The 143,169-nt window shown below is 47.3% G+C and overlaps 1 protein-coding gene across 6 annotated transcripts; it reads left to right on the forward strand.

Moving 5' to 3' along the window:
• Window positions 1-9,572: 9,572 nt before the first annotated feature.
• ADCK1 (aarF domain containing kinase 1) lies at window positions 9,573-87,984 on the forward strand. 6 transcript variants are annotated; one of them, XM_050897492.1, is made up of 10 exons: window positions 9,573-9,698; window positions 14,144-14,227; window positions 38,440-38,643; window positions 62,354-62,512; window positions 66,310-66,468; window positions 69,669-69,785; window positions 81,010-81,159; window positions 81,406-81,603; window positions 85,335-85,528; window positions 86,998-87,984. In XM_050897492.1, exons 1-10 carry the CDS (start codon window positions 9,573-9,575, stop codon window positions 87,167-87,169), a joined length of 1,563 nt encoding a protein of 520 aa, XP_050753449.1. In that variant the 3' UTR covers window positions 87,170-87,984. The 6 variants fall into 6 exon arrangements, with proteins under 6 accessions (XP_050753449.1, XP_050753453.1, XP_050753450.1 ...); XM_050897496.1 differs by lacking the exon at window positions 81,406-81,603; XM_050897493.1 differs by lacking the exon at window positions 69,669-69,785.
• Window positions 87,985-143,169: the final 55,185 nt, after the last annotated feature.

A 143,169-nucleotide genomic window follows, 5' to 3' on the forward strand; every position in this document is an offset into this window, starting at 1 on the left:
AAGTAGAATCCATTTAAATGAGATGTGTTTGAATATCACATTGTGCAAACTTCTATATCTGGAAGTAAGAAATGTGGGGTTAAGTACAGACTGTCCTGGGAAACAGTGATTCTGAAAAGGATCCAGGAGGGTTATGAGAGGTAAGCAGCTTAGCATGAATTTCTTGTGCTATGAAGTAACAAAAAGCCTTGTGCAGCCCATGGATGTAGAAGTAGGGACATGGTGAACTCTAGAGGGACTCTGTGTTGTCCTGGTGTTCAAGTTTCTAAAACAATGCTGGAAGATAGAAGAGCATTAGAAGACTACAAAGATAATACAAGGCTAGTGTTAATTGGAAGTGTAGGGGAAATACAGTAAGTAAACTTGTTTTGTGGTGAAGTTTTAAGAGGTAAATGTTACATTGCCAGATTAGAATGAGGTGAACTCCATTTATCTGTCCTTATTGTCAATTACATTACAAGGAAAAATGATCTGAGTGAGCAAATTAAAACATTTAGTATGTTTTGCTCATTACAAAAAGATTGAGAAGAGATTTGACCATCCTGTATGTGCACCTGTACAAGTTAGAAATGCAAGGCGTGAAGGTACTCTTTAATCTCATAGAGGAAGGCAAAACAAGAACCAGTGACTGGAAGTGGAAATTAAGGAAATTCAAATGAGAAATTAGGCAGACATATTTAACAATGAGAGTGATTAACCTTTGGAAAACTGTGGGAGGTGCTCACTTTTCAATCCCTTGTTATCTTCTAATCAAAGCTGAAGTCTCTTGGGAAGAGACGCTTTCATTATTAAAAGATCTGCTTTGGGCAAGCCTGAGCAACCAGGGCCCATACAGGAATAGCTAGGAGAAACTTAATGTCCCACAATATATACAACATCAGACAAGAAAAGTTAATATTCTCTTCTGAATTGATCATCTCTGTGCATCTTCACGTATCTCCTAGTTCTGGACTTTTTCTGAACCAGACCTGGTAATGGTTGAAAGATGCTAGCTCTGGCAGAGCTTTGATAAAAAGAAACATTAGGCAACGAATGCTTCTGAGGTCCTTAAACACATTTTCCCCAAATATAAGTCTGTCTCTAAGAAAGAAGGATGAATTCCTTTTTGTTTTTACCACGATATTTTTTGCTTAACATTTCTGGACAATAATGCTATCAGATTTCCACATACATCTCTTTTGAGATGTACAAAATGATCATGCAAAAATGATCCTCTGTATGGTGAGTAAGGAGTTCAGGCTCTGCGGAGAACTTAATCCTTGGCACGGCTGCCAGCAGGGACGTTTTTAGTTTGATGCGAATACCACAACTGGTTTTGAGAACATATTTCTGATGCATTCCAAGGAGTCTCTTGGGGTAGATTTAGACTGTTAAATCCTCTGCACCTTTTTTATCTATTTCAGCACTTTTCACATTTGCAAATGCGGAATTAAATGGTTCATGAAATATCTTGTAACAAATGAAGATGACAATACAAAGTAATGGAATAAGCTATTGTTAACATCAGATATCTGTATGCCTAACAGTCGCTGCACATTGTGGGATAAAAATGATCAAAATAAATGACATTTCTTAACTCAAGGGATAAATTATGCCACAGGTAAGATGCTAAACAGTGAAAAAGAAGAGATTTACCTAGATGGAAAGGTTCAGCCACATCAGCAACCCCTGTACTTCACATTCCCTTAGGGGTTACAGGCAGCATTCAGAAGGAATAATTATAGCTGGGGGAAAAAGATCAGAAGGTCTATTAGTGCCTTTGTAAAAATCTTTAAATTCTTCAAGCCATGTCTGTATTCTCTGGAATGACTGAGGGAGGCTGGTTTAATTTCTGTTATTTGTTGTACTTTGTAGAAAAGTAAACTTTTTCGGATAGGCAAAAATGATCTCATGTACTTCTGTAGCACCTTCCAGACTCCAGGGTGTTTTGCAAATGTTTTGGAAGCATTCCACTCCCAGCTGATAAACATCTTCCTTTCACAAAGGACATGGTGGCCCACTGACACTTCCCAACAACCTGCAAGAAGAAGTGGAGTATCCTTTAGCCACCAACAGCTTTAGCAAAGAAAGTAAAGGGGAATTTTTTTGCCAGCAGAAATTATAAGAGAGAGGTATGGAGGTGGTGTGCAATTGTCTAAACTGATATTGGGCAACAAGGTTGAGCAAAGGCCTTGAAGAAACAAAATACTAGTAGAAGTGGATTTTGCATCTCACCTGAAGCACAGCTCTCCGAGCAGCACATCACTTTCTGTTGTCACATTCAGACATTGGTCACTACTGACTCGAAGGGACTGAATGACCTGGGGCAATGGGCATGTTTCTTTTGAAAGATGTCTTATCCAAATATTGGCTCTGTACAGAATGATTGGTAAGAAGATCCTGTTCTAAAATTTGATGGCTCCCAAAGTCAGCTCTGAGCTTTCTGTTGCTGACGTAAAGGCAAAACCTGCCAATCTCCATTTAAAGTTGGACCAAGAACGTGGGTTGGTTTGGCCTAGCAGGAGACCTGTGGGAGTATGTTAAGCTATTTTCTGGAATTAGCTCCAGGCAGGTTGTTTTGCTTCCTGTCTTCCATGTTGATTTGCACATCTGACAACCCTTATACAGAAATATTTGTAATATTTCTTCTGGTGACCTGAACTAACCAGAAAAGAATCAGAAAATATTTCAGAAGTACAGATCTCTAGCAGCAGAGATCCCACCAGCCAGATCTTCAGCTTGTATGAATTGGCATTGCTACAGTGACTTTTAGAGCTGAACTTGTTTATAGCTGCAGAAGATGGATCTGCCTCAATATTTGTGTTGCTGACCATCCACAGAATAGCAGGGCAGATCAGAAGAGTGAAGAAGGACCCGCTGGGTCAAGCTGTTCTTCCCGCTGCACTGGTAGCAATTTCTCCCCATACCTTTTCATGTCTCCTTGTTAATCTTGTTCTCTGGTTCCACAAAATCGTAGGATCACCTGCTTTCCGGGACTGTTTTGATCTCTTTTCCTGTGCCTCCTCCCGTACATGAGGAATGTCTGGTATAAGTGAGACTTTCCAGATACCTTGCCATGTTCTTCATCAAAGCGAATCTAAAAAAGAAGGTTGATTCTCAGTAGGGAGGGCTGATACCGACCTTCTGTCCTCTGTTCAGGCAGTCTGGCTGCTCTTCCTGCTCCGGTGCTTGGAACAGAGGGGCCTGAGTCTTTGGGTTGGTTTCTGTATTTCATGAGATTCACACCTGGAATGCAAATGTCTTCAACAAGAATGAAAAGGAAATGCTTTTCATCTTTCACAGCAATTTGGGGTAATCTGAGATTTAATTTATTCACCAGTTGAAAGCGAAAGGGAAATCAAGCCAGCATCTTTCTTTCGAGCCAAGCTCTTTCTTGCGTACCCCCGTGCAGGCTCACACAAAAGAGCTCTGATCACTCTAACTAGGTGCTTGTTCTAATTATAGAAAGATTTAGCGTTGGTTGCATAATTGCCCACTGCACATCGGCACATGGCATTGTTATACTACAAAAGCCTCTTTTTTTTTCCCCTCTCCGCAGCAGACCCAGCATCAGCCTGTTTAACTGAGAGCTGCAAGGAACAGAATTAATCTGAAGCAACCTCCCATAGCTTTTCCAGGAGAGGCCAGCAAAAATCAGATACTGACCTGCTCCCTTGGCTGGAAGCTTTGCCAACACGTGTGATCTAACGAGCGGTTAAAGCAGGGGATTGATAGCCTGGGCCGCAGTCTTAAGCATCCCAGGTAGAAGCAGTGCGCTGTGATCAGGAATGGTTCAGTGGTTGTGCTGAGGTCACAGTTTCTATTTTGGATTTTTTTATGCGGTAGCACAGTAGCTTTAAATGGATACCCCACTATTACGCCCAGTATCAGCCTGAGCCATGGAGGTCGTGAATTTGCAAACACAAAAATCTATAGTAAAACTTCCACAGGCTCTAGTAGATACAGGAGTAGTAGATCTTTCCCCCATATTTCTAAGCTTATTTTATTCTGTGATTCAGAGTGGTTACTTCATGTTCAGTGTGCATTCATTTCTCTCTCATTTTCTCAGTAGTACATCACGTTCATGTCTCCCTGACTTTTTATTTTCTTCCTCTTCTAACATCACCCTCTCAACTGTAAAGCTTCCTTCCAACAAATAGTCTTTCCTACACAATTTGTAATGGTCCAAGACTAAGCTGGGATGCTTCACTGCCCCCCATCAGTTCAAAAGCTCCCATCTGTCCAAGAAGGGAAAGAAACTTACGGGGTTGTAGCCAGTTTTGCCATCATATGGCTGATGCAGCAACTGGCCATGTGGGCCCTGTATCCTCAGTGCGCTGGCAGGGTAATCACCCTTAACTCTGCCCTTCATAATTTGTAGCTGCTTTGTTTCTTAGAGATAAAAATTAGCAGGAAGCCCACACTGGGCAGGCATTTATGTTAATGTCTGCCGCAGGGGACAAGTAGGGAAAACAAAAGTGAAGTGAAGCCAGATGGAAACAAAAGGGGTACCCAGCAAATATTCCCAATATTATGTTGATCTTTTAGGAAAATCTTTAATATACCATTGTCCCACAACTGGGGAGAAGGTGGACAGATTACCTTCACAGCACTTTCCACAGGGGCTTGGATGAAAAACCTGTTCATCCTGGAAGACAGGCTGGTCATCAGGACCTTTCCCTGAGTACAATGTCCTGGTTTATTACTTCCAGAAGCTCAGACCTTTTGCTTCAAGTATTGCTGGATCCCTTTTTTCCCTGTCTCTACCTTTTTGGGTGCAACTGTATCCCTGCAACTGTGAATGGAAATGCAGTGTGGTGATGCTTTCCTGGATTTGTTTCAGTGTTTCTGGAATCCTGCTGGAAACAGTAACTCTCAAAGAATTATTAAGATCCTTTTGGTCTCATTCTGGGTTTGGTCTCTGGCATCCTTTTAAAGTATTAAGGATTAATTGTGGTAGCTGTGTCCTTAACCCTGTCCCAAATACTTCCAATTTTCCACTGTGGGTTCCCAGGTGTTATTGAGTTGCAGGTTCTCTTTATCAGAAAGATATTGACTGGAAACAACATTGAGTTTCCTTCTTTTCACAATGGGAGAAAAGTTCCATCAGAAATGCTAAGTTTCAAGTGGGTGACTATCAAGCTAGGTATTTGCTCCAGGGAATATGAATCTTGTACAATATGACGATTCAGCAACATTTTTTCATTCTCTGCTTTGTTCTTTCTCTCTTTTATTGTAATCTTTATTGCAAGAAGACTTTGGTCAAGAGACTGGTTTTGCATTGAACCTTGACTACAATAAAATTTATTATCATTTTCATTTCTTATAGTAAGAAGCTAAAGGTTAGCTGCAGAGAAAGCTTTTTTTTCATTCTGCAATTATTTTCCTTGTTGCCAACAGCTCTTTTATTCTTGATGAACACAGTTGTTTTACTGGATCATTCTCTTGGATGGAGAACAGCAGTTTCTGAGATATTTATGATACACATCTCTTTGGCCTTTGGAATTATACCCTTAAATATAAGCTGATATTAGGCAGCCATGTGTGCATTTCACTGAATCATAAAAGCTAAGTATAGCTGCATAGTTTACGCTATCAATTTACGCTGCTTGAGGATCTGACCACATGATGGACAACATTGTTTCGTGTTCAACAGGAGCAGGACAAGTGTTCAACTCTATTACCAGAAGCCCTGTGGTGAGAGCACTCACTCCCTCAGCACCGGGAGCAGACACGGCGTTGCCAGCCCACATGCTACAGCTGCACAGGTGACTGTGCTCACACCTAAACCTGATGTGTTGCAATAGCCAGACTCACAAAGGAAAATGTTCATAGTGCCCTGGTCAAACCCACACCCATCACTAAACAGCAGTTCTGATTTCTAGTCGATAAAAGCATCGGTGCCCCTCCAGCACCTCTCACAGATGTAGAAAAGGAGTGCTCTGATATCTGAGTTTGGTATTTCTACCCTCTCTCATGATTTCTGATATATATATGTATATACGCATACATATATACATACCTTCTCCCTGCTGCAGGGCTTTCAGTGAGAAAACATTGAAAACCAATTGAAATATCATAAAGTCTGAGATTTTTTTAAGAGCGCAGAAGATGGCTTTTCTGGGCAGCCGTGCCAGGTTGGGAGCCCCGCTGATAAAGCGGAGACTGTGTTACCCTGTTGTACACCGAACTGGAGGGTGCTGCCCGTGCGCCTCCTCTTTTGCAATCAGGAGGTGGGAGCAGCGCGCAGCCCTGCAGCAGGGGCAGAGGCGTTAGAGCAGCCCGGGGGCCGCCGGTGCGCCGCGCCCACCCGGCTGTCCCCCCGCCGCCGCCGGTGGGCTCGCCCAGCGGCCGCCCCTCGCGCTGCCGCCGCGCACCCGCCGCTCCGGGCAGCCGCGGCCGGAGACTACACTTCCCAGCATGCCGCGCGGGCAGGGCCGTACCATGTGCGAGGCGGAGGGGGGAGCAGGCGGCTGGGCGCGCGGGAGTTGAAGTGCCGCCGTGCCGGCGAGGCGGTGAGTGCCGGCTCCGCGCGCCGGCGGAGGGTCCGGCGGGGAGGGACCGGGACCGGGACCCTCGCTGCCCTCCCACCCCTCGCTGCGGCCTCGGGCGCCTCGGGCCGGTTCGGCCTCTCCGCGTCCCGGCTGGTGCCGGCGGACGGGGGGCTCCGGGCCCAGGCGGCGGTTGCCCGCCGCAGGCGCAGGCCCCGGGGGCGGAGGCCCGGTTGCCGTAGGGCTCGGCGGGGCCGGGGTTGTTTCTGAAGGCGGGAGCGGCGGGGGGCGCGGGCGCTGCTCCGGGAGGCACGGCACGGCACGCCTGAAGGAGAACCGAAAGCAGCCGGAGCCGGCCCCTCGCGTCCTTCACGGGTAGACCTCGGGCCGCGCTGCTGCGGCGGCGGCGGGCTCGGCGGGCGGGTCGGCCTCGTTGGGCCTTTGCGTTGACCCTGGGTGCGTTGTCCCCGCTGCCCTCCGGGGTGGTCAGCGCTCCCTGGGCCTCGGGAGAGCGCGGTCTCCCGGGCAACGCTGCCGCGCCGGGGCACAGGCCTGGGCAGGTGGCGGTGGTGGGCTTCGGGGGAGTCACCTCCTGGGCTCCGGGAGAAAACCGGTAACCTCCCGTCCGTCCCGGCTCCCCCGAATGGGAACAGGAGAGGCATGGCGCCTGGCTGTCAGGAAAGGGAACCTTATGTGTGTGAAGTCATGTGAAAGTCAAAGAAGCCAGCACACCTAGGCGAAAGAAGAGCTGGAGGTGATTCATCAGCGCAGGCCTTAATAACGAGAGGCAGTGACATCCTGAGGCGTATTTCACAGCTGACAGGGTCTTCAAGATACCCCTAGGGGTGTCATAATGGCTCGTTTACATGGAAAAGGCTCCTCGACACCTTATGCAAAACATTGAAATACAATTGATTTCTGACAATTCTGTTTCTGTACCTTATATTGGAGGGGTTTTAATTCTTCCCTTTTTATTGGTACAACACATTAAGCATGAAAGCAGGAGCTTTGTTGCTGAAGAGCTCAGCTGCTCTGCCTGTTTATTCGCTACCTAAAGTTCCCATCTTCTGTTCATGACGTACAGCTGGCGGGTATGGCAATAGATGTGATGTCACGAACTGCTGATTATAGCTTCAGGTAGGAATAAGATGCAAGAACAGATGGACTTGCATCCTGCTTTCAAGCAAATGTTCTTTTAGTAATAAAGAAAGTGAAGGAAAAAATAATGAAAAAGACTTTTTTTTTTTAAAAAGTCACTGTTTGCACCTTTCACTTTCCAATAAATGAAATTTTACAAAATTTACAAGGAGCAGAAATGGTTTAATTAAAACACGTTGCAGAAAATGTCCTTTGAAGGTGACAGAGGATACAAGAGATTTCTGTACAAAAGAGGTCAGTCCTCCAGGAAGAAGCCCCCAAATTTCTAGGATTTCAGTAAGGCAGGGAGAGGAGGGCAGCTTTTTTTTGGGAAGCGCATGTTCATTTGGCTGCAGTCAAGGGGCCAGGTTTATTTTCTCTTGAGTTTGATGGTAGGTTTGGAGGCGTCCTGATCAGCCAGCTACCCCTTCTGACAGGAGAAAGAGCTGGGGTGCTGCAGGCAGCTCTGACAGGTGCTGACAGAATATGTCTCGGCTTTTCTGCCTCAAAGTTACCTAGGACTTGTAAGGAAATAAAAGGAAATAATAAAGTTTAGCTAAGGTTCATGTACAGAGGTCTCTTGTGTTATATTAGCCTATTTCACTGATTGTGTTCTTGTGAATTGTTTTTAAAAGTCTTGACCTGTGTCACTGCATGTGTTTTTTGGTTACAAGGCTTCCAAGAGAAAAGGCACAAGCCAGACTGACCCCACTAAAGGTTCACAGTGAGAAGTAGGAAAGTTTCTCAATCAAGTCTAAGAGTGGGAGGATTAGCGGATTCCATCTTGATGGGGTAAAAGCCTGCACTCTGTCAAGGGTGCTCTTGAGAGCTTACAGAGTAGGTAAACCATGCCTCCTGATTCGTGGTGTAAGCAGAAGGAATAGTCAATTGTATTTTCTATCCAATACCAGCCAAAGGGAAAGGAAAGAAAAATATGCCTAATTTGTAATTTTTTTTTTTCAGGTCCAAATCCTATAAAGTGACATAAATAATCATAGTATATATATGTAATGAATATGTATGTGTGTATATGTAATGAACTATATGTTTACACTACTTTATACACTGTAAGCAATGAATGCAGTGCTCCAAAGTGCTTAGTGTGGGAGATGCGTTCGTTCCCCACCCTTGTCTCCCAGAGAAAAAGTGAGTGAGGAAAGAAGTTTCTCACCCCAGGCCTGTGCAGGGCCTCTGACAGAGCCAGGATTAGGCTGTTGATTCCTGCAGATGTCCGTTCTGCCAGTGCAGTCCCTGCCTGGCACTTGAACGGGATGGTGATGATGAGCAAACAAATCTCGCTTGGTCACTCTGATCAGGTCCCCCATCCCCTGCGTTGTATGCGGCTGTCTGCCGCTGGCTGCTGGAGTTGCACGCAACCTGCAGGGATGCGTTATCTCTTCCCCCATCACTCATCAGCAGTCAGGCACTTTCACAACTAGTCTGGCAGAGTTTCCAACAAGTTTTGGGTGCTCTTGATGTTGCAAGACCTCCTTTTAAACCCTGCTTTTTTGTATCTGTTATCCCTTTGCAATCTGCCTACACTGTGATATCTTCAAAACAGTTGTATTGAAGAGGCAGCCTATTGCTGTGATCAGAATTGACTTTTGGTGAGCTTGTGCTCCCTTCTCTCTGTTCACCTGTTGTTTCTCCTTCTAAAGTCTTTGGGACCATGAACAAATGTTTTGTTGCAGGTGCATAAGGTCTAGCAGTGAGTTACTTCTGGGTTTGTGGCCCGTAGACGCTGTTGAGTTAGGAATGGCAATGGAGTTGGAGCAGAACAGCTTACATTCGGTTGCTGCGTGGTTGCTTGAGCTCTTGGCTGGAGGCAGTGCTAGCAATGCATCATTAGCAAAGGAGCAATTAAAACTTGTGTTGTCAGGTCCCTTGGGGCTGTAGGCATCAGATCACTGTGTCCTTCTCAGATGTTACAGTTGCTGTTTTGTATCTCGGCAGGGTTCATCCGTCATGGCACGAAGGGCCTCGAAACTTGCCTCATTGGCAGCAGCTGCTTCTGGCATCTATCTGTATGGAAACAAGTTCCTGGATCCCAATGATTTTGGAGTTGTTCGTGTGGGCCGAGCCATTGCCACTGTAAGTGTCACCCTAGTAATGTACAGGAAGATTCCTAGGTGGGTAAGGGAATTGGAGTTCACAAGAACTTGGGATTTCCTGCATTGCCTCTCTGCGTTTCCAGTTGGCAGCTGGCACCGGGAGTCAGAAGGTCAATAGGGAGCTCTTCAAGTTGTTGACGCAGTGGGGAGAAAAGAGCTGAAGGCATATAAGGAGTAGAGCTGTTCTTTTCACATTTTGGAAAGAAACAGAGATACTGGGCTGCAGAGAACTGTCTCTGCTTCTCTGAATAGGGTGGGACCTTCAGAACAAGGGCTCACTTTGGGCCCACATCTTCATCAGCCACCCTTCAAGGTCAGTCACCCAGATACGGTGTCCTGCTGCCTTTAACACTGACCTAGTTCAAACCATCTTGTCTGCATATGCCATTTTTTACATTGGGACATTTTGTTTTAAGGATCATGGTTGTTGTATTGATATGCTACAGTAGCCATTGCCCTGTGACCCTTGGTATGAGAGGAGGGCAGCTGTTTTGAGGATCATTCTCAAAGCAAGGGTAAAGTGAGGATGGGAGATAATGTACTTCTGAGATTGGATTTGTTTCCAGATTCGTAAAATAAATGCTACATCTGCCTAGCATCACCGCTATTTCACCCTTTTGTTGATCACTGCTCCAGAAAACCTGAGAATGGAGACTGCCAACCAAACAGGCTGCTGCCTTCTCCTTGAGGATATTCACTGATGAATCCATGAGCAACCAGGAACAAGGAGAGCAGAGACTCTGGAGGGGGCATCAGTCTCCCTGTACCTCACTTGCATTATACATCTGTCACTTCAGGCCACTATCTCCATCATTTACAGACCCCCAGTGGTAAACAGCTGTCTGTCTGCATATTCTATGACTTTTAAGCACTTCATTAATGAGTTTTACAGGGAGTCAGCTCCTGATGGCAGATGCAATAAGAAACAAACTTTGTGGGTTGGGTCAGGTGCCATTTATATTTGCAAGCTGCACCATGAACTATTGTGAAAAATGAGTGTTTATTTTGAAAGGGTGAGGGCAGAAATACAAACTGTAATCTTTCCTTCTTACCTAATAAGTGCTAAGCTTCATGCTCTGTCCCTGACCGTAAGGCAGCGCTGCCTGGTGGCAGGGAGCAGCTCTCTCCCTTTTACTGCACAGGAAACAGAGGCACGGTGAGGGAACACAGGTTATTATGGCTGGAGGGGAATCTGCTATTCAGGCTGTTTGGGCTCTCCAATCTGCCCTTGAGTTCTGCCTGCTTGACCAGTGTTTCTCACTCTTTCTTGAAGCCAGTGTTTTTGTGGCTATCTTCTGTTTAAGACAAAAATAAGTGAGAAGTGTGCAGTGATGAAGCTGTGCAGTTGGTCTGTGTTTTGAGTGATGGTGAGAGATTACTTTCCTGCTGAACAGGAAGCAGGGGAAAGGACATTTTCTTTGCTTTAGATGCTGGTGAATCTAAAGACATGCTTGACTTTCACGTCCTCTGCCTTCAGGGAAGTCACAAGTCATGGGCTGTAAAGCACTTCAATGGCCCTGCTCTTAGGTGCATTAGAGGGTTCTGCAACCATAGCTGCAAGCAGTGACCCCCAAAAACAAGCTACCAATGCTCAGTCTTCTGTAGGTGATGGCAGCATGTGTTTATATCTGTGTGTCTGCATACTTTTCAAACAAGAATTTTCTGTCTCTGAATTCTGTGTTCCCTCTAATATATAGGACTGCATATGGTTAGGTTACTTCTGAGAGGTTCTTTAGTCCTGCTGCACCAGTGACCTCTGCCTTCCCAGCTTGGGGTCTGCTCCTTGTTGGCAAGTCAGAGGTCAGCTCTCATCTGAGCACTGGCAGCCCAAACTGCTCTCATTCCTTAGCCATGGATGGGATGAAGCCAACAGAGCTATTAGACATGTTCATTTATAAGAAGCTCAGCTTCTCAGGCTTGCTCTTTTTGTAAATGAAAGCTGAGACCCTGTAGCAAACAAGTGACTTTGGATATCGGTGGCATCTACATGGACCTAAAGCATCTGTCCTTCAATCTGGCCTTGCCCAGGCTTCTTACCTGGATGCTTGATTCAATCATTGGACCATAGCCAGGCAAAAGCAGGCTGTAATTAAGAGGCTGTAATTCTTAAGAGCTAAGTTCAGCAGCAGCAGACACAAAAATTTAAGACAAGTTATGGTCTTAAAAGCCTGGAGAAAAGAACACATGGAGGTCAAGAAACCTGACCTAGAACTACAGGACTCTGGACAGATTTCATCTGAGTTTGATTAGAAAGATTTGAGTCTGCTTGTATTTTAAGCATACTGGTTCAGTAGTCCTTTGCAGACTTTCCTAAGAAACATGATGAAGTGCACTAGCAGAAATTTCTTCTTGAGCCTCAGTTTAGGGAACTGGCTCTTGCTTATGTGTGGGTAGACAACTATTCAGAGGGAACATTGTGCCATGACTTGGTAAGATTGGAGGATAGTTTTAGGAGTGGTGCAAGAGTGTAAAGTGTTGTGAATTCATTGATACAAAGTGGAAGCCCAAGCCTTTGGGATGTTTAACACTGGACTGGATACAAGATCAGTTAAAGAAGTAATTTGGCATTTGTAAGGGGAGGGACTGGTTGATCTTGTACATCTTTTTATGTCTCTGAGATTTGGCCTCACCCTGTAACATGAATGACAGCGCTCGTCTTGGATGAGAACGAAGTCAGTGGCGTGAACAGCATCACGTTTCAGACAGTTTCTATGTTCTGGTAAAATTAGAAACCTGGCAGAGCAGTTGTTCATTTGCTGTATTTCTTTGAGGGTATCCCAGTTGTTTTGGGTATGTGGAAGGAACGTTCTGTGCAGTAGCTGGAATACATCTCAGACACTAGCAGGGATTTGGCAATGTCAGAGTTGCCTATCAGGATCATCATAATACTAATTTAGTGTTTAAGATTGCGATGTAATTAGCAACCGCTTAATTAATTCCCTCTTCCTCTGTAATACAGGCCAATCTGTTAGCTGCTTCTTTTCAAGTTGGAGGTGATAATTACCCTCGTGGACCAGAGATAAGATAAGAACCAACTCCAGCCTTCATGCAAGGCTGATTTGAACCTCCCTCCACTTCAAAGTTTTTCTTTGAGGTTGTGAAGATGCTTTGAAAAATTTTTCTTCTGAATGGGTCTCTGTGTAGCTGTGCAGCTCCTGAGTTCACCACGGGCAAGAGAGCCTGAAAAGCCAGAAAAAAAAATTGCTGTGCTCAGTTTCCAGTTTGGAAAACAGGAAACGTGAGAAACCTAACCTCCACAAGGAAGGAGCGTGTCTGTTTGTAACTCGTTCCCAGCTTGGTCCCCTCTTGGATGCATCTCTGAGCTTTTGACTGTTTCCTTATTGTCAGTTCCAGCAACTTTGTCTCCAACCAGATTTGATCCCCTTGCCTCCCTGGCTTTCACGATACATTGACTATGCTTTATGCCCTTCCTAGGCATGTTTGCAGTGAAAGGTGGGGCTGGTATCCTGTCCCAGAATGGAATGCTACCCCTTCAGTAGGGAGATTTTAGGAAATCTAACTTTAGATCTGAGTTATGCAAATGGTTCTTTATGGCAAGGATCTTGAAGTTCAAATGGCAAGTTAGTGGACAGGCTCATGTAGATGTACATTCCCTTCTCTCCCTCCAAGTAAACTTAATAAACGTGACCTGTATGTTTCTGTTCCATTTGCTGGTGTTCTGACTGTGGAAAGAGAAGAACTTCAGTCATAGGATAAAATTGTGAAATACCTTAGATCCATTTTCAGAAATCATTAAGGCACTTAAGAATCTAATTCCATTGTCTATGGCTATGTCTAGCTAACAAGCTTTAGCTGGATCCCCATATTGTTGTTTTGTAATTGGGTATCTGACCCTTTGGCCCTCTAGTCCTTTGTGCAGTTGAGTATCCCCAAAAGTACTGCTGCTTGTGCTAACTGGTGAGCTTGTCTTCAGTCACTCTGCTCCCTGCTGAGCCATCGACCCAGACTGGGCTCAGTGTGCACTAGTGTGGTTAGGCAGGTTGGAGGTGTGAAGATGAAGTGTGGGATAACTGATGGGGCACAAACAGGGTCTGCACGGTCTCTGTTACTAGCAGCAGACCTTACTGTGGAAGCCCCAGATGGTTGACTGAGAATGGGAGTCTGCTGTGCAAGGTGCTGTACAAGATTATGAAAATGCTTTGAGCCTCTCAAATAGAAGACAGTATAGGAGTGCCAAATGTTGCTTATTTTTAATAGCTAAATGTCAATGAGGTCCCTGCACTGCTTTCTATAAATGTTCATTGAAATTGAAATCTTTTAATTTAATTTCTTATGAGTCAGTTACCATAAACTTCACTGTGGAGTGTAAACTGTGGAGCCTAAGCTAAATACATTCTCCTTAACAGAAGTTTTGTTGTTTTGATAACTAAAGAGCTTGCTCAACATTTCTGGTTTCATTTGCAGACGGCAGTTATCACCTATGACTACCTCACCTCTCTTCGGGGCGTCCCATATGGATCAGAGGAGTATGACTTCCTCAAATCACAGGTAGGTGATAGCACTGGACTGTGCTACTTGGAAACTCTGCAAGGCACAGGTGTATTGCCAAAGCCATTGCTGTAAAGCAAACCATCAAGCTGTCATCTTAATAATTCAATATGCCTTCTACGAAACTGTTAACAGCAAACTGTGCTGCATATTAGATAAGATTCTTGCGGGACGTGCATTGTGCAGTGGAGAAGGTCCCTTGTCAAGAGCAGCCACATGCAACCAGTGCTCACTTATGTCCATTAGAGATTCAAGTGCTTGGTGTGTGGGGTAAGATGCATTTGGGCTCTGTCACTGGTTCTCTGCTGCCCAGACTGGTTGTGTGGAGGTCAGCTGCTGAGAGGGGCCTGGCAGTGGTTTCTTATCCTGCTTATTGGTAATGGCCATAATATGATTACAGTTGATTATGGCCATAACATGAAGGCTGAGGGATTTAAGTAAAAGGAGTGTGTTAGAGGGGAAATAATAGGGATGAATCAAGCTTGCAGATCTCTGAAGAAATAAGAACTGCACAAAGAAATGTACATCTCATTGCAAAACACATTGTTGTGTTTTGGTATCAGTAATTAAAATGAATAGAAAAAGCATTTCTAGTGAGAAGGAAGATAAGCACCCCTATTGCTCCTCTCAGTCTTGTGCTGCACCTTTCGTTCCAGCCTACAGCCCTACAATACCTTGAGCTGTAAGTGACACTGAGTTTTAGCTGAGTGCACGTGGTGTATGTAGCCAGGGTGTCTCTGCTATTCCAGCTCAAGGCCTCTTTGGAGTGGGAAATACGGCTTGTGCCAAATTAGGCCAGTCTGCATAGTTGTTTTGAAGTAAGGTCTTTAACCTCATTTTTCTTCTTAGTGCATGTAGGATTTAGGCCACTGGTGTCGTTGTAATGCATGGGGTGGTGCTCTTCAGGGACTCTCAAACTGGAGGGACTCTAAAGCTGGAAACAGCGGTGGGCCACGTAGAAATCAGTGGCATTGGACTCCAGCATGCTTTAGTATTCCTCTGGCAGAAAATCCACATCATCAGTATGGTCTTAGAGTGTTTGAGATAGTATACAGAGTGGCTTCCTTGGGCTTGTTCTCATCCTCTCCTGTCTAAAGATGCTAAGCTGTTCTGCTGTATCTTCCCATCCCAGGTGAGTGGTACTGATGCCCTGGCATAAACTGGAGATAGATGTATTGGAGTCTGGAGCTTCACTTTCCATCTGCCCATGTCTCTGCCACATGCCTTTGAAACCTGGTTTGCAGAAGGGCTGCTTGTAGCTTTCTTGAGCAACACCCAAGTTATGGAGTTATCAGTGTTGTGGACAGCTTGTCATTTGGCAGCAGCTCGCAGCAGGCCTTGCAAATTCTTGACCTTTTGCTATGTCTCTCCATGGCTTCATTAACCTCTGTCATGCAGGTTTTGATGGTTTGTCAATTCATGCCCCAGGCAGCCAGAAAGGGCCCTGTTTGCTGGCGCTGCACAGAGCCGTGCTCTCCCTGCTTGGCAGCCAAGACTAGCTGAGTCAGCCTCTGTGCGTGGCAGAGCCAGTGGCAAGCACAGCATGTCAGCATGACACAAGAGCACTATGTGGCATGGCCAGCACTAGCCTTTGGAAGCATGAAGGGGAATGAGCTGGGAGATAGGAGGAAGTAGGTGCAGGCATAGCATGAGTTAGTAAAACTCATTGGCCTGTGGAGGCCTGTCCTGCTGTTGGTAAGTGTTATGGAGGGCCACCACTGAGACTGACAGTGACAGCACTTGTGGGTTCCTCCGCAACATCCCTGTAGAGCTTGTGCTAGCAAAGCATCAGTTTGGCACGGGAGAATTTTTTGGGCCTGGGCAATTGCACACCAAGCCCTTTATCTCAGTGCAGCTCTAAGAGGATGGCAACCAAGTCTTTACCATCTTGCAGCTTTTTTAACACTCTCTGGGAGCTGATTTTGTTGGTCGTGGACTAGCTCAGAATGAATTGTAAGAAGTTGCCGCATTGGAGTTGGTACTAAAGATTAGTCTCTGGATGGGGCCAAGAGGATGCGAATGCCCGTCCCAAGTAAGTGTTGTGTGTGAAGGGTACTTATCCAGATGTTGCTTCTACTAGCCTCTGTCCTGGATAGATCTCTGGTGGTATCAGCCATTCATTGTACTCTCTTTGCTTTCTGTCCTTCCAGTGAGGCCAGCTTAACCTCCTCTTCATGTGCTGAGAGTTTGGAATTTTCTTTTAAGCATGTGTATGAATTGGTTACTGATTTACAGCCTCACTTTTGGTGCTGTGCCTAGAAGAGAGGTTCTGTGAGGCAGAGATTTGGTGACTCTGGGACTGCAGATAGTGCCAGCAGGTCTGGGTGCAGCTGCTGTGCCTCTGTCTCTGGTGAGGGGGTGCAGCTGCATGTGTGTCTGGGACAGGCTTGCAGCTGGGAGTGGAAAAACACTTTTTCTGTGCATCTCCTCCTGGTACTCAGCATGCTGATGGGTGCTACTCCAGTGCAAATAATGCTTAACTCGCTCTCCATGGATTCCCAGTTAGCCATTAAACTGAAGCCTCTAAATTACCCATGGCCTCAGATGAGAGATGGGAAGCCTCAGTGGCAGCATCAGTCCCTGAGCCTGTTGGGGCCAAACAGGGACACAGTCATTAGGAAACAATTAAATGCAAAGCAGATTAAGAAGGAAATGGGTTCCCCAGGGGCTTTTAGCCAGGTTCCTGGCTAATTCCAAGGAATTCTCTTCAATCTTACTCTATTTTTCTGTCCCTCATGGACCACTTTTGATGCTAATGCTCTCAGCCCCTCAGTTCTCAGCACCTTTTTATGGCCAGCAGATTGGGGATGTTTTACTGCTTTCCACGAGGCAGGAAGCAGTATCTGGGAATTCACTGTGTGTCCCTGGGGTTGGTTTGTCTCTCTCTGGTTCTCCCGTCAGCCAGGAGTTATGAGAATCCACCTTCCTGATGGCACTCACAGCCCTTCCTCAGCAACAGCCAAGAGAAAAAAATGTCTTATCTTTTCCATTCCTGCCCCTGCCTGTGGCAGGGATAAACCTGCTTAAGTGGTCAGGCTTTATGTCCGTCGCAGTGGTTGCTTCATCTCACCACTGGTGGCTGGACCACGTAGGTAACTTGATCTTTCTCCTGAGTTAAGGATCCTTTCCTGGGGTGTCTGCGCTTTTCCTGCATATAATAATAATGCCAGTGTACTGATGTCAAGGCCAGTGGTAGCCACGGTTAGCCCCAAGACATTGGATGTCTGTAGGTCTAGTGTCAGGAGCATTAGGGGAGCTTTCTTCACTTCACGTCTGTTTCATTACATGATTCTGGCCATCTTTGCACATGTAAGCTTGGGCATTTCTTCCCGTTTCTGCCCCTGTTTGTACTGGGTCAGAGGAGGAAGGAGGGCAGCCTGCTCAGTGCCATTTCCTTACCTATTGCTTTCTCAACAAACCATTTTATTCTGTAGAGGGCTGCATTTCTCTGACATTCTTTTGCCTCCTTGAGTGTTTGCCTCCTTGAGTGTTTGTCTCCTCAGTCTCAAGTCAGCCTAGCCTGTGACATTTCCAGTGTGCCTCTCATCGTAGCACCTGGATGTCTTGGTTGGCACTTCCTATATTTTTGGCATCAATTTCTGTTGATCCTGCTGTCAGTCAGGAGGTATCTCACAAGCAGTTTGTTTAAGGGCTGGCATCAATGGGATTCTGGGTTGTTGTCAGTGTAGTAAGAGGATTGCAATGGGTCGGTCATCTTGCAGATTTCGGCAAAAGTGGCCACAGTCGCAAATCTTGAGCAGGGCATTTTTGTGTCATTTTCCTCTGTAAGACAAAAGGTTACTGCTGTGAATGTGGATACAGGTATTTTTTTTAATGGAGGGGAGATAGCAAGGAGAGAAAGGATCTGTGGTCGAGCTGTCTCGGGAGACAGTGGGAATCCATTCTTGAACTAACTTTGTTGGCTACAGAATTGCTTTGTCAGGGAAAAGCCATTTGGGGAGATTAATTAACTTTCCTCCTTTTGAGAGCAGAATGAAGATGTTCTTCTCATTCATACTCCTGGTCATTGGGCTGTCAGCATCTAGGCAAATATTTGGAAGGCGTAACCTTGTGCCATCATTATACAGAATACGATTTCTTGCTCCTTGGAGGCTATTCCTGGCGTTTGTTGTGTTTGCTTCTCAAGGTGGGGTGGGTGTTTGCAAAATGAGCTCTCTCTCACAGTGAAGTTGCCCAACTGAAGGATCCTGGAAAGAAAATGAGTTGGGTGTATGTGTGCGTGTGTTTTTCAAAAATAATCTACAGTTTCTGGATGGTTCAGACCAACGAAATAGCCTGTGTCTTTGGACTTCCCTCGTGATTCAGTAACACTGTGTGCCTTAAATAATAGGAAGCGATGTCCTAAAATAGCTTATTCATGATGGAGGTGGACTGCATCTGCAGAGAGAAATCCCCAGGAGCTCTCCATGGCATTCCTTCAAAAAGGCAACTGTGAATGGGCACTGTGGGCTGTTCTACACCACAGCCAGTGCGTGCGGTGGTGGCTCTCCTTGCTTGTGCTTCAACCTGTGGTGAACTGGGGTGAGAAGAAGCAAATGAACTTCCCTATGAGACATGGAATAGCCATTAGGTGGCAGTGACTTTCTGTCACCAAGCTAAATGGGAACCAGTAATAGAGAGGTGAAGAGCTTCACAGCCCATCCACAGTCCCTGAGCTGATCATGTTTGGTTGCCCTATTATGTGCTCCCCAGGATATCTCATCTAAAAGGCATGGTCGATGCTAATGCAGTCTAAAAAAGCTGCTAGCAGGGCCAGCTGGTGGCTTGATGACTCTACATTGGAGCACTGCTGTCTAGCAAACTTCCTGCCAACACATAAAGCGTGCAAGCTTTGCACTGAAAACACATAACAAGCTGTAAAATAAATCTTATAATTATAAGACACTTCCTTTTCCTCCTTCTGCTTTCTAGAGTGGTGTCAGCTGAACATTATGGCCACAGCATCTCTAGGTTTTAATTTTGTAGCATTAGAAAGATCCATTTTTTTTGGGCTGTGTGCCTATGAAACAAGATGTTCTTCAGTCCTCTGCAGTGATTTATTCAGAGAAATGGGCCATCTTACTGTGACATTTTTGGAGGAGGAGGAAGGAGAGAAGTGAGGGGACAGAGACAGTGCCTCATTTGTTGCACTTTTTTTCCTGGCTGTGCACCCTAGTCCCTGAAGTGCTTCACTCCAGGAGCATGAGTGTGAGGGGTCAGGCACACCACTTGCCTAAGTGGTCCTGCATCTTTCTTGCACCTCCCCAGCAGGAGTGAAACTGTGTGCCTTGGGAGCATTTAGCCTTCTCTCCTCCAGGTGGGGCTATCCCTTTTCATTTGAATCCCTGAAGACCTCGTTACTTTGCTTCCTTACAGCTGCTGAAGAGGTACATAGTAGCCAGAGGAATATCTGAAGAACATCTCAACTGGTACAGTGAGGAAACCATTACGAAGCCCTTGAAGGATCTAGGCTGCAAGAAGCCTGCACCATGAAGAGCACTATAAAAAGAGCAGATAGAAAGTGAAGAAATAATCTTGTTTTATATAGTGTTTGGACTACGCCTTGAGTCCCAATGTGAAATGAACACTCAGCAGTGCAAAGTCAAGAGAGATGGCAAGAGATGGTATCTTCTCTGAAGAGCTCATGGTTGAGATTTATTTATTTGCCTAGATTTTCACCCTAGATGTGAGTGGTGCAAATAAGTATGAACATAGGATTTCTCAGACGGTTGAATGTCTGTGTAAGGAGGGAAGGAAACAAAAAGCGGGGAATTGCTTAGGATGCCACTGTAGCTTAAGGCTGGTCCCATTGACTTTGGATCAGGCCCCAATTAGGGATGTTTTCTTAATTAAGGACTGCGTAGCCTTGAACTACTGGCCAGTTTATATGACTTGGTTGTTGGAGGCCACCTGTAAAATCAGTAGAGCTGACAGGTAGCTAGCACTTCACCTATTTTAAGAATAGGAAGACAGCTGGCTTGAGGATTGAAATAATCTTATCTGAGACTAGGAAAAACAGATATCTAAAAGATTCATTTGGGGATAGAGACACATCAGTACTTGCAATGGCAAACTGGGCTTCTCAAATGTATTTTTGTTTGTCCTTTGAGTCCTTAACAAGACCCATATTGTGGATTCTGTTCCCCTTCCTAAGGTTACTGTAGTCAGCTTGCAATGAAACACCAGCTTGAAGGACCCCAAATTAGGAGTACAGAGATGTAAAAACAGGAGCGAAAAGACTAGCGTGGTGTGCAGAGGATATTTCATGTATCAGGCCAGGTTGGAATTTCAGAGCAGGACTGAATACTGTGGATTTGCTCTGCTAAACCAGTGACCTCATCACATTCTCCCCAAAGTGTATCTGATAAAAGAATGTGCTGGAGGGTAGCACACAATTATCTTACCTGTCAAGCCAGTGTCTTCATTTAGTCTGTTAAGTCAGTGTTGAGGGAATTGCTGTGGTGGGTGGTGTCTTGCAAACACTTCTCTGGACTTCTTGGCAATGTTGAAGGCGTCTTAATGGGTTTCAGGCAAACCCTTTTACCTATGTGGGGGCCACCCTCTTTGCGTACTTGAGGGAAAGGTGTCTCTGAAAGGAACTCTGTCTTCCTCCATGTAGTGTCCCAGGACCAGGCAAGACTCTGCCAGGCTGAGGAAGCCCTGGGGACTAGGAAAAAAGGAAGCTATGTTTCTCTTGAGTTGGAGCAGTTGCTGATTTAGTCTAGGAACAAAACAAAATGTAAAGTTCAGTGCTGGGTTTGGAAGCTACCCCTTACTTTTTTTACTTGAGTGTTCAGGTGCCCTGCCTAGAAATCTGCTGATGTGAGCACGTGTCTGCATTTCTGTACATCTGGACAGGCACGTCTGTCTGCCTGTAGACATGTGCCTTTGTGTTCAGATGTGAGTGCTTCTGTTGAAGTAGCCACTTCCGAGACAGAGTCAAAGGTTCAAAGATGGCTTTGGAGGAGTGAATCCAAGATGGTAGTCACATAAAAGTAGTTGAGCCTACTTTTGGCCCCATAGAACTGGTTTGGGGTTTCTTTTTTTGGTTTGTTTTCTTGTCTCTTTTTTGACTTGAGAGTTCTGTCTCAGTGGCTGGCAAATTCTGCTGATGGTGCACCATTCAGAGCAGCTTGCTGCTCCTTCCTCTGCAGCACCATCATCTTGGCAGGTCTGACACCAGTAACAACTTGTTTTTGTCAGTGTACTGAGCTGATGTGACTTAGAAGGGGCCCACAGGGAGCAGATAAACATATAGTGACAAGGGTCATCTTTATACAGCTTCCACTCTGTTCCTAGCTTCACTTTAACAATGAATCTACGTGTGAGCCTGCACATATACACACATGCACAGTGCTTTATGAAATGCCTCCTGCCAAGCCTGGATCCATTTACTGTCTTGCCAGTTTTGCTGAATTTAGAGGTAAATTCACTGAAAAGGTCACTAGCAGAATTGTGTTTCAAAAAACCCCGGATCCTAAAATGTCTTTACTGCCTGTGCAGTCTCTGTTTGAAAATGTACTTATTTTGAGTTGCCTGTGAACTCTGTAACTGTGCAGCCTGTTTGTTATTGTAGGGTTGCTCTGAACACAAGTTGGTTTTTACAGGATTGCTGAAGGGCAGCAGGCTTTGCACTCCTATTTGTTTATTGTAGGACTGTTGTGTGAAGAGAAGTAGGGAAGATACACTTGGGGCCCTTTCCTTTGCGTTCACAGTCAGGCCGCACAGCTGGGCATTTCCAGAGCCCAGCAGGAGCTGTTTCATCTCTGCAGTGCCCTGGTATCGCCTGCTCTGTCTCTCCTCTTCCTCTCCAGGACAGCTTCCCTGCTTCTATTTCTTGCAGTAAGCTGAGGTTTTGCTGTGGCAGTCTGAATAGGGAGTTATTCGCTACCAATATACAGAGTGGTGATCCTTGACTGGGGAACATTGTTATAATGAAATGATGGCTCCTGAGTGATGGGGAGTGAGAAACAGCAAGGCTGTTAGCTGGAACTGTGCTTTCCTCGCTCTGAGCTCATGCTTGTACTGGGCTATGTGCTTGAAGACAAGAGGTGTCTGCAACGTGATGCATGTGAAGGGCTCCCAAAAGCTATACCAACTCCTGCCTCCCTGACTGGCAGGGTTAGATCCACTGCAACTTTCCTCGACCTCCACTGGCCCCAAAGGCCACACACTAGGGACTGAGTCTGTACCAGGAGTGAGGGTGATGTTTGATTCTTTTAAACCTATGTTTTGATTTTAGGGTAGCAAGTGCTTGGTAATGTGGTTGAGGACTGAGCAAAATGCAGGCAGAAGCAGCTTCGTGCATGCACCTCTCCTGGTACATCCCCATCTGAATGCAAGCTTCCTATACTAGCCCTGCACAGCTGACCTCTCTGTTCACTTGCGCTGCCATCCTGTACCAGGCCTGAATGAGCTTCCTGCTCTCCTGATTATCCTGCAGCCTGCCCCAACTCTGCCCTTACCTCTCCCCACCGATGCCTCAGCCCTGGCTGCCACCTCCCTGGCCCCTGCCGTGCTGCCGGCAGATTGGATATGGACTTACCCCACCCGGCCTTGCATTCATTAGTAACTCACGTGGCAAAGATTTGCCACAATCTTAATTTTCTGAGAAAACTGAGACCCAGGCACTGGTGATTCATTGCCAACCCCAGGCAGGACAGCTCTCCCAGGCTGCAGCTTTGTACACCTGTGTCAATGTCAGCTGAGCCAGCAGATTTCCCCTTCCCAGTCCTTTTCTGGAGTAGGATTCCCAGCTCTGGCAGAGCTTGCTCCTCACCTGGAGAGACGAGCTCCACACTGTGCGTGTCTTAGCTTCATTCCTGGAAATCTCACTCCAGAAACAGTCAGACTAATGCAGGCATGTGATTTTTATTTGAAGGATCTAAATTTAAACAAAGCAACAACAAAGAAGTCAAGCTCTGTCCTTTTGCAAAACCTTTGAAATGGTGGGACGTATATGTAGCTAATGAAGGAAAGTTCCTTTAAATAGTGTTCACTGCTTATAATTGTTGGACATATGTGTAGTAAATTAAAGAAGAAGCAATGATTAGATGAGACCACTTCCCCACACAACCCCCATCCCAGTGGCAGATGCCCCTCCTTCCACCTGCATTGCTCAACAAATTTCATCTCAAGAGGGGAAATGAATTCTCAATTGCAACATGCCTAGTAATTAACCGCACTGTAATTCTGATGTGCAGTGCTGTCACCCACCATCGGGTGGGAGTGGAAAAGGCACTGCATTTTGTTGATGGTTGAACATTTGTTTTCCTCATCATTTTGACACCAGAGGTAATTGCCATTCCTGAAATATTCTCTCGCAACCATTACAAAGCAACTGTTAGGGACAAATTAATTATGAAGAATCTCGTTATGACAGATTAATAGGCCAACAGAGGAGATTTCTTCTTCTTCTTTCAGGCAACTGAATAGTAAAATCTAACAGCTCCCGTGTAACTGCTAGAAACACATGCTTCTCTGTAAGCCAACACATATTTTGTTGGAGATGGGGGATTTGCAAAACTAGGACTAGAGTATAGAGTGGGTTTCCAAGCTTGCTTTTATTGAGCTTCTGGTTTCCCAATATCATGTGCCAAAATGAGCTTGAGTCTGGGCATTGCCATATGGAGGGGAGGTCTTCATGGTTGGTATTGGATCAATATCTTCTGTCTGGGTCATGGTTGAGCAGCATCATGAAGGCTTGGAAGTGAGGAATGCTGGACTTGTAGATTTGATGGATTTTAGAACAAGACGTAAAGGCATTAGCTGGACTGCTTTATTGCCACTAAGGGTTCCCTGTGTCAGGGAGGTCAGATCTGATGTGCTGGTTGAGTTCCAAGTGGCCAATGATGTTCTGTCTGCCTGTGTCCCCCTGGAAGTTTCAGACTACCTGCCCCAAATTATTCTTGTGGGGCGCTCTCTGGGGACTGTTGTGAAGTGGCCCATAGATGGCTCCCTTCCTGTAGTGGAGGTGATGGAGGCACCCTGCTTCCCTGTGACTGAAGCTTCTGTCAAAGCCCGGGGGAGGAGGAGTTTGAAATATCTGGATTGCTCATGGCTGTGTTTAGAACCTCACCCAATTTATGTGTAGTCAGGACAGCAATTCATGTAGACGTGGTAATTGTGCTTTCAAAGAGGCAGTTAGATACGTGTCTCATAGTTGACTGGCTACTATGGGATGCTAGTGAATCCCAGGTGCTGATGAGCACATGATTAAAAAGGAGCCTATTTTAGGCTTCAGAATAGGCGTAATGTAGATTTAAAGAAGCTTCTGGAGGAGGCCTCTTTGTGTTCTCAGCTTTGCCTTCTTTGATGTCTCACTCAAGTCGTCAGGTAGTAGTCACTTGGCAAAGGATCTCTCTAGTTGGGACTGGAGTCCCCTCTTACCACCTCCAGCCAAGTGCTTGTACATGCAGCACTCTGTCCCTGCCCAGGAAAGGAACAAATCTTCAGTGGTAATCAACACACAGCCCCACTTTGTGCCATGATCTCCTTAATGAGAGAACAGTGAAGCTCCTCTCTCTTCAAGAGGCTGAATCAAGACCATGTTTATCCCATTTTCCATCTTCTCCTGCCTGCTGATGTCAACTCCCAGTTTCACCGTGACTTCATCGTTCTTCATAGGATCTCTGTATCTCTGTGTGGAGTATGTAAATGCTTTAATATTAAGTATTTGAGGCTAGAAGTCATAGATAGTATTACTTTTAGATTACTAGCATCTGATTTCATCGCTTTGCTTCACGTCCATCTTGTGTAGTGCTAATTCTCTATGGTCCTTTTTGGCATGCAAATTTTGTCTTTGGAACTGTCCACAGTGATTGTATTTTGCCAGCAAAGTCTGATTCTTTGGAGGATCTTCATCAGTATTATTTTTCTGTCAGGTTTTGCACTGATTGCCTTTCTCATAGGCCTTTTGTCTTGAGTTTACTATTACCTTCTAGCCAGGGTTAGAAATTAGCTATCTTTGACTAGCCTGTTGATGGAGATTGCCTCTTGCCTATTATCTCCACTGCAGTGTCATCTTTGTTTTTTCTTGTCCCGTGTTAGCCTCTTAGACCAGATTCTCCCCCTTTTGACAAAGGAACCTTGACTTTTGCTTTTGTGAGATTCAGACTGAAACCTCTGGATTCCTAGAGGATGCTTTCTTTTTTAAATTGTGGCAAGCGCTGCCCGATTTTGCAGTTTTCTCCACAGAGAAGTTGTAACTGGGTAGTGATGGACTGGGCTTTCCTTACCCTGCCCCTTGGGGTAGTTGCACAGGTGATCTGTAGTAATCAGCATCTTTTAAATCAAGAAAAAAATCCACCCTAGATTTCCACTTGATAAAGCCTATTTCCTGCTATTTGTAGTTGCTTCTCTGGAAGGATGGGGGATAAGGGTAGGGATATTCCTTCGCAGGCAATTGTGCAGAAATCTGTTTTATAATGTCTTAGGCTGAACCACTCTTAAATATTGACCAGTCACTTTGATCCTGGATCGGACAGGTAACCTGGAGGTGGAGGCTTTCTGCTCATTTTCTTCTTGGCTGCGTGCCCAGCTCCCCATACACTGGTAATGTTTCCTGTTGCACCCAATTCCTTGTAAATAAGATAATGGCTGACAGTGAGTCTGCAGGTGGAGGGACACTCAGTTTTCTTAAAATTAGAATGAGACAAGATATCCAACAGCTTTACTGACTATTTTACTCTAGGTTCTTATAATATGTTTGACATTTACAAATGCAGCATCCCTGCCTTGTGGATGCTCATTCGTCTCTTACATGAGAGGGAAAGCTCAACAACTGGCAATGGAAAGGGCAAGATGTTGAATATCTAATTGTATATAAAGATGATCTCAGTTTTATTCCCTTCACAACCTTGGTGAGCCACAGCCAAGTGCAGGGGAGACGTGTACAATATTGTTCATTGTGATACCAGCTGCAATAAAGGCCTCTGGTACTGCTGGGGGTAATTCCTTCTGCTTATTGTGGGAGCAAAAGTAATCTACTCTGAATAATGGATAACCAACATGCGGCCTCACCTGGGCTCTCCTTTTGTTCATCTCAGTTTTGTGCCATGTCAAATATTCATATGTTTTACTTTATTAAACTGCTATCTCATGCTATTTTAAAGTGGCACTCTCAAAGCCAATATAAGTTCTCTCTGTTGCTTATGTTCCTAGCAGCCGTAAGGATTCAGTAGACTAAATGCTACCTTCACTGGCACCCACATAAGCCCATTTTTTCCAAATTCTGCTTCCATTGGCACCTGCACAAACCTATTGTTTTCAGTGAGAAAGCACAGGAGTGGCTGCAAGGAAGGATCTGACCTTCTAATTGCAGTTTAACAAGTCTATTGATTGTGTATGAATCAGAAGAGACACCAGCTAGGTCTCCCATAGTGGTGACATTGCTGGGATGCTAATAGACACCAGCTGCCTTTTGTGGTGTGGAGCTGTGTGGTGTTAACCAGATGAAAAAGCTGGAATAATTTTTTTTATATATATATTTTTTTTTTCCCTTCACTGAAGTCAGCAACTCTGACTGATACCCAGAAGGGAACAGACCTGCTGAGTAACAAGGGGACGTTTCTTGGTTTTTGGGTTTTTTTTCAACATAGGCACTTTTAAAAGTAGAACTGCACTTTGCCATTGATGATGACTTACTGGCACCACAGCCACTCTCTATCTGTTGGATGTGGTGCTATGACAATCACTGCAGTTTTTTGGAATTGACAGTGTAATCCCATGGTTGTTATCTTTTCTGACTTCCTCATCAATCCAATTTAATCACTTCTAGGTATTTCATGTGTTACTGTCTCTCTCCTCTTCAGGCATCCTGTTCCTATGGGAAGAGGTCTGTACTTTAAAGGTTAGAGCTTCTCAGATTAAAGAAGGGGAGAGGAATCTGCCTCTGTCAGTTTGGTGAGGGGCTGTATTGAGATCTCTAGAGAGACTGGAATGGAAACCCTTCTTTCTGGGTTCTGTGACCAAGCTGAATGCTGGTGCCTGTCTGTGTGGCTGTAAGAGAGGGAGCCCGCTTGCTCTGCTCCCCTGGCCGTTGGAGTGACCTGCCAGGAGAGAAGTTGCATATGTACAAGGGGGAGAAGCTGCTGTTGCACGGTTTAATCACCTGACGTTGACTCAGATAGGTCCTGACTGGAGGTCAGCTGTGACGTGCAGCTGGTAGGGTGGGATTCGACTGTTGGGAAGAGAAAAATGTCAGCCCAGATTCTTTGGCGTTGACAAAGTGGATGTGATGATTTCTCCCCTCCAGCTGCAACGGCTGCCTCTGTGCTTCCTTCTTCCCTGCACACCCACACTAGGAGAGCAGACTGTGTGAAGCTACCCTGTCTTGACTCTCAGCTGCTGAACTAGATGAGACTTAGCTGAGCTTCCCCCATCTTTCCTTTGGTGCTTGGGCCATCCATCCTGATAAACCTCACCTTTCAGTATGTCTTTCAGTGTATCTTCTGTCTGTCGGTGCTTTCTGTGGAGTCCATGGCTTTTCCAGCTCCATTTTATTGCAGGATAGGGTGTGGGGACTAAGGGAAGAGGCTGTCAGATGTCCATCCTCATCCCTGCTTCTAGGATCCTTCACTTTGCTTTGAAGGCCAGGAATATTCAGCATTGAACAGATTCCCTTGATACTCATTTCATCTCATCTTGCACCTCTTCACTAACCCTAGTAACACCCTGTATGTTTCCCTTCCCGTTTACAGCGTCTGACCTCTTGAGTAGCTGGAAGATGTTACCAGGTCAGCCTTCTTGGCACCATCTGCTTTTATTATTGAGAACAAATCATGAAACTCTTTCTCTTTTATACCATACTGGTTCATCTGTCTTGCAGTGGCTCCTGTTTGTTTTGCTCTCTCTACTCTGTCTGGGACTTCAGACCTTTTTTTAAGTGAAGAGACCATCTCTACACCCCTCTCCCCAATGCGAAGCCTCCCTATGCATAGCCATAACTGTATGAGCTTCAGTGAGAGCTAATTCCTACTGTGGCCTTGTATGAGCTCTTCCCCCCACCCTGCCCATAGCCCAGGGCCAGCCCTTACTTCCCATGCTACTGCCTTCCCAGGGTCTCCTTACACGGACATTGCTGTCTGGGGAGTGTTATCCCTTCAAATCATTGTTGCTGCACAATATCATCTCCTGCTGTTCAGTCAATAGTCTACGGTTTCTGTAGGGTGTGTCAGCAGCTCCTGTTTAGGGAACACTCCTGAATGTAACACACATTTCGGTTGATCTTGTGCCTTATAGCAACTGAAAATAGCAAACAAAACAGGGCTTAATAGGACTGATGGCTGGGAGCCCCCCCACTACAGCTAAACACAAGGCCATATAAGATGGTGTCTTTACAGCCCTCAGATTGTTTTCACTGCCATCCCACGTGGTCTGATCTAAGCTGAGCTGAATTAATTTTGTTAGCAAGATTTTGAGAGATGCTGTGTCAAATTTATTATCATTTCACCTGCCTCCGTAACAGGAGCTGCAGGCACTGTGATCAATGGATCAAGACACATGCCTGATTTCACTGAGGCTTCTGTAAATGTCTCTGTGCCTTCTGCAGCCGTGCTGTTGAATTACTTCCTATCCTCCATGGGTGCTCTGCAACGAAGCACAGGACAGATCTCTTTGTATACCAACCCTATCGGACAACAAGGCACTGAGGCCACTTTTGGGAACCTGCTGACTTTGCAAGTATTATACATCTGTGTATACATAGGTCTGGTCCTTCCTTGTCATGCAAATCTGATCTGATCTTATCCTCATGTGTAAGTACCATTCACCTAAGTGTACATGCCCCAAAAGAGAGCCTGTGTGAAGGACCTCTTGTACAGTCACAGGGTAAAACAGCTTCAAGAGCAGAACCTTGTTCACTGGAGGTGATGTCTGTATGTGTGAAGGACTCAGCTTGACTCTCAGATTCCTATATTCAACAGTTTGATCTGGAACTGTTAGTGGGAGAGAATAGACAGATAATGCTATAGCCTATAGACGTAGAAGTGCTACGTCCCAGTTATTTTAGCATGTTATTTTCCCCTTGTCTCTGACCATCCCTTCCCTGTGCTCCTTGTTCTCCCTGCTCAGGAGACTTAGACAAAATAGTGCATTATATCACAGAGGTGTCTAGAGGGGAAACAGCTGCTCCCTTCTGATTTTTCTCCTGCACTGCCCCACAGATAACTAATTGCAGCTCAGTTGCTTCTATTAGCTATTTACCTAAAATTGAGCTGGCTAATGAAAATGTTTCTAATTAATACGAGGCAGATTAAAACTCATTACAGCAAGGTCGTCAGTAATGAGAGATAATCAGAGCACAAATGACCGAGCTTGGAGCAAAATGAAGATGGAACACGAGCCGGCGATCAGTGCTGGTTGAGCATGCACCAGCCAGCAACGGCAGGGTTCAGAAAGGTGACTGCTGGTGCTCTGCGCTGCAGTTGAGCAACACTGCTTCCTCCTCTGCAGAGCAGCTTGGGAAGTGACTGGCTGAAGAGATGGACCTCAGCCCAGTGTAAATGTTTCCTGAACCAAGTGGCATCTCAAACTAGGGGTTTGTTGCTAGGCTGCCCCTTAGTCACCTGTACGGATTGTTACGAACTGTGTTGTGAGTCAGGGTATTAGCGGGAAGAGTGCGGGAGTATGTGTAGCGTAGGTGGGAGGTCAATGTCTGTGTGTGCTTGTGTGTGGAAATTCAGAGTCTTGATGGCTTGGAGGGTGGGAGCTTGCACGTCTGTTCAGCGTGAAATGGGCTCGCCTGGGTTTGGAAAAGTCCCTTGTGATCTCCAGGGAAGTTTTGCACAAATCATGAAACGTGTTTGCTTTAATTTCAGCTGCCTTTAGCACTGGTGGTACAAGGTCCCAGAGCCAACACCAGATTTCATCTGTCTCACGCGGGCTCACTGTGTATATCCTTCTGTCCTGGTTTCAGCTGGGACAGAGTTAACTCTCTTCTTAGTAGCTGGTACAGTGCTGTGTTTTGGATTTAGTGTGAGAATGATGTTGATAACACTGATATTTTAGTTGTTGCTAAGTAGCGCTTATCTTAAGCCAAGGACTTTTCAGTTTCCCATGCTCTGCCAGCAAGCAGGTGTGCAAGAAGCTGGGAGGGAGCATAGCCGGGGCAGCTGACCTGAACTAGCCAAAGGGGTATTCCATACCATGGAACGTCATGCTCAGTATATAAACGGGGGGGAGTTGGCCAGGAGGGGTGGATTGCGGCTCTGGCATCGGTCAGCGGGTGGTGAGCAATTGCATTGTGCATCACTGTTCCCCCCCCCCTTTTTTTTTTGTTATATTCCTTTTCATTACTATTATTATTATATTTCATTATTATTATTGTTAATATTATATTTTACTTTAGTTATTAAACTGTTCATATCTCAACCCATGAGTTCTGCCTTCTTTCCTGATTCTCCTCCCCATCCCACCGGGAGCGTGGGGGGCGGGATGGGGAGTGAGGGAGCGGCTGTGTGGTGCTTGGCTGCTGACTGGGGTTAAACCATGAAACCTTGAATTTGTACAGAGTTCACTGGCCATCCTGCTAGTTGTGTGACTCCTTGTTCCTGTGTTTGTGAAACTGAGAAGCTAAGAAATTGTTGCTTTAGTCTAGGGGATCATCTCCGTCCTTTATCCTTTGCAAGCTGTAAAGCTCTCTTTCTCACTTCCTGGCTGTCCCACTGGCAACCAACTGTTGTGCCAGAATTTTTGAAGGATCTTGATCTCTGATAGGACTATTTTGAGCTATGCAAGTCAAAACTGAGAATTAGGGGGATGCCTTTTTAACCAGGGTTCGCACTAAGGGGAACTAACTAAAAAGTATAGGTCTGAAAAGGTAACAATGTACCTGCCTAAGTGGGAACATATGGAATGCCCTACTCTCATATGGGCAGGCAGAGACCCGTAGGTAAATCTTTAGGAATGTTATACATAACTTACACAAATAATGAATTAATAGATAGTGGCGTAGATTGTACCAGGAGTTATTCCAGTTCCAAAGACATGGATCTGTCCGTGATCAGCAGTATTATCTGTTAGTATTGGTATAAGGAAGCATTTGAATGGGAAATATCTGGTGTGCCTAGGAACAAGCTTTTGTAAAAGGTAGGCAGGAAAGATAGTACAAAAAGGAGGCAGTAAGAATTCCATTTAGAGTGGTGTGTCTCCCTGCAGTATCCCTGCCGTCAGTCAATTTGATTACCAGGCTGATAGTGTTAGTGAAGGCTACAGCAGTTTATATTAACTGTATGCTTATTCAGATTTGTTGAAAGAGGAGATAACAGCCCCTTAGACGCAACTACACTGTCATTGCAATGGGTTCTAGGTCTTCTATTGCTGTTTTTAAAGCACCCAAGTACCCTATTCACTTCACCAGTAGCTGTATCCTCCCTAAACACTTTCACAGATCTTCTGGCATGGCACTTGATTTCAGTCTCTCACTGTGTTAAGCTGAGGTGGACATCCTTTCATTCCTCTCTGGTTTGTGCTGTCCTGGGTCATCTAAAGCTGTTCTGTAGTTTTACCAGTCGTGTGCATATGGCCTTGTCATTATCAGAGGTGGAAGAGAAAAGGACTGTGGCCAGGTTCCTTTCCTATCTTCTCTGACATGTCTTTTCTCCCTCCCCAACTTACCATGTTTTGGGGATACCTGCTACAGAGGTGTGATGACATCCTCTCTTCCCTCTGTATGGAGTCCAAGGGACAGCCTGGCTCTTTCAGTCCAGTCTCCTGCTACTGCAGGCATTCCTGGAAGAGCTGTCTCGTCCAGGATGGCTGATAGCATATAGGCCTGGGATGCTCCCACACACTGTGTGCCACAAGATACTTCCCAGCATCCCAAAGGCTTAATATGAAAGACCATAAGCAGCAGTTCTGCTGTGCCATGGGAAGAAAGCAAGAGTCCATCACCAATGTCCCAAGTCCTTGCAATGGCAGGTAATTTAATAAATACAGAAGATCCTTGGAAGCAGGTTGAACCCCAGCAGAAGGCGTGACTGATTTAACCAGAATGTGGGAGCTGGATACAGCAAATAGGTTCTTTAAAGATTTTAATGATGCTGGGAGCATCAGTGCACCCTGTTTGCATTCTGTCTCTCACTGTGGCCCATCAATAGGGTAATTTTTGTCTTGATGCCTTAAGCAAGAGTGTTTAAAGCCCTTTAGACATTTTATTATATGTAGTGTTCTTATGAGTCTGTAAAATGGGGGATAGCGATCCTGAGTTTTGTCAAGAGCTTTGTAAAAGCACGTTTAGAGATGAAAAGCTCCATATAAAATCAGGTATGGTTGTTTTATCATAAATGTCTAAAGCCTTTGTGAATTCCATTAAGCTCTTGTGTTCTCTATCCTCTGACAGTGAGTGCCACTGGTTAATGCTGTACTGTGCAAAATGGGATGTAAAAAAAACTTTAAAAAGGTTGTTGCTTTTTGGAATGCCCTATTATTTGCTGTTTTGTGAGAGCTGGAAATAGGAATGGGAGATTTTCTTTTTATGATTTCATATAACTTTTCTCTCGTATGCATCAACTCTCTCTAATCTGAACAGTCCCCTAACATTTCAGATCTCTTTTTTTATAGACTCTTTTGAAGTCCATGATAATTTTTTCCTGTCCTTCTCTGCCCTCTTCTTTTTCTTCTGTACCTCTTTTTGTGATGGGATGTCCAGAATCCAAGGTGAGGTTGTGCTTTCAATTTGTACAATGGCATTTTGATATTTTCAATGTTTTTCTGTTTTCCTTTCTTAACACAGTCAAACAGCTTGTTTGGGTTTTCCTGACCCCCACTATGCATTGAGCAGGTGCCTTCACTGAGCTGTCCACAGCAATGTGATGCAAGTGTTGGGTGGTTACAGTTAATTTAGAGCGCATCAGTATGTGTGGGCAGGATAAATTGCACCTTCCAATATGTGTAACCTTGCAGCCATCTATGCTGAGGGTGATCTGGCAGTCTATTGGTTGTTCACCTATCTTTGGTAGGGATTTGGCAGGGCTTATTTTTCCATAGTGATGAATAATTTCTGTTGCATCTCATGGAATTTTTGTCACTGCACCGTTCTCTCCTTTGCCAGTAAGAATGGGTGTAGTGCGACACTCCGCTGTTTGGTTTTGACAGTGATGTGGGTCAACCCATTTACAGTAGAGAGCCCCTTCTGCCTTGTGGGCGCTACCTGGCCTGTTTCCATTTTCATCACGTTTCTCAGTGTTTCCAGTGCTAGTTCAGCCTCACTGGAAGTAACAACATTGCAGGTGCTAACGTAGACAGGGCTTCTGCAGTATCACCTCGTCTAAAAGAGCTCAGAGCAGGTTGAAATGAAGCTGTGGTAAAAACATCACTAAATGTTGCAGCCTTGTTCTAACTAGACAGTCCCCCACTGCTGCTGTCTGTAGTGCTGGGCTTGGTGTTGCAGAGAGGGAATTCTGAGCTGGGAATGGGATAAAATGAGCAAGTGATGTTCTTGCATCTTCTCCAATAATTACTCAGTTTTCTTTTCACTCTTTGTGAGGGAATTTATTGAAAGCCACTTGAAAGTCCCAGTAAATATCTCCCTTTTCTATTGACCATTGCATTAACATGCTCAGAGTATTTTAGTGGACTGGTGAAGAATGATTTTTTTCCTCTCAAAATCCGTGTTGGCTTTCTTCAGTCATATCACATTTAGCTAGATGACTTTTAGTACTCTCTAAAATTATTGTCTTAACTAAGTTGATACAGAATAAAATCTTGCAGGACTATAATTTCCCAGATTACTCTGGATTTTTCTTAAAAACAGGGCAACATTTCTTCCCCTTCAGTCCTCTGGAAGCTAACAGTTTTAATGTGCGATCCCCTTTTTATTATGATCATTAGCATCTCAGCTACTTTTTGAATTAATCTATAATTTTTATATAATTGAAGTTTTCAAGGTATTTTCTGGAGACATCTTTCTTGAAATACTGTCTTGGAGAGTGTATCTCCATTGTAAGCAGTGATGGGCAGGCTTCTCCTCAGCATCCTGCGCCATGCAGGGAGTTGCCTGCAGCAGGAGAAGGCGCCTCCTTTCCCTTGCTCAGGTTGGGAGTAGGTGGGATGTGACCGGGCACCACGTGGCATGGAGCTGTTCCTGCTCACCCGCACAAGAGTGCTCTCCAGTGTGGAGGTGCGAGGAGGAGCAGCCCTTCTAGCCCTGTCCTCTGGGCAAAATCCAGCCTGTCGTCCTTTGTGAGATCTCTGTGTTTGCAGCGTTCCTGGAGGCAGCACTCATCACCAGGAATTTCTGGTGACTTGTTTGTTATGTCTTTGACTGATTGCGTTTCAAATTTTCTCTCTACATTCCTAATTCTTGTTTCACGTTTTACCAGCTATGAGTATGCCCTTCAGGGCTGGAATGACTTTTCTGAAGGATTTTTCATAAGAGGAGTGGCTTCCACCACTTACCTTACTGTCTTTAGTGGCCTGTCTGAGCCCTTTTGTCACCAGGTCTGTCACCAGATACCAGATACTCATGTTTTCACCAGTATATTTTAACTTTGGTATTTATTTTCTTCTAAATTAATACCTTTATTTTTAAGACCAGATTAGCATCTGCCAATTTGTGACACCTGCACGTCTGATGCTCTGAAGAGCACTTCTTTGCCAAGGTCTCTGTGAGTAAAGGCTCCTTCAAAAGCATCAAAATGACTTGAGAAGCCAGGTCTGCTTGTACATCAAGGGTAAATTAAAAAATGTCCCTTTGCAGCTCTGCTTGCTGAGTATGTGCTTCATCCCAGAGGTGCCTCCTCTCCATACCTGACAGTTGTTACTTTCACTATGGCCCGTATGGAACAATTTTAATAATCAGTGTTAATCCCAATCTACCGAGGTCTTAGGTAAACCACATGAGTCTGATAGCCATGCTGTGGGTCAATGGAGAATTTGTCCTGCTGAAATTCGGGGAAGGGATTTGAGACAGAAGGAGATGCCCATGTGGACTGAGGAAAGAACCGTATACACACTCAGACAGCATTTGTGATCTGAAGTGCTTCCCGGGGGAGGCTTATTCTTGATAATCCTCGGTACATGAAACGCTTCCTTTCTCTGCAGTGTGCTCCTAGGCATGATGCATAGAAGAGGGTCCGTGTCTAACTAGCTGTTGTTCCCAGCTCTTTTCCCTGATAAGAAGAGTCTTCAAGGTATTGAAGTGCAAGCAAGTGCAATGAAGAGCAGTATCTTGTGAGATTTCTCGGAGAAAAGCTGTGAGCCATTCTGGGGGTTTCCATTTACCCTACAGTTTCTTCAAGGTAAGACAGAAACGTCAACAGTATCGGACACAGTAGTAGGAATGTGGCACTCTTACTTTGCCTATGATTAGGAGAAGGTCACCTGTCAGAGAAACAAGTGCTGCATCTGGACCGTGACCTAGCTTGGGGAGATCCAGCCAATTAATAGATAGTGTTATGAACATTTTTCTGCTAAAAATCCTGACCTGGTTGATAAGAAAAGAGACCTTGGAAGCTGCATTCACAGTCCTGCTTCATTCTCACTGTACTTCTGCCTCTAATGCAGGCTGGAGTTTTCTAAAATGTGGGGCTACAGATAGATTTCCTTCTTCTGAGACAAGTTGCCTGGTCATCTTCTGTCTGTCTAGCAGAGGCATGAGCTGGCATTCCCTGGTCCGGACACCCAGCCAGTGCAGCTGTCTCTTAGGAGTTTTAGCCAAGCCAGTTGTGAGAGCATGGTGGAGGATGCTGTGCATGGGGGTTTTGTTCTGTTTTGTTCCTGGAACCCTCTGTAAGGATGCTGTTGTCTCTCTTGGCCAGGACTGCTGTGTCCATGAGGCCAACTGGGTTCTCTACAGGGTGGTTAAGTTTGGGAGGGCCAAAATTTCCTCTCTCCTTGTGCTAGAGGAGAGAGAGGCTATTTCTGCCTTCTTCTCAGCAGTGACCAACATGAAGGTACACCCTGCATCCAAGTGTGTCTACAACCAGTTGCATTTTAAGCTACGTGAGTTTTCCATCCTGTTTTTTCTGTCTCCCTTAGTGATCCGTGTGGGGCTGGTAGGCACATTGGAGCCAGCACCTTTACCCCGAGCTGGCTGCCCGGCCTCATGCCCAGCACCACGCTACAGCCCCAGGGTTGCTGCCGCTCTGCCCTGAGCCATGCTGCAGCCTAGAGTCATTTGATGGGCTCCTGCTGTGCCTGTGGGAGGTCGCAGGGCCCTGTGCTGGCCTGTGCTCAGTGCTGGGGTTTTTGGAGCACCTCTGCAAGGAGCCTTGCCACTGTTTCCTGCCAGTGCCCTGGGCTGTGGCTGCCCAATGCCTCGGGGGGGCAGCCGGCCACAGCTCCCCTTCCCCTTTGCTGCTGGTGGGGGGTTTCCTCCATGGCTGGAGGCAGCAGGCAGAGGGCAATTATCGGAGCTGCATAAAAGCTGTTTCCCTGTAATGGGCTGCACTGCTGGTGCTATGACAAACTACCCAGCTGCTCTGGCTCCCTCCCTCCCACTGCCTTTCTCTTTCATCCCATTACTCCCTCCCTGCTTTTCTTGCTCTCTCATCCTCTTTCACAGCTTCCTTTCCTTGTCCCCTTTTTGCCTGCCTTTGCCCCTGCCGCACAGGGGAGGAGAGCAGGGAAACAGCCAGGGCAGAGGCTTGCTTGTTACAGCAGAAGCTTTAAAGCTGGTGTGTAAAATGCAGCACAATAATGTGGGAGACTTCAGGCATGCTTGTGGATGTTATTTTCTGCCTATGTATTTGCGAGTGCTTTTGAGCAGGCAACATGCTGGGGGAAGCTCACTCTCCTAGCACGAGTTACGCTTGCCTGTGCGCGCCCACCTGGGAAAGTGTGTGTGTGTGTGCGTGTGTGCATCAAGCTGTCAAGTCTCACACGCTGAGTGTGAGACTTGCACATTAGGCTTTCTCCTCACACTCCCCTAGGCCTGTGTTTCGTGCACTGCATCTCAGCACCCAGTCTGTCCCCTGACATGTTCCCAAATGTGAGACACTCGCCCTGTCCCATGATGTGACACGGCACTGCTTTGCATGGAGGGCAAAGATAGCCACTAAACAGGTTGGGTGTGTGGGTGTGTGTGGTGTTCATGCATGTTTGTGGTGGTGTTCCTTTCTGCTACGTACTTCGAGGCTTTTGGTGGAGTCCCTCACCACAGGATCTTGGGCAGAGGAGGTCTGCAGACACAGGATTTGACCTTCAGTGACTTCTGACGCAGAAGCCAGAGGAATTAGGAGCCTCCATACAGAGAGGTGTCAGGCATTAACAGGAGATGGGTGTGGAGTTATTTTTTGTCATTGATTTGCTTAGATTTTATTAATGTCTCAGGGTAAACTTATCTGAAGTTTATTAAAGAATATTGAGTATAGCTCTGTCCTTGGCAGGAGGCTTTTCTAATGAGAGTAATAAAGGCAGAATAAATCATTGTCACTGAAGGATGTGGTGGCTGGTCTGTTCTTGAGAGGCAGAATGAACCTCAGGAGCTGAAATCCAGATCAGGCAAGTGGTTGGTGATAGGTTTTGTCATTTGGTGGCTGCGTTTTGGCTGGTATGAGCAAAGCTGACAAGTCTTCCAGTTAGTTTCTAAAACCACTGTCACTGCAGACTTTTTTGGCAATGTAAGCAGTAAGACCAAGACCTGGCTGGACTGGAGGGATGTAATTTCACCTTGTGGTGTGTCAGAGTGAGCTGAGGAGGATGAAGGACTGCCCACATATTGTCCTCCTCACTGCCAAATAGACATCTGTAGTTTTGATTTTTAACAGATTCTTCTTCCAAGTTCCTGGAAGTTTCTGGGATGGTGTCTATGGTTTTCTTCTCACTTTAATTCATTGCACTTACACTAAGAGTCTAACATACATGGTTGTGGTCCTGACTTTTGTCTTTTGACTAGGGATTCCCAAACTGTGCATTGTCGCGGAGGATCACAGTGACAAACCAATGCTGCCCTATGGCTAGACATCTTATTCTGTGCAAGGATGTAGCCCTGGACAGAGCCAAAAACTAATGTGCTGTCACTGATCATGGTGCCTGTGCAAACAAGTGTTGAAGCCTCTTATACTCTGGAGCGTCTTGTCCTGGTCTGGTTCAGCCCCTCTAAATCAAGCCAGAGTCATAATACTTAGCTGACACATTAGATGATGATGCCCAAAATCAAGAAAGGAAATCCCTGGTCAGTTTAAATACTGGACAAATAAAAGGTACATATGTGGGTGTGTGCATGTAACAGACAGCAAAAGGGCTTGGCTGATGTTCTGGTCTCTCCACAGGTGCATCTGCGCTCTGCTGAGCGCCTCCGGGAGCTGTGCTGCGCCAACCGAGGCACCTTCATCAAGGTGGGACAGCACCTGGGAGCACTTGACTACCTGCTGCCTGAGGAGTACACCCGCACCCTCAAAGTGCTGCACAGCCAGGCCCCGCAGAGCACCAGGCAGGAGATTGAGCAAGTTATCCGTGAGGATCTGGGCAAAGAGGTAGGGGCAGCCATAGCCTGTGCTGGCGTCTCAGGCCTCAGCAGGCCCTGGGCAGCTAGAGGAAGGAAAACAGGAGCAAGGAGGTCCCTGGTGGTTCTCAGTTGCAAGAGATGCCAAGGGGAGATATCTCCTCCTTGCCCCTGGGAGAATGCCATGCAAATTTTCCCTGTCCATTGATGGGCATTATTGGCAAGCTTAGGAAAGGAGAAGGTAACAGAGGATTAAGGGTATGAAAGCTGCCAGGTGTAAATGGCAGGACTCAGCAGAGCAGCGTACCCCAGAGGTTATGCCAAGACAGAGTTGCTGGAAGTCAGGATGGAGGGCCGTCTGCCACACTGAGGGGTGGGAGATGGAGGTATTGATGTTAAGGACAAAGATATATTAGCAGAGCTCTGTGAGGGACGATGGCTCTCCCCTGGCTGCACTAGACCAATTCCAGCTAGCACTGACAGCCCTTTACTTTCTCGAGCCCCTAATTAACCCCCAAAGAAAATAATAGCATAAATCACTTTTGGTGCTTGCAGTCAGGTAATGCAGTAGCTCTGGAGTCTGTGTCACCATTAACCCTCAACAGCCCACAGCACTGAGGTCAGAGGTAGGTGCCTGTGTTCATTAGATGTAAGGGAAGTAACCACAGTATTTAGAGAGGGTGTTCTGTTACTTTGCATATTGCCCCTTACAAGAAGAGATCCCCTCACACTCCAGCCCTGGTTGAGGAGCAGCATTTCAAGGATCACAACTGACATGGTGAGAGGGAGGCAGGAGGCAACAGTGTGCAAAGGGAATGGTAGAGAAGGTGCATGTGAGGGGGAGGAAGACAGGAGATTGAAGAAGCAGTGTGTACATCTGTTGTTGCTCATATATAGAGGTTTGTGGGGTGTTTTGGGTTGTTCTGGGCTGTCTGACTGTGTGGTAAGGAGGTATGTGGGGAACATGAGGGGGTAAGTGAAGTATTTGCACCTAGTGGATATATTATGGGCAGATTTGGATGGGGTGGGTCTGCCTATGTGTAGTTTAAGGGTCTAGGTATTGTCTAGTCAGGAATGACAATTAATATTTCCCTGCAGTTTAATGGCAGGGTTAATGTCAGCCCCTGACCTGCAAGATGCTCCCTCTCTCAGCACTGCAGTTGTAGCATGGTTGGTACCAGCTGTGTTTCATAGCTCAGTGGATAGATGGAGTGGGGCAGGCTGGCTGCTCCCTGCAGACCCCTGCTGCTCCATGGGCCTCCATCCAGCAATCTCCCCTCCGCAGGAGCCACGGAAAGCCACTCTGAGGTTGGCCCCCATTAAATTACCACGGCAGCCACCTCTGGCTCAGTTTGTGTGGCATCTCTCAGAGGCTGAGGCAGGTGCTTGGAGGTTGGTCCTTTTCTTTTCTCTCAAGTGCGTGTTCAGCTGCCACTGATACGCCCTGGTTTCTTTCAGCTTTTTGAGAGCTAGACAAACCCTCCATGCTGCATTGTTTCCCAGCAAGGCAGCTCAAATCCAGTCTCCACAGCAGCCTTCCCTCTTAGCATTCACTTCACCCACATGGGCAGTGCTGGGCAATATTTAATTTTAAAGAGACAGAGAGAAAGAGGGAAAAAAGGTAGAAATGGGAAGAAAGGGATAGAGGGGAAATGCTAATGAGAGAAAGAGAGCGATGATAAAAGAGAGAAATGAAGAGAATGACATGTATAAAAATAAAGGAGCTGGTGAAGCTGGGCAGTATTAAAAGCCGAGATAAATGCCCATGTCCGTTAGTTACAAGGTACCAAATCAAGGTATTTAAAAACAAAAAGGATTTGGGGAACCTAGTGCACCAAAGTTGTCTTTGCTGGAGCCCAGAGGATTTAATAGGGTTACTTCAGGAACAACTTTAATTCCAGTGTAGCTACATCCTCAGTACATTTTAAATATGATATACTTATCTGAAATATAGATGGCAGAAGGGCAAGGTGGAGTGTCAGGGCAGAGGAGAGTGTAAAGAGGGATCCTGAAATCTTCCCCCTTGGGGCCAGCATCACACCGGGGAACTTGCAGATGAATTCAAATAGAAGAGAAAATGACAGCAAGGGAACCGTCCCGGGGCGCCTAGGCCTAACCCTGCTGCTCTCGAATTCAGTGGTGAGACTTCCAGTTCCCCCATCAGGCACAAGAGCAGGCTCCTCAGATGAATCTCAAGTGTAGGCAAGAAGTAGTTACGTACAGTTTGGATCTGTGCAGAACAATGGGAGAAATAGCAACTGGAAATACAGAGATACCTAGGGAGGAATGTGACAAGCTGACAAATTAGGCAAGAGCTTGCAAAAGGGCATGAAGATCAAAAAAAGCCAATTTCATGTATAGAAGCATTATATCTTGAGTCAATTACAAATAGTCTGTCTTCTGATGTGACCTACTCCTGAGAATCTTATCAGAGGCTTGGATGTTTGACAAATGGAGTGGTTTTGTGGGAAAACTGGCTTAAATGGAAACCATGCCAATGGAACTGATCTTTGGGCAAAGACAGAGGGCTTGTGAGGTAGATTTACAGCAGTTCAGCATGGCTCTGTTGTCACCATGCAGACTTGTGTGACATACTGCTGATGGGGGATCTCCCATTCTAGGCCAGCATCATGGCTGGAGTCTGGGAGCTGCAGCATATATCTCTGCTGCATGAGCTGATGGACTGATTTAAAGGCAAATGGCATGTGTGCTGATCTGACACAGAAGGAGAAGCATCTTATATGCTGACTAGTGGGTTGCCCTGTCAAAACCTGTTTTAAGTCTAGGGGGAATCTGTGTACCTATCAGGGATCATTGGGATAAAAATAATCAGTAGTGAGCAGATGCTGTCTTTCTAATCTCACCCACAGTGGTTTGGCTAAGTGATGGTGGGAGGTGATCATTCTCTTGAGTGTTGTATGCAAGAGATTGAGGTGGGGGGTGGGATTCTCAGGGCAACTTGATTAGTAGCAGTGGGAGAGGCTGCACAAAGAAATCGTTACAATGACTCCTGGAAACGAATCACCAGCAAGATCATAGAGTAAGAGTCTTTTGGGGAGACAGTGGAGATACCACAGGTTGGGCTTGTTCTGGATGTATTCCTTGGAGCAGTTGGGAAAAGCTGTGTGCATAAGAATGGGTGATGAGATATGATTGAAAGAGTCTCTCCTACCTCTATTTTCATCTTCCTTGTTTGAACAAGGTTCTGAAAGTGAAAAGGTGTCAAGCATGGAAAATGAAAGCAGAACGAGTATGTTCCCTATCCCACAATTGTAATTTTCTCTGAAGAGCTATTAAGGACACAGGGAAAGATAGCTGGTTCAGTTAAGCTCTCTAACTCAACAAAGTGCATGTAGAGCAGAGCCAGGCAACTTCCGGTGAAATGTGGACACCAGACATTTAGGGAGAAAGACTGATGAGGGGCTCTGGAAGATAAATCTTTCAGAGCGGCTGTACCCTAAAAGCACAAAATTGTTGTGCTTAGAAACTAGAAATGATGGAAGAAATGTTTTCCCAGCACTGGGATTAGGGGCATTTCCTCCCTCTGGCAGGTCTGTTGGAAGGGACTGGCTTGTGGCTGTGGGATACAGGGATACTGGGGAGGTGATGCCAGTTTGGTCCCAGAGCAGAGATGCAGAACCCAGGGCATCTCTGAGTTTGGCCAAGCCAGTTCCACCTGACAGCCCTTTGGTGTCTGTCAGAAAGCTTCCTGTAGGTCTTTCTGTATGTGATTTCCATGGACAAGGTGCTCAGAGGAGCTAATCACTCATTGCTAAGACTGATTGGACTATTGTGAAACTCTTCCCTTTCAAAAATACATCTGCTTCTCTCTGCTCTGATCCAGAGCATCCCTCCTCATAGGACTGAGTGGCTGCAGAATGACTTGGCAGCTTTTACAACCCTGCTCTTCCAAATATCCTTGGTGCCTTTCTGTTGTCTGGCTCCAGTACTGTCCAGTGCAGTCCCTAATATGGCTCTGTGGGTCTCACTTCTCTGCTGCTGTGCAATGATAATGAGTTTAGATACTGTGATATCTCCTCGCTTCACTGTGTACTCCTATCTATGCCAACATGCTCTTTTACCTTTTTCTAGTCCTAAAATACCTCCTGGTTTGCAGTCATATTGCACATCCCAGTAGGCCACAGCATACTCTACCCACTTAGCACCACTGTAATCCCTCTCCTGTGTACAGCAAGACGTCACTTTCCAGAGCCCATTGCTCATCGGCTTCCAGCCCATCCTCACGCATCGGTATTTTGTCAACTTTCTAATCTTTTCCCCAAGACTCCTTATTCTCCCTCTCGGTGTGTTTGTGTACTCCATACTCTACCCAGGCTTTAACTCATGGTGGAGGTAATTTTTCTTGGTGGGAGACACTTCCTCCCTCCCCATCTCTCACCACTGTCCTTTCAGAAATATCCCAGTTCCTCCACCTGTGCTCCTTTCTGGCAGGTTCCCGTCAGGCCGGTTCTCTGGTCCCTAATCCTGTGTCTGGTCTGAGGTTGTGTGGTTGGGGGTTAGGGCAAGGATAAAGTTAGCATCCCCATGAGGCCAGTGTGGTCCCAGGTAAGGTCTTTCCCATGCTGCTGGGGTGCCTGTGCATGTGGCTGCCCAGGTGCTCTGTGTCCAGGCTGCGTCTTTGCCTGGGGGGCGAGGGGCTGGTGTAGGGCACAGGACCGGCCTTGCCTGCCATGGGAGTGAGGGTCTCTTCTTCCTCCTTGCCCCTTGACTTATCCTCACATCTCTGGCCTCCTGCTAACAGTTGTTGAAGCTGTCGCAGAGAAGAGTGGAAATTGCTGAAGCTGAGCAGTCTCAGATGCTATTAAATGAGGGATCCCAAGAAATCCTGATCCCAGGTATTCACATCTGTGTACATACTTATACCATTGCTAGCGAGTTTGCTGCACTCCAGGAAGGCTGAGAGGCAAAACAGTCTCTATAGGGAGAACACACCAGTGATTGAATGTGTTGGTTCCAGTGCTTGCTGTGTTCAAAGCTGGGAGAAAGGGCTGGGGAGAGCCCAGAGGTCAAGGCTTGTCTCTGCCAAATCATATAAAGGGCTTAAATAGATGGAAAGACAGTCATTTGGAAGGATGTCAGTCTAGCTCTGCTTTGTGGGAGTGCAGGTAATGGGAAGTAGTTTCTAATTGCTTGATTAGCCAGCACCTCCAAGGAGACCATCCTTTTCATCTACAGTTAATTGCAGCTTTTACCTGTTGTTCAAGGACTATTTTGCCATTTGCAAGAAACCCCCTGCAGCCATACAGTAATGGAGCTTGCTGATTGAGCAGGGCAGGATATGTCAACGGTTTGACTGTGATTTGTAAGCAAAGCACGTGTGGTAGAGGAACCTCCTGTGCTGTGGTTTGTGAAGCAGGATGCATTTTCACAGCGATGTTTGGAGGACCCAGCCTTAGGTTAAAGGGCTTTGCTATCCTTGGATTCCTACCGTTGTACCTGGCATGGCACCAGCGCTGTGCGGTAAGAAACAGATACTCCTCGTCTGAGAAGTTGTTGTCCCTGCAGCAAAACTGTGGCTAAGAAGGATACTGCCCTTTGCCCCTCTACTTTAAATTGCTCCCAAGGTTCCCAAAGTGTTTTCTAGGTTGGGTACACGAGCATTATTCATCCACTATTGAAATGTACCCATATACACCTGGGAGCATGGTCACTGCAATGATGTACAGCAGTGCCACGCGGCCATTTGACAGAGAGGGACAAAAATTCTATGTCCGTGTGAACCTGCCATGGGAAAGATTTAGAATGAGACTGCAGCAAGGTGCTAATCCCCACAGCAAGAGACTTCCCTGCCCTCGAACTGTTGGAGTATGAGAAAAGACAGAGGGAATAGAAGAGACTCCTCTTTTTACTCCTATTTCTGTACGTGTTCTCGGTACAGCGTGGCAGCCTTTGCTGTGCCAGTGACAGGGAGGACAGACTGATTCCCTTCCTTCTGGAACTGTTGATTAGCATTTTAAGCTCTGGCGAGACATATGCTTACTTCTGATTTGCAGAACTATTAAAGCAGCGTTCAGCCCTGTGGGAGAGCAGCTAGGCCTTCAATAGGCTGTTGGGTATTACACTGCATGTCCTACAGCATCCAAGTTGTCCCCAAGGGAATATGAGCCACTTTCTGTAGCTGGCTCCATATGTTGCCCTACAGAAGATTCATTTACCCTGCTAGATCACAAGGTCTTCAGGTCACAATGCTGCAGATCCTGTTACGGCCCCAGAAAGCCTCTTCCCAGGCTGGCAGTGTTGTCTGACCCATCCAGGATGCCAGGACATGTGCCTGCTTTCTCCGGTGTTGCACAGCCTTGTGGTTGAGTGTTCTGCCCAAAAGCACTGATGTGTGGCACCGTCAGTGCATGGTCGCTGTCATGGTTGCTTGGGGCTGTGGGACTGATGCTGAATGGCTCTGCTGAACACCCAGGTCTCCCGTAGCTTGTGACCCTGGTTCTGTCCTTAAGTACCCCGCTCCAGCAATGCTGTGCTGGGGTCTCTGTGAAGTTGCCCCTCGGGTACATCACTAACAGACATGGGGAAACTAGATTTAGGTCAGCAAGACCCTCTTCTGCCTGCTATGGGTGTTATGTCCATCACAGGAAATCTCTTCCTGCATGATGTTACCACCCTTCATTACCCACCAGAGTGGAGGCTGGGCTGTGGTGGCCATTACTCTGACAGTGTGAGGGGCTGGGAAGTGGGATGGGAGGATTTGGCCCTTCTCCCAGCCCTCTGAGCCTCTCTCAGTAGGCCCGTCAGGGCTTCCAAGCAGCCATCAATAAAAAACACATTTGTATTAAAACTATAATGAGGAATAAAAAAACTTCACATTTTTTTCAATAACTCGGGATATAAAAAAGAGATTTTTATCAATTATGAAAAGGATTTTGGCCATAAAAAGGTAATTTAAAGAGTCTGAGATGGATGGCGAATAGCATTAATGTCACCCAGAACAAATGGGCCCGCATTACTCAACAGAAAGGCAGGAGCAGCTGCCTGTGCAGGTCCCGCTGCTGCTGCAGCCTCCGCTGTGCTCTCCCTGCCCTGTCTCTGGTAAGAAGCCCCAGTCGCTGGTGGATCTCAGTGTGGCTGCCTCTACACTGAGCCCTCATGCGGGCAGTAGCTGCCCAGAACTGCGGCTCCCTTGCCAAGGGCAGATGGGGAAAGCAAACAGGGAACTTTGCGTGGCCCAGGTGGTCCACCTTGCTTTGTTGCTGTGTCCCTGCTCACTCCGTTTACAAGCTCCAGTGTTACTGACCCTTAGTGTCACGCCAAGGACAGCCTGGTGTCCTTATTGCCAGGGGAGCTTTGGCACAGGGTACTCCCTTCTTTCATGGGTTTTCTGTCTGCTCACAGCTCCTGGGAGAGGATCTGGCTGAGTCCTGCTCATGGCAGCCTCTTCCTGGGTGCTCTAAGCCCCATTGCCTAAGAGAGGGAAGGTTTTGTGGATAGATTAGAGGATCCTTTGGCTTCCTTCAAGTTAATAAGATTTACAATACAGGAGGTTGGACAGTGGATTTTCTGAAGGATTTTTTGGAGGGCGTCCTGCAAGGAAGTGAAAGATTTGAGATCAGAAAATGCAATGGGGAATGGCCTGGTAAGGGGTAGTTCTGATCTGCATGCTTAGTGACATTTTTTTTTTTTTAATTTACAAATTCTTTAGGTGCCTGGGGGTTAGTGTATGACACACCTGCAGGGAATTTGTTGGCTTACAGTGTCTTGTGTGCAAATGGTAAGCTCTCTTCAGTACAGTTTTCTCAGAGTTTTGATGGCACCTGAAGTGTTACTCTGATGCAAATAAATCTTGGCTGGCAATGCATACCACAGCTGTGTTGGGCTGTGTTCAGTGTCCATGTCCTGCAGAGGTGGTGGATGTGCTGCACAGCAGTGCTCTAGCCATCGGCAGAAACCACCTCTCAGCACATGGGTAACCCTTCTAGTTCCAAACAATCACTGGAAATCGCTATCTGTAACTGGGATTAATAGTCCTTATGTGGCCTTCTTGCATATGGAGACTTCCTTTTTTCAAACGTGGTGTGTGTCTCATTTGCTCAGCAATCTCTATGCATTTATTACACAGCAGGATCTGGGCAGGGGCAGAAACACTGAGCTGCCATGTGGAGGGACTGGCTTCTGTTTCAAAGCCTGCTGCTGATACACTCAGAAATATTCTTACTTGATGCTCTGATCTAGACACAGGCTGGGTTTAGTATGCCTGATTTTTCTCTGAGGGAGCGGGGAATCCTGTCATCTGCCTGCCCACTGATCTTTTAATATCCTACTTGATTCTGCCTCGTTAGCATCTCCTGTTTTCTTTCAGAATTTTACGTTTGCCCAGTTACTTGGCTCTTTGACCCACTGGGAACATGAAAACATGATGCAGTGAGTCTGGCGGCTTTTGGCAATAGGTTATTTGTAGATGAAACAAATGACATAAGATGAAATAAGGAGTTATAGGGCCCAACCTTGGCATATCTACATTTTCCTAACACACAGAATAGACACATAGCATTTTTATGAATTTTTAAGATGTACGGTGATCTAATAAGTTCTGTTTTATGGCACTTCTGGGATCTGTCTGAGAGACAGCTCCTGATTCCATGGAAGGGTGCTGAGCTATAGAAAGCACTTCAACCCTGCCTGCAGGTTTTCCTCCCTGTGAAAAATCTGCTATGGGTGAGAACATTGGAAATTCTCCTCATGGGAAGCCTCACCCTCAACATGCTTTTGTGTTTTGAGAATTGAAGCAAAAATTGGAATCTAAGGGGTCTCAAAGGTCTTTCCACCATTAGTAAGCAAAGCGTGTCAGTCTCTAGTAGGCAGGCCAGCCTGAGAGAGAGGAAGTTTTCTCATGTTCCCTTTGGAAATCAAGTTATGTTTGTGAACATTGAGCACATTTTGCACTTATTTTCTGTAAGCTTTGCAGTGCTTTGGTTTTACAGGATGCATGGTTCCGAGCCAAACCTGTGAAGCTGTCTGTGACAACTGAAGCAATAAACTCACATGACCTATTGCTTGTGCCAGGAGAGCTCAGCTGAAGCAAACCCACAAGTTTCTCCCTTACAAAGCTCACATAACCACTCCATCTCAAATTGGCAAGTTCTTGGAAGAGGCTGTTCAGCATCAACCCTTCCAAATTTCAAATGATTAGTAGAAAATATACATTAGTTGGCTCATTTCAGATAATGAATTAAACTGAGGTGGTATCAGTTGTGAGTGGAGAACAAAGCTAATTTTGCCAAACACCTTATTGGATGTAACTGATTGGTTCAGGTCTATTAACTGTTATTCCCATTTATCAAGAAAGGCTAGAAGGAGGCTAGAGCAATTAAAATTACCAGGGCTTGTTAAGAGGGGTTATACTAAAGAAGACTCTCCATGTAACTTTTGCTGCCTTGTCCTTTGTGAACTGCTAGTGTCTTTGCCCTGGCTGCCAAGAAAACCTCTAAGCCCACACGTCCTGTCCCAGGCTGTCTTTTGTCCTTTGGACTGTAACCTAACCTATTCCTCTTCTTTTATTTTTTTTTTTCTTTTTGTTTGAAAGAGCTGTGAGGCTGGTTCTTAATGGGATATCCTGTCAAAGGCTTTTGCCAATCCCTTGCAATCATCAGGACCAGCTCAGGAATTGCAGGTTGGCTGCTCCAAGCTAAACATTTGAGATACTGGGTGATTCTCAGTGAGTGAGCAGGGAGGAAGGGAAGGGTGTGGACTGTACTGGTTCTGTGGGCCTTATCTCTCCGTTGACTACACAACCATAGCACACTGATGACGTGTGTTGGGTTGAGCATCTCCAGTGACTTAGTGTCCTGTACCCGATGAAGGAGGAGGTGCAGCCTAACCACTAGCAGGCTCTGGGCTACTCTCTCCTGGCTTTGCTCTCCACGGCGCATGTCTGGAGTGGATCTCAGTCCTTGGCCCTTCTTTGGTGAAGTGGCTCCCCAGCTTATGATGAGGTGTTTTTTGAGATGGGCGCCCCTGCTTACATTAGATAGAATCTACCAAACTGCTTTACCTCATCCACAGGAGCCCAATGATTTTGAACTACAGGCAACAGAGCAAGATACCAGTCAGGGTTTAGAGGCTCCCTGTTGTGTTCCTATTCCAGAGGCTGGCTCTGTTGCTCCATCTGTTTTTGAGCTGCATCAGCCCTAGGGAGGGAAGTAGGGCAATTGGATTCTGGCTCCAGAATAGTGGGTTGCTGGATTGCTCGGAAATGCATGTGAATTGATCAAAATTAACCCCCTACCTTTGTTTCCTTAGCCCACTTTTCTCCTTGTAACAGCCTCTAGCAGTACACCCTGGGGCTGCCAGAGGAGAACTTATGTTCAAGGTGGAAGACAAACGAGCTGTTTCCCACTGCACCCTGGACTGGCAGCCCTTCCCTTTGCAATGCTTGTCACCCTGCAGTGGCAGCAGCAATGCTAGGCCTGTAAGTGTAGTTGATTTATGTTAACTGTTGAAACGATAATGTTTAATCTGTAAAGTGCTAATCTATTTTTTATGTTGATTATGAATAGGCCAGCTGTGCTTACTTTCCTATTCATAGAGTTTGGTGAACAAGCCCATTTCACAGGCTGGGTTTGGAGGGTGATTTACATGAGAGCAGACATTGCTTTAAGGAGGAAAAATCAGCTGAGTTACACCACTGAACCAGGGACCTGGCAGCCCAACAAGAAGATCTAGGGGCAAGGGAAAAAATATAGGAGGAAGAGACAGGTAATAAATAAACTGTAGAAGGAGGAGATGGATCAGAGCAGAGACATGAAAACTAGGGGAAATATGGGCAGGAGAAGAAAGGAGAGGTTGATATTCAGAGGAGAGATTGACAAGAAGGAAGCAGGAAATGATGTGGCTGGCTTAGCATAGGACTTTCCTCTCTGGATCAGTGCAGAGAGCTCTGGGCTCCAGGATTTGTATGACTGGTCATTAGGGGATGCACGGAACCCCTTCCCCAGCCTGGTGCCAGTGATGCTGTTGGCAGAGTCAGTTGTGGATTTAATTTGCCATGCAGTTGTCTCTCTCAAACGACTTTTCTGGATCTCTGTACATTTTTTCTGAGAGTAGGCTGCAAAGGATACACACTCCAGGGTCCCATCCAGATCTCTTTGTAAGTTATTCTACCTCAACTTCTCTTCAGTCCCTGCGCCTTGTTCTCTGTGGTGTGGACTGCTGTACAGCTGTGCCTCTTGCATTGACTGGCCTGTCAGGTGTGCCGGTGTTTCAGCATCCCATCAAGGCACAGTCAGCATGAGTAACTGGCTTATGAGCTTTAAATCTTCAGCAGGCTTTACTACCTTTTTAGCATCTTTCTTCTAATGTAGTGACCTCATTATATTCCTTTCTTAATACGAATTCAGTTCAAGCAGAGCTGCCAACATCTGCCAGGCTACATGTACTTCCATGTCCACCTCAGATCCTCACTCCTGCTTCCCTGTCCTATTACTCTGGGGCAATGCTGTGCTTCAGTAAAACTTCATTGCACTTGCATCAATGTAATTATGACCAAAGCCTGAGGAAGGGACGTAGCTGGGCAGAATCTGGCTGGGACTGGGCTTTGCCGTCTGCCTGTTTTCATTGTACTGTGCCTCTGTCCACCCTGGTGACAGGCTGCTGGATTGTGCAATGCTGCTTCTGTCATTCCTGCTCTTTGTCCCAGGCCTAGAAACACTTTTCCCTCCTCCCTTTCTGAGGAGACACATAAAAGCATTCCACATAGTGCTCATGGGAGTATGCCTCTCTCTCCATTTTAGGAGCTGGAGTAGAAGGGTCTATTAGTGTAGCATACACTCACATATATGCAGTACTGTCCTGCCAGATATGTACCCTGCAACACAGCCCTCCACTCCCGCTGCACTCCCTGCCTCTGCACACACACACAAATACCTGTCCTGACCCTGTTCTTCACTTGCTTCTCTGTGGATGGAGGGTTTTGCCTACCATTCCCACAAGCTGTGCACATAAATGCACTGCCCCATACCTCCTCCTTAACTCTCTGCACAAGCCCTAGTGCAGCTTTGCTTGCCAATCAGATGCTTGTAGCCCACCTCTTCCAAACATATACCCCAGACATCCCCTTACCACTCTCTGTATAGTCCCATAAACCTGCCCATAGACATTTCTCACCCCCACCCCTTCTCTCATACACTTCTCAAAGCCCCCAGGCTTTCAAAGCTGAATCAGAGGCATTTGAGATGAGGCACAGGTGATGTCTGTTCCCAAAGGTCCCTATATATCCTCAGGCTCTAGCAGCTGGTTATTTCTCACAGGACTGCTACTGTTGTGCAGGCTTACTGCTGACAGGACCCTTGGGGCATCTCTGCAGTCCTCAGCAGAGCCTCCCTCTGCCTGGCTGTGACTAACGGGGCCTGTTTGTTGTGGGTCTGTTGACCCTTTCCTACTCGGGTTTCAGCCAGTGCATGGCAGGGATGTGTTTATGCCTGGAGTCAAAATGGTCTTGGAAATTCATTTGCTTCTGGATACTCTCTGAAATCTTACCTTCTTCCTAAATGTGCCAACTGACTCTGTCTCTGTGGCATTTTTTCTTCTCTATGGCATTTTGGGAGAGGTTTCATCTTGATAAAAGAAAGAAATTTTTTACATTGAGAACTATCAATCATGGGAACAACCTCCCCAGGGACGTGCTAGAGTCCCCATCACTGGAGGTTTTCAGGATGTGATAATCTCATATAGGCTTCTCTTCCCATGAAAGGTTGGACCAGATGATCTTTTGAGGTCCCTTCCGACCTGGGCTGTTCTATGATTTGATGATTCTTTCCAAATGTGCTGTATTTGCAGCAGGCTGCTGGCATCTGTAGGGGTGATATGTCATTTGGGAATATATCTGCAGGAATTCAGTCAAGGGTTTCTGGGTATGTTGGGGGTCCACACATGTCTTACTACATGTGTGGCTCAAGAGAAATGGGAACTTTGCAGGGGACAGGTGGAGAACAGTTGGATTGTTGTCACCTGTCACTAGTGAGCATTAGTACTCTATGTCTAGTACTAGATTCAGACCTGGCCTGGAAATGAGATCTGGAGGGAGGTCAATGTTGGTGACAAGGCCAAGGCTGCAGGTGTGCTTCACAGAAAGTTGGTGACATTGTCTGTTGTGATTATAAAGGAGACAGTGGGGATGGTTGGAGTGAGAAGATCAGGAACCGTGCTTTAGCTTTGTTGAATGTGAACAGAGAGATGACTATCTGCAAGGAGATGTCTGAGAGACAGGCTGAAATTGTAGTTTGGCTAGAAGCAGGCTGATCTAGAGTACAGAGGTAGAACCACGAGTCACCAGAAAGGAGGTGGGAATTTTATGTGAGCTATTATCCAGATGCAGTGGTGGGGGTAGGGGCTGTGAGCAGACCTTTGTGGAACATCTCCAGAAAGCTGGGAAAGGGATAAGGAAGCTGCTCAGACACGCTAACAGAACCATTAGAAGAGCAGAAGTCTGAGGAAACTGCTCCCTTTCTTAGGAACTACAGGGATGTTCCTGCTATGTTAGCACTTTCAGCTCTATCGCTTGGGAGCTGAAGAGCTGCAGAGAACACAGTACGCCTCAAAGATCTCAGTAGAAAGGGGCCACTACTGCTCCTCCTGAACCATGGGATAGGAGTCCCTTTTGGCAGATGGGATGCAGAAGAAAGTTTACTGGCAGCAGAGAGTTGTCTTCTGCTCTGCTCTCACTGCACACTGGTACAACAAGTGAGAGCCTCCTTTATTAGCAGGGGGAGAAAGAGAAAGAAGGAGAGTGCTTTCAATTAAAACACAAAAAATGGCTGGGAGCGGAGAACTTGTGTGCTCTTGAAGGACTGTGATTCCAATCTGTCTGAATGATTGACAAATGTGGCTCCATCCTCACAGACAAGAGAGATGCAGGTGAAGTAATATTTTGCCAAAAGACAGCGAGAAAAGAGTGGATTTAATGAGCATTCAAGTGGGAGACAGCTCAAGATGAAAGAGCAAATTAAGATAAAGGGAAGCATTTGTATGTGCAAGGGGAGGGTGGGGAACATGGGGCAGGTTGGAGCATCTGCCCCATAGCCTGCACTATTGGAGGGAATAAGTAGCTCACAAGTCACTACTTTCTCTTTCAGCATGATGGAATGGAAGGAAGTGAACAGGAATATATATGTATATACATGCCTTAGCTTTACTCTGCTTTGGTCTGTGCATTTTACATAGACTATAAGATGATTATATCATGCAAAATAGTGTGCACAGTGACACTATTTAGTGTGCACTTTGAGAGATTATCGTTTTCCACCTTCTCTCTACACAAGCATAGTTGCTGGTGGACTCTGGCTTGACTCTCTGGATCAGGAAACACTGGCTGCTGTTGGAGGCCAGTCACAGACAGACTGGGTCGTGGAAGTGGTTTAGGATAGCAGGAAGGCGACTAGCTGCACAAGGTGTTTATTCTGAGGTGGAAAGAAGTGGGATGCTGAACAAGCCAGGTCATTGTGCTGATTAGCTGCATCTGGAAACAGGAAATGAGCATTTTCCCAATGGCCACATCAGGGTTAGAGGGACTGGTACTTTGTTGTCATTCAGGGAGATCCTGAGGAAATAATTGATTTCAGTGGTGCAAGGTTCTTCCACCTTCCAGCTTCTCTATAGGGAAGTGAACTGGACTTGCAGCTTAAAATTATGATGCAGCTTCCAACAGCAAAATCTTTCCTTTGGTAATGGACATTTTGGAAAGAAAGAGCTTCTTGGAATTTAATTCTGAGCATAGGATTACAGGCATGGGAGGAAGCTATCTGCATTGTCTGAAATGGAGTACTTTGACCAGGAGTAATGTTCACGCTGGTGGATGGGTTAGAGACTTGTTCTGAGACATCCCAGCTTTGCTGTTTCCTCTCTCTGGTTTGCCATATGTGCTTGTGCTACCGAAGATGTTGTGCTAGCCCTGCAGGTAATGTCTGGACTATGCTTTCCTACTATCCAGCTTGATATCTGCCTTATGTCAGAAGTCTAACGTGCAGTCTCTCTGCTTTCAGAGTGCTTTGTGAAACCAGCACCTGGACAAAGAACAGCTGAATGAAGCTAAGCATGGAAGAGGCTGTGGTGATGCTAGTGGAAAACCTGTAGAACTCCAACTGTTGAAAGCATTGACTCTCAGGGTGCTGAGCTAGTCTGTTAATCTTTGCATCCTGTGTCTCTGGAAGATAGTAGGACACCCAATAGCTTAATTGATGAAAAACATTTATCTCCTTGTGCCAGTCAGGAGGATGTTCCTGAGCCAGTTAGGTTCCAGTCTAGCCATGACAGTCCTTGCTTTTATTGGACTGAATATTGTTTGTTTGTGGGAGCCATGGGTAAGTGGCTCACATTTCAGAGAGATGGGAGATGAGGTCCACCTTCACAGGTAGAGTGTCAGGAGACATATATCAGCTCTGTCTGCTCCTTGCTGTTACTGCCTGTTGTAGCTGTCACCACTGAGATTGGTTTCGATCTGGGATGAGTGATGTTCTCAGACAGTTCTGCCTTGTCTTAAGGATCTGACTTTACTTAGGAAAATAAATGAAGCTACCATGTGTGTGTCTGAGCACAGACTGTTAAGCAGGAGTCATCAGGTATGGAATAAAAGGCGCTTTTCCTCAAAGTATGGCTCTGTAACAATTAAAGGTGCTATAGCAAGTAGACTGATACTGTTGCTGTACAGCTCAGTGGATGGATGAGATGAAAGCAAGGGTGGCTTCATGTAGGCTTTCCTACTGCTTTTCTAGCCAGAAGAGACTACAGAAAGAGGATGGTAGGTGAGCAGAAGAGGGAATAGCCAGGATCCTAGGTATCAGGCAGTGAATGAGTGAGCCAACTTTGGTCTCCGGATGTTGGGATCAAGGACTCTTCCTTTAGCAGAGTTCATTTGCTGTAACGTTCATGGCTTTGTGACTGGGAAATGCTGTTGGTAGGATCCCAGAGAAGATTCTCAGTGGTATAGCTGGTAGTGGGCTGCAGAGTACCAAAGTGGTACCAGGTAGAAATAACAGGAAAAGATGAACTTCGTACCCCAGCTGGCTCACAGCCCTTTCCCAGAAGAAAGGCTGATGGTTGATGGACAGCCCTGGTTTTGTGCTATTGCAGTGCAACGTTAGCAGTGATTAACCAAGTTAGCAATGATCAGCATGCCGGGAGAAAATGCCAGAGAAATCTACCATTGGCAGATGAAGTTACATCTCTGTAGCTGTGTGTGTAGTAACTGCTGTGTATGTATTATACAGATAGGTTTTTAAAAGGATATTAAAGTTACAAATTTGGTCCTGAGAAATTAGATAAGGGCAGATTTATAGCTGACTGGACAGCCCTAATTCTGCTCATCCATGCATGAGCTCTGTGACATGGTGTGGCCCAGCATCACATGGGATATCAGGGAGAGCCGATGTTAGAGCTCAGCTCTTCCAAATTCTAGGCAGGCACCTTAACGCACATCTCCCCTTGAAATGGACCACATTGCTTTGCCATCCTGTGCACTGAAAGATGCAGGGATTTTGTGTAATAAGCCGTATGTAATTGTTTCAGTGCATCAGAATACACACATACCTTTTACCTGTATTCATTTGGATGCAGCATATAATATGAACACCATACATGCACACTTACATGTATATGTAATATGAACACCAGGAGACCCATTCAGAAGAAAACCACTATTCTGTATATATCTACAATATTATTAAAAATATTGAGTTAATAAATACATGTTCTTGACAGATGCATTTAGGAACCATCAATTAGGCTTGGCATTCATTAGGTGGGGAGAAGTCCAATCAGATTTCACTGACTCAACAAAGCCGTCTATAAATTGTGGGCTGTTTGTTCTGACGTTTGATGAATTATTCTTCATAATCCACTGTCTGCTGCGATAAATCTAATCTTTCAGGTTTTGCTGTCTTAATAATTCTCAGAGCAACACTGTGACATTTTGTTTTCGTAGAGGGGTTAGAAAGGCTGGGACAATGGAAAAAAACCTCATTTGCTGTCTGGGAAGTAGATCGCTCTACTCCAAGGTAACATTTTCTCATGCCTAGAACTCTGGTCTTGCAGACTTGCAGGGATCAGTGAATCCTTGGTGCCATGGATAGTTACGTGTATGTACTTGAAAAGATGACCAGCCTAGGATGAGGTTCACATCCGTTAAACCTAGTCCAGGAAAGGCATTGAGACTTTTGAGAGCAATAGGGTCCTAGCATCAATAAAGTGAATTCCAAAAGTTCTGGGAGCCACAAGCCTTAGAAATGCTGTGTCAGACATAGAACTGAGTAACTCTTCAGCTATTCTGCCACATGAAATAGAGGTGACATTGTACTAGGCAGTGTTAAGATGGCAGCTGCAGCCCCCAAACCTTCCCTGGGAAACCCTGGTGTCTTCCCAGAGTGGTATTGTGTTGGTCTGTTTTCCAGTAAGCTCACGAGTCCCATTATCACAGTGCCTTGCGCTGTCTTGGCTGGGAGGCTGCAGACAGCATGATCCCTGTGTAAAACTCAGAAAGCTCCTGCAGACTGAGCTCACCTTAGCAAATTGCCATCCATGGAGCCATGATTAAGAGGGGACTGTTCAGCGCTGTCTCTATCAGGAATGGAAAAAACATGAATCCAGTCACCTCATCCAGGGAATTCCAGCTTGGAGAATCACAGCACAAGGAGATGTGCAAAATTTACCTACCTTAATCACTTTCTTGCTGTCAGGTTCTGCCATGGACCTGTCTCCCAACTGTATGATTCCCTTTGTCTTGAATGGATTTATACCAACTTCCCTCTGTGCATCTTCCTGTGCTGCTGCATGGCATCAAAATGCTAGAAGACTGCAAGCTGCTCCGGGCCATCACAACACAATACTGTTGTTAATGGAGCTCTGTTGTATCATGGCCTGTGATGAGTATCTTGGAGGCAAGAAGTTCAAGTTAATCCTGTGTTGCCTAGTCAGGCCCTTCTGAAATAGCAGGACATCTCACAGATTGCTATCTCCAAATACAAAACGCAAGACTCGGGAACAATTACAGTATGCTGTGATCAGATGAGGAGATCTGCTGTGAAATTGTGGTTGAGGTTTTGAATGTTTCAGTTTGCATTGCTTTTTGGTGATAAGAGAGTAGCATCATCCCTGTTGGGCCCCTTTTCGTGAATTATTTTGAGCGGCTGTGGTTGGTGAAGCTGTGGAGCACAGTGAAGTGTCTGGAGATGGCCTCTGTCTGAGATGGTCTCAGCTCCTGCTGCATGTTCCCCAGATGTGCCAGACTCTGGCAGAGTCCCCTGACATGGGCATATTTACACTCAGTTCTGGCATATTTATAATACTTCTGGTAACAGAAGCAACTTTATTGTCTGAAAATTACATGACAGACATTTCATGAAGATGCACTGTTACCAGTGCTCAGGGTTTACCCTGGAGACTGGGCCACTTCTAGCTGTGGTTCCCTCATACCCTTTGCACTCTCAGAAACTTACAGGGTCTATCAGTAACTTCCTAGGCTGTCAAACAGCGACTGAGTCCCAGGCTAGCAGCAGGTGAAACAATTCCTCCATTGTCCATCCTGCTGTCATCGAGACTGGTCAGTCTGGTGGGAAGAGCTTCTGAAGAACATAAGGATGACTGTACAGATCAGACCAAAAGCTGAAGCCCACCACTCTGCCTCCAACTGTAGCCAGTGTTGGCTAAGAGACAAAGGCTATAAAAGCATGGCAGGCATATAGTTAAGCTTTACCTGGTATGATCTTCCCGCTTCCAGTAATCTGAAGGTTAGAGATTTCCTGGGCCAGAGATTGTATCTTGGTGTTTAATAACTTGTGATGTATTTTCTTCATTGACTTATCTACCCACCTGGACTTCTGGTATTCATAACATCCTGTGGCAATGAATTCCACAGCTTAATTGGTGTGGGGAAAAAATACTTCTTTTTGCTTGTTTTAATCCTGACATCTGGTAATCTTGTGTGCTAATCGACAATTTGCTGCTCCCGAGTTCTTCTGTGGAGTGAACGAGGATTCCCAATCCTGTTCTCTGTGACAGAAGTGATTTTATAGAGCTCTGTGACATTCCCTCCCCATTGTCTTTCTTTCCAGGCTGAAGAGTCCTTTGAAGTCCTGGGAAATATTTGAAGGCAGTTTTGAAATGCTTTGGTGAAGGACTCTCTTCCCCTGGGAAACGCTGGGCATTTGAAAGTCTCCTCATTGACACAACCTGTACTGGAGTGGTTCAGCTCTGGCAGAGTTGAGGAAAGGTTCTTTGTAAGTGGTTATGGAAAACCAGAATTATCAAAACTGTCCTGGACTCTGCTGGAAACCTCCTGGATAGGACTTGTAATGCAAAATACTCTTACTTAGACCCCATAGTGACCTCATTCTGGCTGTACCACATACAGGGGTCTGGAGCACCATGCTGGAAGGGGTTCAGCCTGCTAGCTAAACAGAGCTGGGATGTTGAGACACCTTCTGTTAGTGATCCTGCATCCTGCTGCACCCTAAATTTGTCCTGAACAGACTGCTGACACATGGCCACCGTTCATCTGCTGTGGTCACTATGGCAGAGCAGAGCCACTACATCCCACTCGGGATGATGTTATGTAGTGCTGGGCCAGGAAGGCGCTCTGTGACTTAGGCTCCTGCTCCAGGGTACCTTGTTAGCAGCCTTTCTGGAGAGGGAAGGGAACATACCTCTCTCTGGAGTGGGCAGGTTGAAACTAGGTGATAATATTTGATCATTTGCTGCAGCACATGGATATAAAAAGGTTGGGATTAAGAGGCACTATATTGCAAAAGAAATTAGCTAGCAAGACATGCACATTTAACATTTATGGTTTGGAGATTAAGACATCAGGCTGGAAGTTGGGATATGTGGGTTAAATCCCAGCTCTGTCAAAGACTTCTCAGAACACGCTGGGCAGGTTGTGTAAGGTAATACTTTCAGAAAGGACTCAGGATTTGGGAGCTTAAATCCAATTGACTTCCACTAACTTCCTAAGTGTTTAAGGACAGGATTCACAAAAAATACTGAGGCATTCTGATGCTCAGCATTGTGGTATCAGCTGGTGTGTTCCACAGACCTTGGGCAGAGCAGTGTGCGCTTTGGAAGGCACTTCAGCTTGTGAGGAGGCCTGTAGGTGACAACTGGGGACTACTGGAAAGCGTGAGTTTGTGCAGGGCTCATGGTGGCTGTGCACCTCGTACAATGGCACTCTGGGCTTAATGATGGTCTCTAGGTGCAACCTCAGCACAAATACATACTAATAAGTGTCTAAGTAGATAGATCCTGTAAGAGCTTTTATATCAGCTCCCTGAGGTATGAATACTAATACCAACAATCACGAAAAGATTTTGCATATTTAAAAGTAAATGAGCTTCATTCTTTAGAATTAAACAGTCAGGACTGTGTTTCCAGCCAGTGAAGTACAGTGACACATTCATTTGCTGGTTGAGCATGTGTCCAATGGGGAGCTGGCCGTGCAGAAGGCTAGTGAGGGAAAACACTGCATGCAGGGACACTGCTCACCTGTACAGCTGTAAACCTGCAGCTGGCTGTCCTGCTCCTTTGAAAGAGCAGCCCTAAAGTTCCTTTTCTCTCTTTTAAACCTTTATTAAATCTGTCTGGAAACTATGCTTGTTTCATCTCCTGCCAGGATTACAGATGGTAACAGCCAGTTTGATAAGGCCCTTTGAGACCAGCTGTGGCCTGAAAGAAGCTTGAGAGTTCCTTAAGTACCATGTCAGGTGGGCTCCGAGACTGTCCCAGACCTTTGCTTGCTAATTATCCATCCTGGAAATGATGGTTAGAGTTTTTGTTAAGGGTGCTTATTAGCTGGGTGCTTGTGCGCAGTAAGAGCCTGCAGCCTGCTCCAAGAACTCCCTGTCTGCATGAAATGGGTGCAGCCGCCTTCCCTTGGGAAGGACCCCGCTCTCCAGCCCGCAGTGTGGGAGCCTGGCTCACCTCTTTTCTGCTTTCATGTCATACAGCCTCTCGCTCGCTTTTGCCTGTCTGGGGCACACAGCCTGCATCAGAGGCACTAGCTGCCTCCAGCGAGCTGCGAAAAGGACAATTTCATAATGAATGAGGGTGATTTGCTAAGTGGGGGGTCCTGCAGCCCAGCCATAATTGCGCTGCTGCTTTATCTCAGCCTCACACCTGCTCATGTAATGGCCTGGCTGTGATCCGCTTCCTCCCCCATGTGCATGCTCTACCCTTCTGCTCCTGGAGGAGCCATCAATTCTCTGACCCTGTTGGAGTCTCTCGCCTTACTGCCCTCGCCTGCAGCCTGTGGGCGCGCACAAATTCCCCCTTGAATTGCAGCAGGGCCACTGGGCTGGCTCTAACGGACATGACTGCTAACCTGGCTTTCCTGTCCTAAATAACAAGTTTTTAAATTAAATCCTTCTGCCCAAAAGAACTCCTAGAAACAGCTTTCTTCAAATGATGTTTCCTTAGAAAATGTAGTCACACAAGAATATTGTATATGTTATTCCTGCCAGAGGCAATATGTGCAGCTCTTTTTTTTGACTCTGCATGCATTCAATACTGGTGAAAATGGTTGGATTGACCTGTGTAGGCAATTAAAAGCTTTTGAAATCCAGAGCAGATGGAATTTTATCCAATTTATATGTGGTCTTACTATAAATGTACCTTGCTGGATTCAGGCCAGTGAACTCCCAATTCTGTGCTTTAACCTTTGGAGGATGTTACCACTCTTATGACAGTTAGACTAGTAGTATTGGCTGCTACTCTGTAAAGGGTACATCCCTTTAAGATGAGGATGTAGGGTAGTGACAGAGTTGAAGAAAGCCCCAGCTTGACCTCATGTGGCAAGTTCTCTGTTTGCATTTTTTCCTTCCTTACGGGATCTCGTAGCCCAACATGTTCCTGGCTACCTTAAGTCTCTTCCCCTTAACAGGTCCTCTCTTCAGCTGATAGACAAACTTCACATAAAGGTAAAAATCCCTGTGTCTTGAACACATGTCCCCTGAGCCATCTGTCATCCTGTAGGTGCTTCTTTCTTTATACTAATCTGAAACGAGAATCTCAAAATCCAGAAGTGAGAGAGAAAAGAAAGGGCAGTGGGGAAAGAGAGAAAAACCTTTTTTCTCTTGAGACATGAATGTCAATAGGTTTGAATTATGGACCTGCTGTAATTAAAAAACACATAACTAGTTGTTTTTAAATGCAATTGTTTTACTTAATTGATTTTGCTGCCAGGACCAAAGAGAATTAAATAAATAAATAAAATGCACCTTCCTAGGGAATTACTGGAGGCAGCTGAGTCTCTGTTGGAATCTAATTGCTGCAAATGCTCCAGTTTGTTGCTAGCAATAGTTTTCTGTGGAAGGGGCTGGGAGAGAAGGGGTAGGGTGGTGTGGGAGGGGGCTCATTCCCTGGCAGCTGCAGGAGGGAACAGGCTGCTCCTTGTATAGTAGTTTTCTTCCTTGTCAGCAAAAAGAATATTCGTTTAACGCTTTAGCATGAAGACTTTGCTTAGAAGATCTTTATTCATATTTAATTACTAGCTCACTGCAGCTCCCATCTTTAATTACCTTTTAAAAAGCAGGTTATAAAAATGCACTGATATTCTTTCTTTTTTGTTACTGCATAAATTACAGGCTTCTCAACTGCTCACCTGAAATCAGTCCAGCCTGCGGGAAGGGTGGGACAGGTTCTCTTTGCTGACTTCTGGATACCTCAGAGCTTGTCTGCACCTTGCTCTACAGAGCAGGACAGAAACCCTCAACTAGCATTACATGAACTAGCTCCATGCCTGAAGCCACATAACCATGTTGGCACTCCCTCTGAGCTAAATAACTGTGCGGAGGGACCTGGCTAGTCAGCCAGGCTGATATCACACTGCCATGGTGATAGTGTTTCCAGGGCCCGAGCTGCCCAGTGCTGCACTGAGGGTCTCTAGCAGGGTGCTGTATTATGCAGGGCAGACGGGCCTTTGCCCGTCTCCCATTGAGTCACCCATGTCTGTCTAGGTTTTTGCTTCCTGGACATCCCCCTGCTGAATCTACTTCTTCATCTGCGACTTTCTTTATAGTCTAGTCCTGAGTTTCACAGCCAGAGCTGCTAATAATTTCCTCTCCTGCCCGCAAAGTGCTTTGCTGTCCCCACCTAGTGCTTTTTCTGATCTGAGAGCAGTGGTTACTTTTATTGGAGGTGTGAGAAAGTCCATCACATACATGAAACATGTTTTCAGGCAAAGTCATCAGAGGTACAAACTGCAATTTTTGTCCCCCTGCCCTGAATCCAGCCCTTACCACCGCTCCCGGTCATGTGCTGGCTTTCACCAAGTAAGCTAGCTAATGCTGCTGTAATGCATGGGAATACACGCTGTCAGGTTTCAGGGGGTGATGGTGGGTGGTATTAAATATCTGTGAAAGAAACACATGCAAAGGGACACTTGTTGGCTTCTGCACCCAGTAACGACCAAGGATGCTGACCATAATTGCTCCAACCCATTTTCAGGACAGCCTGGAGGGGTCCCTCACATGCTGCCTGGCCACTCCATGTCCTAGATGAAATGCACTGCTGAGGCTCTGCCACAGGTTTCCATAAGCAGAGTATCTCCAGGGCACTTCCGTGCTTGGCAGGCTTCACTGGGAGGCCAAGCTGTGACAAGGCTCAGGCAAGGGACAGAGGAAGGATGAAAGGGCTGAGCCTGCTCAGCTGTGGCACATGCTGTCTGGCCTGTGGGCAGGGCTTTCCTTAGGTTAGTCTCTGGCACCCCAAGCTGATGCCTCTTTCTCTTCTCCCGGCAGATAAAAGAGCTCTTCATGAGTTTTGAGGACACTCCCTTGGGAGCAGCATCACTAGCCCAGGTGCACAAGGCAGTGCTGCAGGATGGGAGAACGGTGGCAGTGAAAATCCAACACCCAAAGGTCCAAGCTCAGAGCTCCAAGGATATTTTGCTTATGGAGGTAAAACAACCTGTTGACTTTGACTTACAGAGCAATTGCTATTGAAACATGTGGGGGCCACATTCACCCATGGTGTAAGCAGGTATAACAACACCATCCTGTAGCTTTGAAACCTCCACAGAGATAAATGCTGTCTTACGGGAATAATACAGAAAGTTGGTGGGAATTGCAGTGTGGGTGATTGTGTGGATGGAGAGACTGAACAAGAGGGTAAGAGTGAAGGAGGGCGGAAGGAGAAGACAGGTAAACATGAATGACATCAGAGTAAGTCCATATGAGATTTAAAAACTAGAGAGTGAGTCCTGAAGTCTCTCTCCAGCCTGTGTGCCCATTCACTGGTTGATTAAACTGGTCTCAGTTCCCCTTGCAGTCAGGGCTGTGTGGCCAAGGAAAAATCATTCTCCATGATTAGCATGTTTTTTTCAGTTAAATTCCAGTGTAGATTCAACAGTGGCTGAGGTTGCTGTGATTCGGTTTTGTTTCTTGATCAGCTCCTTAATGCTGGGCTGATTCATGCTGGAAACAAAAACACTGAAATATGGAGAGGGTCACCTAACAGAGGCAGACACACAAATGAGGGATTCAGCTAGGAAAAAAGTTTCAATGCCTGTCTCCTGTTCCTCTCCTGAATGGTGGGTACCACTCATGGTCCCAGTGCAATGCTGTAGCTTCTCCCAAACTTCTAAGTCTAGCCCATTGAAGGGAAGAACTGGAGAAAAGCTGTGACACTGCACTGCATTGCAATAGTCAAAGATGCCAACAGTGTGGCAGGGAACAGGAAATGGAGACAGGGCTGAGGTGGAGAAGAGGGGAAGGATTAGGTCTGTAAATGGTAACACTAAACCTTTTAGCTCTCCTAATAAGCATATATCTGTATCTATAGTACAGTAATGTGTACATCCATTGGCAGACAGGTATGTCCATGGGACTAAAGAGGGGAAGATTAAGCTGAGGGGATCTGATAAGTGTTTAGAGGGTACTGCTGATGCAATGACACACAGTTCTCCATCAAAGGAGATCAGGAATCACAGATCCTGCCAGCACCCTCTCAGAGGAGCACATAACTAAAGCTTGTTTAGGCAGCTAAAACACCCTGCTTTGAGCAATCCTGGCTAGTCTGCGAAGAAGCACAGCTGGTTCCAGCTGGAGCACGTCAATTTGCAGCTGAATATTTATTTTGAACTCGTAGTGAATGAAATTTTTGGGTTCAATAAAGATACCCCAGTAAGAAGGGATATGTCTGTTTCAGTGCTGGTTTGAGAACAGAGAACTGTTTGGACTGGCTTTGGGTCCAGCTGTAGATTTGGATTTGATTCAGGTCCTCTCCAGGACTGACTACAGTAGTCTGCCCGCTGAGTTTGCTTTTGTGAGTCATCACATGCACAGCAGTTCTCACGGGGCTTATGACATCCTTCACTCCTACCCAGGACAGAATGGCAGAAACTAAGCAGTCAAGGAAGAAGGATGAGCAGGTAATGAAAGACTGTGAGACCAGGGCAATAAGAGGATTGTGTATGAATGAGCCAAGACCTAGATCCACCTTGGGACATTTGCCCTTTTAACAGTGTGTATCACAGAAGAAATCCCACCTCACACTATGTTGCTGTGATTGCTGGTTATACTGGTAAGAGACATTTAAACAAATAATTTTAGAATGATTCCTGTCTTTTCTATTTTTAGACTAATCCTCCTGGGAAACTTGAAACTAAAACAGTGTATTTCCTTTTGGCAATTTAGTATTGTCCTTCCTCTACAGACAGTCTAGTTTGTCATCCTTGATATCTGTTGTGTACACACAGCTATGGGAAAGTAGCTCACAATGTGACACATGCAGTCGTGTTTTTAAAGGATCTCTTGTGGAGTGTTGGCTTACATGCATCATCATATCCTTGTGTGGGACTAGTTTTGTGTAGGCTGCACTGAAAGCCGGATTATGTGCACTGAGGTTCTAGTCCTTTAAGAATCAGACAGACATTGCAGCTAGGTAGGAGGTTGATTTAAATATTGATGGAGATGGTCTTATTTAGAGACTGATTGGAAGGAATCTGAATGGGAAACGCTAGATGGAAAATTCCTAAATTCACTTAAGGTTTCATAGCATCAGCGCTGACTTTAAAAATCAGTACAGCATCTGATAATCCAGAGAGAGATACCTCACTGCTCTTCTTATATCAATACTTATTTCAAGACAATATGTTAGACAGATGTCAGAAAAGAGACAGGCCAAATACTTGTTAAGTATGTCCCTGGTAATGGTCAAGTTGGCAAATTGATTCAAAAGAGCATTTAAAGAAAGCAAAAAACAATGCATGAATTTTCTCACATCAGGCACCAATGAAATAATCCTGCAGCCCCTATAAAGTTTATGTACACGTTCATGAAGATCGCTGGTTACATTTCATTTGGGTGACATAAATTTGAAAGGATTTATGCCTCTAGATATAACAGTAGAAAAATCATTCAATAGTGTCTGGAACCTGGTGATTACATTTTTAAAGGAACATTGAGTTTGGAACTGACATTTAGATAAGAGAAGTAGAGACAGGGGTGGAGAACAAATGTTTTCACACAGCTGAACAGGAGCAGTGATGGTTCATAAATTTATTTTTTGTCATACATTTCAATGATAGCAGCTTTCTGTGTGTGCTTTAAATGTTCCTCCTGCAGTGCAGGAATTCCCACCTCAATGGTGGAGATCTAGAAAGGGAAACTGTCCAGGAACACACACTGACGTGTCTGTTTTCATTTTCAGATGGATGTACAGAACAAGTAAGATAAAGACAGCAAAGTGGATTGCATTTTTATGTTTTATTCTTGTTTCATGACTCAAGTAGTTAAAAAAAGCCAAACAAATTATTTTCCTTAAGATGTGGTCTAAATTGTCAGCTTGTGTAAATTTGTGACACTGGTTGAGAAACTGGCCCTTCATTTGGACAGAAAGCATGCTTGGCTGATGTGCAGCTTTGATTATGCCATCCAATCGCATAATCTTGATTTTCTTCAGGAAGGACTACCCATCACTCGCCCCTTAAATGTTGCTTTAAGCAAACGTTTCCAGGAACTTTTCAGCTGGGCTTTTCAAGGCCCTGTGCAGCTGAATACCTAATCCCTTTAAGAAGAAGAGGATGCCATGTGGTGGATATATGATACTTAGAAAACACTACCTCCGCATTGCTGAGGATGGCTGTGACTGATGCTGACGAGAAACTTGCCCTCTGACCCCCACCAGAAGTGTCCTTTAAAGATCTGTAGCCTACTATCTGTATCCAAACTCCCCTGTCTTCTCTGAACTGCCTAGTGGATTTTCTGTGCTAGCAAAATTCTGGCTCAGCAGCGGAAGAAGTAACATAGAGGTGACAAGTCTTACTTTAGATCTTCCTTTTCTGCATTATCTGAGGGCTGTTGGAATGAAGCCAGTGACTTGTAGAATTATAGGACTCAGAAGAGAGTTGCTCCTGGGCCATGCCCTTGGTGAGATCTGGCCATGTGGGCTCTTCTCCAGGGCTTTGTTCTCTTACCTCTAGGCAGCAGGCAGCTGGGCTCCCTTTGGTGTCTGTGCCATCATTTAACTCCTAGATGTGCCTGTGTGGAAGGCCAAGCCAAAATTTGTGTTGCACGACCAAGGCATGACACCATGTGTTGTGTTATGATACTGCAGTAACCCTACAAGCACTTGGGGTGCAGTTTGGTGTTTTTTGTCTGTAAGTTACATGGAATGTTCCTATCAAAACAGCACTGTGTGTAGCTGCGTGGCTTTGGAGCCAGGATGCAGCTGATTGTCTGTTCCTTGTTCTCAGGTTCTCCTCTTGCTTGTGAAGCAGATCTTTCCAGATTTTGAGTTCATGTGGCTGGTGGAAGAAGCTAAGAAGAATCTGCCCTTGGAGCTGGATTTCCTCAATGAAGGCAGAAATGCTGAGAAGGTTGCTCATATGCTCAAGAACTTTGACTTCCTGAAGGTGAGGGAACACATATTTCCATGTGTGTATGTGCATTAATAATCTCACTTCATGCGTCTTGTGCACCTCATTCACCACCTGGAAGAACCATACAGAGGGAGAATGGAGTTTAGTCCCACTGTGTTGTTCATCCTAGACTGCTCTGCTAATATGGACCAGAAACTGCTCTGAGACATGCTTCCTCCTTGTCTGTTTCCTACTGTAGGCACCGTATATTGGATGAGGAGTGGTGGCTTGGGGCCAGCAGTCTCTGGAGCCTGCTATTCATTTTCCCAAACACTGTTTCTGAACTTGTCCAGAGACCTGTGAATTTGCCATTCTTTGCTGAGCCATCTGATGGTACCTTTTCCTGGGCTTTATCTCAACTGAGGGCAAGAAATGGACATAAAACAGAAAAGCTAAACTGAAGCTGATGATGTCAAGTAGGATTGGGGACACTGTGTATCTCAGGAGGAAGCATGTTCGCATGAATCCTTCCTACTGCAAAAAACCACATTCTCACCCTGGAATTGAGCATACATCCTTCATACACATCCATGGCTAATGCATTCATGTTACCTTCATACACAAACTCAACTGCACCCATATTGTGCTCTTCCCCACTGACACTCTTACCCCACCTCCCCTGCTACACACTAAGGTCACTGACAAATGTCTCAAGTACAGTCAGACACGTACACATCTCATTGTTGGCAAGACATAAGCTCACATCTTCAAATTCACACATGCACAAATCTTTTGCTGACATACAAGAGGCACAAGCCTCCACTGTGTGCATTCTGGAAATACAGAAGTATGGTCAAGCACACATAGTGCTGTGGGCACAGTCAGTGACGTAACTGCATTTGCACATACACAAAGGCAGCAAAAAATGCACCCTCCTTTGGACCCTCCTGCATACACATACCAAAATGAGGTTTTCACCTCCTGTTTATACAGAAGTCCCAAGATGGAAGTGACAGATGTCTGAGATGAGGTGAGTTTTTGTAAAACTTTACAGGCTGATGCATCCATTTTTTCCTTGTCACCTGACTCCAGGTTTGGGCCAGTCCTTTTGGAGTCCAGCGGCAGCAGTGGCCTTCCCATAGACACAGATAGCTAAAAGCCACCAGGGCTACAGAAGGCCAAAGGCCAATGATTTTGCTGAGTGGGCGCTTATCAGAAGTGATGCACCTTGGAGAGCTGTATCCGTTGCAGCTGTAACTAGGATACTGTGAAGTAAATCCCCATGGAGACGGCCAATCACCTCCTCGCTGGCTTAAGGAGCTATCATGATATCAATATGTGTAACAATAACAAATGGCTTGAGATGGCTAAATAATGGATCTTCCCGTCTGACCTGCCAATTCAGAGACGTGTTCATCACCCAAAGGCAACAGAAGAATTGGGCTCCTGTATCATTAATTTTCCTAAACACGCTAGAAAGCTGAGAAGTAGATTTTCTGCTGTGAAACTGTTTGAGCTTTTAAAGCCAGAGATAAATTGTTTCCATGCACTAGCATTACAGCCAAACATCTGTGAGTAATTAAAAAAATCACTGAAGAATTTGGCTGAGAGAGAGGCATCTCCGAGAGCATGGGTGGTGCTTTACAAGCCTACTGACTTGCCCCTGTAAATCTTGAGACAAGAATGAGTGTCATCTGAGACGATCTAAGGCAGCAGGGATCAGTGAGCTAGATGGGCTGAGGAACTGTTAGTTTTGGAGTTGATTTGCTTTCTCACCAATCTAACTGCAAAGAATGGACATCCAGATAAGCTGGGAAGGCTGCGAGTAACTGAATCCCCCTTGCCCATAGTGGATCTCTGGCATCAAAGTCTACACAAGGTTAACATGCAAAGTATGCCAGGAGTGTTGAACGGTGGGACTGAGGGATGTTGGAATTGCTCAGCAAAGGAGTCTTTGATCTAAAGCGGCACCCACATCGTAAGGTAGAAGTGGGTGACATTGGGAAAATGGTTTCTCTAGGACAGGAACTGTGGGGGAGGCAGATAATTTGTGAGGGACTGAGACGCTGTCAGTAGTTACGAGCAGAGTATAAAACAAATGCTGCTTGTTCAGGAGTTACGATGAGCTACAGTGACCTGGCTGGTTCCCCTGGCTTTGGTCGTACTAGAAGGACAACACCTCTTACCTCTTCCTGTCCTGCCCCAAGGTGCTGGACACTTGCAGTGTGCGAGTCCTGAGTCCACAGCTGAGTCAGGCAAGCGAGGGGGCTGCACAACTGGCTCTCTCTTTACAGGATCCAAAATGTCTATCTCTACTGGGGCACAATGATGGGAATGGGTGGAGCTCCCTTATATCTTTGGTAAAATGTACCTGTGTGGCTTCACCCATGTGCAAAGGCAAATCTGGACAGCTTGGGAGATTGGTCAGCACAGTCAGCCAAAGGACTGTTGACAGTAGGGACTTCAGCATGGAAAGAATTTGGCTGGAGAGAGAGGCTGGAAAAGGGGGAGCCAGCCTGAGCGATGCCTGCGTCACTGCCTCCCTGGGTGACACCGAGCCTCTTACTGGTACCTCACTCAGCTTGATTTACTGCAGATAGAATGAAAAGTGCTTTGACATTTTATAGTTGTTACTGTGTCACGTTGGCAATAAGATAGTTAAGGGTCTCCCAGGGTTTCTGTGACAAGCCCCTTATTTGTGACACTTGATTTTTCTCCCAGTTCAATTGCAGATGGCCTAAGTGTGCAGGGTTTGTCAGCTCAAAGGCATTTGTGTTCCAAGGGGCACTGCGGAGATACAATTTATGACGATGGCTTATCATTTTTAGAGCTGCATAAGTGGGCCCTGTGCGTAGCAAACAAGATGCAGTTCCTGTCTAAAGGAGCTGAGTGGATGATTCAGAAACTTGCAATAGGTACTAGTTAAACAGCCCAGCTAGAGGAGCTGCAGAACAGATAAGAAAGCTCTCAGACATCAGTGGGAGTGGGAGGTGGTCAAAATCTTGTAGAGCGTGGCCAGAAATGTTGCATGAGGACAGATCCTGCTGCCGTTGAATTGGTGTGTTGTCCTTGCACACATTGCTGCTGTCCTGGGGAAGAGGCTGGTAGATGGATTTACCTGCCTTGTGCTCAGGAAAAAAACAAGCCCTCACTTCAGCCTCTTCCGTTTGTACTCCTTTTCTGGGTTGTGTGTGATATATTCTCCTTGCTTTCCCAGCCTGTTGTTTGACCTAACCCATCTGTTCCTGTTTCAGGTCCCCAGGATCTACTGGGAGCTTTCAACAAAGCGCGTCCTTCTCATGGAGTTTATGGAAGGGGGACAGGTGAATGACAGGGCCTACATGGAGAGGAATGGCATCAATGTCAATGAGGTAGTTTCTCAGTCATCTCTGAATTGGGCGTGGGGGGCAATGTAAAACTGACGTTGATGCAAAACGGAGGCTGACAGGACAGGAGGGGGCAGAAAAGGTAGCACATACAGATGTGAACAGAGCAATCAATCTGAGATCTTAGTTCTTGTGCTTCTGGGAAAAGTACATAACCCCTTTTGGGGAACACTCTCCTGTAGGCTGCACAGCTAGAGAGATCTTCAAGGAAACAGATAGTGAAAGATGACCATGCTCTTATATTACATACACCCATGGTTTGTTCCAAGATGGCAGTTCCTGTTATCCTAAAGGAACAACTTCAGCTTCTGATTCTTTTTGTCTCTCTTCTTTCCCTCTCTTTCTTCTGCAGTAACTTTCTCCTGGACAAATGCATGGGATGTAGCTTTTGTATCGCAACAGCTATCACCTTATGCAGGAGATCTTAATCATAGGTCTTATATGATCACAGTTATTAGAGTGCTGGAGGCTCAGCCGTGGTGCTTTGCATAGTATTCTGACATGGGTTGTTTTCTTCTGCTTTCCAAAATCTCCCTTTTTCTTCTGGATGCAAAAGTTTTCTTCTTTGCTTCCTGGTCCTACATTACTGTGTAGTTCTGCAGTCTTTCATTAAACAGCTGCCAGATTTCATCCCTACAGAGAGGCTACATTTCCCTGACGAGTGAAATAGTTTGTATGTGTGGCATGAAGTTGTGAGAGCACTTTGGATTCTCTGTGGCTGAGAGATTCTTGAGGAAAAGAAGGTATTACTTCCCAGAAGGGCTGAGAAGATGCCAGGGAAAGGGTTTGAGCCATTGGACAGTGTGTCAAGCCACCCCTCCCAGTCAGTCAGTGCTGACTGAGGCACTGCTGCTTGCCTTTCCCCTTGTGCCCTATCGATGAGCCTCAAAGCTGCACTTGGTTGACTGGCTATCAAAGAGCTACGGCATAAAATCAATTGTACTTAATCTGTCCGTCCACTTACCTCCAAAATCTCAACGCTTCCTCTCTCTCTGCTCTTCCTCGTCTCTGTTCCCTTTCTATCCATGGCAAAGTTCATGTGGCATCAGTTAGAGACTTGCCAAAGACCTCTCAAGGGAGGGGAAATGTAAGTTTGGTATGCCCCACAAGGAGAGAACATTAAGTGTATCTTCTCAGCTGCCTCCCTAAGTCAGCATGCAGCTCTTTCTCTGCCTAAAGAGCTCAGCCAAATTACAGGTGGAAGACTGAGTAACCTGCCTGTTTCTCTGCCTGTTCGCCTCTTCCTCTGCTCTTGCACCCCACAGAAGTCAATGAGATGTTTTCTAGTAACCTCTGCAGGCAGAAAGGCAGGCACCTTTTCATGTGTTTCTCCACTGAAATACAGGAAAGGAAGGTCTAAGGTTAAAGTAGATTTTGAGACTGTCTTTCCATTGTAATTGTGATGAACAAGCCAAGGTCAATGGGCAATAGTGAACAATGCTGTCTTCCCTGCAAGATGTCCGGTCCATTTTCATTCAAGGGACTTAAATGAATACAACCTCACCTGTAGATAGTGCAGTCTCTATCCTTTCACGTCTGCATCAGTAAGAATTTGGAGCATTTGGGCACTGATTTTCCTCCTCCCTCTCATCAGGGCATCACAGAGGTCATTGTCAGCTGATCAGAGGTAGACACAATTCCTTCTCTGTGCCTAGTTTGTGCAGATGATCTTTCTTTGTGTTTACCAAGGTAAGTGCCTCAGTGATGCATCTGGTCTGCAAAGAGCAGCATAGTGTGACTTTTGAGAACATGGTAGCTCATGGACTTTGCTATCAAGAGAGATTTTAAAAGCCTCATCTATGGCAGAACATGCAGTCAGCTCCATTCGCCTGGACAAGTCAACTGGTCAAGAGCAAGAGAGTAATTTCTTTGAGTGAGTTTATCCTATCCTTTTCTTCTGCTATAAAGGCAGAGGTCAAGTCTAGCCCACAGCGCTCAGATACAACAGCGAATATTCCTCAAGTCTTGAAATAGTCAGAAAGGCTTGTTTTGATGCATTAGCAGGAAGACTCTTGAGCAATATGTACATTCAGATTTTGAGCTGGGCTTCCTCACAGTTCTTGGACAGCAGATCCATTCTGAGATCAAGGTAGCTAGCATAGTGTAGCTCCCTGGGACTTTGGTTGCTTCTTCGAATTTCTCAAACTGCTGGAGATAGCAAAGTTGTCTGGAGAAGCCTAGGGAAAAACATTCTTTGCAGTCTTCCATAGCTTTCTCCAGCCAGTCAGGGTGGAAAATTCAACGACTTCAGCCTTTCAGTGGAATATTTTGCTGCCATTATGTGCCAAAATAAAGTAAAGAAGCAGCTAATTTCAGTTTTTCTAACTTGCAGAGCCTTTTGCTTGCGATAGGAGAGATTTAGGGTGAAAATTCAGCTCTTTTTTGTTCATCCGTGCTGTTGGGAAGGTCATTTTGTGACGTCTTGGCACAATAGGTTCCATGCAGCAATGAAACCACATATTTTGCTGATTCTGAGCTGGTCTCTAAACAATGGTTAAGATGTAATTTTTAAAAAGTTGTCAACAGACAGAGTTTCCGGCAATTTGTCAGGTATAGTATGTTACTCAGCTCAGTGGTAGGACTAAGTTTCTGCAAACTCTCTCAGTGCCTGTGCTGAGCTGTTCTTTCTTCCTTTTCTCTCCCCACACCCCGAAATGAATCATTAACTTTTACTGATTGCCAATAAAGCAACAATAGAAAGGAGGGAATACCGAGCCTGTCAGAATCATGTGATGGAGAATGAGGTCTGTTATTATGTCCACAGTAAGATGAGGTAGGAGCAGTGCACACCCCAGACTTCTCCTCTGGCAAGGTGCAGCAGATGGGGACAAATACGACAAAGGTCCATTATCAGCTGCTGCTGTTGGTGCCTCAGTAAAGAACTGTATGGCATGGTGGTGAAGTGAGCAAAAGGCAGCAGACGCTGAAAGGAGCATGAGGAGGGGGTGGCAACCAAGGTTTCAAAACTCTGACATGACTTATAATATACAGCAGTTCTGGCTTTCAAGAGATGCATTAGTTCCCTATAAATCACCTCAATCTATTTATCTATCAACCCCTCTATCATCTTACTCCGTTTTGTTTTACTGGGTGGAGGAAGAGGAGTCTTCACTAAGCAGGATTTCTCTTGTGTGACAATGCAGCCTTGAAAAGCAAGCTGAGCCTCTCCTCTAAATGGAAAGGATCCCTGAGGTGAAAGCTCCCTTCAAACCAGGTTACTGACATTTACTTAATACCGTCTGTAGCAGGATTATCATTAAAGCTGCCCAAAAGCACATTAATCTCTCTGGATCCGTCCAAGCGCTGGATTGTAATGGCATTTAATCAGAGAAGGCTTTGATTTCTAAAGACAAGTGCAAACACTGAAATATCTGCCTGTGGAACAGTTACTTATTCATGTGCAAGTGTAGCTGAGGATGAGCATGCAGCTAGGATATTGACAGTGGGAGGGAAGCCTGGAGAGGGGAGTTATCAAGAAATGAGCTGGCATGAATTTTGAGGGAAGACCAGGCCATGGCAGGGTTAAGAAGGGGGCCACCTGGAAACTGGGCTGTTCCTGTTTCAAGACACAAGAGCATTTACAGTCTTGGTTGGGAAGATACATTTGGAAGAGGTGGGTAGAGCACGAAAGGGAGGAAAAATAGACTGAAGGGCTCTCAAGATGTTTGTAGCATACTGTATGCAGGAGGAAAGGAAGGATAGCAAGGCTACTTAGAGCATGGACTTTTAAAGAAGATCCCAAACGGCACAAATGCTCCTTTTGCACTCATTCTGATTTTACCTGATTCATTTAGAGAGACCTGGTCTGTATACAAATCTTAACATTATCTCTGATCTGCTGCGTGGGTTGTCCCTGTCCCTCCTTGTGGATGCTCTGCCTGTCTCCGCAGAGGCTGCTGGATCAGCAGGCTGTGGGAGCTGTGGAGCTTACAGATGCACTCGTGGCATGTGCTGTATTGCCTCCAGCTAACCAGCCAGCTCAGGTAGCCAAGTGGAGAGTCCCCCATGATCGCCCTGGCTTGAACTTGAGTCAGGGAAAGGAAACGATGCCATGTACTTCAGCTCACCAAGAGCCTGGTCATGAGCCGTGGATGATTCAGAAGTCAGGAAAGTGTTTTGTCCGGCTGAGAAGTGAAAGCAAACAGCTAAGGTACTTAAGATGAGCTACTGTGTGCAATTCTTGCCATCTGTCACCCCATCCTACTGTGGCTTTTTGCTTCCTTCTGTTACTAAATGGGTTCTGCACTGGAATGGTATCTCTTAGCTCGGTAAAGAGCCCAGCTACCTTCTCATGGTTGACAGCTTTGCAACTTGAAATACGCTTTCAGTGTGGGATTTACCCTTCTGCCAAGAGTCAGGAGCTGCTGCCTTGTAGCTGCTAAAATTTAAGTGGGATTTCCCAGGGTGGGATCCCTTTGTCAGCACAAGTGTAGAAACCTCTCATATCTCAAGCGTTTGTGCTTATAACACTCAAGTGTTAGATGAAATGGAGCATGGAGAAGAACACTGTTTCTGGGGAAAATGGCTATTCTTGCTCTTTGCACCTGCTGATTTAGTCTGGGGAGAGGTTTCCTTGCAGATTCTCCTACATTTCCTCTTTTCTGAAGCTTAATGAAAATTCACAAGGCACTGGTAAACAAGGATAGTGACCTCCAGCATTTCCAGATTTTGAACTGTGCAAAGACACCAGGTAAAAGAGCTAAATTACACATAAACCCATTTATTACTGAAAGTCAGTCTCACACATCAGTGTCAATCAATTGCTTAAGTCTCAGCAAGATGCTTTACATTAAGTCCAAGGAAGTACAACTACATTTAAAGCCAAGGGAAAATGATCCCTGTGGCCATTTTGGGTCTGAGAGAGATGCAAGAAACAATTAAATAAACAACGACTGGTCTGCTCTACCTGTGTCCTTTTGAGAATCTGTAGAAACTTATCAAGTTCCCTGGGTGGATGAGTCAGGATATTTCTCCCCACTTAAATGCTGTGGAAGATGGGGCATTGAGCAGGAAAATAATTTCCTCAGTGCCCAACAGAGAGTATGGGACATGCTAGGAGTACACTCCAGGAGTCCTAAAAACTATTCCTGTATCTTAATGACATCGTGTGTGTCCAAGACATCACCTTGCTGTGATGCTAGATGAGTGCATAGTGATAGTACTGCATTAGAGAGCACTGTGTTTTGATCCTCACAACTGGATCACAGAGGGCAGAGTGTGAAATTGGATCTCTTGTGTATGACCATCCTAATCGGCTATGGACAAGAGCCATTTCAGAGCAGAGACACAGAACAGGCTCCAAATTGTGGCTATTCTCCATTCACACCCTTTGCTAATTTGACACCAGTTTAATTGGGCAGGATTGCCCTAGCAGGATTAAGCAAACACTTAGATGATGGCTGTAATAACAACAACGAAAGAAAGCAAAAACCCAATACACTCTTCAATCCAATTAACCTTCGATTAAGGTTCCAAAATCAATGCTATTATTTTGGCCTGAGGAGGTAATATTGAGCCCTGAGAAATGAGCTGCACAATGACCTTTACTTTTAATGAGATCAATAGAAGTTAGTGTCGCCATCTCTTAAAATAATTGGCAAATATTACAGCCAAATTAAGGCCAGAGACTAGTATCTGCTCCTGATCTAAAGAGACAGTCACAGATGGAGGTGGGACAGGAAGGGATGATGCCCTATCAGGCAGTTTCATCTGGGACTTATCAGGGGCAGGCAGTGAGATCAGCTCCACAGGACCACATCACAGGATTTTTTTCTTTGCCTTTCTTCTTCATGTCAGTTGGTGGCATGGAGCCAGGACCGCTCCAGCTTGCTCACAAGGCTAGGAAACTATCAGTGACTTTCCCTGGATAACCCAGGCTGGTTTGTTACGTTGCAGCTACCCATGAATATGATATATGTGCCATCTTTTTTACTATGGGAGTATTCATAGGCTCAAATTTGCACGCGTTCTTTCCTTTCTGAGAGGTTTCTTGCTAACTATTGCGTATTGGTGTTTGTAAAGATACTCATTTGTGATGGACTTTCCAGTGTTTTGTTATTGTCAGATTGCTCTGTCAGCTGGGTGTGCTGATTTGTTATGAGGAGAGTTGCATACAGGGGCTGGTGTTTGCCCGGGAGTTTGCTGCTATGGGGCTGTATGCAAGGGAATATAATATGGGTTCATCAAAAGTAGCTCCTAGTGGATCATGCGAGGGTAACAGGTTGTCTAGGCTTTCAAAACTGGTGGCAGCAACACAGTTTGCAGCTGTGTACATATACAAGAAGAAATATATCACTGCTGCTACCTATACTACAGCTTGGGATCCTCTGAATTAGATGACAGAAATGCAGTAGGTGTACTCGGTAAAATACTTGGTACGCTGGATATGAGTCGGTTAACTAGAAAAGGTGGGGATTAGTAGGGAAATGGCAAAGTAGGTAAGAAACTGATAGAGGCAATGGTGGAGAGAAATTACCGTAGTGGAGTTTTGTGAGGTTTGCTCTTCAAACTGATCTTGTTTAATAAATTCAGTGATGACCTCGACACAAACAGAACTGTGTGAAGGAGGTTGTTGATGACACCAAGTTGGGAGGTTCTGTCATTGTAGAGGAGGACCAGAGTAGCAATAGCACTTGGTTGCCTTGAGGACTGAAGTGATAGAAAGGGATAAAAATGAGCAATACCAAGTGAAAAGCCATGTGCTTAAAAACTAATAAGAAGAGTTTCTTAAATATGCTGGGAGTTTATCAGAGGGAAGTGACATATTAGAATTAACTTTGGGATATTAGTCAATCGCAGGGTAAGTGTGTGTTTCCAGTGCAGTGCGACTGTGTAAAAGGCAGGTTGACTCCTAGGACACATCAGATAAAGGAGCATCCTGTAGAAATGGGGCAGTATTTATGCTGATAATTATCTTACTGGTGAACACATTGGAGTAGTAAATACTGGAGAGGGAAGGAACTAGTTAAACTCTAGGGTTATGTTAGCTAAGGAAATGATTTAAACTGGACATCATTAAAATTAGGCTGGGATTTAAGGGAAAGGTTCTGACCATCTAAAGAGTCAATTTTTGGAACAGCCTCCAAAGTCATGCTTTCTGTCTTATTTCCAGTGAACTTGACCAGTTTATAAAGAGACTATGTGATACTGTACAATAACAATCCTTAATATCTGCACTGCATTCTTATTTTCTCCTGTATTGGCTTGTAACTCACGTAGGATAGTTTGTGACATGTAGCATCCTTGCCATATTGAGTACATAAAATCAACTTTATGTGCTTAGTTTGGTGAAGAGTTACTCCAAGTCTGGCTATTATACATGTATCTGTCACTCCATTGTTTTTGCCTGGGCTGCTGACTCTCCATTTCATCGTCTGCAATCTGCTTATTCCTCAGCTACAGTTTTTTCTAAATTAAAACATTGGGCTGAAAATGTGTGGTTTGCCTGACACAGTGTCACAGTCATGTCATGTGACATGGCAATGGCAGGTTGCTATTTGCATTGACTGGTGAGGCCACAGGCTCACTTGGTGACTGTAGTCATCATGTTCTGCTGCAGCACAGACAGACAAATTGAACTTCTTTTAGGCAATAACACACCTTCTGGCAATAGGCAAGGACATGCCTCTGGCCAGAGCCAGAGTCTGGCGTCATCCTGACATATCAAGCTCAGCTCTGCTTGCTGACTAGTATAGTTTTTTTTCTTATGTGTTATGCCTAAATTATGCCATTCTTGATTACACCCCCTTCTGCCTAGTTGTATTTCCTGTAGCACATCCAGTGCTACAAGTGCTTCTGCTTCCTTGCTATTCAAACCTTCTAACATCGGTAGACTGCTCCTCCTCTGCCATTCCTTAGCCAACTTCGGAATCTTCAGCTCTTTTAATCTTTTTCCCAAGTAAATTCCTCCTGCATCCTGCTCATTTATTTGCTTTCTCTGAACTCACTCTGTGTAGTCTGCATCTCTCTGTTAATGAGGTGTCTGGAAGTGAATGCAGGATTCCAAGGGTGATTATTATTTTTTTATGATGTGCAGCAGAACTATGCTGGGGGACCCTGGTAATGATAAGGACCTCGTTGTGTTGGATGACAAACAGGGAAAGGAAAGATGACCTCTCCATGTCATAACAAAATGCCTATGTGTTTACTTTGGTCTTTGCTTCCATAAATCACTGCAACCTTTTGTCTAATTTGCGATGCACCTTCACCCCAAGGTCTTACATGGCCTAAATGAATGCTGAATTCCTCCCTTCTCCTAAGTAGAGGTTTTCACACATTTGTTTTCTCATTTCACCTAACTGCATTCTTCCAAAGTGAATTCTGTGTATGTTATTTATCCAGTGGCCTTCTCAAAAAGGGTGGAATAAAGGCGCATAGTACTGGCAAATCAATGTATATGAAGAATCCATGTTTTTTTCCTAAACTTTTTCTCCAGAAACATGAACTCCTTTTGTCTGAATTACAATGATAGGTCACTATTCACATATTACACTCTAAGCCCTAGAAGTGTAACCTTCCTTTTTTGTTTAGAATTCAACAGTATGGGTGCTTTCTATCTTCATTTAATTTTTATCCTATTTTAGAGGTATGTCAACAGACAAAAATATGCAAAAATACTTTAGTATGCAGCACAGCTCCATCTCTTACACTGGGTAATTTTTTTTTTCCGAAAGTAAAGACTGTTTATATACTTATATCATAAATCCCTGTAACATATCTTCTGTATGCTAACTAAATGATACTGAATGCATTCCTCTTTCTTAAAGAACCTATAAAGTCTAGTTTCAATGAATTAACTACTGCAGATACTCAAGGTTGCATGCTGGGGAAGAGGTAAACATAAGTACAGCAGGGAAGGGAGAGAGGATGGGGATCTTGCAGTGAAGATTGTCTTGTACCCATGACCCAGCCTGTGGGTCTGAACAGGGCTGTGACCCCTCTGTTTTCATGGGAAGATGGGAAGATGAATCCCAAGCTTCTTTTCTGTTGTATCGTGGACTGCAAAAGGCTATGACCACAGATCTGTTTAGTAACCTGTCTGCTGACAGTGACTCAGGAGGGGAGCCCTTCCCTGTACCTGGAGCCTACAGCCATACCATAAGATGCTGTTGTGAGGGTGGTGTGGATAACTTGGTGAGAGGTGTTTTTGTAGGATCCTAGGATATTTGAGATTGGAAGGGATCTCAAGAGGCCTCCTATCAAACTTCCTGCTAAGGCAGGGTCAGACCAGCTCACTCAGGGTGTTATCCAGTCAGGTCTTTAAAACCTCCAAGGATGGAGATTCCACAACCTCTCTGGGCAACTTGTTCCACTGCTTGACTTTCCCAACCTATGCCATTACCACAGCACAGGAGAATCTGCTCTCTGTGAAGCAGCCCATACTCCAATGCCCCAAATTAATAGCTTTCCAGGCTTTAGCCATGACCAACCAACAGGTTTGCAGAACTGCCAGCCCTTGTCTGGACTCATGTTTAATGGGTATGAGGCATCTGGTTGTGCCCCAGATTGTCCCTAAGTCCTCATCTTCAATAATTCTGTGCTCTTCCAGGTCCCTGGACAGCAAACAGCTGAGGCAGAGAGGGCAAGATGCGGTTTGCTCAGTGTGTGCACAGGTGTTGTGATTGATGCTATGATCAGTCATGATGTCCAATTCCATTCCTCCTGGTGTGCAGGTCCCTGGGAGGCTGTGAATGAGTGACTGGCTTAAAATAGACTATCTGGCATGTCCTTGGACTGTCAGCAAGCGCTACTCAGCTCTTCTAGGAGGTCACAGCAACTGGTACTTTGGTCCTATCCAGTTTTAGAGCTTGTTGATCTAGGAGACCTATAAGGGTCACTTCATTGCTCCAGTGATCTCTGCTGGTGATTCAGAAGGGAAACATCAGTCCCCTCAGTCAGTACTTACAAGAACACCTGTGTGGCATTAGGGGAGCTGCACTACAGGAGACTGCAGGGCTGTGCTATGCCACCTTTGTGGGTGATTCGGCATGGGGGCAGCATTCTCCATGATTCAGCAGTGGCTCCAGGTCCTACTTGAGGGACGGAGGCTTGTCCCACCTGGTCCTACAGCTGTCCCTGTTGGTGTACTGCAGGAAGGGTTCCCATTCTTTCTCCTCATGTGTAGCTACTTGGGCACTATTCATAATGAACGCTCTTCTCAGAGGTGGCCGCATTTCAGAGGTGGGGAAGGCAAGCCCTTCCCTGGCTGTCTGGTTTTCTGCAGGACGAGCTGTCGTTAGTATCCCTGTTACCTCTTCTACCACGTCTGCTTATGGGGACAGCTGCCTGTTTGCTGCTTACACTGTGTGTCTGGGGACATGCTTGGAATCATTTATAATGATTGTCTTTTAATTGCTTGTTCAGCACTCCGCTGTGGAGCACCATGCTGCTCTCTGACGGCAGGGAGGGCCGGCAGTGGGATGTCAGGGCGAGGCTGCTGTGTTAGTGCATGGCGAGGGATTGATCCCAGGCCCTGGGGATGTTTGCTTGCTCCTAGGAGGTTTTTAACTTTAATAACATCTCTTGGTGATAAGGAGCAGCAGCATGGAGGGACACAGCAGTGACAGGATGATTTAAACAGCCCTTCTGTGCTGCTTCATCTTCACAGACATCGCAAATCAGATTAGCATGGGTCTGAGGAAAGGAAGGGGGAAAGTGGGGGACAGTGTGATGGAGGGAGGGGAGAGGGAACCCATGTTCATTCTGGTAAGCAGATGGACAGGCTGAGTCTCCTCCCACCCCTTCTCCGCTGGGCCCTGCTGCCATCCATGGATGGAAACACCTGAGTCTTCCTCCAAGTGGTCTGTCACCCAACCCAGCAGCTCTTTCCATGCCTTCCCTGTGAGTGCCTGTCTGCCCCTACCTGCTGTCTCACTTTCCTCCTCATTACTAGAAACCCCATTCCTACCCACAGATGTTTTCTCTTTTTTATGCCAGGCAAGTGTTGTTAAATAACCCTTGACCCCACAAACACCTTCATGGTGCCCCCTGCATGGATCCTTCCCTGAATGCCCTGGGTCACCCCGTGGTAGATGCCAGCAGCCACCCTGTGCATTTGTCAGTGTGAGGAGCTGCAAGAGCTCTGCATGGGGACATCGGCACGTACCAGACCCTCACTCCCTGCAGTGTTGGCATGCAGGGGCTGCCTCCCTTCCCTGGCAGGCACCCTGCTGTGGGTGGCAGTGTGTGACCATCTCCTGTCTCCTCACAGATCTCTCGCAACCTGGGGAAGCTCTACAGCGAAATGATCTTTGTGAATGGCTTTGTACACTGTGACCCACACCCAGGCAATGTGCTAGTGAAGAAATGCCCAGCCTCTGGAAAGGCCCACATCATCCTCCTAGACCATGGGCTCTACCAGGTACGTAGCTATGGGGGGCTTCCAGGGCCTTATGAGGCTGCCTGTGGCATCAGGCTGAAAGAGCATACCCAGCTGCAGCCTTGCCCCCTAAGCCCATATGAATACATTTTTCCTATTACTCCCGTAACCCTCCAAGGATATTTCCTGGGTCTGAAATGGGGGATAGGGCACAGCTAGGGGCCACAAGGCTTTCCCCCCAGTTCCCTGTGCTCCATGGACTTCTGGGGGCCATGTCTCCCTCCCCAGGTGCTGAGTGAGTCATTCCGCATGGACTACTGCCGCCTTTGGCAGGCCCTCATCAAGGCTGATATGAAGAGGGTGCAGAAGTACAGCCGGCGGCTCGGGGCAGGGAATTTGTACCCTCTCTTCGCCTGCATGCTGACCGCCAGATCCTGGGAGTCTGTCAACAGGGGCATTGACCGGTCGCCAGTCTCAGCCAGCGAGGTAGGTCCTGTGTGCCCTTCCCTATCATGTGCCCTTCCTTCTCCTCGAGTACCTTTCTTTGTTGTAACCACTTGCACCGCTGATATCGCAGCGATGCTAGGCAACCCCTGGCAGCTCTGTAGCAAATTCTGCATTGATAGCTGACCTAGAAAAAGCCAAGACTCCTTCTGCATTGTGTTTTATAGTGGCTGAACTTAATTTCCCCGTTTCACTTGTCATGGGCTGCTTAAATTTTGTATAATATTTTAATGGCTAAGTGTTCACCAGTTCTGGCATGGGAAACATTTGTAGATCAGCCTTTTCTTAAAAAAGTGTGGAATGCAGCTGTGCAGGGAACCATCAAGGAGGATAGGTTAAGGTAGAGGAGACATAAAGGCTTAGTGGGAAGACATGAGAAGGATAATGCATTATCACTATTCATGTAAATGACTATCAGCACTGATACAAACTCCTAAAAACCCTTGGAAATTACCACCCAATCAGAAACCCTATTAACTTGGAGTCAAGGTTGCTTAACTGCAGATCCTGTCAGCTCAATCACTACAAATCTAGGAAATTGCCACTTACATTCTCCACCCTTTCCTATCCACACATGCTGGGATCCTTCTCACGCCTCCTCGCACTCCTGACACGCACACACCGCCTTAAGAATAGTAGCAGCCCCTGCCAAATGTGCTGTTTTTAGATGAGCGTATAGTGATGTGATTTCAGCCAATGGACTAGTGTCTGTAGGCAGAAACATGTTGTATCCTATGGTTTGTTTTTATCTGCACACATTTGTAGTAGAGAGGATGAAATTCATTTAAGTAGCATTATAATATTGTCCTGTGAAATTCTCTTCTGGAAATTCCTTTGGGTTGGCGTTTCATTTTGATGGATATGGCAGAATTTGCTGCACTGGCTTGCCATTATCTATAGCAATGAGTAGGTCAGATACCTTGGGTAATGGACCCCTCCGCCCAGTAATTTGATTGCTTCCTATCTGAGTTAATTTTCTGCATATCAGAAATAATATAGGCACTGTCTAGCAGATCTGTACTTGATCTGGTGAGTTCTGGAGCTGGTAGCACCAGAAAAAAATCCAGAGGCACCAAAGCAAATTGACACAGAGCTGGCTCCAATACTACAAGGCCAGTGTTGAATCTGAGCTAATAAGCAATGTTTATCCTAAACTGGCTTGTGAAGGTTATGCCAGACGTGTAACTGCAGCCGCACGGTGCCTTGTGTGGGCTAATGAACTTTGTCATTGAGTTGAATTGCGTGTATGGAGCCAGCTCTGTTGTCTTTGCCTACCTGACACAATTAATGCTCAAACTGGATAATCCTGCAGCAGATAATGGGGAGCTGAGCAGATTTGCTGTGGCATTAGGAAATGAGCTGCTGCTTGCCCTTAGTTTAGAGGTGAATTTGAAAGATTGTATCAGCAGCAAGAGCCAAGCGCTGTGTAGGCAGGTGCCATCAGGACAGAGCTCCAGAGGGTGTGCTTGAGGATGTATTGACATGAGAGTAGCCTGTGAGACAAGGAAGCAACCCTCCTGAAACAAAATCTTATCTGTAGTGCTTTGCCAGTCTGGGGCACTGCATCTCGAGAAAGGTCTGATGAAACTGGGGTGAGTCCAGTAGGAAGCTACAAGGACTAGTGGTCAAGGAGATGCAACCCACGAGGTAAGTCTGAGCAAGTTAGGGCAGAAAAGTCTAGAAAAGCACGGGTCAAGAAGAGTTGTAGTAGTGATTTTCAAATCTGTTAAAAACTGCTGTAAACAGGACAAGAAGTAATGGGTTTAAATTCAGCTAAGGAGGTTGGGGTTCGACAAGAGAAAAACCAGATCTAACGGCAAGGCCAGTGAAACACTGGTGTGGATGGTCTGGGGAGGCTTTGAGTCACATCACTGGAGAGTTTTAGGAGCAGGCTAAGCAAATGCGTGAGGATTGCCATAGGTGTAATTGTTCCTGCCTTAAGCCAAGGCCAGGGAGCTGACCGCTCAGGGTGGCTGCTAGCCTCATCTCATCTGATTTTATGATTGTGTTTTGCTGCATCCTGCAGCAGCCTCAGTGACTGCAGCCAAGGGGCTTTTCTCAGGTCCTGTGGCATAGCTCATTTCTTCCTCTGCGCACAGGCTTTGCCCTTGACAGAAAATGACAGTTCTGATGACGGATCATGTGGTTGTTTTGTGATGTGGACAAGCAGCTGGAGCTAAAAATAAAAAGAAAAGAAACAGAAAAGAAAACCTATGTGTGGAAAATAAAGTAGGCTCTGCAGTGATGCTGGCTAGGATAAAGGATAAGAGATAATCAGGGAGGAATTTTCTGCCAACAAATAATGGAACAAAACATTTAACATTTAGGAGAGCTAAGCAACTTCTTGCTGAAGCTTTGTGTATTTGGTCAGTGATGGAGGCAGGAGGACACAAAGATTTGTCAGCGGCAAAGCAACCATGGTGGTGTGTGAGCTATATACACCTCTGACCATCACAACCTGCACACTTGATTTGTGCAGGTCTGTTCCTTTGTAAGTCTGAAGTTCACAAAGAGTGAGTGTGAGATTCCAAATCATGAAATATAGGCCATCAGTCCCTCATTCCAGAGGAGAGAAGGTTTTAGAGCTGTCCTTTCCCTTTCCCACAAAGCAGCCTCCCTCCTGTAAGAAGTAATTTCCTGCCCTCTGCATGTGTCCTGCCGGATTCTGGAGATTTCACATGTTCCAGGGACTTCTATTTGGATTTGCTGATTCATGTCATGGCCTCTGTAGGAAGAGGTAGGGAGATGGTATGTGTATGGAATCAACTCCACACCACACTGTGCTACATTTACTGGGACGATGGGGGAACTCTCAGATCTAAAAAGAGACAGAAGAGTAGGGGCTGGCTGTCTTGCATGCTATGGTGGCTTATGTTTGGAGGGGAGCCCATCTTAAGTGGCTCAGGCTGTAGCCCATCAGTTATCACTGGGATCTTACCATGGGCAGTGTATTTGTTGGAAGCTGAGGAACCAAGGAACATGAAGGATCACCCCGTGTCTGCCTTGGTCTTACACTCTTTCCGTAAGCGTCTGCTACTGGCTGCTGCCAGCAGGATATTGGTCTAGACAGACCCTTAATCTGACAGACAACAGTTTTTGATCTTTCGGGTTAGAATGACGCTTAACTGCCTAATGCTTTCTCACCTCTGCTGAGTTGTGTTGAGGACAGAGGACTAAACTAGGCCTTGGCAACAGCTTCATCAGTGTAGCATAAAGCCATCAGTTGCATGGGACAGCAAGACAAGGAGCAGCCTTGTTGTCCTTGCAGCATGCCTCCACCTTCCTGAGCAGTCCTGTGCTTCCTACAGCTCTGCCAGCTTTGGGGCTGGTGAGGTGAGACTCAGTCAGAAGGCTGCAAAGGCAGTAATGAGACATGGTTGCTGTGGGCTGCCTGGGGCCAAGAACTGAGATAGCAGCGAGTGCCCTGTTCTCCTGAGAGGCTATTAATCCTGCCAGTGAGGGGACAGGGCCTTACCTCACTGAGGGGCCGGTGGGATATGGCAAGAGTGATCTGTGACTGTGCTGTGAGTGCTTGGGACAGCCAGGTGTCTGCAGGAAAGCAGGACAAAGAGCTCTTTAGCTTCTGGCCTAGAGTCATGGTCTGGAAAAACACCGTCTCCTCCTGCCAGATCTTAGCTGCATCTGGACCTGGGTTTCCCATGCACTCTCAGCTTCTCTCTCCTTTCTCCCTGACATGACCCGGCTGGCTGCAGGATGTGGAGATCCGGTCCAACGCTGCTGCTTACCTACCCCAGATCACCCAGCTCCTCAACAATGTCCCCCGCCAGATGCTGCTGCTGCTGAAGACCAATGACTTGTTAAGGGGGATTGAGTCAGCCTTGCACACGCGGGCCAGTGCCAGCTCCTTCCTCAACATGTCTCGCTGCTGCATCAGAGCTGTTTCCACGTGAGTCTCTTCTCCAGGCACCAGAGGCCAGACATGGAGCAGCAGGGGCTGGCTGTCACTGGGGCCATGAATCAGGGGGAATCCCAGGGCCAGCAGGCCAGCCAGGGCCCAGTCCCACAGTAGCTGAGCAAGGCGAGCAGGACAGACCCTGAGACAGTGGTCAGGTCCAATCAAAAGTCCATATCATAAGGCAACATCATGGTGACAGGGCAGGTCCAAGGTCAAACCAGAAAGTCAATCTGTAGATCAGGTCTGGTGATTGTCAGGCAGGTTCATGGTGACAGGACAGGGCTGAGGTCAACCCAAGAGGTCGGTATGTGAGTTGAGGTCCTGGTCAAGGGCTTCACAGCAGGGCATGAGCTGGGGACCATTACTCCTCCAGTGTAGCTTCAGGCAGGGACTGAAGGTGCAGGCCTCAGATTAACTGGAGCTCCTGGGCCTATGAGCAGAGGGTTGGGGGAGGTCCCAGGCTAGTCACGGTCATTAAGGCTTATTAGAGCCCTCCACTCAGGGCCCTGACAAGGCCTAACTTGACCTCTTGACCTCTTACTCTTAGCTGTGGACCTCTCCCCCTCATTAGCACATCTACTGTGGTCCTACCCCTGCTCAGTTACACGTCTCAGCCTCTGTCTGTGCTGTTCTCACACCCATCAGCCTCTCCAGACGACAGGTCTGTCACCCTGGGGCTGGGGACAGGGATGGAGTTGGAGGCCTTAGGGTAAGGGTTTAGGGTTTGGCCCCTCCAGAGGAGGGGAAGAGGCTTCCTACCCATTACAGGCATCACCACTGGGAAGTATTTGTGGGTAGGAAAGATCTGCAAGTTCACTGGTGCTGGTTTCTGCAGCCTGACTGGGGGGCTAGGGCTGACTGTGAAGATCAGGCTGATGTTTAAAAGCCAGGAACAGGAATCGTGCAAGTGATTTCCATCTGTGAGTCTTATGAGTCAATGCACTTCCGCCTCAGATTCCTCCTCTTTGCAAAAGAAATAACAGTTATTTCTCTGGCTGATGAGGGACCTACGAAGCCCAGTTCACCTCTGGTTCTAAAGAAAGGTGGAAAATTACTTTTCCTGGAATCAGTGTGTCAGGATTGCTGGACTCTTATGAGCGTGCTACCAGGAAAGGCTATAGGGGTGTGCACCTGTCCCTGTTAGCTGAAGTGAAGCTGGGCATAGAAGCAGAGAATGCCGTGGCCCAGGGTCACTACGCACAGTGGGGAGAGAACCGGGCTCGCAGGGGAGGAAGCTGTCTCTTCTGCCAGATTCGTGCTAGGAAGGCAGTCCCCAGCACCTCAGGAACATTACTTGGAGAAAATCCCTACTCCCAGGCATCCCTACTGCTGGTGATTCTCCAGATGTGGGACGTTCCCCTTCCTTTGGGAGGGGTAGTTGTACTGAAGATGTAGGACAGGCCTCCTTCCCGCTGGGCTGCATCCTGCTGGATCTAATGCAGCTGTTTCTCTCATTCTAGGTACCAGAGGAGCAAGAGTCACTCGCTTTACAGGAGGGCCCAGATCTCACTCACAGAAGCCCTGAGCCTGTGGCAGATCAACTTGTATGAACTCTTCCTGTGGCTGAAGGGGTCCCAGCTGGGGAACTGGGTCATTGCTCTCCTGAGCCGGATGCACCATTCCACGTACTGACATGAACTGGTGGGAGAGGCCTGGGAGCTCCCTCCCTCCCTTCCGCTCTCCGCAGCACATTTGCCTTTCTGACTGTTTCTGTCTGTTCTGTGGGCTATTTTTGGGTCTTGTTCCACGTTACACACTGCACTGTCCTTGCCTGTTACAGCATTAGCTTTCTCTGTGGCACTGAGAGGTGGAGTTGGTACTGGAGCTCTGCCGTTTCATGGTTTAGGAAAAGGAGGTGTTGGGATACCGTGTGTCAGGAAGGGAAGGGTACTTTCTTTCTCCATCTGAGCAGGGGAAATTGAACTCAGATTCCAGTGGGACTGTGCTGGAAGCAAAAGCCTCTCCTTGGCTCTTTCTTAAACAATCTTACAGAATTTAAGAGAATCCCAACCCTGCCTAGAATGCCCCAAAACATTTCTCAGACCCTCAGAGAGAGGTGGTAAGTCCCTTTAAAATGCAACAGGGTTTATATTAGTTTTTGCAATCTCCTTAGTCTGATTTCTGTTCAGGTGTGCAGAGAGTTTCTCAGAGGAGTGAGACGATGTGGAGAGCTCACACTAGGGCTTCCTCTCCCAGCACCAGGGAAAGGGGACCCTAATGGTGAGAGTGGTGGACTGGGAGTCCGGCTTTCTGAGGTTTGTCTCCAGTCCTGTCAGCAAGTGCCTCTGTGTTTTTGGACTTTTCCTGGCCTGTTTCCTTGCAGGTGAAATGGGGGAAAGGGACAGTGGTCCTGCCTCTTTTCTGAAATTCAGGGAAGGCAGGAGGGATGACAACTCAGGGCTCTGAAACTGCTGGTAATGTATGTGTACTGTACAGTACTGCCACACAGCAAAATAAATGTGTTGTATCAAAGACCTTTGGGGGAGGGATGCCTGGCTGTGCACTCAGGGTGACGTTTAGGCCTCTAACCTCAGTCCTGTTTCCATTTCTCCACTGAGTGAGAGATGCCAGGCAGTGCTGTTAACTCCTTGCAAGCCAAATGAAATGGCCGCTTGGTCTTTCCTCTTCGCAAGAGGTTTGTTCCACATCTGGGTCCTCTGGTGCTTCGTCAGGTGTGTGTTGGGATGGGATGAAGGAGCAGGTGTCATTTTGCTGGGAGGACGCACCACTCCTTGCCACCCAGATCCACGGTGAGCCTGCCTCCTCCCTGCCTGTGGGAGCGCGCTGCAGCACATCTGTGAGACGTCACCATCCCCGTGCCATGCACTGAGCTTTTCGCCTTGTCACTGCCTGTGATGTTTCACTGCTCCTGCCTCAGACGAAAACCTGCCGCTTGCTCAGTGGTGCAAGTGACAGGTCTGATGGCTCTAAATCTGCAGCTATGGGACAGCTACCAGGAAGTCTCACCCAGAGGCCTCCTTTATGCGAGACGGATTTAGGATCCTGGGAGACGTCCCTGCTGCTTGTGAGGATTCCTGTAGCCAGGAAGGGTGGGTGGAGGTGACTACTCAGATCATTTCAGCTTTCTCATAAACTGTCTTGGTGAAGGGGACACGAAGGACAGGATAGGAATGTCCCTCTACCGCCAGCAAGCTTGCTAAGCTGAAGGTTGTTACTCAGGCACCAGGCTGAGAGCAAGCCACAAGAACACCATGCACTCTCCCAGTTTGCATGCAGTTTCCCAGCTTGCATGGGTGCGAGACCCCACCTTGCAGTGAGTCCATTTGCATGGGAAGGGAAGCAGGGGGCAGAGTGTGGGTGAGTGCGTGTGTCAGTCCCTGAGAAACCGATTCTCTTGCTGGCTGTGTGGGAGAGGGAAGGGATGTAATCCAGAAAAGGTACCTGACTGCAGGTGTACTTGGGCATGATGAGTTAGTGACTGCGGACGTGTGGCTTATGACAGCGACTGTGTACATGCACAAGAGTGTAGGCACAGCTGGCTGGCTCAGGACTGTCAAGAAGTGGTGTGTGATTGGCAGAGTTGTGGATGGGGAATTACTGAACGTGGATTTTTGGTCTCCTGTGCAGTCAATCGCCTGACCCTGGCGTTAGGTCTCTGAGCCCTTCCTACTAAGGGGGCAGCAGCAGGAGTGATGTGCTCTCCCATCTTTGCTAAGAGCAAAAAATGAAACCCCGGTAAGACTGAATGTCCTCACAAAGCTTGTCCCCAACCTGTGAAATGACAGGTCAGAGATTCTCCTGACTTCTGGGTTGTGTGATGGCATCAGGGAGTGCAGTGGTGGTAATTGCAGTGACGAGACTCCTGAGTTGACAAGGAGTCAGTCATAGGGGCCCTGGAGTATTGGTCCTGCAGCCTCTACATGAGTAATCTTCGCTCATGTGAGCAGTCTGGCTGAATCAGTGCCGTGCTTAGGCACTTACAGCTTGTGGGCTGGATGTGTGGGTGAGCCTGTCTTGTTCTCCTCACAAGTAGAGCTCCACTCAGAAAATTGGCCTGGTGCACCCAGTAAAGTCCAGGAGACCCTCTAGCAGTGTTCACCAACTGCACATCCTCACCTTGTAGCTGCCCCTGCAAATGCCTTTGCCTATCCATGTCTGGATATACCGACCAGAGCACTGTCTGGGTCTCACTAACATCTGTGCGTGAAAGCTCATCCCACAGTAAGACCCTGGTCATATCCCTCATATGTGTTGTGGAGAGGCTCCCCGCAGCTGGCATTTGCATTGACTGCCGAGCCCCTAGCCCACTCTGGGCTGTGCCTGTTCTTTCACCCCTCCAAAATCCCACCATGCGACTGCTAGTCCTGCTGCCTGCGGAAGGTTCTGGCTCTAAAAGTGGTAGGGAACCAGCAGCCCCTCAGACTGTCATTTTTGGCAGCGTGCGGCAGGCAGAGAGTGGGGTGTATTTGGAAGAGCTTTGTCTATTGTCATTAGTCTCTGCCGGGAGGCTGCGTGCTTCAGTGTTAGCAATGGGACTACTTCATCAGTTGTGCTCAGGTCTCACCCTTCCCACAGTCAATCAATGAGGGTTTGCCTGGGGAAAGAACAAGCAAACACCCGGAGTTTGACCCTTTAACATTCCTGCCTTGTCTTTTTGCTGAAAGCTCTCAAAGGTGAATGTGTTGAAAGGGTTTTGAAAAGACACTTTCTCATCCCAATTTGTGGTTGTCAAACAGGGGTAACCTGAATCAGCTCTGTGCACTTGGCCTCTCCTTCCAACCTGCATTTATTGGTGTTTTCACCACGAGCAAACACAGCCTCTGCTACTCTGCTTGCAGGCGGCACACGGGCTGCTGTCTGCCTGGCTTCAGCTGCAAGTGAACTGAATTTTGGTGCAGCCACTAAACATTGGCCTTGCAGCAGACTCCTGAGCCCACCGACTCTTTCTCAGAACTGACAAGTCGGGGATAAGAGCTGGGGCCAGAGGTGCAAAACTGATGGGCAACTTTCAGCTCCTGTAATAGGCAATACTACATTGTAGCCTCGTAGCATCTCCCATCCTAAAGGCTCTCAGTGCTCTTGGAAGTGTTGGAGAGCCAGCAGTCATTTCATCTAACATTTAAATGTACAGTCATTAGGTTGGCTGGAGGTGGACAATGGGGCAGTCAGGGTAAACGACGTTGCCATGCAAAACTGCAAGAATTTAGGGTATGAAGTGAACACGCTTTTTCATATCCAGCTGAAGAAAAAGCCAGAGAGAACATTAGTCCAGGCTAAACACCATAGCCTTTACCTAGCACATCCAATGAACTTTAACGATGACAAGTGGGTGGCATATAGATTTGCAGATCAAGGCTGCATGGTGCCCTCTGCCATCTCGCAGGGGCGTAAGAACCTCGTGCAGTTGCAGTGTAAAAGCTTTCCAAATGAATCACTCCCTGCTTCCCATAGCAAATGAACCGTGACCGGCACGCAGCCTGGCCAGCGCCAAAGTCATTCCCCTCACAAATGACTCCCCCTGCGTCACCGGGTCTACCTTCCAATGCATCGCTTGGCAGGGCTCTTCCCCCACCACCACTGTGTATCTACGTGTCCCCCTGGCGCCATCCTCCCCCCTGTACCCTGAGTCCAAAGGGGTGCAGGCAGGCTGCTGGGTCCTGGAGCACGCAAGGAGCTGTCACACGCAGCAGGCTGTGCCAGGACACCCGCCATTCAGATGGGAGCAGAAAGAGGGATGCCTGGAGGGGCGCAGCCCTCAGGGCAGCCAGTGCCTTCCCCCTTCATTCCCTGACAACTGGATGGCTAGAAAGGGGTGACAGATGGGATAGATGGGGGACAGAAGGGATAGATGAGGCCCTCTATAGACAGATAGGAGCAGCCTCACATTCACAGGCCTTGGTCCTCATTAGGGACTTCAACCACCACGATATCTGTTGGAGGGACAGCACAGCAGGGCATAAGCAATCCAAGGAGGTTCCTGGAATGTGTTGATGACAACTTCCTTCTCCAAGTGACAGAGGAGCCAAAGAGGAGAGGTGCTATGCTGGACCTTGTTCTCACCAACAAGGAGGGGCTGGTGGGAAATGTGAAGCTCAAGGGCAGCCTTGGCTGCAGTGACCGTGAAATGGTGGAGTTCAAGATCCCTAGGGCAGCGAGGAGGGCACACAGCAAGCTCACTACCCTGGCTTCAGGAGAGCAGACTTTGGCCTCTTCAGGGATCTGCTTGGTAGAGTACCATGGGATACAGCCCTGGAGGGAAGAGGGGCCCAAGAAAGCTGGTGAATATTCAAGGATCACCGCCTCCAAGCTCAGGAGCGATGCATCCCAACAAAGAGGAAGTCAGGCAAAAATGCCAGGAGGCCTGCGTGGATGAACAAGGAGCTCCTGGACAAACTCAAACACAGAAAGGAAGCCTACAGAGGGTGGAAGCAAGGACAGGTAGCCTGGGAGGATGTCCTGGTTTCGGCTGGGACAGAGAAATTGTCTGAGCAACCAGGGATCAGGTTAGGAAATCCAAAGCCCTGATAGAATTAAATCTGGCCAGGGACATCAAGGGCAACAAGAAAAGCTTCTATAGGTATGTTGATGATAAAAGGAAGACTAGGGAAAATGTGGGCCCTCTCCAGAAGGAAACAGGAGACCTGGTTACCCGGGATATGGAGAAGGCTGAGGTAGTCAATGACTTTTTTTGCCTCAGTCTTCACCAGCAAGTGCTCCAGCCACACCACCCAAGCTGCAGAAGGCAAAGGCAGGGACTGGGAGAATGAAGAACTGCCAAGTGTAGGAGAAGATCAGGTTCGAGACCATCTAAGGAACCTGAAGGAGCACAAGTCCATGGGACCTGATGAGATGCATCCATGGGTCCTGAGGGAACTGGCAGATGAAGTGGCTAAGGCACTATCCATCATATTTGAGAAGTCGTGGCAGTCCGGTGAAGTTCCCACTGACTGGAAAAGGGGAAACATAACCCCCATTTTTAAAAAGGGGAAAAAGGAAGACCCGGGGAACTACAGGCCAGTCAGTCTCACCTCTCTGCCCAGCAAGATCGTGGAGTGAATCCTCCTGGAAACTATGCTAAGGCACATGGAAAATAAGGAGGTGATTGGTGACAGCCAACATGGCTTCACTAAGGGCAAATCATGCCTGACAAATCTGGTGGCCTTCTACAATGGGGTTACAGCGTTGGTGGATAAGGGAAGAGCAACAGACATCATCCACCTGGACTTGTGCAAAGCATTTGACACTGTCCCGCACGACATCCCTGTCTCTAAATTGGAGAGACATCGATTTGATGGATGGACCACTCAGTGGATAAGGAATTGGCTGGATGGTCACACTCAAAGAGCTGCGGTCAACAGCTCAATGTCCGAGTGGAGACCAGTGATGAGTGGTGTTCCTCAGGGGCTGGTATTGGGACCAGCGCTGTTTAACATCCCTTGTCAGCAACATGGACAGTGGGATTGAGTGCAGCCTCAGCAAGTTTGGCAACAACACCAAGCTGTGTGGTGCAGTCGACACGCTGGAGGGAAGGGATGCCATCCAGAGGGACCTTGACAGGCTTGAGAGGTGGGCCTGTGTGAACCTCATGAGGTTCAACAAGGCCAAGTGCAAGGTCCTGCACCTGGGTCAGGGCAATCCCAAGCACAAATACAGGCTGGGCAATGAGTGGATTGAGAGCAGCCTGGAGGAGAAGGACTTGGGGGATGAAAAACTGAACATGACCCAGCAATGTGCACTCACAGCCCAGAAAGCCAATCGCATCCTGGGCTGCATCAAAAGAAGTGTGACCAGCAGGTCGAGGGAGGTGATTCTCCCCCTCTACTCTGCTCTCATGAGACCCCACCTGGAGTACTGCATTCAGCTCTGGGGCCCGCAGCGTAAGAAAGACATGGACCTGCTCGAGCAGGTCCAGAGGAGGGCCATGAAGATGACCAGGGCGCTGGAGCACCTCCCCTACGAGGACAGGCTGAGAGAGTTGGAGTTGTTCAGCCTGGGGAAGAGAAGGCTCTGGAGAGACCTTACAGCAGCCTTCCAGTACTTAAAGGGGGCCTACAAGAAAGCTGGAGAGTGACATTTTACAAGGGCATGCAGTGATAGGATGAGGGGTAATGGCTTTAAACTGAAAGAGGGTACATTTAGATTAGATGTAAGGAAGAAGTTCTTCACTGTGAGGGTGGTGAGGCACTGGAACAGGTTGCCCAGAGAGATTGTGGATGCCCCCTCCCTGGAAGTGTTCAAGGCCAGGTTGGATGGGGCTTTGAGTAACTTGGTCTAGTGGAAGGTGTCCCTGCCCATGGCAGGGGGGGTTGGAACTAGATGATCTTTAAGGTCCCTTCCAACCCAAACCATTCTATGATTCTATGACAGACATTTCTTCCTCCTTGGCTCCTCTAGAAGCAAGAGGCTGGGGCTGGCTCCTGCCCCTGCACCCGGAGCTCTGGCCATCCCGATCTCACCCAGGGGATGTGCTTGTCCTGGGTGATGGCGGGAAGTCTGTATTGCAGCTTTCAAATGGCACAGAGCAAACAAACAGCACTGAGGTAAGGAGGGTGCAGGCTGGGGCCGTGCCCTGTCCTGGGAGGGGGAATTTGCTGGCGCTGCTGAGCTGGGAGGTGGGAGGGATACTTCGGAGGCTCCCAGCCCTTGGGGTAACCAGGTCTGCTTGGGGCTGCTGATCCTCTGACAACTTGAACAGAGGTGCCGTAAGGTGGAGCAGGGAGTGTAGGGAAGGAGCAACTGGAGCCTGGGAGTTTGCTCTTCACCTCCCCCTTCATGTCCGCAGCAAAGCAGCAGAAGGGCTGCTCTCTGTTCCGCACCGAAGAGCCATCTCCCGCCTGCCACCTGCAGGCTTAGCTGAAGGTCTTGATTGCTGTAGGAGTGCAGCAGCCCCCAGGGAATCCTGCTGTCCCCCTGCTGCCCCCGCTTTGGGCTCCCGGGCCACACACCTCTGCAGCTTCGCACCTTGGGCAAGCTGCAGCAGTGCTGGGGGCCGGGACCTCCAAAGCTCCCCAGGGGGAAGCGCCCCGGGAAGCGAGGTGCCAGCAGCTGATGTCTCTGGGGGCAAGCTGCTGCCACCACTCCATGCTCGCTACCTCACGCTGTGCTGTGTGGAGCGAGTCTGCAAGGCCCAAAGGCTTTCCACTCCTTCCCATCACCAGTCCTCACGTGTTGCCAGCCAGGGGGGTGATTGCCGTCCTACCCCTGTTGTTTGCGAGAGGACTCGGCCTCGGCTGCTTCACCGTGGCGGTTAGCAACAGCGTTGGCGCTCCAGCCAGGCAGCAAACTGCTCTTTGAAGAGCAGCAGGAGGATGCGTGTAATTCTGTGTGTTTGCAGCAATTAATTTTTGCTAGTGAGGGCTGGGGGTCTGGGAATGGGAGGGGAGCAGGTTTGAGGAAAGGAAAGGGGAAAGGAAAGGAAGGGGAAGGAAAGAGGAAAGGAAAGGAAAAAGAGGAAAGGAAAGGGGAAAGGAAAGGGGAAAGGGGAAAGGAAAGGGGAAAGAGGAAAATAAAGGGGAAAGGGAAGGGTGGGGTGTCCCCCACCTTTTGGGAGTAAATACCAAAACCCAGCATGGCTCTAAACGAACTTGTGATCTCTAAATGCTTCTGGACTACACTCTCAGCTTTTTGTTTTACAGGTCACCCAGACGCTGTGGCAGGCGAGTTGCTGTCTCTGGCACAACAAAGGGTTCCCTCTTCCTCCCGCCACTCCACGCACCAGTTCAGTGTGGCGCGATACTTGCTGAGGCACAGCAGTCTCTGTGAGGTGGTTCAGAGCCTTTTTTTGGCTCTGTCTCTGTGCAGCTCTCCTGTGGCTGCTTCCCTCCCTCCCCCAGGCGGGACTTGTGGGCTTTTCTTGGTTGTTGTTCCAGCTGGTCAGCCAGCAGCTGTCACTCTGCCAGGGATGACGGGCTAGCAGATGCAAAGCCCCCGGTCGGGAGGCAGCCTGGGTCCCCACTCCACCAGGGCACCGGGGCCGCCAGGCTCCCACTGGCATGGGCCTGGCCCTCTGTCAGCCCTGCCGAGGTGCCTGCAGGATGGGATCATCCTCCTTGCTCCAGCAGTTGCTCAAGTGCTGCCCAGGACTGTAAAAGAGCTGGACAGTGAGAAATTGACATTTGTAATTAATTAATTACCCTTCTGAGACAAATTATCCTTTCCAAGCATCATACAGGTGATAGTGATGTCCCCTAACATCTTACTGCATGAGGTATCACTAGGACCCGCTGAAAAGAAAACCTACTAGTGGAGTAGCAGCCCTGCTGAAAAGGAGCAGGAAGGGGTTACCGGGGACCCCTGGTAAACATGAGCTCGCAGTGGAAACCACGTCCTGGGCTACATCGGGAGGAATGTGGCTGGTGAGGCTACTTGTTCTCCTCCTCTGCTTGGTGCTGCTAAGTCCACACCTGAAACAGTGTCCTCTTTTGGTTCTCTTAGTTGAAAAGGTATGTTGAAAAACTGGATTGGGTTTGGTGGAGGGCACGCGACATGGCCAGGACCTACTGCCCATAGCCTGCGAGGGAGATGGACTTGTTTAGTCTGGCAAGGAAGAAGCAAAGGGATGAGCTGATAATGGCCGGCAACTCTTTGAAAGGGAGTTAGAGAGGCAATAGAGCCAAACTCCTTCTGGCAGTGCCAGATGACTTAGCAAGGGCCGATGTCCACAAGTTACAACTTGGATAATTAGATTGGGCACAGGGACTAACTTCTTCACCAGGAGGGTGATGCAGAGCTAGGACATGTCACCCAGAGTGGGTCTCCATCCTGGGAGGCTTTGAAGGCCTGGCCAGCCAAAGTGTGGCTCAGCTGGTCTCCTGTTGGCGAGAGTGTCCCTCGGAGCAGGAGGGCAGACAGAGACAGACGCCCTGCGGCCCCTTCCAGCCAGCCTGCCTGTGAAACCATACAGCCACGGCACAGAGCAGGCAGGGGGCTGGCTTACATCACCATCGAGTTAGCGCTGTGGGATGAGGTTGGATCTGGGTTTCACCCTTCCAAGCTCTCTCTGTCAATGTCTGTGCTCAGACACGAGATAACATCCCTGCCCAGGGCTCGTCTTTGCTCTGAAGCCCAGATCAGAGTTTACTGGCTGTTTTCATTTGGTTCAGTTGCGGAGCCGGGGCTGTGAGCCTGCCTGTCCTGGCAAATGCCAGCCTGGGTAGCTCACCTTGCAGTTTTAATCAGCCAGCCGCCTCTCAGGTCCTTCTTGGGCCAAACCTGCACATCGCAGTGCCTTCCTGAGAAGAGGCCTTCCCATGGTCCTGCTGTGGCTACCTCAGGCTTTAAACCAGGACTAAATTCTACTTACATCCAGCCGAAGGCTTCCTGAGCAGGCTGGAGGGATGCTAAGTGACCTCTGTGATGGTAATCAGGCCCCATAGAGACAGTATTGAGCATTTCCCGGCTGAGGGCATTCAGCACACAGGGGCAGTGGGAGCTACACCTGGCCGAGAGATCCCCGTGCCAACTGGGAAAGCTGTCACCACTTCTCTGCAGAGTAGTGATCTGCATCTCTGTCCCCTGCAGGGATCATTGCCGTGCGTTCACCCGCAGCTGTGCCTGAGGGAGCCCTGGGCCAGACATGACTGCGCACTTACCCGTGTGCCTCCCACTGACCCTGTGCATCTCAAGGTGACCTTGTCAAAGAGTAACAGCCTTTCTGGGTCAGCTTGTGTGACCCAGACAGCATCGCTCTGCTTGCCATCCTCTGTGGCGCTCCAGATAAGCCATGGTGTCAGATCACTGGCTGCTCTTTGCACAGCTTCCCTCTTGAGCGGCTTGCTGTAACCCAGGTACTTTGATTTCTGGTGGTCTGGTAAAAACTGTTCACCCACACTGCACGAGCAGGGTGAAGTAGGGAGGAGCTTTGATATTTTGCTTATTTTATTTTATTTTGGTTTGGGTTGGTTTACTTTATTTTATTTTACTTTATTTTTATTTTCATTTGATTCAGATTTGTTTTTGCTGAGGCTACTTTTCCCTACTCTGATACATATGAGCATAAATAACACTCATAAAGCCTCTTCCTATAACTGGAGGACTGCAAAGAAGGGAACAAGACTTAGGTCTGACCTAGCAGAATGTGTCTGCACGTAAAATGCATATTAGCTGCTGGTGGTTTGCAGGCCTGCAGCTCCAGGCTCAGCGTGGATGTAAGCAAGCGAGTGTCTCCCCAGGGTGGCTGCCCCATGAGCCCCTGCTCTCCTCTCAGCCCCCAGCCTAACAGTGCCTCTAACTTTAATAAAGCAAAGATGGAAGAGATTACTAAATGGTAGCTAATAAACAAAGCGACATGCACAAAGCCTGGTAATATCATATTGCTCTTAAAGAAAATATGAAAAATAGTAATCATGGCCATTGTTATTACTATCTTGTACTTCACCACAGCTAAACTATCCATCATGCTGATAAGGCTGAAAGGAAAACTTGGCAATATAAGATGCATATATCACAGGGCAGCCAATCCTGCGGCCGCCTGTGCTGCACCCAGTCTGCACTGGGGCTGCAGTTGCTCCTCTGCATCGTGGAACCATCAGATAAATCGGAGCAGGGTGAGCCTGTCGGCGTAGCCACTGGGAGCAGAAGGTCAGCACAGAAATAGCTGTTCTGCAACAGCTGGCATGGAGACCTGAGCAATGAGGTGATGTGGGCTGGGGATTTACTTTGGGGTATCAACGCACCTAAAACACATTGGTGTGAGCCAGACAGAGCCCCAGAGGAAGACAGAGGGAAGAAAGCAGATTGATGTGGTGTGGGAAGTCAGCTAAAAGCGTGGTATCACTGCTAACTTTGCACGGCAGGCTGAACAGTCAGTTTTATGGGAGAAGAGTCTCACCCTGGAGAAATTATACTTGACTGTTCAATTGTGTGCGCAGAGAATGAGAGTTACTGAAGCCAGGGAATGGGACAGAGGGCTGCGCAGGCTGTGCAAGGTTGCCCTCACAGCCCTCGCTGGCCAAGGGCTGTTCCCTGCAGTTTGCTCTTCAGTCCTCATCCTGTCCGGGTTAGACGGTTCATGCAACTCCTTTATGTTGGAGACTGCTCCATGGTCTTACTCTTGGGAGCTCCGTCCCAGGTGTTCTCCCCATGGTTTCCTTTGGTCGCTGCGTTTGCACTCTCCGCCAAGTTGTGGCCGGACAAGAGATGGACCCTGGAGGAGCCTCCGCAGGAGGGTACGGGGCTGCAAACTGCTAGGGTGCTCCTGTGCCATGTGCCCTGTCCCTGGCAGTACCTGAATTTTGCTATGGGAGCGGGTGCTCCTACAGCCCCTCTCCCGGAGCCTCCTGCTGAGGCTGGGCTGGGGAGTCCCACCCCGATGACATGGGTGGCTCTGGATGCACTGCATAAGCTCTCTTCACAGCCTGTCTTCTGCTGGGAGTGGGGAAGAATTATTTATTTGCCATATTGTGCTACCGGGGGAAAAAATCATGACTACACATGTAGTGAGCAGGCGGCAGAGCACAGCGCTGGCTGTTATTATTGGCAGTTACCCCCTTCACTTGCTTAGGGGCCTGCGGATGTTGGAGCATGGCTGCTGAAATGAAATGTTGTTAAACCTGGGACATAAATCACAGGCAGGCCACGGAGCGCTGTGTGAAGGCTGCCCCTGGGGTTTAGCTTGGCCTCGTCACACCGGCACTGTAGCAGGGACGGTCTTCTGCCCGGGAACCCCACTGGGCTTGGTCATGCTCTGTGTCCCAGGTGGCCCCATGCAAACACATCCTGCGGCAGCAGCAGCAGAGCCCACAAAATGGCTCTCCGCCTCTTTCCCTTCCCTGTCTCTTTCCGTCTGGGCTGGGCTCCCGTGCTGCCCTGCCATAGCTGCAGCTGGCCCAGTCTCTGGCCATTGGGGGAGGTTCCAGGAGGAGATGGGGCACCTCCTGGGAGAGAGGTGTTTTGGACTGCAGTGGCACACATTGATAAAACACAAGGAAAATATAAGGAAAGGCCTCGGGAATGGCCCAAAGCGAACTGCTGTGTTGCAGTGCCCCTCAGACAGCGGCACAACGGCGCTGCGTGATGCATCCCCAGCTTACACCAGGACGATGCCCGTCCCAGGGCATGGCCAGGGCACAAGGGTCGGTCGGGAGCACAACGTGACCAAGCTGCCTTCCAACCTCTGAACTGGGGCATGGGGATGGGGTGGCAGGGGCAGAGGGGGAGAGGAAAAGGGGCTTGCCAGGCTGCCCAGCTCTGGAAATCAGCAGCACCGCTATCTCCAGGGCTGCCAGTCACAAAAAGTAACCATACATGACAAATGCCAAAGGTTGGGGCTATCCCTGGACAGCTCAGGCCAGGTTGTTTGCTCACACTCCCCAGCCCTCGCACGTCCCTATGTCCCCCTTTCTTGTCTTGCTTCCCTTCTTATAAGCTCCTGGCAGGCCAGCGGAGCTGCGACTGCAGCAGAAACGGGGACCCTGCTGCTGTCTGCACAGCCCTGGGCCCCTCTCAAGTACCTGCCGGGACGGGAGCACCGTGACCCGCTGGAGCTAGCCTCACGGGGGGTAGGTCCCCATCAGCTGCCACCAGCCAGCTCAGGCCATGTCTTTCTCCCCCATACAGCAGGTTTTTGGCACCGGCCACCCCCCGGGGACACCCAGCTGCTTCCCCTCAGGCAGCAACAAAGGCAATTACCTCACTGCCAAGCGCAATGAGCCCCACCAAGCTCCCCTGGCCAGCTGCCGAGACACTTACCTGAAATTAGCTGCGGCCAGCGCGTCGCAGAGGTGAATGCAGTTGCGATTATGAATGCGCTTCTTGTTTGTCTTTTCAGTGCCGAAATCCTGTCAGCGAGGAGAAGCGATAATAACATGCTATTAAGTTCTTTCTGGATAATGTAATTCAGGAGTCAGGAGGCAGTTTGGTCATTTTTGCCTTTGAAAAGCTCGGAATAATTTTCAGAGTCATTATCTTCCATTTTAAAGAGCCCGTTTCAAACATCAATACTGAGAGCCCCTCTCCTCACCGCCTCCCCCTTGCTTGTATGGTTTTCTCCCACCTTTTGTTCCTGTTTGCTCTGAGTTTTCAGGGATTTGGGGTTTGTTTCCAGTCATTCATACACCCTGAAACACACACCACACCCAGCCCTTTCTTGCTCCCTTCCTGTTTTTATAGTGGGTTTGGGAACTCGCTGCTATTTTATTCAGCATCTCTAAGTTGTGGTTGGTGAAACAGTCGCTTGCGAGGCTGGGAGAGACCTCTTGGGCCTCGGTGGCGGTGGGAGGAGGGTGGATGTGATGTGGATTCGGGTCCGCAGAGAAGGAGCAGGATCACAGGGGTTCGCGGCAGCGCGTGTCCCCCCGGGGCCAGCCGGCAGGTGGGGAGAGCTGCCCTGAAAGGCCAGCCACCCTCGGGAACGGGGGCTGCGTGGGGGCACTGCGCACGCTGGAGATTTTGGTTGCATTGCGATGCCCCAGGAGTGAGCTGTGCTGCCCAGGCCATGGCATGGGCATGGTGCTGGGGAGCCTGTACAGCCCGGCCACCGCGGCACAAGCAGCCACCCTGCTCTGGACCACTGCTCCCTCCATCTCTCCAGGCACGACCGCCACCAATGAGTTATATGCGGAGCTTGATGGATCATTATGGTCTTTGCTCATGCTTTTGTTAAGTGTGTGCTTCAGTGTAAGCGGTTAATGGATATTTTTGCCCTGAAATAGCCCCCACGATAGGGAGCAGAGAGGCTCCTTAGCAGATGCAACTTCAACACAAGCTTACACTGCAGGCATGAAAACAGACAGATGTCTCCGAGTGAATGCAGCAAAAATTACTATCCAGAACTGGGGCAGGAAAACAAGCCGGTTCCTCTCCTGCATGCACAGAGCACGGCTGAAAAGGAGAATTTTATTCGTTAAGTTAATTGGCAATGATCCCTGAAATGTCAGCCTTGGCTTTAAGTTCATTTCTAGGCTTGGAAAGCATCCTAGCCCTTCTGTTTTTAAAAGAGGAAGGTATGTGGCTCCTTCCATCTTTTATGTGCTGGCACTGCCAATGTTTCAGTGCAAATAGGAGGGATAATGTCCTTCCATTTGCTGCCTTCTTCCTTCAGAGGGGGGAATGGGATCTCCCAAGCAGAGTACAGAAAATCCGCAGGGAGCAGGCAAGAGTCTCATCCATCATTAAGCTTGGTTTGTATTGTTCGGCAGCTTCTGAAGGAACTGGCAGGCACTCACGTGCCAGCAAAGTCAGCGGTGGAGTCAGGCTATGACCTGGCATGAGCTTATTTGCAGAGAGGGTGTGGGAAGACTTGCACAGAGAGCAGGCTCATTGGCCTCGCTCTGCCTAGAGGATGCAGAAGCATTAGCAGCTCAGTGTGGCTTCATTACAGAGCTGACCCAGCATCGTTAGCATAGAGGATACAGTCTCCTTGGGACAGGTGTAAAGAGGGATGAGGATGCTCTTTCCTTCGTGAGAGATGGAGAGGCCTTTTAAACATTTTTGGCAGTCCCAGCCATTAATGCACAGTTCAGCGCTGGCCAATGATGCCAGGAAGGCAACCCACATGATAGCAGACCGGGTGCAATGGATGCACCTGCTCCCAGACAGCCGTGCCCTCCGTCTGCGCAGAGGCCACGGGAGCAGGGACCTGCCGCTGATCCAGCCGCGACGGGCTGTGCCTGCCTCCATCGTCTGCTGACTCCCTGCTCCATGCCCAGCTGCAAGTGCCCTTCTGAGCGCGGAGGTGGATTAAATGTGGTTCCTGTGGCTTGCGGTATTTACATGGTTTCTCCCATGAAGGTTTTCTGGTGCGTGGTATTTTAGCTCACGCTGCAATCTGGCCCGCAGTAGGGACGCTCAGAGAGTCCTCTCTCCTCTATCCACCTACCTGTTTTCAATAAATCTAAAGGACTTTCATTATGAGCTCTGGGATCTCTATGCCTCTTTCTTGGTTGAAACTGGAGAAGCATTTGGATAAAAGCCTGTCAGCAGGGAACTGGTAGGGGGTCAGACAGCCCAGTCCCTCCTCTCAGGGCAGCTTGATGGGATAAGCTGTCTGCCCTTAAAAAACTGACTAATGAGGGAAACATAAAGGAAAGAAAGGAAAGAAAATATAGTGAAAAGCAGAGGAAACTGGACTTCCTAAATGGCTTGTTGTATTAGCCAGATCTGAATTCACTCTGCCAGCAGCCTGGCCAGCTTAGCCCCACTCCCAGCAAGGAGCCTGCATCTCACTGTTCGGCCTCTCTTCTTGCATATTTGTCCCATCTGCAACTAGTTTCTCAGCCTGATTTTTCCCCAGTTTCTGCTGCACTGACAGCCCATGTGCTATCACCTTGCGGCACAGCTGACTGGTGCTAGGGTCATGGCAAATGGGGCACAGGGAGGGACTGCCAGGTGGCATGGGGCATGCAGCTTCCCTTCTGTCTGTGCTTTAGCCATGAGGCAGATTGTGCTGGTTTTGGCTGGGATAGAGTTAATTTTCTTCATAGTAGCTAGTATGGGGCTATGTTTTGGATTTGTGCTGAAAACGGTGTTGATAATTCAGGGATGTTTTCGTTATTGCTGAGCAGTGCTTACACAGAGTCAAGGCCTTTTCTGCTTCTCACCCCACCCCACCAGCGAGTAGGCTGGGGGTGCACAAGAAGCTGGGAGGGGACACAGCCGGGACAGCTGACCCCAACTGACCAAAGGGATATTCCATACCATATGACGTCATGCTCAGCATATCAAGCTGGGGGAAGAAGAAGGAAGGGCAGGACGTTCAGAATGATGGCATTTGTCTTCCCAAGTAACCGTTCCGCATGATGGAGCCCTGCTTTCCTGGAGGTGGCTGAACACCTGCCTGCCGATGGGAAGTGGTGAATGAATTCCTTGTTTTGTTTTGCTTTGCTTGCGTGTGTGGCTTTTGCTTTACCTATTAAACTGTTGTATTGAGTTTGCATGGCAAGGTTTTGGTAGCGGGGGGGCTACAGGGGTGGCTTCTGTGAGAAGCTGCTAGAAGCTTCCCTCGTGTCCGACAGAGCCAATGCCAGCCGGCTCCAAGACAGACCCGCCACTGGCCAAGGCCGAGCCCATCAGCGACGGTGATAGCGCCTCTGCGATAGCATATTTAAGAAGGGGGAAAAGTTACTGCGCGGCAGCAATTGCAGCCGGAGAGAGGAGTGAGAATATGTGAGAGAAACAACTCTGCAGACACCAAGGTCAGGAAAGAAGGAGGGGGAGGAGGTGCTCCAGGCGCCGGAGCAGAGATTCCCCTGCAGCCTGTGGGGAAGACCATGGTGAGGCAGGCTGTCCCCCTGCAGCCCATGGACGTCCACGGTGGAGCAGATAGCCACCTGCAGCCCGTGGAGGACCCCACGCCGGAGCAGGTGGATGCCCAAAGGAGGCTGTGACCCCATGGGAAGCCCGCGCTGGAGCAGGCTCCTGGCAGGACGGGGGACCCGTGGAGAGAGGAGCCCACGCTGAAGCAGGTTTGCTGGCAGGACTTCTGACCCCACGGGGGACCCACGCTGGAGCAGTCTGTTCCTGAAGGACTGCACCCTGTGGAAGGGACCCATGCTGGAGCAGTTCGTGAAGAACTGCAGCCTGTGGGAAGGACTCACGTTGGAGAAGTTTGTGGAAGACTGTCTACCGTGGGAGGGACCCCATGCTGGAGCAGGGGAAGAGTGTGAGGAGTCCTCCCCCTGAGGAGGAAGGAGCAGCAGAGACAATGTGTGATGAACTGACCGCAACCCCCATTCCCCGTCCCCCTGCGCCTCTCGGGAGGGGAGGAGGTAGAGAAAATCAGGAGTCAAGTTAAGCCCGGGAAGAAGGGAGGGGCGGGGGGAAGGTGTTTTAAGATTTGGTTTTATTTCTCATTATCCTACTGTGATTTGACTAGTAATAAAGCAAATTAATTTTTTTCCCCAAGTCGAGTCTGTTTTGCCTGTGACGGTAACTGGTGAATGATCTCCCTTGTCCTTACCTCGACCCATGAGCCTGTCGTTATATTTTCTCTCCCCTGTCCAGCTGAGGAGGGGAGTGAAAGAGTGGCATGGGTGAGCACCTGGCATCCAGCCAGGGTCAACCCACCACAACTGTCTTTATCTCAACCATGAGTTTTCTCACTTTTACTCTCCCGATTCTCTCCCCCATCCCGATGTGGGCGGAGTGAGCGAGCGGCTATGTGGTGCTTAGTTGCCGGCTGGGGTTAAAGCATGACACAGATGTTGCCCCATGTTAGCTGCATGAAGTTGGTAGGGCCATACCCAGCTGCCCAGAGCAGACTGCGTGGTGCATCCATGTGCCGAGTCATTTCTCTCTTGCTTTTCTTGCTGGACCCTGCCTTCGAAACCCACTCTGCAGTGCTGTTTCTGTCACTCTTGGTTTGCCTCTCCAAGACATCTTGGCAGGCTGAAGGAGGCCTGGCTGTGGTTTGGGCCATATCATAAAGATGCTGATGTTGCTTATTGATGATCCTTATTGCAGAGGGATGTTGAGTGTGTTTTAGATCACTCCAAAGATCAATAGTTTGGTCTTAAATAGTGGCGTAAGTCAGACCTCAGCTCAGCCTGGGCGGGTGGCTGGGACAGACACAGTAGTCGGGCTGGAGGCATTTTGGCAGGGCTATGAGGAGAGCCAGGTCTGCAGTGGCATCACTGGGCCAGGAGGTGCCTTCCCACACTTCATGAGAGGATGGCCTGGGCTCTGTGTGCAGAATGGCTGTTAGCAGGGAAAAGGAGATGCTGTGCTAACCACGGCAGGCTGAAGCCCATCAGCCAGTCTGCAGGAGCACCAGCTCTGGCAGGGAGGTCCAGCAGCACTGCAAGAACAGGGCTCAAGGCACCCTGTGTGCTCACGGCATGCGGGCTCAGCATGGGCATGATGTTCAGCTCCAGTTCACTTTCTCATTTGCTTCAGATAATTACACTGTGCAGGGTCCATAAGTCATCTGAATACCCTACCCGGCTCTTGGTAAGAAGAGTTCCCCCTTCTGATTTAAAGGGAGGTCTCTGCAGTGTGAGAGCAGGCAAGATGTCTCCTGATGGCTAATTCATTCCTGGGCTCTTCTTCTGGCCGTCTCCTGAGATTTGAAGCTGTGGAGCTGCTCGTATGAGCATGCATATGTATGCTTATGTCGATGTGTGCTTGTGCTGGCTGGAACGCTGAACTCCAGCCCGTGCTGGTTTTGCTCCCGGTGCCCTGCATTCTCCATGCTCTACTGGCCATGCAGCCAGAGAGACCTTCCAGCACGACTGCCGAAGGACTGCATCAGACCCCTGGGTGGCAGCTGGCCATCTGGTTGATGGATTATCCACTCTGAACACGAGACAGTAATCTTCAGAGGAACAGACCCAGAGAAAGTGGCAGCGTTAATCGCTTTGAGCATGGACAGCGGTTGGAGAGGGAGACAGCGGGCAACTCTAAGAGGCAGCAGTGTGGTTTGGAGGGGAAGAGGAAACAAAAGGGAAAATAAAAGCATAGAGCAAAAAGGGCTCTTGCTTGGCTAGGAGGGACGGAAGAGGACTGGGTGTTTTACAGCAAGACAGGACTCAGCCTCCACCAGCACCCTCATTTTGTCATTGATTTCTCATGTGTTTGATGGAACACAGCTGCCCAGGATCTCTCCACAGTGGGACAATGCAGCCTCTGCCCAGAAATACATGCCACATGGTTACAAACGGGAGAAGCGGAGAGCAGAGAGTGCTGTTTAATCTCTGTCCCCATTGCCTCTATTGGGATGGCAATGAGAAGAGCTCAGGCAGGTATTCTATGCCTTACAGATTCAAACAACAGATTCTGCTGGAGACTATACTTAGAAGCAGGAGAATTTAACTTACAAAGGCAGCTCTGTGTTACTACAGTATTCACAGAAAGATGTTTTTGAACTCCACACTACATTACTCCAGGGAATCCATTCTGGGCTTCACACCAAACCAACTGCATGTTGGGCAGAGGGTTTTGTCACTTTTCTGTACATCTTCAACTGGGTCAATGAGTATATTAGCCACTGTTACCAAATCTTAACGGGTTATCTCTAGGCTCCTACCAGCCTACGCAGTATCTCTCTTTCTACGGAAGTGCTTTGATATATATGAATTAAAAGTGTTACAAGTGCTGAGTATTAACGCCTCAGTTAAAAAATGTGTAACTAGTGTCAAGAGACAGGATATGTTTATACTGTTAAGGCATGTGCCAATGGATGATCCCACTACACATAGTCTTTCAAGTTATTTTTCTTATGTTTGGCCATGGAAGGATGTGATGTGACATGGGGGTTTTGCAAGTTTTGGGGCGGAGCCAGGAGCCCTAAAGAGAGAGCCTTGTAAGCACCACTGTTCTGCTTTGGTCTTTTATTAATGTCAGTTCAAGGGGAAATCCACACCGGTCCTGGGCTGAGGCCCCTAACAGAGCCCTTGCAGGCTCTTCACCACCTCTACTCCAGGGCTGCGCATATAGAGAAAATGTGTATAATATTCCCAGGCACAAATCTCCTAGTTCTCCTTTGCTGGAAGGACAAACCACATGCCCTGAACATCTGGCATTACACAGACTGAAGGGCAATGGTGATGTCTGAATGGAAAAAAGTCATTAAAATATTAACACTAGTCATAATTAAAAGCCACCATGTCTAACATTAAACTGGAATCTTAATGGCCAGATCAGACCAATGCTCCATCTAGTCCAGACTGCGACCTCCAAAAGTAGTTCATCCTGGCTGGCCCAGAGAGAGGTGGAAAAGCCACACAAATGGACAATACTTAAGACTTGCCAACTGAAGAAGTTTCTTTCTGCTCCATATTTCTGTTTATAGCAGGTCTAAACTTTTAACAAGAAAGCTTCTGTCTCTTCTGTTAACATATATAAATATATATATGCAACTGTGCCTGTTTTCAATAATTACTGAGTACCTTGAAACCTTTATAACCAGTGCAGGGCACAGTGACTAACCAACTGACTGTGTCTATCTGGGCCCACCCATTCCTTGTGACACAACAGTGGCAAAGACTGAGTCACAGTGGTCACCGAGGTGTCCTGTCCAAGCCCTCCTGGTCATATGAATCACCTGGCTCCGTCACATCACCAGATCATCTTGGGCACTTGAGTTATGTGGGCTGGAGTTGAATCACCAAGACCACATGAGGCATCTCAGTTCCCAAGATCAGTTCAGTTGCCCCAGAAAACTGCAGGTAAACTCCAAAGATGGCCTTTAAAAATACAGTAAAGGTATGCTCCATCTTTAATATTTAATCAGAGCAATTAGTGTTTGGGTTTGTTTTCTTCCACTCAAACTGATACTGCCTGTGACCGTCGCATCAGTTGTGTTATAAGGTAAGCTGGGCTTGGAGAACCTCCCCTGTCCCCTCCCACACGTTGGCCTAGGTTTTGGGCTGTAGAAAGGACTGTTGGGAAGCCAGAGAAAAGACGTTGCTGGTCACTATGGAAGAAGGAATAGCTTGGTGAGAGGAACTGCTGGCTGTCATGGCTTTTGGAGAAGGAGTCAAGAATGAGGGCAGCAAGGGTTTTGGCTGAAGAATTTGGAGGAGGCAGAGTGGAGGGTCCTTGAGGTGGAGACAAATGGACAGGAGATGAAGGTGGAGGACTCTTCCATGGTAAAAAGTCTCAGACTTTACATGTGGCGTGGAGAGGGGCTGGATCCTCCTATTGATCGCCACTGCCTGGTGGGCCTGCAGTGCTGGGGGAACATGGAGGCTGCTGAGGGGCAAGGTCTCGTGGGGACGTCTGTGGTCCCAAGCTGAAAAAAGACGAGAAAACTCTTGATGTGATTCAGAGAGCAGCCTTGCAGATATGCTACAAGTCCGCCCTGCAGGGATCCGCCTTGGGATGACAGGAGACTCCCGATCCCAGCCTCTCTGCCCTCTTCTGGGAGCTGCCAGCAGGGAGGACCTGTGGGGGAAGCGTGGCAGCGCCTGATCTGTGTTTCTGCCTTGGGAGACCCCAGCTCTGTGCTTACCATGCAGTATTGACTGCATACTCTTTCATAAATACATATTTTGCAGTTTTCCTCTGCTATTGAGATCACCTGACAGTACCCATTGCTTGAAGGAGACAATTTTTTAATAGGTAAAATACAATGGAAAAAGAACATCCTGGTTCCAAGCACTTGTTAAAGGGTCTTAAAACCCCCAACCACAGCAGTCTCTGGGATGCAACATGACTCAGTATCTTGGCTGGTGTCTTTGGTGACATCGCTGGTGACTAAAGGTTCTTCCCAAGCAGCAGAAAGCTTAACCCTTGATTTACAGCAAGGACTAATATATTAATACCAGCAGTATTTCTCTTTTGCTGTTGCCAGGGTGCGGTACAGGTTGGTGAAGAGTGACTATACCTCTTCCTGCTGGGCTGAGGGGAAGAGATACATGGGGATGCTAGAAGCTGTCCTGCCATTACAGATGGGACAAAACAGGAGGCCAGCCAGCTTCCACTCATAATAATCAGGAGCTCATTAAGGATTCTAATCAGGCAGAAATATTTTCCCATCAGCTCATTACAAACTGTAATGAGGTTGCTGCTCTGGGTCGTGGCTGCTTTTTCTCTTCCTGGAGGTAACGAGTGCATCTGCTGAAGGCTTTGGTAGCTCGTTTGGTGTGACACATGGGTGATGTGGAGAAGGAAGGGGAGAAAGGGGCAGTGGCAGAGCCAGAGCCAGAAGCAGTGAGGTTGCCCGAAGGAAGGGGGGTGTTTTGCCTGGTGACCTGGAGAAAGGCAAGTATTTCCCTGCTTCGCTGTCTGGGAAAAAGCCAAGGGAAGGGTGGCTAGGGAAAGTCCTGCTCCTGGAGATGGTGGTGGCTTTTGAATGCATGGTAGTGTATCTCTCCTTGGACCTTTTTGCAAGCCTGACAATGAGTATGTGAGGAGACCTTCATCCTGTCTTGTGTGTAGGTTGTGGGCCTGGGATGGGGTGTGATGGCAGCTGAGGACAGGTGGGAGAAGGTGTGAGAAAAGCAAAGCGGTGCTGAGGCTTTTGGAGTGTGCTGTGTTCTGTGGAGGTCTCTACCTGCCTGTTTTCCTCCTCACCCTGTGTCACTGAGGGCAGTTTTGACTTTGTGCACAAATGCATTGCTCACACAGGCTAAAAACATTGCTGCCTGTTGGCTCACCAGCACCTCTATTTTGCTCCCTGGACTTTGAAAGGATTTGGCCATGTGGGGAGAAGCTTGCAGTAGAAAAGTCTCTGGGAGACTCAAAACATAAACCATGTTTTATTAAGCAGGAAGTGACACTTTTGCTGAGGCTGAGACTAGGTCTTACTGACTGACCAAAGCTACCAAGCCTATTGACCCTGAGAGGCTGCTCTTAAACATGGAGATCTGTGGCAGGCTGTATTTATTACAAAGATAAATGCTCTTGTTAAACAACTCCCCCCCCCCCCCCCCCCCCCCCCCCCCCCGTCAGCTACTCAATAACCTCACAGATTCCTCTGGATCTGCAAAGCCATCTCTCTGCTGAGACAAATCCTCCTTTCCTCCCGTCAGTGGCAAAGGTCATCATCAAGGTGGAAGCAAAGAGCTGTCATGAAGTGACAGAAATTTGTGGCAAAACTGTCTTGGGAGGGAGGCGTAGTTCTGTATATTCACCACCTGCTTTACTGTCAAGAAGCTAAATAACAGCTTTTGCTTGTGCAGACCCTTCCTTCCTTCCTTCCCTGGGCTCCTCCATGCCTGGTGCTGTGTGGCCACTGGGGCTGGAGATGCTGCAACAAATGGGGCGGACGTTTCTCTTAGCTGCAAGGACCCTTTAGAAACTTGAGGAACAAACAATGTCAGAGGGGAAATATCCAAGATGGAAGGAGTATAAGCAAGGCTAGGAGGCTGCTATCCAAGAAGAGTTTGTAAACAGAAAGGAAGTGTTGAAGACAAGCTAGAAAAGCACCCTTGGGCTCTATGGCTAGCTCTCCCTTCCTGCAGAGTCAGGAAATGAACCTGAGAAGCCTCTGCTGGATGTTGTTAACGTATCGTGGTGCGACTCTCTGGGCTGTATAACCCTCCCAGTAGCCTTTGTTGAAGGCTGGATAGCTATAGCTGTAGACAGACAGGACTGAAGGCGCATTGTCTACCTCTTGCACTATTTTTCTGTATGTCTTCACAGTTCACAACACGTAAGACAAAAGCCACTTAGGAGTTAAAATAATGCTATTCTGATATGGTATCTAGGTACCAGCTAGCAGGATGTCGCAGATGGAGTCACACCACCACACAGGAGAAGCTTTCAAGGAAAAAGACACTTGGAGTCTGTTTGTGTTGGAGCATTAAATTAGATTTACTTTAATTTGGACAGAAGAATGTTGAGCACAAAAATTAAAACACACAAGTAATTAGCATCTGAGGTTGCAGGAAGCAATTCATTTAGTAATTCCACAGTGAGCTTGCTGAGTTTAAGGTTCTTGGGTGTGTTCTTTGTTTTTTTGCTTCTGGCAGTCTTCCAACTGCTATCTCTATGCTACATTGCTTCACACCTGGATTGACCTGCCTTTATAATGTGTCCTTGACATCCAGTCAAGGTAGTTTTGAAGCAGAAACACTTCTATTAAAATGCTGGTGGGAAACCTGAGGCTCTCTTTCTAGTGCTAGTAATAGTGAGTTTGTATCCTTCACTAATGTGGCTGTGTCCTTGTGCTCCCATCTGAGCCCCTTCAGGGTCCCTGAATGTGCATGCCCTCTTTGGAGATCCTTGTTTGCAATACTGGATGCATGCATTGGAGCAAACGCAGAGAAGAGGCACAAACAGGGCTGGTGTCCAGTCTGGGGCTGGTATCCAGTCTGAGTCTGGTGAAGGGCCTGAAGGAACAAAACCAGACTTTCTGGTAGCACTCCTGCTGCTTGCCTTTATTCTCAGGCTATGTTTCCCTGTGAATGGTGCCATTTCTCCACCCAAGAGTGAGGAGGTAGAGAGCTTGGTGTGGTGATGACGGAAGCCTTGTGCGTGTTATGGGATTTAGCCAGGAAGGTCTCCGGTACTCGTTTGAATTCCCCTCTGCCTGATCTGGAGGGTATGCAAGGAGTCATGCGGCCAAGCCGTGCTGAGATGGCTGCACAGTACAGGTCTTCCAGCAGGCAGCCAGCGCAGGCTGTGGAAAGGAGCATGATGAGTAATTATGTGCTGTGTTACAACACAGCTACACAGGGAGGTTTAAAAGGCTCTTTCCAGCTATTGCCTGATTGCTGCTGTGTTAACAGGAGCAAGGATCCTCTCTCTTGGCATTCAAACTCCCCTCCCTCAGGCGCACACTACGGCATTTGTAGCAGAGACTTAAGCTTTGAGCTAATTTTGCTGCTATTGTTGCAGTCTTCTACCTTCACTGTCATCTCTATTGTTCCTTTCCAAAACTGTCATGCCTGCTATCCATCCATCTATCGCAGCCCCTTGCCTCCTGCTCAGGATGTTGGCATTGGGGCATTAAAAGGCAAGTGCATTGCTTGGCACACACAGTTTTCGTAGCAGCTGATAAAACAAGAGAAAGCCAATGTGCCTTTTCTAGGGCTCAGTTTCATTAATGCACTTGGCTTTAGCAAAGATGAGACTTATCTTGAAGCAAATGGCTTAAATCAGGCTACAGAGATGCTTCAAATGCGTGGAGATCTTCAGGCTTTCAACTTCAGAACAGCTACTACTGCAGACTTTTTTTTCTTTGTTTTCTTTCAGTATGCTTTAGGATTGTCCTCAAAAGGGACTTGAAGGAAAAACTAGGGCTTCACTTTGGACTATAACCATCTCCCACCAATATACTCAGTGTTTCCTTTCACTTCTATATCAGCTGGGAAAAGGGAGAGAAAAAATGGAGTATGTTGGTAAGATAGCCTGACTTGGTTTCTACATCAAGATCCTCTGTTTCCTGAAGTATTACAGTAACCTTTTCCAGCATAAGTCACTGACTGTGAGTAGTGCATGTCCACTTAACCTGTGAGTGGCTGCCCATTTCAATGTCCTCACCCATCAGCTGAGCCACGTAGCCAGCCTTTGCTTCAGACGTAAATCCTGTGGTGGGGGTGAGTAACCTGGAATTGACTTGCCTATCTGGACAAGGGTCCAGATCAGGAAGGAAAGACAGGATTAATATTATAAAAAGTGAAAGAACAACCACTGAACAGTTAGCATAGAGCCTGGAGTTTGGCCCTGGGTTGGGAAGATGGAGGCAGGGAAGAATCGGTGTGATTTTGGACATGGTAAATCCATCTTAATACAAGTCTAAGGAAGTGAAGTTGGGTTGGGATTTTTTTCTGGAGGGCTAACGGAGAATGCGCAGCCTTGGAGAGCGCCAAGATCATACCGTGTGGAAGTAAACACCTATTTTTGTTACAAAAAGGTTGAACAGTTCATCCCAGCCTTCTAGTCTCCTGGCAACAGTGAGGAACAGACCATACTGGGACCACTATTTTAATCAACCTAATTGCAGGTCCTTTCTCTCCTCCCCCAGCAATCAGCCTCCTGGGAGATGGAAAACCCTTTTGAGCACGTCATCTAAAGGACTTGGAGACTCTCTAGTTTGCCATGCTGCAGTTACACGTTGCTCAGATCTGTGCAGTGCTCCTTTTTCATATTTCTTGCCTGGAAACAAGCCATTACTTTTGAGGGTTTGCATTTTTTTCCCCTGTTATATTAAAATGAATTTGTTGCTTTCACTTCACTAAAAAAATTCCAGTTGGATATTACTTCCAAATAGAAATGCTTTACAGTTCTGACCTGTTTCCTTGACTACCTCTCTGCCTGCCCATGATGTTCAGAAGGCCTCTCTACCTCCTGCTCCTGTCTATTCTCTAGAAGTGCTTTCTTGCCTATGCAGATATGCAAAACAATAAATGTTTTGTGTACAAAGCATATGAAGATAAGAAACATCTACTCTGATCATGAGAAACATCACCTATTTTCAGCCTTCTTAAAAAAAAAAAAAAGTCTATTCTTTCAATACTTTATCAAGGGAGTTAGTTTAATCCTCACCTTCTCAAACTCCTGGACTTCTGCAGACACCTGGGCTACCTTTCCAGCATGGGCAATGAGAGAAATCAGCCCTAGCGCTGAGTGGCAAAACATTGCACAGCAGGAAATTCTGGTGTCCGGGATGATATCACGAACAAGGTCAGAAGTGTGTGGCTACACTGATGAACTGGTGTAATGGCTGGTGTGAAGGTGCTTCAGTTCAGTATAATTAAACTGCTGCACTTAGTGCGAAGGAACCAGGCTGTCTCTTTGCCCCTTGCTCTCTTTCACTGTCTCTATCTATTGGCAGTAAAAGACAAAAACTAACAGTTTTGTACTTTTCTCCTCGAAACTGTATACACAGTACTGGTGAACAAAACCCACCGCTCTACTTCGCTGCCCTGTGGCAGTGATAGAACACTGGTCCCAGTGTCAGCTGGCAGGGCACATCACAGGCTTCCTCTTCTTCAGAGCACCTGAAAACAGTTAGGAAGCCATTTCTGCCCACTTTTTTCTGGTTACACTTTTTTCCCTCTTTGTTCAAAGGATTGACCTCAAATCTATCCTTATCAGACAGGCGACCTGAACTGCACGATCACTTCTAGCAATGGCTCTTCCAGGGTCACTGCTGGAAAGCCTCCACTCCCAGGCATGAGAAGAGACTTCTGTTTCCACAGCTGATACTGCAGCACCCCTTGCCAACAGAAAACCTGCCCGAGAAATGGGCAGGACCCAGCACTGAGCAGAGCAGTTGCTGGAGGTTCATGGTGCCTGTGCCCGTGTGGGCATCCTGCTGTGCTGGGAACACCGGGTACCCAGGAAGCTCTCCTGCCCTTCTGCGAGTGAGCTCTAAAGCACCAGACAGTATCTTGAGCTCTGCTGTGAGCCTTGATTGAGGCAATTTGGCAGGCACTGGGGGAGGCTGATGCAATTCTTTCTTTTTTCCCCACTCTGGTCTAGTGCTGTAGGCCAGCAAAGGTCTGTCTGTCAGAGCCAGGAGCAGCATGCAGCCCTCGCAGGGGCACTAAATAAAACACCTGGTGCTGCTCAATGGCTCCTCAATTCCCATTGTATTGTTGCTACAGGAATCGTACTTTCTTTCCTCATTTGTATCTTTGCCCTCCCTACCTCTTTTCTTTTTAAAAAATCCACTGAGCGATTAGATTTGCAAATGAACGGGCAGGGAAGTGACAACAAAAGGGAGCTGGAGCTGAGGAGCGCAGGTATAATTACTGTAATTAACTCAAGCAGCAGGGGCACAGCCAGCACTGGGAGCATCGCTCAGAGATGCTGTGGGCGAGAGATGGGAGAGGAAGGATGGCCAGCTGCAGAGATCATCCTCCGCCCCGCGGGTCCCTGTTCCCCGCCTGAGTGCATTGATATGAAAAGCGTAGTTGTGCCCTGCCCCTGTGGCAGAGCCGCTCGGGCAGGCTGCAGGGACCCACATCTCCCCAGATGAGGTGCAGTGGGAGCCCGTTCTGTCTTGTACCAAAATTACTCTGTGCTCTGCTTGAGCAGCCCCTAAGGGGCTGCCCCGAGCCCTTGTTTCCCGTAAATCTCCGGGACTGGGGAGTGCTCAGTGTGCGGCAGCACTAGCCCCTTGCCAGGCAGACAGAGCCCGAGTGCAGGGAGGAAAACCCTGCAGCAGATGAGGCCTCTCAGGAGGAGCTGTGACTACTGGGGCCACCTGACAGCTTCTCTCAGAACCTCTTTAGCATCAAAATATGTTACTCATGGACTTTGCTAGGTGCTGGTCTGGGACTTTATGGTTGATCTAAGAAATGGCATTAATTATCCTCATCACTGGCAGACGGAATAGGGAGCACGGCCTTCTCAATTTGGAGCGAGTTGCCATGAGTCCATGTGGACACACATCTATGGCATGGGAGGGGGTGTTTCATGCACTCCTGATCATCTTAACACCAGAAGAGTTTTACGATCACCTAAGAAGGAAGGAATATTTCTTTGTCTGACCTACTTCTGCAAGTTACAGTCCTGCGGCCACTTTTTGTCCTCTTGGTAGTACACATGTCCATAACCCGTGTCCTGTTCATCTGGGAGTGCTGCAGGGCATGGTGTTCCCAGCACGCGCTCCATTCCCATGGGCATGCTCTGCACTCCAGCAGGACAGCGTGGTGGCTGCCTGTGCAACGGGTCCTGCAACAGCTCTAGCTCTTGGCAGAAGGGCTTCTCCTCTTCTCCTAAAGAGATGGGGGTTTATTTCAAATACAGGTGTTGCTAACATTAGATGCCATTGGTCCTATGCTTGGACTCTGAGACTGATACTAGTTTTAAGGTTTTGTAATCTTTTTAGACGTAACCTTAGTTTATTGGGTTGGTGCATAAGATTTAATGTATGAGAAGTTTCCAAAGGAAAACATTAAAAAACCAAAACAAACCCCCAAAACTCTTTATTTTTGGGACTGCACAGACCAGTGATCCTGGGATGTAAACACTTTTCCTAGCTGGGGCTACTGAGTGAGGAAGGCATGTGCAGGGAGCCGCAGGGCTCTGCGGCTCAGTAGTCACCCCTAGGAACAGTTACGCAGGCTTGTTAGAAGACGACTGTGTTTTTGTTGCTGAAAGATTAATGTCCCAAGCTCTGTTCCACATAGGGTTGAGAGCACCTAAATGTGTGTCTGGTGCATTTAGAAAATAAATTTGCTGAAGCTGGGTAGGGACTGGCGTGTGTCTTTTCCTGTACTGTAAAAACTTCAAAACTCTTCCTTTTCATTGTGGAAAATATCTGATACAAGAGAGGGGGAATGGAGAGTTCTGTGAACAGCTTCTGTTTAAACTTGCTACTACTGATCAAAAAAGCTATAGGAAATGGGATTGGAAGGGGCTTTGAGAGATCATCTAGTCCATCTCCTTGCCCCAGGCATGTTCAGCTGCACCTCCTTTGCCCTTGACAATATTTTGACTGAGCTCTGGGCAATCTATTCCAGCGCTTCCCTATTCTTAAGAGATTAACCCAAATCTTCCATGCTGAAGTTGAATTTATTGCCTCTTATTCACCATGGGCATGGAAAACAGATTATTCTTTTCCATGTAGCAGCTGTTCAGATATTTGAAAACTGTTACGGTGTCCTCCCCCAGTCAGCTTTTCTTTATCTAGACACCGTCTGTCTGTTCGGTCTGCTCTTGTTGGCCGTGGATCCTAAACCTTTGACCATTCCCCTTCTTCTCTCCTGGTCTCTGTCTCAGAGTGGGACACCCAACACTGGACACAATCCTCCAGGGAAAAACCTACATCATAGGCCTGTCAGACTAACCTAAGTGTCCCAATATGATATTTGCTTGTCCTGTGGTGGTGATACGTGGTTTTTACTGCTTTTCAGCTTGTGATGTACAGTAACTTCCAGACTCCTTTTTGTAGAATTGCCACCTAGATGGCTGTTCGTTTTTCTGTATTTATGAAGTTGATTATTGCTGCTTAAGTCTAATTACACAAATATGTCCTGGTTGAATTTCATCTTGTGTTCTCAGATCATTTGTCCAATTTGCTGTGATTGTCTCATATTCTATTTCTGTCCTCCAGCGTATTCAGTCCCTCCCAGCTTGATGTTGTCTGCAGATTTAATAAGTATTCTCTTTATTCCATTACCCAAGTAATTAATGGAAACATTGACTAGTGCTGGACCCTCCAATGAACACCTGTAGGATCCACCCAATACATCTTTCATCTGGCAATGAAATAATGATAACTATTTTCAAGAAATGTTTTTCTAACCAAATGTTACTATCCCACAGTAAGTTCACCTAGACAATCTTTTCTTGAATATTGTGAGTCACATGTCAAAATGTCAAAAGCTTCACTAGAGTCAAGACATAGCATCTGCTGCCTCCCAAGCCCTGTTACTCTGTTGGAAAGGGAAACTAGATCACTGTGACTAGAGCTGCTCTTGCAAATCCATATTGGCTGTTATGCTTCTCTTTAAGAATAATTTCTGCCTGAGGTTCAGGGCCTCACTTTAAACCAATAGCTCTCAGCAGCTTCGTGTATACTCACAGAATCCACTTCATGCTTGGAGGTAGTTAGTTACTAGTAATATTATTTATACTGAAGGAAAGACTGAGTCCCAGGAAACCCTGATGATCAGTCACACACAAAGAAGGTTGAACCTAAGGACTGACCCAAGAAAACTTGTCCCTAGGTCCTGGTCCAAAAATGTAACTCGGGTGAGCCAGGATGCATGCCCTAATGCATGTGGGCAGCATGATGCTGCAGCAGCATCAGCAGCTTTCTTCAGAGATGCAGCCACCAAATGGGGCTGGTTGTGACAACCAAACTTTCTCAGGCTGAAGACGCTCACAGCTTGGATCTTCAGCTCCCCAGCCAACTGCGCTGGGCACTGGGCTACCTAACAGACACCATGTAGGGGCAGTGCTTAAAAGAAACAGAGTAAGCATAGTCCCACATTCCCTAAAGAAATAGGTTGCATCCTAATCCAGGAATGAGGATCAGGTGGTGCATCCCAGTTGCTCAGAGGTGTCCTGGGCTGAGAGTTTGGGCAGGCACCTTGCTCCGGGCATGTCCTCCCTCCCTGTGCATGCCCCGCTGCTGGCTTTGGTGGCCTGTGGCCCCGTCCACTCTGCCTTGCCCGAGGGGGATGTGGGCACCATCTCTCTGCCTCAGGTGAGGAGTGGTACTTAACTCCAGACTGCTGGCTCTCTGGGCTGAGCATCGGCACACCCGGGTGTGCTGCCAAGCACCTCAGCTACGTGCTAACCCCAACGGCAGCCTGCTTGATTGGGTTCCTCACCTTCTTCTGCAAACATGGGCATTTAAATGCCATACGTTTAGCAGACAACTGTCAGGGAATCTCAAACTGTAATTGTCTACCTCTCTGGTTGCTGGGATAATTGGATTGTAAAAAGTAGAAATACTGATTCCCCACCAATAAGTGCATTTAGGTATTTTTAGCAAGAAAATATGCCAAAATGCAGAAGCTACTAAATATAGAAAGTCTCAGCTTTTTTTATTTTTTTTTTTTTTCCTTTTCTTGAAAGCTTGTTGATGAGAACTCTGCCTCATGTACTTAGGAAAGAAATGAAGCAATCAACAGCAATATATAATTTTTTCCGGTTTGGGGAAAATTTTTTGTTCTGACCCATTAATTCCCAGCTGTATTCCAACATCACACAGGGCAGTGTTAGCGTGACTGAAGGGACTCTTTCTAAAGTTCTAGAGTTAAGGTTTTTAGTTTCTCAGCTGTGCCAAGGAAAGACTCACCTGCCACTGCACCATGTTGTGAGTGGGTGAGAGCTGGATGAAAAATTCAGGAGAAAGGGAAGAAAAAAAATATCACAACACCCAACACGTAGAATGCTCTCTTAGTCATCCTGGGTTTTGTCCCCTTCCTGCTTGTCCCTTGTCCATTTTCATATCTGAAGCCCTGATGCTGAACTCAAACCTCTATGTATACATGTAGGATCAAGGGGCTCAGACTGGAGCTTTTCGGGGCAATGATTCCCTAATTAGATGCTTGAAAAACTCATAGCACACTTTTAGAAATAATTAGAAAAATAAGGGCTGATGCAAATTTGTGATAAAATGGTGTGACTCATCAAAATGTCATCAAATTACATTAAAAAATGTTATCCTGTTGCTTCTTAAAGTGACTTTAAGCCCAGTAAATATCCTGTAAGTGATGGGTGCTACTGGAGCATGTAATAGTGCCAGCAGAATTGGGATGCATGTTTGCTGCTAAAATAGACCAGGTGGCCACAGCAGATCTAGTTTTCTTGTGGCTTATACTATTAGAAATTGACAGTACTTGTGAAGTAGAAAACAGGTGTTCTGCTATAAAAAGGAGAGCATCTGGCCATGGATACCCAAGACCTGCTTCCTCATTACTTCCTTACACTTTTTTTCTTAGATGTTTCTGGTGCTGGCACATTGCTTACTTTAGCCAGAGCCCTTAAGGCACGGCTGGGGAATGGTATTTGGAAAGTGCAAAGGTTGCCCTTTTTGGAGTAGAAGGAACATCTAGAGGTGCTTTAGCAGAACAGGCTTTCCCGTCTCACTAGGTAAGTGGGAGCTGGATGTGGGTTTGAACAATCGAGCCTTATTTCCCTTCTGTACTGAAAACTTCTTCCCAGATGGGCATAGGCCTAGCAGCAGAAAACAGAAGATTAACTGGGAAATGTAGAAAGCAGTAGAGCCTGTCTCTTCCCTCTCTGGTGTGCAGCACCCTGGCCACACGTGACCTCTCAGGCCACACCTCTGTCAGAGCTGCAGCAGATTCTTGGTGCAATGCAAGACGGTGCGGTAAAGGCCCTGCTGCCTGGGAAGTTCTGCACAGATCTCTGTAGAGATCCTCCATAGGATGCAGCCATCCTCTGGTTGTGTGTGTGGGCTCAGTGGTTGCAGGGCAGGGAGAGCTTCTTCAAAGATGACGATTGCTGAGCACTTGGGTTTACACTTGTTCTCAGTGGGTTCAGCTTGCTGCCATCTCTGATGTATGCCTCAGAGGGGACATTTCTAGGGAATGGGCTCAAACAAAATCAGGAGAGCAGGTATCAGCATGGAACAGAGCCTGGGGGTCCAGCTTAGTCAAATCATTGTGGTTTTGCACAATTGCTGGCTGAAAAACTACTTTTCAGAGAGTTGGAGTTTGAACTTTGTTGTGACACTTATTCATTGAAGCACTCTCCTGTTTGGGTTCTCTGCTGAGTGATAATACTGTTGAATTCACATTTCACATGTCCCTTCATAGAAACTTGGCTTCTCTCTGCTATCCATTTGCCTGTTTTCATGAAACTTGTAGAAATATAATTTCAGATGGAGATGTAGCAGTGTCAAAGATTTAGCTGATATTTGCCCACCAATTTAAAAGCTCTGGGGAGGTGGGGGAGGCAGGAGGAATGGCAGGCTGCTGCAGTTGCAAGCAGTATATCTACGTGAGCCAGGCTTCCCCAGGAAGCAGGCTGTGCAAAGCCTTACTGTATTTAGCAGAAAGTCCCAAGCAGGCTCTTCCTGGCTCTTGCTGTTAGTTCCCAGAGGGTGCTTACATCTTGCCTGCTTGGGAGACCTTGGGGATGGAGTCTTCTCCCTTTCATGCTGTTAACTCTTGCAGGGACTCCTGTCTTGACATACCTCCATGGCCTCCATGCACCCCTTTCCCTAGCCATCATGTCCTCTTCCCTTCCCTGCATCGCTCTTTCTTTTCCTTCCAACAGCCCCTTGTTCTTCTTTCCCTCTCTACCTCCTCTTGCCACTCCTTCCTTCCCTCTTACAAAAAGCTGGCTTGGGGAGCAGCAGAGAGTGTTAAGCCTGCAAGGTCTCACGGCTGCAGAAGCGTTGGTGGCCTCATGCGTGGTAAAGTGCCTTTTTGGCATGCAGAGCTGTGAGCAGCCTCCTTCTCCCCCTTCTCCTCCTCAGGCTCTGTGCCAGCGGGCAAGCATTTGCAAAGCAAAATTACAGAGCTCTCTGGGTAATGATCTGCCCATTCCCGTAAAGCAGGTGGCTGGAGGCTGAGTCCACACCACTCCCTCTCAGCTCTGTTCCCATGCACATCAGGAAGAGACGGCTATTCCTCCCTTACAGCTGCTTCCAGCAGAGAGACGCCAGAGGAGTCACCCTCCCAGCAGAAGGATGCCATGGGGGTGAATGTCTCTGCAAACAGCCACAGTGGGATCTGACCAGAAAGGCCAGATTCAAATGCCAGCCATGTGCATGGGCAGAGAGGAGATGGCATCTTCACTCCCAACTCATAAAACATGGCTGTGCAAGACAGCAGCGCTACTTCCTGCCTGCCTATTCTTCTCTGGGCATCAGGGGCAGCGAGGGGGAATTGGGATGCATTGGGCAGGTCACTTCTAAAACCCCTGTCAGTTAGATCCCGTGAGTCTTAGACTGACTGCAGGGACCCACCAAACTCTGCTAGCATTGCTGGGAAGGAGTTCGGAGGCTGTCTTGACTTTCCTGCAAAGCTTCGGGATAGCCCACAGTGCTCACTTCTAATCATAAATGCTTAATCTGTTGCATTTATCTGTATTTCCTCTGCTGTTTGCTTACCCAAAGAAAGGCTCAGCAGGTACGTACGCAGCCTGTAGACTCACCAGCAAACAGGCTAATCCTAGCTGTGCTCCATCCATGCGATTCCCCCTCTCCCCTTCCCTCCATACTGCTGCTGAAGGCTTCCTATACTGGTGCCATCCTGCTTTCCCCTCCTGCCCTGCCAAACCCTTCCTGTAGCAGCAGCGACGATACAGCAGCCTGTAGGATTCCCTTTCACTGTTTTGGGAAGCATAGTCATTTTACATCAGCAGGAGGGAAGGAGTGTCAGGCCCTAGGCAAAGAAGAGCACAAGACCCCTAAGCATGCCAGATCCACTTTCTTTTGGCTGCTGGGGATAAACTCTGAGAATTAGGAAGATGAAACTGTTTATCTTTTACACTGTTAGGAAGGATGGGTGCTGTATGCTGTTCTGGATAAGAACCCAACCTGGATCTCTATACCCATTTTATCCTCTGAGACTCTTGACGCTCTCTCCTCCCAGAAGGAATCCTGGTAGGGAGCCCCTTATCCACATTTATCCTGCAAAATAAATATTTAATAAACAAAGCCAAATACTGTTAAAGGGCATTCTGAGACATTAACTTATTCCCCTAAGCAATAGAACAAACAAAGCAACTTCATTAGCAGTAAAATATAACGTAGCGCCTGAGTGTCTCCCTTCGGGCGGAAGAGCCGGGCTTGCTCAGGTAAGCCAGGGAATCTGGGGACTGGGATGGACCAAATTACACTCACAAGGATGGAGGCTCTCCTGTGGCATGAAAGTGAAGCTCTCCTTGAGGGGGACTTCAGTCTGGTCCCTGCGGAAAACCTGTATGGCCACAGAAGCAACACACAAAGCTAGGAGAGTCCCAGATTCATAGACCTGTCGCAACTCCCAAAGGCAGTCGGTGCATCCTGAGGAAAAGATCTGAATGCTGCTGTCCTGGTGTGGTTGCCTCTGGGGCTTCTTGTTACTTCTTGTGCTTTTTGGCTTCTGCATGAAAACAAGACTCAGTGAGCAATAACTTCCGACCAGCAGACGGAGGAAGACAGGATGAAATGGGGGATAACAGAAGTGTGGATTGTAGCAAAAAAGGAAGCAAGGGGGAAAAGAGACCATGTGGAGGGGATGAGTCTAGGAGACAGAAATCTGTGAGTTACGCCCTCTTCCTAGTTTCCCTCCAGAAGTTTAGTTCTTTTTAATGCAGTGTGGGTCCTGTAAAAAATAACGTATGATAGAGCACATCTTTATATAAGATTGGTGCATGAAGTACTTTAAAATTTGTTATAATCTGATAAAATGATACATGTATTGCAATATTTTGCCTGTCTCTTGTATCTTCTCCCTGGTGATCTTAAAGCACATTGCAAGCTTTCCATTCATTAAGTTTCCCAACATCTTTGTAGGTCAGGCTTATCTCTGGTTTACAGATAACAAAATTTAAACTAAAAGTTCAAATGGCTAAGCCGAGAAAATGACCCAGCATCCCATGCCCCAGAAATGCTGGTTAACTTGAAGCCTGTCCATCCAGGCAGTCACCTATACAGCTGTACAGGAGGAGCAGTGACTTGTGCAGAGCCCAGGGAAGAGCTGAGGAAGAGGAGGCTCGTGGTGCTCCCTGCTAGCAAACACTGCTGCCTTGTATTTGCGCCGGCACCTCGTGGGAGATCTTCATTCACTGGCGCGGGGCCAACTCCAGTGCAGATCCAGCCATGTGAACAGTCCCCAGAGGGAGTTGTTAAGCTTTTAGGACACGACCACTTTGGGCTTTGAAGTCTGCAGCTGTGCTCAGGGCAGGTCCCTCATCGCTAGGGCCGCCCAAACTGGTTCAGGCTCCTCCAGCCCTTCTCCAGTCCATTTGTTCCTGTCATCTCTGCATCGCTCAGCCCAGAAATACTGCTGCCAGGGAGTGGGGTGCCTGTGCACACTGCCTTGTCGGTGGCAGCAAGGCAAGGGGGCCTTGGCCGGTGCTCATTTTGCTCTTAGCACTATCACCCTGCGGAGAAAAAATTGCAGCACTGGTGTGGAGAGGTTGGTCTCCCTTGACACGTGATGTACCTCCGGCAGATGAAAACTTGGTACTTTCAATGCAAGAGAAGGCAAAGCTGAGGATGGGTTATTCAATCCCATTGGACCCCTCCCCTATCTCCATTTCTTTTTTGAGCGCAGTGGCTTGTCTGCCTCTCTTTGCTGCTGGACAGCCCTGTCACAGCCTGTTAAGTCAGTGGCATCTTGCAGCACTGCCCTGGCACTCCCGGTGCTCCCTTGTGCTGGCGGACTGTGTGCGTGTGTGGTGGAAAAGGACTGAGGGTACTCAGGCCGGATGCCTGTCCGGGAGACTATTCCTGTCTAGCTTGGCCAGGCTGGGCCAACAGCGGCGGTTTGGTGGTGACCCCTGTGGGCAATGAGTGGGTTGTTTGCAGTCCTGTTCCTGGGTCACCTCATCTCAGAGATTGCTATTTAGACCCCCCCTCACCCCTTGCCTGAACTGCTCCCCTCATTGCTAGGCTATAAGTAGAGAGCAGCAATGTGGGGCTTGCTGCAAAAGTCGCTCTTGTGGTCCGAGATCAGGCGGGCTTCCTGCACCCAGGGAGCTCCTCCTGCTGACTCGGGGCTCGGATCTTTTCTGTGCCCAAAGAGAGAAGGCAGGATCAGATTTTGATCCCAGATACAGCTGCACTGAGCCAGAACCATTGATCTGTGGTAAACCAGAGCTGGCGCAGGTCCTTAGGGCTATCAAAGCAATGCAATTTCACCAATATAAAATTCTCCTCAAAACTAAAGATGTTCCCACCCCCTGGGAGGACGCACTGCAGAGCCAAGTCAGTCTGGCTTGGAAATGTGTACTCAGTCTGGACCTCGGCCTCTCCTCCGACTGCTCTGCAGCACGCTCTCCTGAAAGTGATTCTTCTCAATCCCCTGCACATGTGCCACTGAATAAGGAACAGGAGATGCTGCCAGAGTTCACACTGAGTGCCACAGGGATCTAGAATAAATACTGCCATGTAATAGATTTTTATCCACTGCCTTGCCGTAATCCCCATCTGAATCCCTTCCAAATTGCAGTCAAGCGGCTCTTTGTACAAGTCAAACATTGATTCAGCTGCTCTCAAAAGGGATTGGGGGAGTGCAGGCTGGAGGGAGCACTAGCCAGGGAGCTGGAATAATGTGATTTATTTGTTATGTGCTGAAGGGTTAAACTATTTTCACAGCGCCCAGCACCAGAGTATCTCCCCTTTCCACATACAAGGAGGAGGTATTCACAGAAAGGATAATTGCTTAAGCAGTGAGCCTGGCACCTCGAGGAGCTCTCGTGTTCCTGCTTGGCAGGGCTGCGGAGGGCAGGATTGCAGCTGGCTTGCAGGGGCTGCAGGCTGGGAGACCTCCTTGCAGTGCTGGGTAATCACCGGCTCCTCTGGGGTCAGAGCAAACCGTGGTTTCCTCAGCATCCTGGAGAGCGTGTATGGGGCTTTGCTTCCTGAGTTGTACCTGGAGCTTCAAATATTCCCTGTCAAGGCCCTTGGCTAGGATTGCTCTTCTTCCTAGGGGTGCTGGGTGGCAGGGGCATGGCCTGGTGCTCAGCACGTGGGGCCTCTCCCAGACTTCCTTAGCCCATCTCAGAGCGCCTGTGTGAAGGGGATGAGTCCAGAAAAAGTCCTGGAGTCCTGGGCAGCAGCTACCAGCACCACTCTGCTCACTTTATCTGCTTTTCTTAGCACCTGCAAGGATTTTTCTCAGGGAGAGACAGACAGACCTTTCAACCCTTCACTGTGTTTTATTTCTACTTCATTTCCTGCCTCCTTAATGGGCTTCGGCATCATGCTCTTCTCTTTGCCCAGTACTTGCCTGTCAATGGCAGTCACAGGGCTGTCACAGACATGGGAGGCCTTGGCCTTTGGGATTGAGGTGGTTCCAGGCAACTCATACAAGGGTACACAGCTGCTCTGGTACAGACCAGCTCCTCACACCAGCCTTCCAGCTGCCAGAATGATGGAGAGCCACAGTGAACGCCGAGCAGCCAGGACCAGGACTGTTTTGCTCTACCAGTGGTAACTTCTGCAGGGCTCAGCCTCTTGCAGAGTGCTTCCATCCCCATGCCACGCTCGAGCACAAGGGAGGAAATCCAGCAGAGCCAGCTGCAGGTTGACTAAGCATATCCCACTTCCATAGACTGGGACAGGCTGGAAAGAAATGCCATGGTGTATTACAGGTCAGTGGGGCAGACACCAGTTCTTGGCCTGTGCTTTGTACAGCACTGAGCCCAGAATTTAGTCATTAGTGAGTAATTCTACAAATCCTTTCTGCTTGCTCCAGATGGCCATGCCTGCCACTTACAAGGGTCCTGCTGGTGCTGGATTAGCTATGCAGCATCTCCAGCAGGTTAAGAGCTCGGTGGAGGTGTTCTCCATGGTCCCCATGGTTCATACATGATTTGTGAGCACAAATTGCTTGGGGACCATGCTGTGTGGTCCTAGGCATTAGGCATAAGTCCTGGCCCTGCAGCCTCAGGTCAGCAGCCACTGCTGCTGCCTGGAGTAGAGCAAAATGAACAAGGCAGAAGGTAAGCAGAAGGGAAGGATGCAAACTCCCTGGATGACTGCTGAACGTTGTTTTAGAGATGGGGCTAGATAACTGGCAATGATGGTCTGCTGGAGCAGGGGAAAGAAATTTCCCTGGCTGTTGATCACTGACAGACAAATCAGAGAGGTTCAGTCTAACCAAAGCCAGATCTGAGCAAAACTTCAAGTTCAGCTGACAAGGAATGTTGAGCTATCAGTGAAATAGCTAAAGAGTTTCTGTGTGGGGTATTTAGGCTCATTTCCACACCTGCAGCAAACAAGTGGGATTATGGTGCCAGCCAGAGTGGCTGCAGCTCAGGGGCTGGGGCAGCCATGTGTAAGGGAGCAAGGGGCATGCTGGCAGTGTTTGGCTCCTGGGTGGCTTGAACTTGGCAGATCAAATCGAAATTCATTGATGGAGAGGAAACTAATTAATCACTTGATTCACAGAGAATCCTGCCACAACCAGACTGGCCACAGACTCAGGGTCATCTCAGGATGAGGTGGGAGAGGAATGGGGCTGTCCACTCTCCAGGAGAGTGAGAGCAAGAGGCTTAAGGCTCCTCAGTGCTAGAGAAAGTAACAGAGTGCCCTGGAGCTCACAGCCTTGCTTGAAAATGATGGAGGCTGACAGATCTGGGATTAATCTAAAGGTTTCAGCTTTCTGAGCACCGAGTGGAAATTCGCCTGGAAACCACAGCGCAGGAGCTCAGCATGACGAAAGCACTAACTGGAAGGGGGGGAGGCGGAGGCACACATGGGTCAGATAGCCTGCCCCGCCTGATTATGCACAAAGGCTAGAGCCCTTGTCTCCTGCTCTCCCAGCCATGTGTCTGGGTAGGAAGGGAAGGCATTCAGTGCTAATAAGAGCACTAAAAAATAGGCCACTTTTTTTTTGTACATTAAGCAGACCCTGCTGCGGGTGCAACTTTGCATTGCTAATTAGATGTAAAGGCAAAGCTGCACCCACAATGCTCAGCACTCCCGATTGCACCTGGTCACGCTCTTGGAGCAGCCGGGTGTTTGACTGGGTCGGGCAGCCTGCACAAATACTACAAGCTGTGGTTTTGCCTATGCAGGTATTTGTAGGTGCTAGACTGCTTGTGTGGGATGGGAGGGGACAGTGGGAGGCTGGCTAAGAGCTGGAGCCAAGGTGTGCTCTGCTGATGCAGGCTTGGACTTCTCTTGTTCAGCTTGTCTAGCTGCATAAGGGAAAGGCTACCTTCCACTGTGTCTATAGCTTTCCTGGGAGGCTAGGATGCTGATCTGTTGCTCAGTCCTGAATGTGGAAGACCAGGACACTCCTTTTCATCTAACTCGGCATCCATTAAAACTGCTGCTTTAGCCTGTAGAATTATGGGGACATGCCAACCTTCATACTACATCCAGGTGCAGTCTGCAAGGAAGGATGTTATATGGACATGCATATGCCCCGCCTTGCCCTCAGACACCGGTAGACTTCAGCTGAGGCTGATGAAAGTGTTTTCTCAGTGCAAGAAAACCACAAATTCTCGTACATCCCGCACTACGCGAGTCTCCAAGTATTAGCACAGCTGTCATACTTAGCCACATGTGCACGTTCATGCCTTCATATCTGATTCCAATACAACAATGCCATCACCCCTGTTGCTCACATCAAAGGACTGAATGCATCACAGTGCACAGGCTTAACTCCTTTCAGTTAGCTTGCTCTATAAATACACAACCCACAGTGAGTGGGCATGTGTAATATATACCTGTGTATGGTTCTGCTAAGCGCTGTGGATGGGATTGCTGATCTGATTATTTTAAAGTCACTGGGCTACATCTTCTGCAGTATATATAAAATGGTGCAGCACAGTGGTGTTGCCAGTTTATGCTAGGTGAGGATCCGGCCTATAATGTTAATCTATAATAGGAACTTGTTTGTGTTTCTGAAAAGCAGAGATATTTTGAGTGTGCAATCAAATTGGCATTCTTATCCAGGCTTCTGCATGGTATAATTGTAATTTCAAGATTATAATTGTTATTAAATTATTAAATAATATAGCAGTGGAAGGTTAGTTTAAGGTTGTGGTGTGATTTTTATCTCTTTGATGTGATATTGTCGAACTAAAATCAGCATGGTGATATGTCCCAGTGCACAAACTGGGATGTAGCAGAGATGAATGAACACAGGCACAGTTTCAGACCAACCAGCCAAATCTGAACACATGTCCCCTTCTAAGAAAGGAGTTTAGGAGAAATAATTTTCAGCTCCATGATCCACACACCCAGTCATTATCACAGACATTATGATGGTCTCTCCCTGCTTGTATTTTAGAAAAGCTCAAAGGCTGAATTGCAATACAGTCGTTGCTAATTCAGAGTAAGTGGGTGACACTGCAGCTGGTGTCTGTTTGCCCATCTGATATATGAATAGCAATCGATTTGGATTTTTTCTCTACACATGATGTGATATTGAGTATGAGATCATTGCCAAACGTCCATGAAGAATTATGCTTGGTTTTGCTAGAAGACTGATGCAGCTTGGTCACCCTATTAATGGGTGAAGCATACAGTCCCCTCCAGCCTGGGCAGTTGTTTTGCCATGGGCATCTTCCTCTGTACTTAGCTTCGGAAACTATAGCAACTTGTAGCAAATAAAGGAAATAAGTGCTCCAGTTCCGATTCCTGTACTAGATGAATTTCCAATAAATGTATGCTAATATTCATCCTAGGTTTATTTTATGACCTTCTTTTTGTTCTTTTTCATTTAGATTTACCCTCCTTTAACACCTTATCTCTTCTTTAGAGAGTCTGCCAAGATTTGGAGATGATTGTCTTTTTATTCTGCTATCGTATGGTTATTATATACAATGTATGGTTAGTTAATGGTAATATTATTAATTGCTATCACAAATATCTTGTAGCATGGGTACACCAAATGAGCTTTACAGCTATTTCAAGCTTGTTTTATTTTAACTTATAAATCAGCTCCTTCAGTCCCATCATCATTGATTGCTCTTTTCTGAAGTCCTTTTTAAGCTGTTAATCTCATTCGGGGACTGAGGTGTGGGGAGAAGCCCTTTTCACGATCAAGTTGACAGCAAGTGTGCTGCCTTGATATCATAAGAGACAAAGCACTACGTAAGTGCTACATACTGTTGGGAACATCAGAGAAGTAACTCTGTGAAACAGCACTGTGGTTTGTGTTTGTTCTCCCTCGGTGATGTCCTTATTAAAGGACTTCGTTTACAAGTGATGACAAAGTTGTTCTCTGCTGCAAGCTGAGCCTGAAGGCAGGAGGCCAGTGTGTGATGGAAAAGACGGAGTTTCTCAGAGCGATACATTGCCTTTACTTTCTCAGAGCACACAGTTTTGAGGAGGAAATTCTTTGGCTTGATGTTTCAGTACCGGAGACAGAGTCAGTGATGCTGGGAAGAATTCAGGGGTGGGAGGGAGGTAAATGGGCTTGGATGAATCAATAACAAACTTGGATCTTTAATCAAAACATAAAGTGACATGCCTGCCTCCTTCCCCTCCCTGCTGCTGTCTGTGCCAGACTTGGATGAAGCTTGGGGAAGTTGGGGAGTTAACAAATCTTTTTTAGCAAGTGACTTTGCATCTCTACACTGTCTCCACATATGGGGATATATTGTACCAGTCCCTAGGACGATGTGATGCGACAAGTGAAGAGACAAAAGATATCTAAACCTCATGCAAGAGACCATGTGCAATTTCTGTCTTTGTTTTCCAGCGTGTGTGGAGCGAGCTGTACTGCAGACAGGCTCTCCAGCAGGGGAGTGGCAGAGCTCGGGCTTGGCTGGGTCCTGTTTTCTTCTGTGCTTGCTGCACATTAGGTTGGAAAAAAGCTGGGCTGCCGAGACCCAAGTTTTGGTGCTTTCCTTCAGCCCACTGCTGCTGTTTCAATACTGGCCTTCCTTGCTTAGCTTCTTCTGTGTCTCCCACTGTGGGTGGTTAGAGCCCAGCGCTGCTTCCCTGCTCTCTACCAAGCCTGACACTCCACGGCAGGACTTCTGGTGCTGCCTCTTCCACGTGGAGCTGGAGGTACTAGCAATGTGTTGGCTCTTTCCCATCCAGTCCCTGCCAGGGAGACAAAGGCAGCACTTAGAGCAAATGTTGGCTTTTGCAATACAAGAAGCTCTGAAAAGTTGGGATGGTACTCGTGAGAAAAGCAGTAATCTGCATCGGAAGCAAAAAGGGCTGTTACCTCAGGCCCTTGGCCGGCTGGATGTCTGCTTGCTGGCATGAGGTCACTGTTGAATTTTGAAGACATGGTTTTCCACGCAGATTTGAGAGCTGCTATAATGCTCTAGCCTCAGAGTTTTGGCATTGTGCTACTAATGCCATGATTTTGCATCATCAATGTGGTAGAAATTAGTTTGTGACATTGCAATGGAATTAAAAACAGAGAAGAAAGTGGGTGCGACTTAAACGCAGTGTACCCGACTTTTGAAAGCAGGCTTCGATTCCTGCAAGGCCCGGCTTCCAGTGGGAGCTCCCCTGGGCTTACACCTATCTCTGAGGCAAAGTCTGGAGAACATTCTACTGAGGCACTGAAAATAGCAGCAGTTTATACAGAGCTTGGGAAAGGTTTTCTAGCTATGGAAATGCCCTGGTGTTTGCAGTCAAAAATCTGATGACTGTAACTGCCAACAAAAACAGGCCAAGATCAGATCCCCAAGTCTAGAACTATACTCTGAAGAAGTTTGAATCTAGTTTTATTTTGGCCCCAGGAGACCTAATCTGCAGTATGCCTCTGAGTCCATGCTGTGGCCCCAATCACTCCTTGCTGTGGGAGCACACTGAGCAGAGAAGTCGTTTTCCCAGTCCTGCTTGTACCTCGGTGCCCTGTTCTGCCACCACCATTGCTCCTGTCTGGGCATCACTGGTGTGAGCCTGTAGTGGAGGCTTTTTTTGATTGATTGGAGGTGAGAAAAAATACTCCGTCCCTGGCTGTGTAAGTGCATGAGAGCACTCAGCTGTCACCAGGTGTTCAGACAATAAATCACCTGCATTTACTCCCTGGATGGGTCTGTAAAGCTGGAAGTGCAACAGCAGGCCTTGTCAGTGATGGAGAGTCACCCACAAATATGGATGCAATGGGAGCACCATGTCAAAGTTTTTCCTTGAGCTCTAGTAACATCCAAGCCAACGTGTGGAAAGGTGCTAAATGGGGAGGAGAAGCTATCATAGTCGTGGCTGGTGCAGCTGGTGTCTGCGACGTAGGGGATGTGCTGGAGTTGGCTGTAGCTAAGTTTCTCCAGAGTTTGACATGTTTGGCAGGTCTGAGTTTGCATCTGTGTTTGGAAAGCTCAGCAGAGGTGGCAGGGGTGCAGAGTGCAGGAACCACTGCTTGCAAGCCTGCCTTCTCAAGAGCCTTTGAAGTTGAAGCCAATGAGCCAAGCATCATATGAAAAAGCTGTTATCACATCTAGGACTTTTCATCTTCATAGCAGTTCAGAAGTGTTACCCAAATAAATCGCCCTGCATTGTTGGACTCCATGCTTGCCTCTGCTGTCAAATGGGTATTTTCCCTCTGTGCATGCCTTAGTTTCCCTATTTGTCTGGTGGTGAGAATAAGACACTGTCCACTAGTATGAAGGACTTTGAGAGCCCTAAATTAAATGCTTAGCATTATTGTTATTTATTGAGTAACAGTCTTCTGTTGATAGGCAGGGATGAAAATTAAGAGGATAAATATGACAATAAATGAGAAAAATTAAAACCCAGCCAACATTTTCACTTTATTAGCTCATGATACCTACTATATAAGGAAAAGCAGTCTTTTCCAAAGGCCATTCACTTCTCCTTGAGTAGAATTTCTTTCTGATATGTTGTAATACAGCCATACTCAGGATGAAATCAGCTCCTTTTTGGCTGATGTCTCATCTCAGGCCTTTCTGGAAAAATTTGTTGTAATTTATATTAATTTGAATAGTAAAATCAGCCTGTTTTGTTTATTAGAACTTAACCAATTTGGGCATCTCTATTTAACCAATAAGCATTGTTTTTCCCACTTATTTAGTGAGGAAATTGAGGCACAAAGTGGAAGAATGAAGCCCCCAGCATTACCCACTGAGTCACTGCCACTGCCCTGATCAGCACTGTGGATTCTTCACCTTCCAAGTCATCAGAATATTAATCCTTATTTTATACTGCAAGCCAGTTTTGAGTTAGTGACATTCAGCTGTTTAGCTATTAAAGATCTGAGCAAGAATTTAGTGGAACACTGAAAGGCATTACTTGCCTATCTGAATAATGGAAATATTTGCAGTCACAGTATATTAAAAATATGCACCGGTTAGCTGTCGTTTGGTGTTAACAAAGAATTTCCTGACAGGCAACTTGTTAAATAGTTATTCTTTACCTGGTGATTGAAGTTTCCTCTGAAGCATCTGGTACTTACAAACATGGAAGATATGAATAAGATGGACCAATGGACCCATTAGATACAAAGATTCCTGTGTTTTCTTTAATGCAGAGGTGCTGCTTATAAAATGGACCTCTCCAACATGTAATATGTTGTCATGATTTTGGTCACTCTGCATGCTACAGTCTTTGAAGCTTACAGTCTAGTATTAAAGGTAAGAATGCTGGTTTCTGGTCTATTTTATACCATTATGTGCTGTCCTGAGCCAGGTTTGCAGCCTTGCAATGGTGTAAGTATAGTTGGCCGTGCCTCGGGGCATGGGGATCGATTATACAACCCTCGAAGTCTCCCTTCCAGACCTATTTTCTGTGATTGCAATGCACATGCACCTTGGAGGAGTAACTGACCTGCAGCTCCATGGCACTCTCTCCACCAACCCTTCCCTTGGTGCCTCCTGTCTAGATGCAAAGCCCTCATCCATTCTCTCCCCTTGTCTGCAGCTCTCTACTTCTCCATAAGCGGCTGCAAAACCACTGCTGTGGGAATAACCGCTGCCTGTTCCCGTGGCAGCAGCATAGCTGTGTCCCCCGCCCCGTGGTGGGGCACCCTGCAGCCAGAAGGAACATGCTCCAGAAGCATCGTTAGCTTTTTTCTGCCGCTGAGCTGTGCTCCAGCCCCCCTTCCCAGATTGCTGCCGGTAAGATAGCAATTATGCTCCCATTGATTCCTCCTCTCCAGGAATCGCCCCGCATGCACCGGCACACTGTCACAATCAATAGCCCAGCCATCGTGCAGAGACGGCGAGGAGGCCAAAGAGGCTATTTGCTCACTGGATGGGTTACGATGAAATAATATTGTCAGGAGGTGAAGCGGCAGAGCGGCTGGCACTAAAGATTTCCCTCTGTGGCCGCAGGGAAAGCTAGGGCTGGATGAGATTTAAAGTCAGGCTCCATAGCTGCTGCTTAGATCCTGCTGGAGATAAAGTGTAACTGAAAGAATGTGGGGAAACAATTGTTTAGGAAACAAAAAGTGATATGGGCCTTTAAACCCATCACTTCAAAATTGTTCTGACTGGGAAGGAAAGGAGGAGATAAAATACCTTTCATTTTTGACCTCTAGCTGATAGGTATTAAATACATACAAGGTTCATTGTGGACAAAACTCAGGGCTTCCAACAGCCAAGCTCAATCAATTAGCTTATTAGTAAAAGACAAATATTGCATTCAAAAAAAGGAGGCACTCGCCTTGACAGTCACTGCTGTCATCCTGTGTTAGAGGCATATTACAAATTAGGCAATCAAAGGTACCACTTAGATTTTCTGCCAATTTTTGACAGACAAAGCAAGGGGAATTTCAAGACTTCTCTGAAATGTTTTTATCTTGTTTTGAGTAGCCCCTTGACATTGTACCTCAAATGAAATGAGTAAATAGCTTTATGCCTGTTACTCCCTGATGCAAAGTTCATGTTTGATACGTGATGGTCATCTCTCCCATGTAAATTATATTACAGTCTTCAGCTTTGCTGAGCGTAAGCAGAGGGCACTGTGCGTGCTGCTTAGCTCAAGGGCCTTGGTGCCCATACTACCCATTTGCACCCACTGCCCTCTTCCCAACATATATCAAATACTTAGAAATACATACAATTACTTAGAAACATAATACTGATCTCTATGATGGAATCTATGTTAATATATTTATACAGAACTAAAACAGAGGTTAGTGTAAGCATGGAAACCACTGATAACAAGGTCTTCAGTCAAAGGTTGGTTCACAGGAAAAGAAGGCTTAGTGGTTAGACCTGGGAAACTGCCTGAAGAGTGCTGCTGCTCCCAGCTACACCTTGCACACACTTTGCCACCCCAGGCACATCATTTAGGCCAGATTTTTCAAAAGTGCCCAGTTATTTGGAGTGCCTCATTAATGATAGCCCAAGTGTGGAGCACCTGCAGATGCCCCTCCATCAGCAGGACCGAGCAAGGCTCTGCACATCTGCTCATCAAGTCAGCTTGCAGTTAGGCATCTCGCAGTTATAATGGAGGCTTTCTGCTTTCAGCACCTCTCAGTTTCCACCTCTCTGAAACGGAGGCAACGCTGCAGGAGATGAACAGCTTAGTGGGAAGCCTCCAGGCCAGAATAGCCTGTTCACACTACATGGCAGCAGGGAAACCTTGGGTGACTTGGTACTCCTAAGGAAATCTGGGTCTTAGGTGCTGTCACAGGCTGCTCACTCCAGCTGTGCGGCTAAGCCCTTGCGGTTTCCTGGAGCCTCCAGCCATCCCACGGTTTCTCTGGGGCAATGCTCTCAGGCCCAGCACAACACAAGGATGGACCCCAGTGCTGCCGTCGAGAAGGTCCCTGGGTGTTGGAAAGCAGTCTGTGGCCACTCCAAACTCAGGCTGCCCACAGGGCCCCTGGGTGCTTTCTATTGGCTCTACAGCTTCCAGATTAATAGTGCTCCACAGTCACCCTATGCAAATGCAACACAGGGCTGCTTGCCCCTTTTTGAATAAATGGAGGCAGCATGTTTGAGCTGGGCCCAGCAATGCAGGGAGCAATGCCCTGGCAAGCAGACAGTGCCTGGCTTCTGCCGGCTCTGCAGAGGGAGAGGGCGAAGCATGATCCACCCTCTCTGTGCTGCACAGCTCCCATCTCCGCCAGTCTAATGGTGCTTATTTGTCACCATGGAAAGGAAAACCCAGCCATGTGCAGCGTGACATCTGCTCGGTGGGCTGCCTCTGCTTGGCACTCGCCAGCATGCAGCACGACGTTGTTTGCTGGACTCCATGCCACTCACCCTGGGTGCTTTGCAGCAGCACTGGCCGCAGTGCAATAAGGGTCAGGGGTGCGTGTGCCTCCTGCCAGCCGGCTCAGAACTGCTGCGTCCAAGCCTGAAGAAAAGCATCCAGGTGGCTGTGTAGGGATGTGAGCAGGGGCTGGCAAGCTGAGGCCAGTGGGCTCTGCCGGGGCACGTCTCCTCCCTGTCCATAGGGGTTAGGAGTTGGGCAGAGTGGGCTGGTAGCTGACGGGCATTTAGCTGCATTTCCAAGGGCGTGCTACGAGAATTTGGATGATGCCTCTCTCTTTCTGTGGGGTGGCTCCTACCTGGAAATGCATTTAACAAGGCTTTTGAAGATTTCTTAATTATTGTCCTTCTTCACAGTGCAAATGGATCTGACTCAAAGCCCTAAATGCCAACACTGTTTGGGTACTGATTTAGCTCTCGGTGTGACACTAATGTCTCCCCCTCTCCAAAATACTGTGGTTATGTTAAGCCATAGCATAGCCCTGCCTGGGGGTAAGGGACAAAAGGAATGGGTTCCTGTGCAAGGCAGGAAAGCTCTGCCCCAACCATGGGGCAGCATCAGCCCCTGAGATGCAGGGCATTGGTGGGGAGCAGGTCTCCCCTGCTTGAACTGAAGATCCCATGCCTCTTGTCTGTATTTGTGTAGTGATGAGGGCTTTCCACTAGAGAGAGACATGAGTACACACAGAAAACCTGTTTGCTGTTTGTATCACACAGTCCACCTGGCCAACATGGTGCAAAAGGGAATGGCTGGAGCTGATCATGAAATGAGCCTTTTCCCACGGTAAAATTTTTGCTTATCTTTTCTGACTGACACTTGTCTTCAAGACTTTTGGGTTTTGACAAAGAAAATCCTCAATTTTTTTCATTCTTGCTTTAATTAACCCCCATTTTATTGTTTTTAGTTCTTTCAGTGGAGGCCAAAATATATTCAAATATTAGATAGTCTTACAAAAAAATCAAGAAACTTGCCAAAAATATTTTTATTAGAAATGTATTTCTAGAGAAAATTTTCAGCTGGTTGCTGTTTATCTGACAGGGAAGTGGACATTACCTAGGCAAAAACTGGTAATTCTTGTGTACCTTTTTGTCTCTGTAGACAAAAACCCAATTCAGTGACCTCTCAAATATGATCATCTGTGGGAGGACCATGGCAACTATTGAACACAACAAGTTTTAAGAGCAGAAGTCAAGAATAACTTTCTTGGTTGAAAATCCCAGGGAAATAGAAATGTGGCCAAGGACAGTGGTGTTAATATTTCCATATTTATGTGTCATGCCTTAATCCTTGCAGGCAGCCAGGCCTGTGCTTTGCACACCAAAAGGAGCTGGTCCTCTCAGCTGTTTCTTACCAGAAGACCCGTGCAGCCAGCAGAACCAAACCTTCTTAGTGTGGTGTTGGAGCAACGCCCATTTGGAGGTAGAAGCACTGTTGAGTGAGATGTCTTTAGCACATGATATATTGTTATGCATATATAGTGTAGGTTTTTCTTTGGGGTCACTTGCAGCTACGAGTGCGGAGGGTGTGTAGCACCTAACGCTGTTCTGCCTGAGGTTTCTGGTGAACATACAACTCAGGGTGGCAGGGCTGTGAGTCACACAATTTCTTCTATTTTTGGGTGCTGTTTTTGAATGCTTTCCCCTGTGGTATATGGGTGGTTGAAGGAAACGCACACATGCACGCTTCACATACTGCAAATAGAAAGTCTGCATTTAAAGGCCTCCTATTGCTTTCTTGCAGACCCTGCCAAGCTTCAATCTGCGTGCTTTCCTGGGGTGTTGCTCACTGGGAACAGATGGTCCCATGGGGGACAGATGGCCCCAGAGCTGGGAACTTCCAGGGGCTTTTGATGGGAGATGGGATCCTATCCTTTACCTCAAAGGCCTGTCCTAAAGGCACAGTGAAGAGCATTCTCCTTTGGTATGTTTCTAATCCCATGAAAAATCCCTCTTCATTGCCATCAGGTGTGAGTGGGTAGGTCACTGTCATAGCCCATGCTCAAGCAGGGGGTTCCAACATACAGGCAGTGTCCTCCTTTCTGCTGGACATAGAAGAAATGTGAGGAATGAAGAGGGAAATAGGTAAAACACATAGACTCAAAGACCATGAAATAAGGGCCTTTTTCTTTGGTATCTCCTAAATGGCTTCCTGCCCCCAAGTATGCCTCCTGCACTACCCAGGTAAAGACCATCACACATCTCCATCATGACTGGAGACTGGGGTGTAAATCCATGGCTTTAAGAGTCTGTTGTGAGTCAACGTGGATCTGAACAAGTCTCTTTTCAATATTCGCTCTTAAGTTACAGTCCCAGCTTTGCTCTATCTTATTCTCGGGGAACAGAGGTGGAGGATTTAACCATCAGCAGCCATTCCTGGAAATGAATCACTGCCTCCAAGATCATTTCCCGGATGCTTTTCATAGAATATCTGATATCTCAGAGAGGTGTTTTTTCCTTTTCTGTTTATCTGCCCTGGAGCTATCATGATCATAGTAGCTGCTGGATTCATAACACCAGGGGCAGAAAGCCTGGCTGCATCCTGCCCAAGGCACCCCTGTGCCCCCTCCCCCCCCCCCCCCCAGTTTCCTGTAGCCTTTTCTTGAGGCGTATGGCCTAGACCCAACAAGGTTGTTAAGCTCCCAGTACCTATTTGTTCTTAATTTTTGCTTTGAAAACTAGCCCTCAGCTAGTGCAGTTTTCTCAAAACCCACAATCCTTTGTTATACCAAGTTTTTGTTTGCTCCAGCTTGAAGCCCAGCCTTTCCATGGGGAGATAACACCACACATAGGGGACTAACCGTTGAGAGGTAATGTAGTCAGGAATTTTTACCTCAGAGTCCTGTTTTATTGTAGATCACTTTCTCCCTTTGTAATACCCCTCTGGGCCTCCTAATAAACCCCTCTCTCCGCTTGTTTATGGACTCTCATTCTGTTTCAGAAATCTGGTAAATGCAGAAGCCTTTAGACAGAAAATGTAGACTAAAAGCTGCTCTAAACCAATGTTTCTTCCCTCTTCTTTGTAAGCCCAGTGCACATTAAATGAAACTTATATGCTTCTTGAAGCTGCCTGTGTTATTATTGGAACTGATGCACATTCACTCCAACCAATCTATTTTTATTTGAACCACTTACGCTGTATGAAACCAAGCATAATAACTACAGTCAATATAGATATATTTGTTTTTATTTAAACTCCTAAGTGTGCTAAAAGCAATAAATGCTTTTCCCCCTGAAAACCAATATATACGTATAATAGGCAGAAAATGTATGTATCAGTCAAAGCAGGAGTGATTGGTGGCCCAGGGGGCTGCTCCTGAAATCCATCGCGCTGGCACCCATGCAGGCATCTGTGGGGGGCTGGGGGCTGCAGAGACCTGAGGGGGAAGGAGGGGAGCGGGTCTGCGGGGGCTGGCAGCGCCCTGCCGGGACGCCCAGCTCAGCGGGAAGGGAAAGGGCAGCGTGGCCTGTCGCTAAGGGCTCAGGAGACGGGCCTGCGGCAGCGGCACCTCCGCCCTGCGGCCTGCAGGCCTCTGCCGGTGGCGTGCTCAGCCGCGGAGGAGGCGGTTCCCCAGGGCGTGGTGGGCCTGCAGGGCGCCCCCTGTGGGTGTAATCTGGCGCTGCCCCATACTGGTCCCAGCTGGTTCCAGCCAGTTGCAGCCAGCTCTGTGGCAGCCCCAGGGCAGGACGAGGCTAGGCCCTCAGGGGAGGTGGCGGCAGCGGCTCTGGGCCATCCAGGGGAGTTTGTGGCACCTCTGTGAAAGCATATTTTAGAAAGGGCGGTAAGTGCCGTGCTCAGGGAACAAGGAGGCCAGAGCAGGAGGGGAAACCAAAGAAGAGACAAAGACCACGCTGGAGCAGGCGGGGAGAGGAGAGCAGCAGCCGAGGAGGTGGGCCAGGCTGGGGCTGGGAGGTACAGCTCTGAAGGGGCTGCTGCTGCTGTTGGAGGAGGCACAAGGCACTGACCCCATTTTCCTGCATTGCCCCTGGGCTCAGGGGCAATCCCTGTCAGGGGGACAGAGTATAATGTGTGGGGAGGGGATTGGGGAGCAGAAAGGAGGGAAGAGAGGTTTGGCAGGGGCAAGGAGTGTTTTCCCTGTGTGCCTGTTTGTTTGCTTCAGTACCAGAATCAATAATTAGAACTTTGTTCATTGACAGTAAATTAAATTGGTTGAAAATCCCCCAAATCAGTAAACTGTTTTGCCCACGACACCAAAATGCCTCTTTCAGCGGATAGGAATTAACCACTTTGGGGATGGGTTTTTACCCTCAAACGTGGGAAATGGGCAGTTAACAGGCATCTTCCTTCTGCTCTGATAGGATCTGCTCTTTTGCTCTTGTTCGTCAAGCAGCTTGTCACTTTTCATCATCAAGATGTTAATACGGAGGAGAAAGAGAAATTCAAGAATGATCAAAATGGCTGATCAAGGTTGGAGGGACTACTCAAGGTAAAATCCAAGGTGGTCTGTGTCTATCCTGGTTGCTTTTGAAATGCAAGGTCACATCTTCTAGCCTGACCACACACCTCATCAATTACTGCTTGTGCAAAGTACAAGCAACTGCTTTTTGTATCCTTCCTCCACAACTGTATAATATGTCAAAGCTAGGAAATGCTATGATCTGATTAGTAACCATGGCTGGGTCTTCTGTGTTCTGCAGCTCCTCCTAGAGCTCACAGACCGTCACCTGTGTTTTCCTACACTCACGTGTCTTTTCTGTTAGAGTAGTCCCCTCTTCTCGTAACAGCTTTGTTATGCCTGCTCTTCTACAAAGAAGATTCAGAATCTCCAGTTTGGTTACTCTGTTCCCATGCCCCTAGGCAGCATCGGTGCTCATTACCAGGCCCACATTAAACACATTGAATTGTGAATGGCATGTTTTCAATTGTGTGGCCTTTGTTGGGCTTTTAAATAGTCGTTGTAGCAAGAAAGCTTTTGGGGCATTTCAGCTGGCCAACAGCTGTGGTGTGTCTATATCCCGAATGCCACATGTTTTTGGTTTGTTATGTGACTTCTGTGTTACCTGGAACTGCTTTCCTTACATCCAGTGGCCCAGTCCAGGCAGGTATGAACCATCCGGTTCACACTGGTTGGTCTGTGGCATCAAGTGATGCACCAACAGTTTTAATTCAATGCAGTTTCTAGCTTTTTAACATGTACCCATCTTTCAGAGACAGATGTGCATATTCAGCTGCTGGAAGAAAGAAAGCAAGTTCATTGTTGCTGGGTGAGCCTGCAGATAGCGTTCATGAGCTATATTACTGTAAACACTACATTTACACTTTGCCTGCTTCACCCGTGCTTTAGAAAACAATATGCAGTGGACTGTCACTCCCAGTGGTTTGGGTTCTTGGAGTGGGTGGCCTGTGCCACATTCTGGCTTACAGAAATTTGTTAGCTTTAAAAAGTAAAAGAGACTCATGTGCATGCTAGACAGGTTGGTGCATAATTAGTGTTCAGTAGTAATCAAAGACCTAGAGAGCATCAACATTATTGTAGCTTTGGTTTGGATGAAGTCTTTTGTTTAGAGAGAAGATTTCTTTAGGCAGAAATACCTATGCTGGCCTTGTACTTAATCTTTGACCCTTTGTATATCTGTTAAGCAGCGTAAGTGCAAGTATACTTCCTTGTAGTGGGCTGTTTTATTCTCTGTCATTAACCACCTCCTTTCCTGTAGTTTGAGGCAGAATTGTTTTCTGCTAAGGCTGATAGCATCATGTGTGGGTGCTTGGAGTGTGGAATATGCCACCAGCCATAGCAGACATCTGGGTATCTGACTTACCATCATGGTGCTGAGCAAACCAGTGACACTGTTCTCTTCCCTTTCCCCGAAAAGCCAAATTTCTGGTCTATCACCCACCTTAGCACAGAGTGAGACTGTATGTTTAACCTAGTGGCTCTGGTGAGGGTTTACATCCTTGCTATGTCCCCACGAGAAATATGGGTGGCATGTGCCAAGGCAAGCCTTGGTCCAGCTGTTACTGTAGACTCCATCAGAATGAATGACTGGTTCAGGAGTCAGCTGATTGAGTGGTGTCTCATCCTGTTTCCAGTGTGTCAAAGCCCCCACAAACTGTAGTGCACTGTGGTAACCTCCTTGTCCATATTAGCAAAGATCAAGGGCTGAATAGACCTTGCCACTCATTCTGGAGGGTTTCCATGGCCATGAAGAAAATTTAGATGGTCTCTCCCATACTGCTGTTGGTTTACAGAGAAGGTTTCAAGTAGTAGAGGTCATCCCACTACCCATCTTTGGGCCTGGAATCAAAATACCTCCCCTGCCTCTACTGTTTGCTGCCAGTCTGTGTGGGAGTCTTTGAGGGCAGTTCTTTGCTGTCTGGGGTGTAGGGCACAGAGCCACCAAAAGCACTGTTGGCCTGTGCTGCTTGGTCTGGGGCAGAAAAGAGCTCTGTGGAGAGTGCAGCTCCAGTTCAGCAGCAGGGCACTGCGGCCCAGCTCATAAGCCCCCCCAGCCAGCTGGACATATGAACCTGTGCTCAGTGCCAGTGCGGACACAGAGTTTTCTGGCTGTGCCGGGTGCTGTGGTATAGGCATGCCTTAGTCTCTCTCTGTGTCAGGTGTCTCAGCTTTACAAAGAACTAGATACTAAACTAAATGGTATAATTGTGGTAGGTTGACCCTGGCTGGATGCCAGGTGCCCACCAAAGCCGCTCTATCACTCCCCCTCCTCAACTGGACAGGGGGGAGAAAATATAACGAAAGGCTTGTGGGTCAAGATAAGGACAGTTTAATAAAGCAAAAGCAAAGGTCATTCATGAAAGCAAAGGAAAACAAAAGATTTTATTCTTTACTTCCCATCAGCAGGCGATGCCCGGCCACTTCCTGGGAAGCAGGGCTTCCGTACGCTTAGTGGTTGCTCTGGAAGACAAATGTAAATAACGAATGCCCCCCCTTCCTCCTCCTTCTCCTAGCTTTTATTGCTGAGCAGATGTCATATGGTATGGAATATCCCTTTGGTCATTTTGGGTCAGGTGTCCTGGCTATGTCCCCTCCCAAGATCCTGCCCACCCCCAGCCTACTGGTGAGGGGGCAATGTTGGAGAGACAGCCTTGATGCTGTGTGAGCACTGCTCAGCAGTAGCCAAAACACCGGTGTGTTATCAATACCTTTCTAGCTACCCATACAGAGCACAGCACTATGAGGGCTGCTGTGGGGAAGATTAACTCCATCTCAGCCAGACCCAGTACAATAATATAGATGGATAATATGACAATAACAACAACCGACAAGGGATGTTTGGAGGCTAAATTCATGTATGGAAAATGTGCTGTAAGGACCTAAAATGGAAGAGTATTATTGCTATTATTGATATTGCAGTAACATCTCAGAGATCTCATTTTAGGACCTGAGTGCCACTGTACTAAGCTCTCTCTATACACATAAGACAAAGATAGTGCCTGCCCCAAACACCTTTCAAAAGAACAATATGACAGTTCCCAGCATGTGGCTATTAACCAGAAAATGGAGGAGAGGACAAGGTAAAAGTGAGATGATAAAATTTGGCATAATAATCTGCAGTCGTGACACACCCACTCCCTTGCCATTGCCATGTGTTAAAATCCTGCTGTGGTTCATAATATTACTGAGTAACTAGCTCCGTCTTACAGACCAGATGTTCTTCTCCCCTTCTGCCTTTCCTGAAAGGAAACAGTTATACATAGCATGCCACTGGACCTGTGCTGAACCCCCAGAAAGATCGGGAGGAACTCAGACCATTAGTGTTGGTACACAGAGCTGATGATTGATCCAGGAGCATCTATTCAGGCAGCCTTCAGACCCCAGTACCTCCCAGTTAATCCATTTAGCATTGTGTTTGCATGTTTGCTGAGGTATTCGGGGGGTCTTTATGAAAAGGAGGATTTCTCCGTAATGAATGGAAACAAACAAGATAAAAAGGCAGAGATAAGCAAACAGACAGGATTTCAATCCTAACCTGCATTTAAACTGAGTGGCTGTCAATACTAATAACATAAAAGCAGCAGTGAAGTGTGGCTGACACGCCAGGTAGAGAATGCTCAGAGACATCTGAAAATCCCATCAGAAATTGCAACGGCAAACGTAATCAGCATGTCTGGAATTGTCTTA

This window comes from Gymnogyps californianus, chromosome 5 (genome assembly GCF_018139145.2).
Source record: "Gymnogyps californianus isolate 813 chromosome 5, ASM1813914v2, whole genome shotgun sequence".
In the NCBI taxonomy this organism is placed as follows: domain Eukaryota; kingdom Metazoa; phylum Chordata; class Aves; order Accipitriformes; family Cathartidae; genus Gymnogyps; species Gymnogyps californianus.

Bases quoted from the DNA above. Each gene is read 5' to 3' on its own strand.
- ADCK1 (XM_050897492.1), top strand. From the start codon at position 9,573: ATGGCACGAAGGGCCTCGAAACTTGCCTCATTGGCAGCAGCTGCTTCT. The intron at 66,469-69,668 runs GTGAGGGAACAC...TTCCTGTTTCAG, and splicing joins AGAACTTTGACTTCCTGAAG to GTCCCCAGGATCTACTGGGA. The intron at 81,160-81,405 runs GTACGTAGCTAT...CTCCCTCCCCAG, and splicing joins TAGACCATGGGCTCTACCAG to GTGCTGAGTGAGTCATTCCG.